The sequence below is a fragment of the Mytilus californianus genome, unplaced genomic scaffold (assembly GCF_021869535.1).
Source record: "Mytilus californianus isolate M0D057914Y unplaced genomic scaffold, xbMytCali1.0.p SCAF_2, whole genome shotgun sequence".
Taxonomy (NCBI): Eukaryota; Metazoa; Mollusca; class Bivalvia; order Mytilida; family Mytilidae; genus Mytilus; species Mytilus californianus.
The window spans coordinates 132996218-133118973 of NW_026262668.1; the positions used below are offsets into that span (position 1 = coordinate 132996218).

Here is a 122756-nt window from a genome sequence, read left to right on the forward strand (position 1 = left end):
TAATGTATGTAAGTTCTACTCTGTAAACTATTTTATACAAAATTATTGTTTAACTGTTCTATGCATTTTCAAAGCGTAGGATATTTCAAACATGTCAAATAAATACTTTAACAAACTATTGAACGTATCTGTGCAATAAAACTTCAGCTGTGGCCAAATGGACCTTCCTATGTCCAGGAAAGTTAATAAAACATCTTAAAAGTTCAGACAACGGTCAACTCACATCAGCAGCTTTATTGGTGTTAAGCTATAAAGCACACACTAGTTCCATAATTACTTTTGATTAAGATCCGGATTAATATTTATAATGTTATTTTATACTATGTTATATGGATTTACGTTGTAATTGTTTTATATTATAATTAGGGTAATGGTAATAAATATATTCGAAACATAAATTGGCAATTTTAGAATAAGAAATTGAAGAGATGAAAGAAAAACCAGTTTTATGTGACGTGTAATTTCGACCTAATCTTAGACCATAACTATATTTGACCATTCTAAATTGTATTGATAACTCATAAATCATCAATTCTTTTGTTTGTTATAGTCAGTTAAGGGTTACTAAAACATTCAAAACTTAGTATATAAACTGATCAAGCCGCTATACAATTAATAGCGAGTTTCTTGATATTTTAGGTGAGTCTCTTGGTTTTGAAAATAATTTAGATTTAAAATTATTTTTCTTTTAATTTAATTTTGAAAAATAAATAAAGTTTATAAGTAACTAATATTTTAATTCAGAGGTTTATTTTAACAGTAATTATCATTGTTATTATTTGGTATTTAACTTGAATTGTTTGTAGTATTTTTATCATTATTTTCAACTTATTGTGACTTCAAAATGTGTACTTTGAAATTATATTGTAATTATTTCAATGTTTTCTTTATTAAATTAATAGCGAGTTTCTTGATATTTTAGTTTGGTTTTCTTTCCCGTTGCTGTTTCCGGCCTCCTACCGTGAGCCTCCCCCTAGATTGTGCCACAGTGCTTTACAATCGTTGGGTTATAAAAACATCTAAAATACCATCACAATATAATGGTAGAGGACCATGTATCGCAACGAAAAGAAAACAGCTAAACCAGGAAAGACACCTGACAACTACAAGAAACAACTACACACCAAAATAGACTCTGCGTTTGAAGGTTTGGATATCTTTGCAGACCAACAGGAAGACGTCATCAGTTTCAAAAAGGGCTATCCAATTTCAAATCCAGTTGCCAATAGTGACAACGATACTACTATTCCTTACGGGGACGACCAGCCTTTTTCTCAGTCGTCGCCAATACAGCAACAATCCAATCCGTTCGTTTCATCGTGGACAGGGCAGCCAACTCTTCCATCGAGTATCACACCCATACGACCATCTATTATACACAGGCCACTGATTCCTTCCACTCTTTCAAAAATACCGGCATCTGTTCCAGGAAATTTGCGGTTGCAGACACCTCAGCATTTTGCTGCGTTGTATCCTAAGTTGCCAACAACTGCAACCGCCACAACATCTATCACCACTGCTGCAGCAAGTATCTCAACTGCAACAACTACATCAGTTACGACAACCGCAACGACAGGAGCAGGAACAACAACCACAACACTACCATCAACTACGACAAATTCTTCAGGTAGGACAGTGCAACCTTCTATGAACATTTTTAACATGTCTTCAATTTTGAAAATTGAAAAATTTAAAGGTGACAATACTCAAAATCCTGAAACTTGGTTAACTAATTTTAATCAATATTGTAGTTTTTATGATTTGTCCAAGAAAAAGAGTGCAGAGTCATTTCCCTTTCATTTGGAAGGTCATGCCAAAATTTGGTATGACACGGTGTCTGATGCAAAGAAACAGCATTTTGATTTTTTGATCGCTGCTTTCAAAGATCGTTTTAAAGATAAACAACATCTTTTGGACATTACAATCTTACAAACACACCAGGGAAGAAATGAGTCTGTACTTGATTTCTTATCTAGGTTATTAAAATTAGCTACTAACAGAAATATATCGGATGATATATTGCTAGCCGTAGCAATGAATGGTTTAAAGGCTGACTTGAAAACAATAGTCATGACAAAAGAACCTAAAAATATTGAAGAATTTAGGCATGCCGCAAATTTGGCAGAAAAAGCTATTGATTCTAACGTAAATTCTGTAAATTCTATGAATCAAACTGTTTTAGACGAAATTCATTCATTAAGGGAACATATTCAATCTATTAATGTGAATAGCACAATTCCAGTTACTACCCAAGATCAATCTTATCAACCTTCTGAACAACCTGTTTATGTACAACAGCCAGTTTATTATACTCCAAAAACACCAAATCATACTATGTATCCATCAAATAGGTACAGGGCACCACAAAATCAACCGCCACGTCAAAATTTTAAAAGGATGCCTCCTCGCCACCCGACCAATCAAAATTTTCGACAACCGATTCGATATCAAAATCAGTCGCAAATGTTATCTCGTAGATGTTTGTACTGCAATGGGTTTTCTCATGATAGGGCCCAATGCCCCGCCAGCGGTGTCATTTGCCATCTTTGTAACAAAATGGGACATTTTTCTAAAGCTTGTCTATCTACTAGAAGAATGCAAACACAATAGCAATCCATGCCTGTTCGAATTTCTACTTTGGACAGGCATACAAAGTTAAACAAGGTTAAAAACAATTGTTCAAATCGTGAAAATTCAAATCTGAAATCAAAACAATTTGTTACAGATATGCATCAATGTCTTTTCTCAGTAAATTTTGGCGGTATTAAAATTAAAGCTCTTCTGGACACTGGTTCAACAATATCTGCTATCAATGAAAAAACATTCTTGAAAACAAAATTTGCAAGCAATCGTTTATTACATTCAGACATTAAACAAATAGTTGGAGCAGGTGGAGCTACTTACCCAGTAAAAGGTCAAATTGAATTAAATTTTGAAATAAGTGGAGTAGTCCTTTCTCAAAATTTTTATATTATACCAGCTTTAAGACATTCTATGATATTAGGAACAGATTTTTGCAAAGAAAAAAGTGTATGTTTAAACTGGAACACTAATAAATTATCTTTAATTAAAGATTCAGTTACAATCAATGTAATAAGAGTAACACCAGGTTTTGCTAGGGTTTATAGGAAATCAACAATTCCTCCAAATACAATTATGAATGTTTGCGTTAGATTGTCTCAGGCTTTGCCGCATCACAATTACTTATTAGAACCACTCAAAAATTTAAAGTACAATTTTCTAACAGCTAGATGTCTAATCAAAAATCGGGACAACAAATGTTACCTACAAATTTTAAATCCCACAAATAATGTCATAACTTTAAAGTCCGGTTTGATTTTAGCTACTATTAATGATGTAGATACAGGTAATATATTTACTTTAGATGATGACAATTCTACAAAAAAATCAGTTAAATCTATGAATTATGTACAAACTAATTCAAATCAAACAGATATTCAATTTGATTTATCACAAGCTGATTTAACAGATCAACAAAAACAAAAATTGACTATATTTTTAAACCAAAATAGGAATGTCTTTGCAACAAATTTAAAAGAATTAGGGAAAACTGATGTCTATAAGCATAAAATTAACACCGGAAATGCCCCGCCCGTAAAATCTCGTCCTTATAGGACATCGCCAGCAGCTAAACAAGAAATTCAAAAACAAGTTGAGGAACTTCTTAAATATGATATAATAGAGCCATCAATTAGCGAATATAGTTCACCAATCGTGCTTGTTAAGAAAAAAGATAACACCTGGCGACTATGCATTGATTTTCGTTCACTTAACAAACAATCAATTCTTCAGCAACATCCGCTTCCTCGTTTGGATGATGTATTTGATGCTATAGGACAATCAAATGCCAAAATTTATTCACGACTTGATTTAACAACGGCTTATTATCAAATGCCAATGGACGAACACTCAAAGCATAAAACAGCCTTTATAACCCATGATAATTTATATCAATTTAAGAGAATGCCATATGGTTTGAACAATGCTTGTCAAAGTTTTCAGTCTTTAATGACACAAGTTTTGAGAGGTTTAACTTGGAAACATTGTTTAGTGTACGTTGACGATGTTATTATTTGGTCTAAAGATTTTGAATCGCATTTACAACATTTAGATTTGATTTTTCAAAGGTTAAAGCAGGCAAATTTAAAATTAAGACCTAACAAATGTGATTTTGCCAAATCAGAAATTCTTTATTTAGGACACATTATATCTAAAGAAGGTATCAAAGTTGACACCTCTAAAACAAAAGCTGTTGAAACTTTTCCTATTCCAAACAATCAACATGACGTTCGAAGTTTTCTAGGTTTATGCAATTATTACAGGAAACTTGTTAAGGGTTATGCCAAAATTGCATCACCTCTAAATAGACTTCTTACTAAAGATACTCCTTTTAAATGGACCGCAGATTGTCAAAATGCTTTTGAAACATTAAAAGAAGCATTAACATCAACTCCAGTTTTAAATTTTCCAAATTTCAATAAACCGTTTATTGTATCTTGTGACGCTTCTGGTTCCGCAATAGGTTATATTTTATCACAAATTGGAGATGATGCAAAAGAGCATGTAATCGGTTACGGTGGTAGAGCTTTAACGCCGGCTGAAAAAAATTACACGGTTACAGAACAAGAAATGTTAGCACTTGTCTCAGCGGTCGCGTATTTTCACGTGTATCTAGCTACAAACAAATTTACTATTTATACAGATCACAAAGCTCTAACATGGTTACAAACTATTAAACACACAAATTCAAGGTTAATAAGGTGGGCGTTAAAACTACAAGAATACAAATTTGACGTTATACATCGTTTGGGATCGCGAAATCAACACTGTGATGCGCTTTCCAGACGCAATTATGAAAAACAATCAGATCAAACCAATGTTTTAACCGAAGTTACTTTCATTTATCCAGGGGAAACTTTAGAACAAATTACCACTTCTGAAAAAGAAATTCCAATTTTTTCCTTAGAAGACATTTCGTCATTACAAAAACAATGCCCATATTTTGGACCAATAATCACCTTCTTGGAAAATGGTACTTTACCAGATGATAAGAAAAGAGCACAAGCTATACCGTATGAAACTAGTCAATATGAACTTCTAAATAATACTCTGTATCACTTCTTTCAACCGAGAACGAAAACTAGGACATCAAAAAATCAATTGATAAAACAAGTAGCAATTCCAGAACCATTGCGCAATGATATTTTATTATCATTCCATGATCAAAAAGCCGGTGGTTCACATTTGGGTGTTCAAAGAACTTATGAAGCTATTAAACAAAGATATTTTTGGCCAAAAATGTATCAAAATGTTTATGATTATGTCACTAGTTGTCAAATTTGTCAAACTGTGAAAAAAGACAGTACTGCTAAAAAAGCACCTTTAAAATCATTGCCAATCCAAGGACCTTTTGTCCGTCTTCACATGGATGTTTTAGGGGGATTACCAACTTCAAAAGAAAAATACAAATATATTTTGTTAGTAACAGATTCCTTCTCACACTGGTGTGAATGTTTTCCAATGAAAACTCAAGAAGCTGAAGAAATTGCAAACATTTTATATTCTGAAATTTTTACTAGATATGGAGCTTGTCGATATTTGGTATCTGACAGACATGCAAGTAATTTAAGCAAGCTTGTCAATCTTTTATGCAAAATGTTCAATGTTACACAACATTTCACCAGTTCATATCATCCGCAAAGTAATGTAGCCTGTGAAAGAACAAATTCTACTCTAGCTCAATCTTTAAGAGCGTATTGCTCTGAACAACAAACAAATTGGCCGCAAGTTTTACCGAGTATTATGATGGCATTTAGAATGAGTCCGTGTACGCAATCTACAGGTTTTTCACCTTATTATATGATATTTGGAAGAGAAATGCCTTTACCAATAGATACAGCCTTAATTCCTGAAGAATTAATTACTCAATCTCCAGAAAAATATATAGATCAATTAATAAATAGAGTTAAAATTATTCACGATCTTGCTAAAACAAATTTGGAAGATGCTCAACTTAAAAGCAAAACATATTATGATAAATCTACTAAAATACCAAATTTTAAGGTAGGTGATCATGTTTTACTTAAACAAGAAAAAGTACAAATAGGAAAGAAAAAGAAATTAGAACCTAAGTGGACTGGACCATTTTCTATACTTGAAAATCGACATGATTTAATTTATAAGCTTCTTAATTTAAAAACACTTAGGCCAGTAAAATCATTCATTCATGCAAACAGACTTAAAGCATTTAAAGATCCAAGTGATTTTAGACCTCCTCCGAATCTTTTAATAGATAATGAAACTTTAAATAACGAGCCTGGTAATATAAATCAACCAAATCCTGATAATTTAAATGAAGATTTAAATCAAGCAGAAAATCAAGAAGACAACTCTCAAAGTGATGTTGATGAATCAACATCAAATCAAGGTCAAAACAAAAATGACCAATGGTACGAGGCTATTAAATTATTAAAATTAAAATGGATATCCGGAAAGAAATATTATTTAGTTCAATGGAAAGATAATTCAAACCCAACATGGGAACCGCAAGAAAATGTTAGTCAAGCCTTAAAGATAGCATTTCATTCAGAAAAAGCGCACAAAAGATTAAAAAAAAGACGTTAATAAGTAGTTATCTATTTTACAAAAGTGGCAAGCAATTGACAATCACATTATTTCACTTGATTACCTATATCTAAATTGTCCCTTATTTCGACCACTGGAAAAATTTATCCCCAATCTTTTGACCACCAGAAATCAAATTAATTCTTTTTTTTATATTGTAGGCATGTCAAGATTTGGATTTGTGACTTTGCCAATTTTGCTTTTTGCCTTACTTTTGTCAACGTCAAAAGCAGATGAACAAAGAATAAATTATGGAGTTATATTCCAAAATCAGCCTAATATTGACTTCGCTACAGACTATTGGACACATATTTATGAAATCCCAATGTATTTAAACCTACAACATAAATTGGTCACTAAAAGTCCACAAGGAGCAGGTCGTCAATGTCAATCGTATGACAAAATTGTTGCACAAGTAAATTACATGAAAGAATATATGAATGCACAAATTCAAGACACAAAATCATTAATAGACAAATTGGTACCAAGACTAAATAGGACCTTAATTGGCAAATCTAAGAGAGCTCTAATTCCATTCGTAGGATCGATTGTAGGGGGGTTGTTTGGTCTTGTAACGGAAGATTCCATGAAAAAAATAGTAACCCATATTAATACCTTAACATCTGAAAACAATAAGATTTCAAATGCTTTAAAACAATATGGAGGTAGCTTAGCGTCTTTTGTTTCACAAACAGAGAAAAGACTTGATAATGCAATGCAAGGTATTGAACAAAATTATCAGGCTTTAACCTTTTTAAATACTCTTATTCAGAGAGATTATAAAAACCTTGAAGAACATTATACAGGATATTTTCAAATTCTAACAGATCAAAATCAAGATACTATTGCTCTTCAGAATTATATAATGGATTTGAAATCAGCTATAATACATTTGATAGAAGGAAAATTATCTCCTCTTCTTCTAAAACCGGATGTAATTAAACAAACTGTATCGGATATTCAAAACATTTTAAATGCTAACTAAACAGGATACAAAATTTTAACTTCGAACCCACATTATTATTATAATTATGCTCAATATGTTGTTCTACAAAACAATACAAAATTGTATTTAGCAGTTCAATTTCCTTTAACAACACATGGCAAACTATTTGAAGTATATAAACTAAAATCTTTTCCTGTAGCAGTTAATACTAATACTTCTCATACAACTCAACTTTTTGATTTACCAAAATATATGTTAATTACACATGATCGAAAATTTTTCACAACTCTTACCGTTGAACAAATGAATATGTGCCAAGGTATAACTCCAAAGCATTGTAATTTTAATCCTTTATTTGAATCTTCCAATACTACAGAATGTGCTTTTCATATTTTCAATAATGACAAACAGAAAATTAAAAACTTTTGCGATTTTAAATTTTTGCCTAATTCCATTTCACCACATATTGATCAAATATCAGAAGATTCAGTTCTGATTTATAAATATGATATTTTAAATCTAAGGTGTAATGACAAAAACATAACAGTATCAGGTTGTTCCTTTTGTATTTTTAAGATCCCTTGTCACTGTATTTTACTTTCTAAAATGTCACACTTTACAACGAAATTATCACTGTGTGTAAATGGAACAAATGATTTTACTAAACTCCATCCAGTCAATTTAGCAATTTTACAACACTTCTTTGATGATACAAAAATTGAAAACATCCTTGCTAGCACGACCTTCACTAATCCAGTTTCTATCTCTTTACCGAATTTCACGATATACAAAAATAAAATGGATCATATTTTTGCTAAAGATGAAAAGTATCACCTTAATTTAAAAAAATTGGTCATTAGAGTCAAGAAACAAAATACTATATATTCTACTTTAGCTGACTCTATGGTTGATGGACAAATTGATCTAAACTTCGAAAAATGGCCTACTACGAATGATATATTATCATTAATAGCAATTATTATTACTTCACTAAACACATTCGTTCTTATCTGGTTATTCTATAAATTCAAAGTCATCGCTGCCGCGATAGCTATATATCAACCTGTCCAAACGTCTGCTACTACGCTCCCAAATTTTAAATTTCAACCGGCAACAACTCAGGCACCTACTACTTGGATTAACGTATTGAATTCCAATATAACTTGGGATCATGCTGTTTTTACATTAGCTTTTATTTCCTTTTTAATGACGATTATTTTGGTAATTAAATCCTTCAAAAGAACAAATATGAATACTAAATTATGCTTAGAAATAACAACAGGTTTCGATTGTGTTTGCATTCCAATTCTTTCAATGCCTTTATGTCCAACATATTGGGATGTTCAATATCCAAACATTATTGACAATTTAACTGTTGTAAATTACATCAGGCCTAAATTACATATTTCGTATCCAAATTTTACTGTTCGAAATAAAAATACTTCCCAATTCATTTCTGTACCTGAAATTATCGATCTGAACATTTTTCAAGCATGCGCACTAAGGTCAATACTTAAACACCCATTCTCTGCTTATATTATATTACTTCATCATAATATTAAATGTCCAATTGACAATGTCAATATGCTAGCGACAAATATTGATACCCCAGGTCAAACAAACAACCGCAAAACTATTGTATACCCTTCTACCTTATACTAATATTTTCTTTTCTATTCCTCAGATTTACCAGAACTTATGGATATATTTACCCTTTCACCGTCTCAAGTCTGGAACAAATTAATAAACAATCATGATGACATAGATTATTTAGATGCAACTAATTATTTATTATCCTACGGGTTCGATCCATTTTCCTATTCAACTCTGCAATCATCCTGTCTAAATAATCTTGTTAAAAATCCAGAAATAGAAATTCCCCATAATGATTTACCCCCATTCATTAGTTTATATATCGATTATTTCGAAAAATTACAAAGATCCTATCAGAGACAAATTAAAAGCTACTTTCGTTAAATAGGGAAATTCTGCCAATTTATAAAGCTGATTTACATTTACCATTTATTTCTCGTTTATTAAAATTAATTTTCAAAATATTGCAAAAGATGACCCATTCAAGTTAGACTTCCCTCTTATATTATCAGATAATCCCCAAATCGCCTAACATAGATTCAAGTGCGCGTATAAACGCGAAAAACTTGTATAAGCTCACTCAGCATAAAGAAATTTAATGTGGAATGAACCACTACCCCCTTTCATTGAGGAAAATTATGTCCCTTGTTTCGTTATAAAAGGGAAAATCGTTAACGTAATAAGAGTTTACTGAATCTTAATTAATGACATTTACATTACGACGTGTATTGTTTCAAAATAGTCATTTAATTCAGTATCTGTATGTACATCTGTAAATATTTAAAGGCCTTTAGATCATAAAATATATATTATTCATTATTATTATATATATATATATATAGATGTTTATATTGTGCTATATATGTTTTTTTATTTTTCATTGTGTATTTCCTTGTATTATATATATGAAAAAAAAAAAAGAAAAAAAAAGATTAAACAAAGAAAAAAATATATATTGTTTTCTTATTGAGTGTTATTCTCTGTGTTCATATATTTAGATTGGTGGAACAATCTCTTTTTCAAAGGGAGAGCGATTATTGTAATAGAAAAATGCAGTTTATTTTATTTCGTATAGTTTATTAGTTAATGTATGTAAGTTCTACTCTGTAAACTATTTTATACAAAATTATTGTTTAACTGTTCTATACATTTTCAAAGCGTAGGATATTTCAAACATGTCAAATAAATACTTTAACAAACTATTGAACGTATCTGTGCAATAAAACTTCAGCTGTGGCCAAATGGACCTTCCTATGTCCAGGAAAGTTAATAAAACATCTTAAAAGTTCAGACAACGGTCAACTCACATCAGCAGCTTTATTGGTGTTAAGCTATAAAGCACACACTAGTTCCATAATTACTTTTGATTAAGATCCGGATTAATATTTATAATGTTATTTTATACTATGTTATATGGATTTACGTTGTAATTGTTTTATATTATAATTAGGGTAATGGTAATAAATATATTCGAAACATAAATTGGCAATTTTAGAATAAGAAATTGAAGAGATGAAAGAAAAACCAGTTTTATGTGACGTGTAATTTCGACCTAATCTTAGACCATAACTATATTTGACCATTCTAAATTGTATTGATAACTCATAAATCATCAATTCTTTTGTTTGTTATAGTCAGTTAAGGGTTACTAAAACATTCAAAACTTAGTATATAAACTGATCAAGCCGCTATACAATTAATAGCGAGTTTCTTGATATTTTAGGTGAGTCTCTTGGTTTTGAAAATAATTTAGATTTAAAATTATTTTTCTTTTAATTTAATTTTGAAAAATAAATAAAGTTTATAAGTAACTAATATTTTAATTCAGAGGTTTATTTTAACAGTAATTATCATTGTTATTATTTGGTATTTAACTTGAATTGTTTGTAGTATTTTTATCATTATTTTCAACTTATTGTGACTTCAAAATGTGTACTTTGAAATTATATTGTAATTATTTCAATGTTTTCTTTATTAAATTAATAGCGAGTTTCTTGATATTTTAGTTTGGTTTTCTTTCCCGTTGCTGTTTCCGGCCTCCTACCGTGAGCCTCCCCCTAGATTGTGCCACAGTGCTTTACAATCGTTGGGTTATAAAAACATCTAAAATACCATCACAATACATGTATAATGTCAAATCATAACAATACAAATAATGAAATTGTTTAGTCTCAAAGAAAACTTGTAAGATTTCCGCAGTTATTTTTGTTGAATAGGTGCAAATTGGGTACTCTGTGCAATTTGGGAACTGTGACGTTATAGCCATAAGTGTTTATTGCATTAATAGGTTGAAATGTGCATCTGATAAAAGTATTCAGTAGAGGGAAAATGTTTTGATCAGGTTTAAACTGACGCATAAAATATACAGCCGACTGCGGGAGGCAATTATTTATATTGCATCCAAATAATGTGTTGGCAGCTTGAATTTCAAAGGATGTAGCCCACATACTTCCCTATACCTATCAAAAGTCATGGTATTATCAAGATAATACCATGACTTTTGATAACTCCATCTTCCCATAAAATCCTATTTTGGACAGTATGGGTGCATACAATATATATAAATATGTACCTATAAATGTATCACTCAGACTCAAGTCTTCTTTTACAGCTGTTTTATGATTAAACTTAGAGAGTGAAAAAAAAACAGTCTCCATCTCCTGGGACTGTTTAAGGTAGATATGTGTCATAATTAATGACAAGATTTGTTGAGAGTTTTGTCAAAGGAAGTACAGGATATTTTTTTGTTGAAAACTTTTTTTAAGTTTTAAATTTCACCTGCATGTCTGTGAGCTACAGGAATAACTGTGATCACATTCAACAGTAACTGCATAACCAACTTCATTATCACTGTAACTTGATATGGAAATTCTGTAGCAGACGAATAATATAGTAGTGAGTCATGGTCAACCAGAGGCAGTGCCAGGGCACCGGATTTTACTACCTCCCGAAATTTATTGCTTGCAGAGGGTTTTTCTGTGTTCCCATGGCTGGACGGAACTTTTACACTACAAATGTTATCATAAATTATGATATTGTAACTTTTAAATGAAGTACCTGTGGTTATTTAGGAAATTTGTCACTGATAGTGGGAAGATGAAGCAGACGATGAAACATGCATGGCGTAAGATGTTGTTGTCCAAACTTCGGTTATTTCCGTGGTACAATAAAATTTAAATAAACTACACAAGTTACTAAAATTTCTAAATTCTTGTTTTTGTAAACAAATAAAAATTCATGTCGTATTTAATTTGAATTTATTCCGTTTTGTCCCGTTTTTTCAAGATTGCGATTAAACGAGAATCTGGCAGCCATTAAAAATATAAGGGTTAAACTAATGTCCTGACAATGTCCTGACGGATATTCCAATGCTAATTTCGTTTTCATTATTTGAAGAATTGACTTTGTACTTGGAGCCAAGCAAGAATACAATATTTATTTAATAAATATAAGGAAAAAAAAGAAAAAAAATATTTTTAAAAGTTAGATAACTTGACTTGATCAACTTCGAAATTTTTTTTTAAAAAATCGTACGAGATTTAACGAGAGTGACGAAACTTTTTAGATTGGTCATGTAGAGAGAGTTATCGTTCTTTATTCCAATTCGATGATTCTACCATAAGTGCCAGCTAAAGCTGGCATAATAATTCCTCGTAATAAATGAACGCATAACTGTAACTTAGATTGTACATTTTATAGGGATATGTGGACACAAAAAAAAAAGACAGTATTATAACTTGGTTTTCAGTAAAAAACAATTTTATATATGTACAAGTAATCATTTGCACACTGTACAATATAAATCACTTCTGTTATACACCATAAAACAAAATGTGCCTTTTGATGAACACATCAAAGACTTTTATTCGCATAGTATCGAAATGCAATAAGCATTTTAATAAAATAATGTTGTTGTTTTTAAATAAAACTAGCAATTAGTCTTTGAATTTAAAAAGAAATGAAGGAATTAACAACCTGTGACCAAGAGACTGTATTATTCATGTGAGTCCCAGATGCGACTAATTGTCATAAAATAAATAAACTGTAAACTTGATTTTTGACTATTAAATAAACTGTAAACTTGATTTTTGACTATTGAAAAGTATTATAGATTTGAAGAAAATGTTTGCGGAAATAGATCAGCCATATACGACCAACAAATATGTTAAGATAACTTAATTGGAAATCAACTCCTTAATATTAATTGTCCTTAAATATTGATTTTTCTCCCTTTCTGCGTTTTTCGTTTTATTTTAAAACTATAAAAGTGTGGACACAGATCTAATATTGACATATAATACTTCCATGGTTAAACTGTGTTGTACAGTGATAGCCAACCTGTACCAAACACTAAAAATTAGCAGTGTCGTTTATTTAATATTTAGTTTAAATGTTCAAGACTCATGGAGGAGACACAAATTGCATGGATTACCAACGATTCTAATAAAATATGTTCCACAACTTTGATTTTGGATATTGCAGCAAAACTCATAATTAGGAGAGGAACACATTAGGTCATTTCTGCATGATGTGATTTTAATATACGAGATGGTATCTGACAACCTACATGCATGTACTATGTGTATGGTTCTATTTATGTTCCTTTGTGGTGGTCATTTCTTACTTGGGTTTGACCACAAAAACTGTAAATTAGTTATGGATCTTCCCAGTATCTTTAGTAAAAGATTTCGTTTAAATGTCGAAATTGTTTCTTAGAAGACTTCTAATGGTTATTTGATATCCAATGGTTTTAAGTAATGACAATACTTGGCATGACGCTTAAAGCTAGATGAGCTAGAAAGTACACTTCTGTGTTATTTTAGTTCTTTCTTCGAAAATGTCTTCTCCAAGGCCTGGTCGAAGTTAAAAAATTAAAATTGGACCAGTATGATATATTATCATTTATATTTTTTGTCAAGGATTTTAATGTTATTATTAAAATATTTGTTCATATGCATATTATATTTTTTAAATACCAATAACTTGTGCATGGAGATTATTATCAAATAAAAAATCCTGTGCGCAATTTAATGTAATTATATGTATATATATGTAAATAGTTCGTCTATATATTTATAAGTTAAATGAGAAAGGGTGCCAGAGAGATAGTAAGACGCATGAAGTAGAAAGAGAAATTAAACAAGAGATCTAAGGAGAATGAAAAAAGTGAGGAAATGCACATGGAGATAGAAAATTGATTAAGTCTATACAGATTGGAGAGGCAACAAATCTACCAGATTGGGAAAGGGAAGAGAAAGCGGATGAAAGATGCAGTCGATATTGTTAAATACTGAAATAGATATAACATATAAATTAATGTATGAGCTTTTTCAAAACTCATTTGAATAGCCCCTATTTGTAATTTGTAGTATATAAGATAGGCATCCGACCCTACCTTTAATAATAAGAGGGTAATTTTTCAATTGTAAGTTAGTCCTGTCGCAATATAAGGTTTCAAAACCTAATAAGAAAGTTTTTTTGGAAACTATCTTTTCATTTATAGACTTTAATGATTTTGCAATTTGCTAGTCTCCTTCGATTGCAAAAAAAAAATAGATTTCCTTTTCGGTTCTTTTCTATTCTTTTTGGTCCTTTTCGGTCCTTTTCTGTTCTTTTCTGTAAATCGTCGCTCTTTTCTGTAAGTCGTCGGACCCGATCTACAACATTTTAAAAGTTGCAATTGGTGCTATGTAAATGTGACCTACAGTCACCTATCATTTTGTCTGCTACGACTGTAAATGGTATTTAAATATTTCCAATAAACAGTAATTTTCAACGTATTACAAAGAGGATAATAAAAAAAACATAGCACTTTTTTATTTTACCGCACATATATGCTCAAATAGTTTTCCTTTTAGATATTTAGATCTATCATTTTTGTTGGGACTACATTAACTTGCGTATACACTTTTCGTAGTGCAATGGTTTTGACGTTGGGTGACTGGCAGTAACCCTTCACATAAGCTTTTATCCTCGTGCGGACCATAGAGGGTGAATAAAATCCATAGGAGATTCGGCCTTCGGCCTCACCCCCTATGGATTTTACTAACCCTCTATGGATCCGTAGGGGGTCAGTAGCGAACCATATAACTTATATTGTACATAACAACCATACGTATTTGATATGGCACACAATTGATCAAAGGTCTGCATGAAGGGTAATAGAGTATTTGCCATGAGATAGAGTAAATTATCTCCCTCAAATTTACCAATAAAAATCTTGCATTTTGACATGAAGTATAACAAGCATTCTGTGAGTATTGCATGACAATGCATAGTCCCCTACCGGTTAAAAATTCATTGTAATGGAAGGAAATTATAACTTGATCTATAACTTGTCATGGTGTAAACTACATAAAATAAAAAACAAACCTACCACTAAATTCTATAAGCAATTTACTAAAGAAAAGGAAAACAAAATCCAAAATGTCATTTATCTTAATACAATGTCTTTAACAAGTCTTTTAAAAAATGAGTTATTTCCCTTTGAACAGAAATCTAGTAATAAATAAGTATTTCATGAAAAAATTTAATTCTTGGGAAAGTTAAATAAACTGCTTTGCTGAGCGCAGCTAGATACGCCCGCAGAGGTCCAACCCTGAACAGTTGGGGCAAAAATGGACACAATATTCAAGCTTGATTTAGGTCTGAATTTGGATTGTAATTAAATATTTGACATATTATAGGTTTCTGAATAAATGTATTCAAAGAACTTGAAATTGGTTACATAAATTGAATTTATGTTCAATTAAAGATTTCTTGCTGTTGTGCAATACTTAGTAAATCTGTTGTCAGACTATAAACAAATAAAGTTCAATTAATTCTCAATGTCATATTAGAAATTTATGAAAATAACAAGAATTCTGAGAGTATTGCATGGCAATACATAGTCCCCTACCAGGTAAAAATTCATTATACTGGAACAAAATGCTAACTTGTTCTATAACTTGTCATGGTGTAAACAAAAAGTAAATATCATGTCAATATCTTCAAGTATGACTAAAAACAGTGTGGAAAACTGATTATATGAGTGAATTTTTCAAGTCCAAGGACCATAACTCTGCACAATATTATTAGACAGAAACAAAAATTTGAACTTGATCTGCAACTTGTCATGATAAAACTATATACCAATTATCAATCAATATCTTATAAGCATGATGAAAGAAAACATTAGATATGATTAATAGTTCTCTAAAATTAGATATAATGTAATACAGTGTATATCTATTTTCAAATGATGATCAGATATAATTGATAGTTCCAAATATTTTTTTCTTTCATTTGTCACAAACTAATATAGATTTGTAACTTATCTATAAAATGTCAACAACTTTTATCTACACAATGTAATGTATTGAAATATATACATTAATAAAAATAGATTATTATCTAATTAAAGGATTTCTCTTCATAATTTTTTTTAAATATATATATAGCATTCAAAAAATTAGTTTATACTAAATAACAAACCCGTCAAAAAATTCTTCAAATAATTTAACACAGAATGTCTTTTAAAAAATGAGTTATCTCCCTTTGTACAGAAATATGGTTTAACATAGTACTCTAACATTAGATATGGTCCAGTTATTGTCCATTACTCTGGACTAAATCATCAGACCGGAACAAAATTCGAACTTGATCTATAACTTGTCATGATAAAACTATATACCAAATATCAAATCAATATCTTTAAGAAAGAAGAAAAAAAGTGTGGAAAGCTGATTTGCCGGACTGACGGACGGACAGACGGACGGACAGATGGACGGAGTGCAAACCTAAAGTCCCCTTCGACTTCGTCAGTAGGGGACTAAAAAGGGAGCTTACATCAATAGATATAAACAATTCACCAAAGTTTCATGAGAATTGGTGACAGCATTTTTGAGTTATTGTCCTAAAACTGGAAAATCACCCCTTTTTTTAATGAATAAAACCCCATAACTCAGAAATGTAAAATGTAAAATTTATAAAATTCTAAAGGGAGCTTACATCAATACATACAAACAATTCACCAAAGTTTCATAAGATTTGCTGACAGCATTTTTGAGTTTTTGTCCGAAAACTGGAAAATCCCCCCTTTTTTTATGAATAAAACCCTGTAACTCCGAAACATAAAATCTAAAATTTATAAAAATCAAAAGGGAGCTCATGTCAATAGATATAAACAATTCACCACAATTTCTTGCAAATTGGTGAAAGCATTCTTGACTTATTGTCTGAAAACTGGAAAATCCCCCTTTTTTTAATGAATAAACCCATAACTTGGAAACGTAAAATCTAAATTTTATAAAAAACGAAAGGGAGCTCACGTCAATAGATATAAACAATTCACCAAAGTTTTATGCAAATTGGTTAAAGCATTTTTGAGTTAATGTCCGACATGTTGACGACGGACAGACAGACAACGGTATACCATAATACGTCCCGTAAACGGGCGTATAAAAATGAGTTACTTCCCTTTGAATAGAAATCTAGTAATTAAGAAGTATTTCATCAAAAATTTATTTCTAGGGAAAGGCTTTAACTGAACAAGGAGAAAAGCTAAAATCGTGAAAATCGAACTTGACCTGTAACATGTCATGATAAAACAATACACCAAATATCAAATCAATATCTTCAAGCATGAAGAAAAAAAGTCTGGAAAACTGAATTGCCGGACTGACGGATGGACAGAGTGCAAACCTAAAGTCCCCCATTCGACCTCGTCGGTAGGGGACTAATAAATACATTTCCTTAAGGTGCATGTCACCCTGACCACTGATACTAGTATAATCTAATTGTTGATATAGTTGTTACCCTTCATCATTAAATCATATGGACCCTTCCTGTCGTATTGGTTTAAACAAATTCAGTGGTTATAAAACATTCATATTAGTTGGCCAATTATTACTAAAGTAACAACTTTTGTCAGTACCTCACTTCCATCACTTGGTTCTGTTGGTTCAATGATTCTCAAAAAGATTTCTACTGGTTGGACACAACCGAACTGACCCAATAGTTTCTGAGGAGGTGAGAACGCTAAGTTTGAAGACTAAAGAGGGGTATTGAGGGAAGGCACACACATGGCCTCGGGCATTTGTAAGGTAATAGAGGGACAGGTGCTTATTCAGTGACGACAACAGCTCACATGCCATGAAGGTTTAAAACAGATTAATTGATAGGGCTTGACATCCATCTGTAAGTATTTCCTGTATGTTCAGAACTTGAATTCCAGCTACAAGTATTTCCTGTAAATTCAGAAATTGAAATCCAGCTTCAAGTATTTCCTGTATATTCAAAACTTGAAATCCATAAGTAAAAAGAAAATAATGTTTACTTTGTATTTTTTATGTTTATTGTACAAATTAAGGCATGTTCTTATGACAGTACAATGTATGTTTTAAAAACATCATAAATCTTTGCCATGACAAATATACAAATAAATGTCGTACTAAAATGATGCGAGGAAAATGTATGGTATGATTTGACAAATTGCTATACTTTGTATCACAACATCTTCTGACAAACAGTGAATAAATAGACCTTCACTGTTTCTTATTATTTATTTTTAAACAGACTGACCATATATAATTACAGTCATAATTTATTTTTAAACAGACTGACCATATATAATTACAGTCATAATTTATATCTCTTAAATTCTCATCAAGTGCAAAAGAGAAAATTAATTTTAAAATAAATTCAATATCTAAATTTGACTAGAACTAATGGGTAGTTTAATTTTAAGTAAGCAGAGTTAGTAAAGTACAGGAGGCCAAAAATAAATCTACAAAAATAACCATAAACAAACATACTTCCATGGAAACACTAAAATAGATCTTATAAATACACAAGACTTGTCTTTGTAATATCTAATTCATATATTCTACATTCAATAAATAATATAAACACTGTAGGAGTAATTGGGGTTAAATAACTGCAGTTTTACTGCTCGAAGAATTATATTAAAATAATAAAGTCCCAATATTCATCCAGGCATTGCAAACTTTGGCACACAGTCACCTGCAGCATTCAAGCTAAATAAAAATTAAAATAAAACTTCACTTTGTTAGGAGGTATTGAGATATTTGTGTACTTCCGAAGGTAAACCATGAATAAAATGTTGTACTAAAATAAAAATTAATAATTGATATTTGTGACAGTTAGTTCTTAGATTTACCTTGAAAAAATTTAAATACAATTGTTGTCCTTATTCCAGAACATTGTATTTATTCTAATTTATATATTGCTGTAATTGTGTCTGTCTGACCTATATCACTTCTTGTAACACATGACAATATATTTGTTTGTCAGTTCAGAATAAAATAAAATGCTCAACTGGGCGCAGCTTGATACGACCGCAGAGGTCGAACCCTGAACAGTTGGGGCAATTATGGACACAACATTCAAGCTTGATACAGCTCTGAATTTGGATTGTGATTAAATATTTGACACAGCATAGGTTTCTGACACAGAATGAATGTGGTCTAAGAACTTAAAAATTTTTAACTTACCTATTATGGTCCAATATCCAAAATCTAAATACATACACGGTAAGATTTAGCATATCAAAGAACCCCAAGAATTCAATTTTTGTTAAAATCAAACTAAGTTTAATTTTGGACCCTTTGGACCTTAATGTAGACCAATTTGAAAATGGGACCAATTATTAAGAATCTAAATACACGGTTAGATTCAGCATATCAAAGAACCCCAATATTTCAATTTTTGATGAAATCAAACCATATCATTGTTATTTGCTTTTATATATAAATCAAAAATAAGCAAATTAAAATGGAAAATTTTAAAGAAAAAAAAAAGGAAAAAAAATTCCCCCCCCCAATTTTTTGAACCCCCTTATGATTCATCACCCCCAAACTCAATCCCAGCCTTCCCTTTGTGGTAGTGTACCTTGCAGTACAATTTCAGAGAGATCCATACACTTGAACACAAGTTATTGTCTGGAAACTGTAAAAAATGCTTGTTTTTTGGCCCCTTTTTGGCCCCAAATTCCTAAATGTTTAGGGCAATTACCCCCAAACTCAAACCCAGCTTTCCCTTTGTGATATGGAACCTTGTAGTACAAATTTATAAAGATCCATACACTTACACACAAGTTATTGCCCTGAAACTAGAGAAATGCTTGTTTTTTGCCCCTTTTTGGCCCCTAATTCCTAAAATTTTGAGGCAATTACCCCCAAACTCAATCCCAGCCTTCCCTTTGTGGTATGGTACCTTGCAGTACAATTTCAGAGAGATCCATACACTTGAACACAAGTTATTGTCTGGAAACTAGAAAAATGCTTGTTTTTGGCCCCTTATTCCTAAATGTTTTGGGCAATTACCCCCAAACTCAATTCCAGCTTTCCCTTTGTGATATGGAACCTTGTAGTACAATTTCAGAAAGATCCATACACTTATACAAAAGTTATTGCCATGAAACTAGAAAAATGCTTGTTTTTTGTCCCTTTTGAGGCAATTACCACCAAAAACAATCCCAGCATTCCCTTTGTGATATGGAACCTTGTGGTACAATGTCAAAGAGATCCATACACTAACACACAAGTTATTGTCTGGAAGTTACAAAAATGCTTATTTTTGGCCCCTAATTCCTTAACTGTTGGTGCCATAACCCCCAAAATCAATCCCAACCTTCCTTTTGTAGTATTGAACCTTATGGTAAAATTTCATAGAGATCCATTCACTTAAACTAAAGTTATTGTCCGGAAACTAAATGCGTCTTCGGACGACGCAGACGACGACATGATAGCATTATATGGCGCAAAAAAATATTTGCGGTCGTATAAAAATCCAACAACTACTATGAAAGGATTGAGTTTTTAACATATCCAAGTATCTTAAAATCAATGTAGAGACATACAATCACTTTATTGGCAGATCACTTCAGAATTCAGTTTTACAAATGACTATATGAAATTTCTGTATTCTTTCAAAATCTTTTCTAAAAAATGGTTTTTCGAAAGTAAATTGAAAATGAAAAAATTAAAATTTTTGATTTAGATCACATGAACATTTTCTTTCTTAGGATATTTCATTCATCTCTTGCAAAAGGCTTTAGCTTTTGAAGCAAATAAAACTGAAAAATAACTAGATATCTGTTGTGCTTTAGGACTTGGTACATACAGGCAATGCAAACCAGGAATGTTTAACAGAGTCTAAATAAATGATAGTAACAATGCTGGCAGTACAAAGAAATATACAAATGCATAGGAAAATAATTATTGCGTAGTTTAACAAATTTTACTGGACATCAAAGCACTATGTATTGCTCCTTAAAGCTCAGTAGTTAAAGGTTGGCCAGAGAACTGTCATATTTTATATATAAAACCCTGGAGTAGCCAATAATGATTTCAAAGCTCAAAAAGATCATTAGACCAAATTGTGTTTGCTTGTAATGAAAATCTGAGGTAATTTTTTCTGTGAAAATTTGAAGTATTTAGCTGAATCAATTTCTTACATTTATGGGATTCTCAGCACCACAGAACAATTTCTGGTATAAGTTTAAGATAAAAGAATGGTTTTAATATAATTATCTGAAGAGCACCAACTGGCATGTAATATTCATGTTTGATTTATTATCAAAATAAAAAGAACTCTAATTATTATCAAACACATTAACATAATACATTTATCATACATAAAAAAAGAGCAATTCAATTTGTGATGTTACCATTTAACAATGAAATTATTTCCCAGGTTTTAGCTCTCAACTACAAGTAAAATTCTAGTGATAATTACAAAGTTACAATACAGTGCAGCAAGTTATTATTTGAACTATTGCTATGAGCTTCAGGGAAGACTAAACTTGTGAAATCCTGTTGACCTCTTTTGGAGAGTCATCTCTAACTTTCCATTTTTAAATCTTTCCTATTTTCAAAACATACTCTGGCAGAAAGTCAATACTCCAACTTCCTAATACAATAATATCATTTTATTGAAATTATCATTGCCAAAAAAGTATAAGCCTATAATGATAATTATCTAAAGGAGTTTTTTTCCAGGTAATACTATCATGTTTTATATTTGTTCAGAGATATCAACAATTATTTCTGCCTTCTAAATGATTGAGGAGTAAAGTATTTAAAAAACAACTTTTCACAATCTCTGAGGATTTCTTTATTTATTTAGACTCATTAAAATTAGCTCTATGCCGTCCAACTTTTGAAGTTCTCAATATTAAAATAGATAACTATATATAAGGATCACCAACAGACCTCAACAGTAGGAAAAGCATACTTTAAAATAGATTATTGATGATGCTATCAATTTCCACATTTTTATACAGTATATTATCTATTTCTTATAGTATTGTACAATTCATCACAAATTATTTTCACAACAAGCAATCACTTAGCTACCCTATTAGGGAAATCAGTTGTAATTCATTTTCTTCTGTCTGATCGAAACACATAATAATTTACAAGATATCGAAACACAATATATGATTACTTTTTCCAACAAGAGACTTCAACCATGTTTCGCTACCTATGAAACTGAACTTGATAAAATGTTGACATTTTTCAACTGGCCTATAGTTTTCTGAAACAGTTATACCTTGATGACAATTTTTGAAATGATATATGTAAACAATTGCACCAATCATATATAAATGACAATGATTTATAACGAAGATGTGTAAAACATTAAAAACTTATAAAATTGCACAAGATGACTGTGAAATAAATATTTTTTTCATTCACGCCACATTCATTCATATCAATAGGTAAAACATTATTTACAAATATAGATCTATCATTGGAAACACAGGAACTTATCTGTAAAATAGTCTTTTTCTTTTAAATGTATAAACATGATTAGAGTTATTAAACTTAAAACACTGATGTTCTTTGTACAACTTATTTATATTAAGCAAATATAATGGAATATAAAAACTTTTACACCGTCTTGCTTAACAATCAAAAGCACCTCAATGTAATTAAAAAATCTGTATGGTTTATTTCAATTAAAATAAACTGTTTTTATTATACTTTAATTTGCTGTTTGAAAACCATAATCCTTCATTTTAAACTTGAACAAGAGAGCACCAACTTTGATAATTTGTGAACTTGAACAGAAGCATACTTTAAATAGCTATACAACAATCCAATAATCACATAGTATGGAATGGATTATTTCCCTTAAAACAGAGCAAACATGTATATAATCCAAGGGCATACCAAGAGAATGTTTTCATCTAGCAAATTTGGGTTTAAAAAATAACAGTATCAAAGAGTTTCTAAAGATTAAATATTAATGTTTAGAGATTACATTTTAATTAAATGCAATTTTGTTTGGCAAGTACCATCTGAGATTCTAGAACATCTTTATTATGACTTGAACAGAGATATAACTACATTGTACTGCTTTCCAATTTTTGACTACTAAAAAAGCGAAAAAAAAGGCAAAAATTGTTACAGTAATTGTTGTCATTCTAACATTTAAAAGTTTTCTTAAAGCTGAGAGATTCTTTAAAGAAAACTAACATTTTTCATGTTACCCTCTACCTCCTTTGTAGCTAGTTTAATACCACTTTGTACAGTCAAATTTTTCTCCATACCCTGTTTTGGAAAAAAGTTTTTATTTTCCAAATATAAAGTAGGTTTTGTGTATAGACCTAGAGAGAAATATGCTGGACATTATACTTAGACCTAGAGAGAAATATGCTGGACATTATACTCCATCTATTTGCCTTCTTACTGAAACAAAGAGAGCTATAAGAGCTATATCCAGTGCTATGTATGTATATACATATATCTATAATTTATCCCTAGCAAAGGGAGATAACTCTTCAGAAAATGTCATTTCCCATTGATGTTGTCATAAGTCCTTCATTTCTTCTCCTTTGACTTCGTCTTACTCCATCAGCTCTCCTATATGGTTCATTCTTCAAATCTAACAATTAGAAAATACAAATATAAACTATACATGCTTTACAACCCAAAGTCAAATATTAAAGATGTAAATATTATAAATATGCTCTAGAACTGAGTCATGCTTTGAGTACACAGAAATATCATTTAAACATTATACAGAAGTTTACATGGTTTATAATTTGGTTGGTTTTGGGATGTTCTTTTAAAACTTAGTAACATATGATAAATAAATGGAGAATGTGTCCCCATGGACACAGATGATGCCCCCGCTTGCATACAACATTATAAAGGGACATACCTCAAGAACGATAAAAGTGACGCTACCCAAATTTGTACTTAATCTGAGTTTTATGGTAATAAGTTTTGTGTATAGGTCTCATAATGTTTGGTTGGGAAAAACTTTTCGATTTTTAAAGGGGCATAACTCGATAATGATTAAAGTGACTCAACCGAAATTCAACTTGATCTGTATTTTGTGGTAAAAAGCATTGTGTATAAGTTTCATAACATTTGGTTGAGGTAACTTAAGTTAAAGAACGGAAACTAAAAAATTTTGCATTGTTTTCCATTTATAAAGGGGCATAACTTGTGAATGGTTAAAGTGACCCCACCAAAATTCAATCTTGATCTGTATTTTGTGGTAATAAGCATAGTGTATAAGTTTCATAACATTTGGTTGAGGCAAACTTAAGTTAGAGAACAGAAACTAAAAATTTTGCAATTTTTCCATTTAAAAAGGGGCATAACTCTAGAACGGTTAAAGTGACGCCACCAAAATTCAAACTTGATCTGTGTTTTGTGGTAATAAGTATTGTGTATAAGTTTCATAACATTTGGTTGAGGCAAACTCAAGTTCGAGAACAGAAACTAAAAAGTTTGCAATTTTTCCATTTATAAAGGGGCATAACTCTAAAACAGTTAAAGTGACACCACCAAAATTCAAACTTGATCTGTGTTTTGTGGTAATAATCATTCTGCATAAGTTTCATAACATTTGGTTCAGGCAAACTTAAGTTAGAGAACGGAAACTAAAAATTTCGTAATTTTTCCATTTATAAAGGGGCATAACTCTAGAACGGTTAGAGTGACGCTACCAAAATTCAATCTTGATCTGTATTTTGTGATAATAAGCATTGTGTATAAGCTTCATAACATTTGGTTTAGGCAAACTTAAGTTAGAGAACAGAAACTAAAAATTTTGCAATTTTTCCATTTATAAAGGGGCATAACACTAGAACGGTTAAAGTGACGCCACCAAAATTCAAACTTCATCTGTGTTTTGTGGTAATAAGCATTGTGTATAAGTTTCATAACATTTGGTTGAGGCAAACTTATGTTAGAGAACAGAAACTAAAAATTTTACAATTTTTCCATTTATAAAGGGGCATAACACTAGAACGGTTAAAGTGACGCCACCAAAATTCAAACTTGATCTGTGTTTTGTGGTAAAAAGCATTGTGTATAAGTTTCATAACATTTGGTTGAGGCAAACTCCAGTTAGAGAACGGAAACCAATTTTGGGATGTACGTACGTACAGACGGACAAGGGTAAAACTTAATGCCCCCTCCGCTACGGCGGTGGCATAAAAAAATATCAGTCAAACATTGCCTTTAACATAGCTATAAAATCCTTCTTATTGTTTTTATTTCTTTTTAGATATAACTTATATTAGAGAACAGGATAGCATGATTTCATAGCAGTATGTGAAGTACTATCAGTAACTATCAACAGTCTTTGATGTTTTAGACAGTTGTTTTGGTATGTACCATTTGTTGTTTGCCTGTGATTAATATATTTCATTGTTTTTGTCATTTAGGGGAATTTGGTATTGATACACAACTTTGAAATCCTTTGAGACAAGGACTAGAAATATTGTATTGGACTTAATATTGACTTTCAGGTGTATTTTGGTGTTGTGAGGTTACTGTCTCACTGATGTATAACCCACATCTCTTTTTTATTACATATATATTTCTATACTATTATCAAATATACATTTGACTTGTGAAACCTTACTTATATATTTGTTTTTTTTCTTTACTTTAAATGGGAAAAACAAACCTAGAAGTATATCTTCTAAAGCACCATGATACACTTCATCTTTATTTAATAATTTCTTTTCCTTGATGTGTTTAGTTCTGTTCTTTAATTCATTGACAACAGCATCCTAAACAGAAAATAATACCAACATATAAGTTATAGTTATGAAGACAGTTTATTACAAGATTATTATTATTTACATGTTCTGGTTATTGATATTCAACTCAAGGGAATTGGATGATTTCATAATTTAAGAAAAAGTAATTGTTAATGTACAGGTATTTTCCATACATTATTAAAAAAAAAAAGAAAATCTATTAGATTGTTTAAAAGCAATGTGAAAAACATTAAGCAGTTAAGAATATAATTTACCTCAAATAATAATAAAATTATTGAGGAAATTTTATAATAATTGGTTAAAAACACTAAAAGAATATAAATAAGTTGAAATAGAAAAATAAAGCGAAAAAAAAAGAAGGAAAAAAAGGTAAGCTCTGTCACATGAATGAGATGAACACCATAGCTAAATAAAAGTGATTTTTAGAACATTTAATATTTTTAGTCTTACAAATTCAAATATTCTTAATTAAATAAACATTTTTCATGAAATAAATCATCATTCCAGTTAAAGAGCATGTCTATCAATTCAAATGAAACTTGTAAACTTTAAAATGATAAAACATATGTACAACTGAAATAAAAATTAGAAAAGCACCAAACAACATCTGTACAACATGTGATCTATACCTTTACAGGTACAACTAGTATCCCATTCTCCTCTTCATGCTTAAAAAGGAGATCAAATATATTCATGTGACCTGATTACACAATAATATTCAATTTAACCTGGGAATTCTTACCATGATAGGGCTAATGCCACTATTTACCATGATAGGGCTAATGCCACTATTTACCATGATAGGGTCAATGCCACTATTTACCATGATAGGGTCAATGCCACTATTTACCATGATAGGGTAAATGCCACTATTTACCATGATAGGGTCAATGCCACTATTTACCATGATAGGGTCAATGCCACTATTTACTAGAAAATATTTCTAAAACATGTCCTGAATATGCATTTAACTTGCCATTAGACATTAATCAATCATCCATCAAACCAGAGGAGATAGCATTGTAATCACTATGTACATTTCTTTTATTCAAAACCACCTCTGTTGTCTCGTGGTAGTATTCTTGCCTTAAGTGCAGAAGGATTTTGGTTCGATCCCCAGCCAAGTCAAAATTAAATACTTGAAAATTGGTATTTCCTGCTTCTCTGCTAAGCATGCAGCATTTAGGAGTTAGAGCAAAAACTGGTCAGCCCAAGAGTCAGAATACTGTGTCTGGGTAGGGAGATGTGTATTCCTGTGGACTGTTGTCTTGTTAAGTAGCACGTTAAATTTTTGGCTTGTGGTGTTGATATATAGTTAACATGTTCTTGTCCTGAATATACATTTAACTAGCCACTGGATGTCTTACAGCTATCCATCATCATCATCATCTTCTTATTCAATACATGTTTAAAAAATCCAACATGTGCCACGCATAGCGACTGTTATATCAGTTTAAAGCAAGCATATAATTTCACATGGTGGGAAATCCTTATCCTTTTTTAATTATACACTAAAAACCATAGATAACAACCTAACTGGGAAATTTTAAAAGATTCTACTCTTTGAGGTTCTATTTCATGAATCCTGAGATATTTTGTTACTACACAGTTCATGCAGCTGATACAGTGTCAACATAACAAGGCTGCGTGACTACACATAAATCTGCATCTAATGTATGTTTTAATCAGTGCCAGTCACAGTTTATTTTCTCAATCCAAAAATTTTGTTTTCCATTTATATATGCAATGTTCCCAGATACTGTTTATAAACATTTGTATTTTAAATGTTTATTTGTTACAAAAAAGAACATTTATATACAGGAGTTACATTATTTAATCATACTATATGACATTCATTTTTCTTAAAACAAGGGAGGTAAGTCATAATTTATCATGATCACACAATGCTCTGGTTGTAACTGGAGAGTATTAGGAAACTATTCCAATTGCATGCATTCCAGTAGGGAGGGATGTTGTATGTTTAAGCATCCATTTTTTTATTATTGTAGAATAGTAAAATCCCAGTAAGCATTTCATGAAACTGAAGCAACCACAATATGAAAATAATTTTCTTGATGAATTCAGACTTACAGGTCGTTTTAAGAGCTGAAGCAAATTAATATGTATAAGCCAACAATATAAACAAAACATATTAAATATATGACACTGCAACTAGCTTATATATCTTACAGCTGTCACAACTGCCAAGTATATCAAATATCAGAAAATTTCATTCACTCTGTCTGCATCATCTTGTTTCTTTGTCATTTTCAAGAACAATTAATTTACTGTTGATTAGTTTTTGCATAAAAATATCCCAAAACAAACATTTTATCAGATAGATAATGCTCTTGAAAATGAAAAAAATATACAATAAGTCTCTAATTTTTATATAAATTCTGCAATGTAAAATGAGTTAGTAGACATAACAGTTAAGACCACTCTATAATCATATAATATACCGGTGGGTCCAAATGCTTGTAATTCTACAAAATAATACAATCTTTTTTTATAGATGGTAAATTTTTGTTTTGATTTGAAAAGATAAAATTAACTCCATGAAAGAAGTTCCACCTCTCTTTTCCAATAAGGATAATACACCTGTTAGTTTCAAGATGAAAGATCTTAAAAACTTAGGCAATACATAAAAATTACATTGTAAGTCTACTATCAGGTAAGGTCAAATCCTTTCATTTTTCTTGCCATTATTAATTGAAAAAAAAACTTGTGTTCTAAACATAAGATTGATACACTACTAATATGATATTCCATTTTGGCTATTATTTTGTAACTTTCTAATTTCTAGAATTTTCTGAAATAGGTTACATTTTTAAAAGGAGTAGGTCCAGTAAGACCCCTTTTTGGCCCCAAAATATAGCAGTTTTACAAAATTGTTAAAATGTAAACTTTTAGCTATTTTTTGGAAAGTAGATTACTTCTGCTACATAAATATGGGCAGTTTTTGACAATACAATGCATATATATCGGGTAGTAGCATCATTAATTCATGCTAAATCACTGAAATCTTCACAATTTTAGCATTTGAGTTAAATTTTAGACGGTTTCCGTCTTAAATGGATTTTGTGTTCATTCTTAATATTTAAATGCAAGTTGTATTTGATGATAATACATAACATATATAAAGGTTGAGAGTGAACACGGATGCGGCCACTTTCATTTTTGACAAAAACCATCTGAAAAGTGACATATTATGGCATATTTGATAGATTTTTCACATTTAAGCTTGAATCTGAGCGTCTTTGATGATAAAATCAGTTCAAATCTGTCCAATAAACTAATTGAATCGACTGAAGTAGACACTTAAGTGTTTAAAAAGTGACCAAAATCTTTCATCAGATGAAATTTGAGGCCAAAATCGTCCCTTACCGCACCTACTCCTTTCTCCAGTTTTGAACAATTTCCATAAAATAATAAAAAAAAAATATGAATATTCATATCTTTGTCCTTTGGTCTCATTGAGCAATCATACCACATCTCCTTATTCTTATATTCATATGTTACTGCTAAATTTGTATTAAAATGCCAGTAAAATGTTTTTGGGAAATAAATAAAATAGATCTAAATCATGTTACATAGAAAATAAATCACAGATATATATATATAATTAAGATCCATTTATTACATCAGTGATCCGTTTTTTTGGCAATCACCAATGGCAGTCAGCAGGGTTTAAGAACATTTGTTGTTCGACCTGTTAGTCAAATGTTCGACCTGTTAGTCAAATGCATTTTGTTAAAATATACTTTTTCACTTTTTTGGTCGTTTGGAAAATGTTGTTTGTGCTGTATTTAGACCCCTCTACCAAGAAATTTGTTTTGCATGCACACGTATAAAAATTGCGGTTTTTATCCAACGCAATCATAGGTTTGAACGTTGTTTTCAATTTAGACTTACTTGTATATATATATATATATATATATATAAAACATTTTGTCAACAGACCTCAAAATTAAATACTTCTGAAACAAAATACTATCATGACTAAATAACTGTAGGATTAAATTAGTTACCTGAACTTGTTTCTTGTCTTTACGTTTATCTTTATTTGGAACAGGAGGTTCCAGTGCTGCATGTTCCATTTTCCTTCTTTTATCCAACTCTACTAAAGCTGCCTGTTAATGGTAAATGGAATTATTAGTAACTTCAACATTGTTTTTTATCTTGCTAATATTTTCCATATCACCTTATTACCGTAATGTATAAGTGAAAAAAATTGATGCATTGGCAAAAGAAACCTGAAATTAGATGTGGTTACCAGTATAAAACAAAACAAGGATACTTTGAGGTTTTGACTGAAATCAACTCAATTATCTGATCAAGACTGAGCTGTGGTATTTGCTACAATGTCAGTCTCTAGCTTCAAAGCAGCAGTTATTTTATCTGTCTTACATATATTATGTTTACAATCAAGTTGTATAAAACCCATCTGTAATCAATATGTATTTGCATGAACAAAAAAAAATTAAAGCCAAGTAACTGTTACTCAGCTTTATCTCAATAGTTTAGAACATTATATTCTGATGCCACTGAATAATAAATGAAGGAAGCATAAATTACCTTAAACGAATTGACAAATCTGACAAACTGTGAGAAGAAAGTGTTTGGAGCGACGGTTCTAGGATTCTCACCGAAGTACTCTACAACCCGGTGATAGGCATCCTGTAAGTAATAAAATAATTAGTGTCAAATAAAACACAATATCCTGATCAAATCATCTCTGATCGTAAGTAACAAAATAATGTCAAATAAAACACAATATCCTGATGAAATCATCTCTGACCGTAAGTAACAAAATAATGTCAAATAAAACACAATATCCTGATCAAATCATCTCTGATCGTAAGTAACAAAATAATTAGTGTCAAATAAAACACAATATCCTGAGGAAATCATCTCTGATCGTAAGTAACAAAATAATTAGTGTCAAATAAAACACAATATCCTGATCAAATCATCTCTGATCGTAAGTAACAAAATAATTAGTGTCAAATAAAACACAATATCCTGATGAAATCATCTCTGATCGTAAGTAACAAAATAATGTCAAATAAAACACAATATCCTGAGGAAATCATCTCTGATCGTAAGTAACAAAATAATTAGTGTCAAATAAAACACAATATCCTGATGAAATCATCTCTGATCGTAAGTAACAAAATAATGTCAAATAAAACACAATATCCTGATGAAATCATCTCTGATCGTAAGTAACAAAATAATTAGTGTCAAATAAAACACAATATCCTGATCAAATCATCTCTGATCGTAAGTAACAAAATAATTAGTGTCAAATAAAACACAATATCCTGATCAAATCATCTCTGATCGTAAGTAACAAAATAATGTCAAATAAAACACAATATCCTGATGAAATCATCTCTGATCGTAAGTAACAAAATAATTAGTGTCAAATAAAACACAATATCCTGATGAAATCATCTCTGATCGTAAGTAACAAAATAATTAGTGTCAAATAAAACACAATATCCTGATGAAATCATCTCTGATCGTAAGTAACAAAATAATGTCAAATAAAACACAATATCCTGTGGAAATCATCTCTGATCGTAAGTAACAAAATAATTAGTGTCAAATAAAACACAATATCCTGATCAAATCATCTCTGATCGTAAGTAACAAAATAATGTCAAATAAAACACAATATCCTGAGGAAATCATCTCTGATCGTAAGTAACAAAATAATTAGTGTCAAATAAAACACAATATCCTGATCAAATCATCTCTGATCGTAAGTAACAAAATAATTAGTGTCAAATAAAACACAATATCCTGATCAAATCATCTCTGATCGTAAGTAACAAAATAATGTCAAATAAAACACAATATCCTGATGAAATCATCTCTGATCGTAAGTAACAAAATAATTAGTGTCAAATAAAACACAATATCCTGATGAAATCATCTCTGATCGTAAGTAACAAAATAATTAGTGTCAAATAAAACACAATATCCTGATGAAATCATCTCTGATCGTAAGTAACAAAATAATTAGTGTCAAATAAAACACAATATCCTGATGAAATCATCTCTGATCGTAAGTAACAAAATAATGTCAAATAAAACACAATATCCTGAGGAAATCATCTCTGATCGTAAGTAACAAAATAATTAGTGTCAAATAAAACACAATATCCTGATGAAATCATCTCTGATCGTAAGTAACAAAATAATGTCAAATAAAACACAATATCCTGAGGAAATCATCTCTGATCGTAAGTAACAAAATAATTAGTGTCAAATAAAACACAATATCCTGATGAAATCATCTCTGATCGTAAGTAACAAAATAATTAGTGTCAAATAAAACACAATATCCTGATCAAATCATCTCTGATCGTAAGTAACAAAATAATGTCAAATAAAACACAATATCCTGATGAAATCATCTCTGATCGTAAGTAACAAAATAATTAGTGTCAAATAAAACACAATATCCTGATGAAATCATCTCTGATCGTAAGTAACAAAATAATTAGTGTCAAATAAAACACAATATCCTGATCAAATCATCTCTGATCGTAAGTAACAAAATAATGTCAAATAAAACACAATATCCTGATGAAATCATCTCTGATCGTAAGTAACAAAATAATTAGTGTCAAATAAAACACAATATCCTGATGAAATCATCTCTGATCGTAAGTAACAAAATAATTAGTGTCAAATAAAACACAATATCCTGATCAAATCATCTCTGATCGTAAGTAACAAAATAATGTCAAATAAAACACAATATCCTGATGAAATCATCTCTGATCGTAAGTAACAAAATAATTAGTGTCAAATAAAACACAATATCCTGATGAAATCATCTCTGATCGTAAGTAACAAAATAATTAGTGTCAAATAAAACACAATATCCTGATCAAATCATCTCTGATCGTAAGTAACAAAATAATGTCAAATAAAACACAATATCCTGATGAAATCATCTCTGATCGTAAGTAACAAAATAATGTCAAATAAAACACAATATCCTGATCAAATCATCTCTGATCGTAAGTAACAAAATAATGTCAAATAAAACACAATATCCTGATGAAATCATCTCTGATCGTAAGTAACAAAATAATTAGTGTCAAATAAAACACAATATCCTGATCAAATCATCTCTGATCGTAAGTAACAAAATAATTAGTGTCAAATAAAACACAATATCCTGATGAAATCATCTCTGATCGTAAGTAACAAAATAATTAGTGTCAAATAAAACACAATATCCTGATCAAATCATCTCTGATCGTAAGTAACAAAATAATTAGTGTCAAATAAAACACAATATCCTGATGAAATCATCTCTGATCGTAAGTAACAAAATAATTAGTGTCAAATAAAACACAATATCCTGATGAAATCATCTCTGATCGTAAGTAACAAAATAATTAGTGTCAAATAAAACACAATATCCTGATCAAATCATCTCTGATCGTAAGTAATAAAATAATTAGTGTCAAATAAAACAGCAATATCCTGAGGAAATCATCTCTGATCGTAAGTAACAAAATAATGTCAAATAAAACACAATATCCTGATGAAATCATCTCTGATCGTAAGTAATAAAATAATGTCAAATAAAACACAATATCCTGATGAAATCATCTCTGATCGTAAGTAACAAAATAATTAGTGTCAAATAAAACACAATATCCTGATGAAATCATCTCTGATCCGTATAATTCAATATATTTAATTTCCTATTCTATTACTGTAAATTCAGAAATTATTGCGATGTTTTTATTATTGCGAAAAATGCGACAGGGTTATAATCGCAATAATTTAAACTCGCATTTTGAAATTTTTTATATGAATTAAACATGATTTTTCTCAATATCGCAAAAATTAAAATCGCATTTTTGTCTAAAATGACAAAATCGCAATAAAAAACGCACGCAATAGTTTCTGAATTTACAGTACTTGTAAATTTTTTTTGTTGAGTATGAACTGTTCAGGTTAAATTACAAGAGTCCTTGCTAGACAACTATATTTTTCATGTATTTGTTGTTGAACTTACCATATGGAATTAGTTAATTTGTATTAAAAACTGTAACATAATCAAATGTTAAATGAATATCTATCTAAGAAATCTGAAAATATATATCATGAAAATGTACCAAAAAGATGTCCAACTTTTTATATATAACATAGAAAATTAAAAAAAAAAAAGGATATTAATTATATCAGCAGCCAATTTATTGCGCCATAAATGAAGAAGAAATTATATTTAATGCATTTGGTCCATACTGAACAGTATTTCTAGAATAAAATCTTTCCTTTATTCAAAATTAACTATTTTTAGAAGGCATGCATGAAATCATCGGACATTTGAAGAGCTGTCAAAACAGTGCTTCCCTCAATTCAGAAACACAAAGTCTTAAGGGTGAAATCATACCTAAAAGATTTCATCAAATCAAAGTATATCATGAATTTACACGTTTACCAAAGTGTAGCCAAAAGTCTTATACACTGTAGGTGTGGGGATACAGTTTATATGCAATAGAGTTTTAATGGGAACTATATGCAATCTTTGCTGACATGTCTACTTTAACCTACCTGTGCTGTTTTCAAATCACTTTGTAATTTTTTAAGTTTTTCTTCAGAATTACTGAGGAAGTCTTTAAGAATGACAGGTAAATCTCGTGAATTTTTCCTGGCATCATATTCCTTCTTTGTCATTTCCATTCCTTTTTCTAATTCATGAATATCAACAATAATGTTCTCCATGGAAACTACAATGGAATAAATAAAAACAATTTATTGTTCACTGATCAATATGACTTTGTAAACAAGTGAACACATTGAATGATTTCGAGTGATTGACTTTTAACTCTTCAAATTGTAGCAGCTGTTTCAAGTCTTGAGTTAAATTTAACCTCTAAATATCTTTTTAATACCTTGCTACACTTCAATTTTACAGAACAGCAGCATGATATAAAATAAATCATCACTGACAATGTGATACATGTATGTTACAAGTAAAGGTCTCTCAGCAATATTGAAATTACCAGCACCTTTGTCTGTTAAAACTTTACTTTGACAAAATTATTCGAATGATCCAACTTCAGAGAAGTCTATATATATTTATAGCTAGTAGATAAACAATACTAACCAATGGCTGCTTTTTCTATGAACCTCAACTCTGACTCAAAGGTGAGCAAGTCTGGGAATCTTTCTTGCACTGTTTTTACTAAATAATGCATCAAAGACACATTTTTATCTTTTGATTTTGTGTCCATTAACTGAAAAGAAGAAGCATATTATAGGTAAAATTGTAAGCATTGGTAAAACATATTACAAAATTGTGACAAAAAATGATCAGTATTTAACAACATACTGTGTATTAATTATATAGAAGAATGGATGGTGTACAGTGTTATGCAATATGTATTTGTTACCTGCAATTTTTGCTAAATATTTCATGTAAACTATAATTTCTTTATTTGGTTATTAGGTCTTTCCACTTTTCTGTGGAAAGACCTATTGGTTTTCTTCTGATTATTATTATTATTATTTTTTTCTTCTTCCGCCACTTTTTTCTGACGGTGCTTTTTTGTTTCGCAAGATGTCGCTTAGATTTTTTGTGTATGATATTTTTGCGATTTTGAAACTGACCCTGTTTAGCCGAATACTTTTTATTGTAAGAGTTATCTCCCCAAACACTGTTTTTCTTGTGTACGCATCTCCTTCGCAACTGTAAAAGATTATGACAAATTTATGTCTCCAATTTGTTCTTTATATCCTCAGGATCTTAGGAATAATTTTGACCGAAGCGGTCCAGAAACTCCATATGAGAGTTATTTCCCTTTTGTATTTAAAATAAGTAAAATGTAATTGTAATTGGTAAACCATAAGTGATAGGGACCTAGGGTCTTTTGATTTGAGGTCCTTGGTCCAAAAAAAAGAAAATAGGGTCAAGGTCAAAGGTCATGGTCATTTTTAAATTTGGATTTTGGCTTATTTTCACCTCTTTTCAAACACGATTTAAGATATCAACAACATATTTTTACTTAATTGTTAGTTGCGACATGTCGTGACACATACATATCGGTTTAAAGGGTACGCTTACATCAAATTAGAGTTTTCTCCCCTCTTTTATTTAAAAGTATGCATATGGTGATATAACTCATGAACCAAATATAATTAAGTCCTAGAGTCTTTTGATTTTAGGTCCTTGGTTGATGACCTTGAAATTGAGCTCAAGGTCATAGGTTAAATTGACGTTCTAGATTTTGACCTTTGCTTTTACCTCATATGTATACATGATAAATCCATGGGACTTTTTGCATTAGGTTTCAAGCCATTTAACCTTAGAAAAGCCAACCGGAAGTGACCTTGTGTAAACAGGAAGTAGCTTTTTTTTGTACTTAATTAATGTAAAAGTTTATAGAACCAGATATTTTTGGTATCAGTGTCAATTAAACGTTTGAATAATACCGGAAGTAACATTTTTCAAACCGGAAGTAACAAATTATCTCCCTTATTTAAAAAATATTGTATAGAAACCATATATTTTTGGAATCAGCATACAATAAGCTATCATTTCAAGCTGGAAATGACATTTTAAAACGAATTTTACTATTTTCATATTAAAATACATGTTTTTTTGTGGAAAGACCTTCAATTGTTCTCTGAACAATTGGTTTTTAATTGTGAAGAGTTCTTCTTTTCTGATACTATCACAAGGATTATTTTTGTGCAGAAATTTGCTAAATATTTCAACCAAGGTAAATTGTAAAAAAGTATAATTCATGTTCCCATCAAGAGAAAATAAGAACAGAAGACAAAATAATGACAAAATAAACTGATTTACTTCATCTTAACGTATCAAAAATAGTTTTAATTACTACAATTAATTAACTTCAGCCAAAAATGCTTCTTGCCACAAATGGCTTTTTTAAAATCTAACCATAAATGCCCTCAAAATATTTTGTTTAAATGTGTTATTTTATGAAATAGGTGATGAATACTTACTGAATAACACTGTACATGTATTATCACTATTTTTATAAGAATATAACACTGTTTCAGTGAACATGCAGTATACATATTTAAATTCCAAAATATTCTTGATGTTTTTTTATTGCATAGAATGTGACTGAATTAGTATCCATTTCTTAATCTGACGGCAATTTTTTATATGCTGAATTATCTGAAATTACATTGGATAACTAAGACAATGTAGCATTAAAAATAAAACCTACCATGTCTAAACTCTGAAGTTTAAATCAGGATAACTCAGACAATGTAGCATTAAATATAAAACCTACCATGTCTAAACTCTGAAGTTTAAATCAGGATAACTCAGACAATGTAGCATTAAAAATAAAACCTTCCATGTCTAAACTCTGAAGTTTAAATCAGGATAACTCAGACAATGTAGCATTAAAAATAAAACCTACCATGTCTAAACTCTGAAGTTTAAATCAGGATAACTCAGACAATGTAGCATTAAAAATAAAACCTACCATGTCTAAACTCTGAAGTTTAAATCCATATACTGGACCTCTTTTAGCACTGTTCATATAATTTCCAAAGGCAAGAATTATCTACAACAAATAAACAATTACTGATATGGTAAATAGCTATTAAACAGAACAATTCTTAAACCCTAAATTTCTATATACAAAGTCAAGGATCTAGAATTTTTTTTAAACAATTTCGGTCATTTTGAGATAACTTAAAAGTTGGGCCCCTTTTTTCAAACTCGAAATTATTCACACTAGATTCATAGCATCAACTAACTTGTGTTGATTGTTTCATCGCATTTACTTCATGAATTTTCTTACCGTTTTTCTAAACGTTCAAGAACAGTTAATGGAATGCAACAGTTTAAAATTGAAATGAATTTAATGACTCAAAATGGTATATTTCTCAGACACCGCTAACGTTCCTTTCAATTTTGAAGACAAATTAAAACCTGAAGTTTCACGACAATACTAAAGTACAAGTAATTCCGAATACATTTCCGGGATTCATTCTGTTTATAAAATTGACAGGAAATCACAGGATTTAAAATTTTATTACCTTTAAATGTGTTTGAATAGAACAGATAATAGTTCCATTCGTTTAAATTTAGTATGAAATCATTTTGCATTATACGATTAAGTGTCTAAACTGATGAAGACAATTTCAAGCATGCGTATTACATAGTAAATAAAGCACATGTTTGACTCGTAAAAAATTACTTTATCTACGTAAATTAAATCAAGTTTTAATTTTAAATCAGAATTGTTGATTGTCTTTGATGAAAAGTAATTAAACAATGAAGAAAGTTATCATGAAATTTTAATTTCTTTATAATATTAGTTCTGAGCTTGTGATCACTGTCAGGTGTGAATTAAAAACACTGGTAAAAAGTGATTAGCAATCTTTAACCAATATTTCCCAGAGGCATTACTATGGTTATTAGGAGGGCCCTCAGGATTATCATACTATACTGGAGTGGCAGATATATTACAGGAAAGGGATTATAAAACAAAAACAAGTGAAAAATGGCGATAGCAAAACCCGATCTCAATGAAATGACCAAAATTATTTCTGTAAAAAAAATTAATTTGTCCTAAATCCCAATCTGCCATTTAGGACAAATATATTTCAGTTTAGGACATGACTGGCAAATATGACCGTTTCCGGACCCTTGTTCAAAGTATTCTTTGACTATTACACAGAAAACTGCTACTTTCAAACTCTAGTATTATACAAATCATAAACATTTATAAATATTGCATTACGTGCGTCCTTCACTATAAACCTTTTTTCTTACATATAAAAAACAATTAATAATTATTAAAGAAAGGTAATATACTGTTAGACAAACCAACAACAAACAAACAAGAAAAAACTGACCTCTAACATCTTCTTCACTTTCTGTGAACTTCTTATTGACATGGAGGCAGCTATAACGGCATTAACTTGCTGTAATTACAAAAAACACAAATCTTTGTACAAAGAGTTTTAAAACAAACAGGAGAAAAGATTAATCTTCCATTCAATGTTTGAAAACAACCAGGAGAAAAGATATATCTTCCATTCAATGTTTGAAAACAAACAAGACCATGGATACAATGAAAAATGTCTTTCTACATATAAGATATATAAAACATCAGGACAGATTTAAAACACTTCATTATACCTTCCTTTCAACTTGGAAAAAAAGCTGTTTGAAAGCGACAGGAAATTAAATCACTTCTTTGTACATGCAGCAAGATCTTGAGTTTATATCAAGTTATTTTTGTAGCTTATATGATGATGATGATCTTATTCAAAACTTGATCAATTTTTACACATATGGCATGTTTAAATGGGTAACAAACATATTAAGAAGGTAAATAAATGTTCTTTATTTTTTGTTAGGGTTTGATCAAACAATTTTGTTGTTAAATTGTTGTCCTTTTGATATTGTCATTTGTGTTGTAAGTTTTCAAGTCTTGATGTAATAAATAAAACACACATATCAATAAAACTTACTGGTTGTAGATTATGTATGGTATCATAAAAGTTTCCAATAAAACTCATGATGTGTAATTTGGGCGACAATCTCTCCACTTTACAAAGCTGTAATATATAGTAAAACAAAATATTTCTTTAATACAATTAACTGTTATCAATGTACATAGAAGCTGGTTTACGATTCTGAAAACTAAACTAAAAGAAAATATTATCCTACTTACATAATAAAACAAGTATTTCCAAATTTTGTTAAAAACTTCTACAGGAAATCAATACCTTCATAAATTACCTTGATATTTACTTTTACCCTTCATTGTCGCTACACATGTCCATTGTATTTGTTTCTTTATTCATAAAGCATTCATTTTCTTTTCAGGAATAAACCTGGTCCGACATATATATTTATAACATAACATTTTTATAACATAATATTTGCACTGTCATTTTATTTTTGAAGGCCTTCTTTACATCAATTTTGAATTTCAATAAAAATCAGAAAGGAGTAAGTTCGGTAATGGCCATATTTGGCCCCAATTGATAAGTCCATAATTTGAAGATAAAAAATGTTTTAAGTTGATGAAAAGACATGTCAGAAAGTGAAATAGAATTCTTTTTGTGCAGCTTTTCTTATAAAGCCTTAACATTTACAACCGTAATAGGCCAAAAGTAGAGATTTTGATGAAAGTTGACAAAATCATCTGGATTCCTACCAAATTTAGGCCTAGAAAACATAGACCGCAGGCTTCGACAAACTAATTATTCAAATCAGATATGTAAAATGTTATAACAAACATTAAGTCCAAAGATCTTTCTTATCAATGCCAATGCATATGGTCAATGTTTCCGGTCCAAAAAATCAATGGAAATTTACCTGTTTTCTTGAACTTTTGCGGAATATCAAAATGTGTGCTATTTATGATGTCATGAAAAGAACTCTTATACGTAAATTTTCAACAAAAAATATCCTACCTAGTCATTGTTTAAGGATTTCGCTACTCTGTTTCAAAATAATAAGCTTTTTGAAAGACTGTTATAAATTGATAGTATATAAATGAAGGAACTAAAAAAGCAGAAAAAAAATGAAGGGTCCGTGTGCTTGTTTTCAAGATATAAGCCATTGAAAATTTGGCAGGAAATGATTCTCTCTAGATTTTTCATACATTTAGCATTGGAACCTTTTTCCTTTCAAAAACTATGAAAAAATAAGGATTTTATAAGATTTTCAAATATGGCTTTTTAAACTAAATGTAATAACAAGGATTTTATAAGATTTTCAAATATGGCTTTTTAAACTATATGTAATAAAATTATGAAAAGAAAAGTAGGGGTTAGCGGGAAAATTTTTAATGACATTACATGCATAAAACCAGAGGATTCCGAATATCTGACAAAAAATCAAAAATAAGAGGAGCAAACATCCTTAAACTATGATTCATTGTATAATTGGTCAGAAAATCTTATCTGAAAATTTAGCAAGAAATAGGGCCGGGGTCTTATCGAACCTACTCCTTTAAATTAGAAAATATCATACCTGAAAGAGGAATCTGTCTTCATCTGTTAACATGTCCAGTGGTTTACGATCTTTCTCATACATTTTGAATGCTTTCACCTAAGGATAGTCATTATATAAGTTTAATGTAAGTTTATATCAGGTTAGGAAATATAAAATTTCCTTAACATTAATTGCAGCATAATATAACTGTTTACACAAAAATTTCTCATATATGTAGCAATATTAAATTCAGTAACTCAATGAACTTCAATACTATTCAATGTATAAGTAGTGGAAGGACTTCATTTATACTTCTTGAAATCATCTGAGTAGATAATGATGATGTATGGCTGCTTAACGTCCAGCGGCAAATATCTGAGTAGAAAACTTCATACTGAACAATTACTTTACTTCAGTGAAACAGGACTAAAGAATTAGGCCTCACAATCTTCTTAATAAGATGTTAAAATGCAGAAACAAAAGCAATCCAAATAGCATGTCTAATCGTAAAAATTCAAAACTAAATTAACTGAACAACATTTCGTCATCTAAATAAAATATATGACATTGATGTTAATGTTTTTTTGCCAAATTAGATGGCTTTATAACTTACACCCTAGCCACCACATAGAGAAAGGATATTATGTATGTAAGTATTTTTAAAGAAGATATAATATATATTCAAAATAAACATACCTCTTGGTCATTTGGCAAAATTGTTAAAAGAATTTCAACCATATCTAATGACAGGGTTTTCAAATCAATACTGAAAAATAGAATTTACTGTCGGATTAAAACATTGCAGTATAATGCATTAAGTTAAAAATAATAATAGAATTGAAAGATATGGATAGGGAATAGATGCCACACTTTCTATTCCTATAAACTTTTCACTTAAATAAGCATTCATCATTAACTTGTGTATCTATCCAGTGATTGGTAGTGTCTTCTCCACAATAATATTAAAGTTTTCTTTTACATTTTCCCCAGTAATATTTGGTCTAATGAGATCCCACATACAAGTCAAATTAACAGTAATTCATAAAAGAAATGCAGTTATTTGTTTTAACATTAATCTAACTTACTAATTAATAGCTCTTGTTATTTCCTCGTTGGTTAATTCTATCTTCCTTCTTGTTATTGCTAAAAATAGATGTTTAAAAGTCTTTAAATCAGCATTTATAACATTTTAACAATGTACAGCTACCATCATCTAAGCTTAAAAATTAGGCATAGAACATTTCAATGAAGCTTCAAAGAATACATTTTTTTTTTTTTTAATACCTAGCTTTTTGAGGGACTGTCTAAAACAATTTAGAATGGTTTAAATATTTACCACAATTTCGTAATCTATTAGCATCTATCAGGCTTATGCTTTCTGGTTTTCTGGATTTTTTCAACATTTTAGGGGTACCATCATCCACCAAACCTGGACCTCCACCCAGGCGGAAAATTTCTTCAAATTCATTGAAGTTTATCACCTAAAAAATACAATCATTAAATAGATAATATACCTGTAAACAGCTTGAATGAGATTATAATTTAAATTTGGTATCAAAGAGATATTCATAGCCATATAATTTTATTGACTTAATAATTTTCATTGGACTTTTTTGGCACAAATTACAGTTTAAAGTTCAAAGGTGGACTTTTTTTACTTACAGTATAAAGATTTTCAATGTACATTTTTTGTATGACTTACAGTACAATATGTTTAAAGTGTTTTTTAGCATGACAAACAGTTCTTTAAGTTTTTCATTGCACATTTTCCCTCATAGTATAGTTTTTATTTTATGACTATAATAATTTTCAGTATTTTTTCTGCTAAATTTACTGTCTAAAGTTTTAAAAGATTTGAAGTGGTTATTTTTGTTTGTATGACTTACAAATTTTCATTGAACTTTTTTTAATATGACTTTTTCATCGCAAACATTTTGTGTATGACTTACGGTTTGAAGATTTTTATTGTACATTTTTGTATATGACTTGTACAGAAGTTTTTTATTGTTAATTTCTTCAGTATGACTTATTATAAAAGTTTTTCATTGTACATTTTTAGGGAGTATGACTTACAGTATAAAGTTTCTCATCATCCAGATCTGAAAAGATGGTTCCTTTGACTTGTTGTGGTTTTAATGGAGTCCAGTTCAGTACAGGTAACCTGAACTTGGTCTGTACTTTCTTTTTTATGGTCATTGCTGTAAATCAAAAATAATTCCATTCATCAAATATTTTCCAATATTTAATCATATAAATAAATTCTACTACCATTTTTTAACTTTATAGTTTTTTTAAGAGTCCTTTCTACTTTCAACAGCTTTTAAAGAGACAAAATATTTCTTAAATTTTATTCATTCAGAGCATCAGCATTATGAAATTTGTGTAGTTTTGATAGTAATAAAACTGAGAATGGAAATGGGGAATATGTCAAAGAAACAACAGCCGAATGCCACCAATGGGTCTTCAATGCAGCGAGAAAATCCCGCACCCTGAGGTGGTCCTCAGCTGGCCCCTAATAATCTCTTTATACAGCTAACCTTTATATACTATTTCTTATGAATGTTTTATTTAAATGAACTATGATCTTTGTACTAGATCATAGTTTTCTTACACTATCAATGACATTACTCTATGATATCCAATAGAAGTACAGTGACTGATCTAGTTGTGTTAGAAGGCATGTCACTTTGTTTTTCTAGGTTTTCTGTATTATTGATATTACTCAATCTCTTTCTAGTGTGATTTTTTTTCTTTACTGTATCAATTGTTCTTTCACTACTTGAAATAACAAAGAGGATGGTTAAGTAAAAACAACTCTAGGTTTACACTATTATATTAAAGTACATGTACCATGTAAAGAATCCTCTCTGTGGTTGTAACTGTCTATATACATATTTTATACATTAAAGAATCTGGTTTTGATTTTGGATTTATTATTGTCGCTTTAATAATAAACCTTTTACAGCTAGTACTGAAACTTTACTAGGTTAATAAATGTACAAAATGAATAATCCTTTACAAAAACATATATAAAGATATCTCAGGATACTTACCACCCATATTTGGAACAGCACCTCCTGGTGGTGGTGGAGGAGGAGGTATTGCACCAGGAGCAGGAGGTGGTGGTGGTGGAGGGGGTGGGGGAGCTACTACAGGTGGTGGCGGGGGGCGGTAAATCTGGTACAATTCCTGTTGTAATTCCTCCAGCACTTCCTCCTACAACAAATAATAATAATTCATGCAAATAATTAATCATCACAAAAAGTTAATTATTTTTTAAACTAGTAAGTCTCTTCCCCAGGACAAAAATTTAGTTATGAATCTTCTATGTTTCAAATCAAGTTAAACAGAGATTTTCCTTTTTTCAAACTTGACTTTGTAAACTCCATCTAAAAACAAAGGCATGCTGTCAAAAAAAAGTTAAATACCCAAAAACTGAAATAAATATTGAAAAAAATATAATGTTATAGATATAAGTGAAATTATTGTAGTTGCCATATATGATGACAAGAACTGTACCTGTAGTAGCACTTAATTTAAGCTGTTCCATTTCTTTAAGTTTCTGTTCAAGCATACTCTGTCGTTTCTTAGATTCCTCGTCTTTCTCATTTACAATCTGTCTCAATTCATTGACTTCAGATTCATGCCGTGCTAACAGATCCTAAAGGCAGTGAAAGCATTATGATGTTAACTCAGCTACACAACAAACATTTGGGGGAAATTGTGAATTGATCAAAATATTTCATTAGAAAATAAAAATCATTTCATCAAATTGTGATTTTACTTGCATATTCTTTGTGTACAAAGTTTGTTCAAACATGTATTTTCCCAAAATTGAAAGAAGAGAGAGAAAAAGATATTTTTGTTCTTTTATCCAATATTTATAAAAGATGAAAATTTATTTCTGCTGTAAAATGAAAATTGGTAATTTTGCAATTAAATGAATTATTTATGCCAACAATCTCTTACCTTTAATTCTTCTATTTCATTTGTAGCTTCAGATAACTGCTTTTCCAGTTCAACTGTAATAAAATAGGTATCAATGAAACATATAGCATAGAAATCATTATCTTAGGTAACAGTATTACATAAATGGGACAAAGCAACTGTCTAAAATAACTCTATTTTCTAAAATTAAAAAGTTAGACTAGCAGCAAAAGGTTGTCTGCCTTCTTACATATATATTTAAACAGTTGACCACAGATTTATTCCATTTGTCTCAAGTCAAAATCCTGTCCCTTGTTTTCCACGACTATGACATCACAGAATGTGACCTATTACAAAATTTTCTTTGTGATGAACAACATGATCCGTGCCACTGGAGCAGGATCTGCTTACCTTCAGGAACACCTGAGATCTTCCCCAGTTTTTAGTTTCTATTTAGTCTGTTTTGTAGATTGTTTTCCTGTTCATTATTTATCTTTTTGGCCATAGTGTTGTCTGTTTTTCCTTGACATAAGAATTTTTATATCTTGGTATTTTCTTACTCTTTTCATTCAACATTTAATAGTATAGACCAATTTTCAATCTATTCTTTAATACAGAGAGGAGAATAAGTTACCAAAGTTACAGGTGAAGGAATGCACAGACAAGGTAATTGCCATATCTGAATATAACCAATAAATGGATCTTACATGACAGATGATACTAGTGAAGCAGGAACTATTTACCCGAGACAGAGCAATTATGTTCACTCTAGTTTTTAGTAGGAGGATTTAGTATTGCTCAATCTTTAGTTCTCCAGGTGGTGCTTTGTTGACCATTTTTTTTTGTTGGATTTTTCCTTTCTGCCACTGTATCAAGGGTCTTAGTACCTTTGTTTGTTATTCATCTCAGTACCTTTGTTTGTTATTCATCTCAGTACCTTTGTTTGTTATTCATCTCAGTACCTTTGTTTGTTATTCATCTCAGTACCTTTGTTTATCATTCCTGTTAGTACTCATGGTACTGTCTTATTTTCTACAATACAAACCTGTTTTTGCCATTGCTTCATCTTCTAGTTCCAGAAATTTTTCTCTTTCCTGAAAATTAAATATGTATGTTACTGTTGAAATGGTAAAAAATAAATAAAAGCATACAACTGTTTACTGTTGATAAATATTGTTGAAACCTTTTAACACTCAGGTTATGTTTTTTCTTCAATGTAAATTCAGGGATGATTCCACTATATTGTTTAGGCCCTAAAATCAGCCTGCAGCCCCAAATTTTTTTTTTATAAACAACGATTCAATTATGTCAACATGTAGTAGACTATTCTAAAGCATCGTAATCAGATTGGTAAGATAAGGTAAGTAATTTGTTATTATGTCTTCATTATCAGAGTAGTCATCATGTGTTATTTTTTCTCTCAATATCTTTGGTCTCTTAAAAGCAGACCTCTCAGATACAATTGACGAAAATGCTATGGTAGTATTTGATCTTGTACAAGCAGATCGCCTAGCAAGCAAATAAAAAAGATGTTTTTACAGGAAAATAATGTTATTTCGTCTAAGATTTTATGTATAAAAAAATTCCCAATTGGGATGAAAATTCGAATTTGAAGTCAAGGAACCCATTTGAAAACACCTGGAATCATCCCTGGTAAATAACTTCAACAATTCTCTGTTTTATTTATGCATCCATTAACTGAATTGCCATTTGTGAAGGTCATTTCTTTTCAAACAGTATCATTTGAAATTTTAACTGCAAGAGATTGTGATAACTGTTATTATAAGGCTTTATCTGGTCAAGTAGGACAATGAATACAAACCCTTGATAATTCATCCTCTAAATCTTCTGCCCTTTCCAAAGCTTCTGTTTTCATTTCTGAATCTTCTAACAACTGGGCAACATCTATTGTGTTATCTACGTAGGCATGAACCTGAACTGAAAGTCGATCACTTTCAGTGTGCCGTAATTTCTGTAAATATAATTATCATTTTCATCAAGAAATACATGTTGCTGTAAAAGTGATGATTGTTATTATACTTGTAACTCTTATATAAACTTTATCAATCTGTTATATGTAAGAGAACTTATCAAGATTCCAGGATTTTTTTTACTAAAATTCCATATTCTGTCAAAAACATTTTGCGATTGCATTTTTTCAATGTGTAATTTTTCTCCAATTTGGTATAAATTGTAATATATATATCTTGGTTTGATACAATTATTTATATGAATATCAAGCCATCAAAAGTGTGTCTACATGCAATATATAGGTCAGTTTTACTCTATCTTGAGTAGATAGTTTTTTATGTTTTTCTTTGCTGTATACAATCATATAAATAAAAATCTCTTTTTATGTTTTTTTACCATTTTTCACAATACCCAAACATTTTCTCATTTTTCCACTTATGTTTCTAAGATTAAATTCAAAACAACACTTACTTAGAAATTGTCAGTTAAGCAATATACTATTTGCAAAAGATTTTTTACTGTAATCTTATTGAGGTGACTGGTGAAGTTAAACTGCATACATACCCCTAAGTAGTCATCCAGACCAATTGTGGTGAACTCGTACTGTAAATGGACCCTGAAATTCATATTTTCTACAGAATGTACAACTATATTCACAAACTGCATACAGGCAACCTAAAAAAGAAAAATGTTTAAATCAAAAAAATTATATTTATAGTTTTTTTCAACATCTAAATGAAGCTATGACAATTCTAAAACATTCTACATCCATTCTTGTGTAATTGTTGATATCATAGTATGACATAACGTTTTGAAATTCTTTTCTGTACTTTACATTGAATGAAATATTGTCTGTTGTAAATCTATCCTTAGTCATGGTTCAATTTGTGTATCGCCAAGGTATAATGAGTCTGTTTCAATGTGGATTGGGCATGTATTTTGTTCCACCCCTGTTGGCATTTTCAAGGTAAAATGATTGTTTCAATGAGGATTGGGCAGGTATTTTTGTTGCACCCTGTCGGTATCCCAAGGTATAATAATTCTGTTTCAATGTGAGCAAGTATTTTGTTACACACATCAGTATTTCACAGGTATAATTTTTCTGTTTTAATGTGGATTGAGAGTATGTTGTTTCAACTTAAGAGTATACGCAACGCATAATAATTGTTTCAATGTCAATTGGGCAGGTATTTTGTTACACCTGTGATTATTTCAAAGATATATTGGATGAGCTAGTATTTTCTTACACTCCTTCCATGTAGATTGGGTAGGTATTTTGTTACCACCCTGACAGTCAACAAATCAAATAATGTTCTATAAAATAGATTTTTGTTTTTTGACAAAATGTCAGCATGCTGCTTATTTTACGTTTGAATGGTTTTACACTAGTAATTTTTGGGGCCCTTTATAGCTTACTGTTCGGTGTGAGCCAAGGCTCCGTGTTGAAAACCGTACTGTGACCTATAATGGTTTACTTTTATAAATTTTGACTTGGATGGAGTGTTGTCTCATTGGCACTCATACCACATCTTCTTATATCTATTATCCGTTTTTCACAATACTTACAGAAACTAAAAGATGACTTATTAGTATAAGATACAACAGCAGATTACAACTGATTGTCATGCTCTGATAATTTGCAGCCAAGGACTTTGCATATTAATTGGCATGTTAATTGATAATCAATGAATGTTTTAAAAAACAAAACACTTGTATGGAAAATCAAATCATATTAGGTACACCAATTGTTTTGATCCATAAACATGATAAGGTGAACTTGTACTGCTGTAATATTTAAAAAGGAAAAAACAAATGATAACACTTTAACTTACCATAAAATCTATGTGGAATTCATCATAATTTTTGAAATAATCCATGAGGGTTTCAAAACGATGTGCTTCTCCACACACCTGAAAAACATAAAAAGGTATTTACACTGATTCTATTTTATCAGTCAGTTCATGCATAAACCTGAATTTAAAAAATCCAACACAAGACTAACCACAAAATGAAGACTTTCAACATCAATCTAAATTTTACAATCAAATGCATCTTCTTCAGCTCCTGAGCAAAAGATGGTTCTAAATATCTGCCTTTGAAACAAATTGTTTTTTTATTTTTGAATTGTATCAGTCATGTGACATTAATCCTAGAATTAAATACTTTAATTACTCCTTTCCAAAATGAATATTACAAACCATATTATATGAATTTGATAATAATGTGCAATAAATATTCTATTATAATTAATTCTTCTTATTTAACTGTCTTATAAAAACACATTTTATGATGATTGCTAAAGGTAAAAATGACGCAACTTCATTTATTATGAACAATTCATTCATTTCTAGGATTGCTTCTTTCAAAACTCGGTCTTAAATGCGACATAATTAAATATTCAGGTATTGAACAATAAGAAAACAATTGTCTTGTTGTTCTGTATCTCACAGATTTTATTTCAAGTAACCCAGTTATTTCATTACTAGACCTTGCAGTATAATACTGTAAATAATTGTTTAAACAACTACAATTTTCAGAACTTTCGAGCTTTGGGGCCGATCTAGGCAAGTGCTTAAAACAAATTGTGACTTACCTGTTTAAAGTTATCAAACGCTGAGAGTATTATCTCATGTCCTCCACTGACTAGACAAACTGCTGCTAATAATTCTAACACTAATGCTTTTGTTCTGAAAAAACCCATACAGAATTCTCATACAAATGTGGAACTACAAGAATCAATTCTAATATTAGAAATGACTTTTGACAGAGATAGAATTAGTTTTGAGTAAAACAATGCAATGCTTAAAACTAAGGGCTGTTATGACTTTTGACAGAGATAGAATTAGTATTGAGTAACAAATGTAATGGTTAAAACTAAGGGCTGTTATGACTTTTGACAGAGATTGAATTAGTATTGAAAATGATCCCTACCAAGGCTAATGAAATTGAGTGGAGTTTCGACCCCCTCATGATTGCTTTCACATTATTTTAGAGTATTCATGATTGATTTTCACATAATCATAGAGTATTCATGATTGTTTTCACATTATTATAGAGTATTCATGATTTTTATCACATTATAATAGAGTATTCATGATTGATTTCACATTATTTTAGAGTATTCGTGATTGTTTTCACATAATTATAGAGTATTCATGATTATTTCACATAATCTTAGAGTATTCATGAAAACAATTTTAGAGTATTCATGATTGTTTTCACATAATTATAGAGTATTCATGATTGTTTTCACATATTAATAGAGTATTCATGATTGTTTTCACATTATTATAGAATATTCATGATTGTTTTCACATTATTATAGAGTATTCATGATTGTTTTCACATTATTATATATTATAGAGTATTCATGATTGTTTTCACATTATTATAGAGTATTCATGATTGTTTTCACATTATTATATATTATAGAGTATTCATGATTGTTTTCACATTATTATAGAGTATTCATGATTGTTTTCACATTATTATATATTATAGAGTATTCATGATTGTTTTCACATTATTATAGAGTATTCATGATTGTTTTCACATTATTATATATTATAGAGTATTCATGATTGTTTTCACATTATTATATAATATAGAGTATTCATGATTGTTTTCACATTATTATAGAGTATTCATGATTGTTTTCACATTATTATAGAGTATTCATGATTGTTTTCACTACATTCTATGTAAATTTTGTTGTTTCCGGGGCATAATACTTACCGTAAACTTTTATGATTTAGACTGAGGGCTATACAGTTAATGGCATGTTTATGAGCTATGACAAGGTTGAAACCATACTGAAAAAGAAAGTCTGAACTATTACGAGAGACACAAATGTTCATTCCTTTTTTCAACTGTAAGCAAAAGTTTGGAAATGTGTATTTTGAAACTTGAAAGATTATAACCTTAACATGCTAAAACTTCAACTTCCTTAATGGGTTTTTGCCATTTAATATTCCTTAATGTCTGAATAAACCAAACTTGATTGTAAGTTGTTACTCCAGAGTCTTCTAACAAGATACAAAAACTTTGCAATTCGTTCTTTATTTTACTTGAAAACTCTAAAATTTGTTTTAATTGGATGGGTTTGAGTCATTTGAATAGTGCAATCATTACATCAAATGAGATTGAAGACAAATATTTGAAGCAATATTTTTCCTAATTTTTTTTTCTTTTTCTACTGATGTTGGTCTCTGTCACCTCAGTACTTAGGTAATTTGTACAAAAGTCTTCATGTTTTTATGAAAAGAGTTTTATTTTGTAACAACTAGAGTCTTTGCCTTTATTACTACACTAGTAGTCTTGATGATGGCAGTCTTGTGTTACTGTTGAACCTGACTAGGCCAACAAATTTTAATGTTTTTCATGCCAAAAAAAGAGGATTCTTTTTCTGAATTTGGGGAGGGCATGCACTGAGAGCACCCCACCCTTCCTGACTGGTGTTATTGTGGTACTAGTATTTACCTGATGGCTCATTATGGCACGTAAACACATGATACAAACATGAACATCATCTCTGGCCTCCCCACTGACAGCACCCCACCCTCCCTGACTGGTATTATTGTGGTACTAGTATTTACCTGATGGTTCATTATGGCACGTAAACACATGATACAAACATGAACATCATCTCTGGCCTCCCCAAAATTTAATTTGGAATTTTTTATACTTCGGGGGGAACCTATTGTATTTGATCGCTTAAGTCTTCGTGTTGGACTCCGAGACAATCCATCTAGACTAGCACTCTTCTCTTTGTTAAGTAATTGCTCCCTTCTGCAATGATAACACATTTAATGAATCACAAATTCATACATACATCTACAAAAGTAAATTGTAGCAATGTTTTAAAAATTTATTCAACAAAAAATTCCACAAAAAATATCAAAACTAGATGTATAACTAAAATTTGTCATACAAAAGTAACAAAGGAGATTTCATAGGTTTGCAAATAAGATAACTATCCATAAAGACCTAAGAACCAGTTAAGGAGAATGTTTACCTCATGACAACCTGTGTAAATGATAAATAGTCCACTAAAACATCTAGTCCATGGTTTTCTTCACTCAAAAACTCTCGTACCCATCTGTAAAACAAAAATATACTTTAGTCATTAGTCATAGTTTTTATCAGTAGAATGACAGAGTTCAGTTGATCATTGACATTGTAATAGATTTTATCAGTAGGATGACAGAGGTCAGCTGATAATTGACATTGTAATAGGTTTTATCAGTTGGATGACAAGAGGTCAGCTGATAAATAATTGACATTGTAATAGGTTTTATTAGTTGGATGACAGAGGTCAGCTGCTCATTAAAATTGTAATAGGATTTATCAGTAGGATGACAGAGGTCAGCTGATAATTAACATTGTAATAGGTTTTATAAGTTGGATGTCAAGAGGTCAGCTGATAATTGACATTGTAATAGGTTTAATTAGTTGGATGACAGAGGTCAGCTGATCATTAAAATTGTAATAGGATTTATCAGTAGGATGACAGAGGTCAGTTGATAATTGACATTGTAATAGGTTTTATCCGTTGGATGACAGAGGTCAGCTGATCATTAACATTGTAATAGGTTTTATAAGTTGGATGACAAGAGGTCAGCTGATAATTGACATTGTAATAGGATTTATCAGTAGGATGACAGAGGTCAGTTGATCATTGACATTGTAATAGATTTTATCCGTTGGATGACAGAGGTCAGCTGATCATTAACATTGTCACAGGTTTTATCAGTAGGATGACAGAGGTCAGCTGATCATTAAAATTGTAATAGGATTTATCAGTAGGATGACAGAGGTCAGCTGATAATTGACATTGTAATAGATTTTATCAGTAGGGTGAGAGGTCAGTTGATCATCAACATTGGAATAGATTTTATCAGTAGGATGACAGAGGTCAGTTAATCATTAACATTGTAATAGATTTTATCAGTAGGGTGACAGAGGTCAGCTGATAATTGACATTGTAATAGGTTTTATCAGTAGGACGACAGAGGTCAGTTGATCATTGACATTGTAATAGGATTTATCAGTTTGATGACAGAGGTCAGCTGATAATTGACATTGTTATAGGTTTTATCAGTTGGATGACAGAGGTCAGCTGATCATTAAAATTGTTATAGGATTTATCAGTAGGATGGCAGAAGTCAGGTCTGCTTTGAATTGGAATACCGGTAGGTTTTATCAGTAGGATGGCAGAGTTCAGCTGATCATTAACATTGTAATAGGTTTTGTCAATAGGATGACAGAGGTCAGCCGATCATTAACATTGTAATAGGTTTTATCAGTACTATTGCAGAAGTCAGCAATGTTTTGGCATTGTAATAGGTTGTCAAATTAAGTTGAGTTTTTTTAACATGAATGGATATTAGCAGCAAGTTAAGGAATACCACCTTAATTTGTGTATTCCTGATGGATACAGACTAGTTGGATTTGGCATTATAAGTTTAAGCAGTACCTTGTGGGAAGTCTGAACTTTCAAAAGCAAAGTATGAAAAGAAAACCTTTAGACTATGTTACTATAGATATTAGCAATTATAAATTCTCTACACTTTCTGTAAATATGATGGGTAACATTTTTTTTTGCTGTCTTTTTCTTTAATACTATTCAGCAGATATATATTCCCTGTCTGATCCATTAGTTCTGGCATGTTAACACTTACTCTATATGATTGGTACGAAGTGAAATTTCCAAGTCCCGTAGTACCTGTGTGGATGATGAATCTGCCAACATTTTCCTTTTCTGAAAATATTAAATAATAGAACATTTGGATGACATCAAAAACAATTCCTCTTAGTATCTCATGCTGACTGACATATGTCATATAGTTTCATAAGACATCATTGCTTCTCTACATTTACAAAGGTTAATGGCAGAATTTATTTCAATGTTCCATTTTCTACCTTTAAACTTGAAAAAGAAATCTTTTATTATACAAATAATTCAAATTATCATTATTGAATGTTGACAAGTAACACATCTATGTGTTGTGGGTCTCTGCTTAATTAAATTATGTTTATACACATACATAAACACTGCGAAATATATACATTATAGAAGTAAACATATGACATGTATTTCCATGAAAATAGAAAGTTCTGATTGCTCTACTACATCAAATATTTGTTGGTAGATAAATAGTTTATTCTGGCACTTGTAAACAAGGCATGTCAGGGCTTTAATCACATGATTCCCAAATGAGTACAACTACTGTGAAACCCAAACTCATTGCAAACCAGAAGATAAAACAAGGTGTGTCCCATTAAACATAGATATGCACTGATTATGATTTCAGAGGAAAATTTAACATTTAAAGTATGCAATTTACCTTCCAAAAATAACATTTGAAACTTTAAATGATGACCCTTGATTTATCAAATATAACATATTCAAGAAAAGCCAAGTTTATGATGTCAAGCACCTGTAATTTATACTGAAGTAGCTACATTTAATTCTTCCAAAAACAACATTTTTACATGCTCTTAATGATAAATCAACAAATCAATGTTATAATGGTAACAGGGTTAAACTTTATTGTCAGAGGGACAGACAAAGAGAGACCATAAACTCATGATGCTCCCTGCTACTGCATTTGGGGCATTTAAAACATTATAATATAGTTATTTAACCACAATAAATGAACATTGAAGAAGGCCAAATAAAATTATCAAACTTGTTTGTTGCAAAAATGAAAATTTATAAAGCGACAAAATTGATTCACACTTCACTACTGGAATAATTTTTTGTTTCTATTTTTGGATTAATAACAATTAAATTGAATTCCTTTAGAGGCAAGAAAAGGTATACCAGACTGCCTTGACATTAAATTATTTAAATAATACACCTAATTCAAAATGTTATAGAAGACAGAGCAGAGAATTTTTAAAAATGCCAGAAGACAGAACAGGGAACTGCCAGAATAAACTATTACCAGTACAAGTCTTTGCTGCACAATAAACACTGCTTCACATGAAGTAAATTAACTAAAGATATGTCATTAATTTAATAAAGCTAAGCAGATACACACACATATGTTCTTATATAATAGAACATCATATTCACAAACTTTTTTAGAAGGCAAAAAACATTGCCTTTATACATGCATTTTACTGTAATAGTTTAAATGCAATACAAATCTGTATCTTTTAGGTTAAGTTAAAAAAAAATATTTTAGGTCTATAGAGACTGAAGAGATCAAGATTTCAAAATTCTAATGCCTGTCTCATTATGTTTTAGATACAAAATTGTTAAAACTTTATAAATTGAATATGTTTCCCTCTTCAATTACCTAATATGTTGAAATGGAAGAGACTAATTTTTCCAATTCATTGTTTGATGAAAATCACTAAGTGCAATTGTAAATTAGATAATGTGTTTAACAGACAATAGTAGAATAAGTTGGTAGACAAATGAAAGTGTGTCATGCGAAATATTATATTTATCCTGCTTTTGACATAAATCTCACAATTTTATTGGATGAAAGCAACAACATATCAGCCATATTATGTTGCCTACAATATCTTTCTAAAGAAAAAATGCTACATTTTGTCAAAATTACACATTTGTTTCAAATGTATATAAAAATAAGATTTGGTATGATTGCCAACCAGACAATTATCCACCAGAGACCAAATGATGTAGAAGTTAACAACTATAGGTCGCTCTGCAGACTTCAACAATGAGCAATATCAATCACTTCAGGAAGAGTTTACATGTTATTAAAATGTTTTCAAAAATATAAAAATTTGTGAGCTAATTATTCCATTACAAGAAAAGAAACTGTCCAAATATCATATTTCATTCTCAATAGCATATTACATGTAACTCAAAATTTACTGAAAATAAACTTCATAATTAGGTAGATTATCAGTTTATCTATTTCACCGACACCATTAATTAAACATCATTACTAGAATGAACTCAAACAATAAAATTCTCCATACATAATATTTGTTTTTTTTTAACTTCACATTTAAGACCACCTCAATGAATTTCTTCTTCATTTATCAAGACCTCATGCCATTTAAACCAATATCATAAAAAACTTACATTGCAAACTCTGCATATTCACCTTTGACTAACTTGTGTTTCTAGGTTGCTGCCTCCTTGGTGTTTACCCAATGTTTGTTTTGATTCACATATATTATGGAGGTTATTAGCTTATCATTCATAAAGATGATTATCTCTGTATAACCTAGTCATTGTTGTTGACCATTGGTAATTGAGTGTTGATGAAGTCATTGCAAACAGTTCAGGTTATATTTCAGAGACTTTTTCTGTTCTTTTTAAAAAAAATGTTATCAACCATAAACAAAGTTCCCTTACTTCTCTAAAATAAAAGCTGAATTATAAGCTGTTAATATCAAAATTACTTAAATCAGCTAACTCCATAATTCTATTACTGTGGATTAATTTATTTTTGGGGGTACCAATTTTCGTGGTCTGATAAAAATTAGCATTTTCGTGGATATTTGATTTTGTGGTTTTGCAGAAGTTTGAATACAAGCCTATAGAAAATTATACTTCTTTGAAGATTTAAATTGGTGGTTTCCCTATAGCCAAGAAATCAAGGAAAATTGGTATCCCATGTATAATAACGAATGATCAATCTACAGTATTTTCCCTTCTATCATCATGAGCATCATAACATGTTTCAATATATGTATACCTGTATAAAACTCTTGATAACACATCCACTGCATACAATTTGTAGATTTCAATTAATTATCAGTGGGGGTCATGCCTAATTCTATGTCTAACAATAAGTATTATGTTAGGGAAATTATACAAACAAATTAATTTCAATAATACTGATTTATTCAGTGGTGTTTAATTACACCTTGTAGGAAATTAAATTTCAAGACTGAATCCAACTTGTGTTCTTGTCATTATCATAATATAAGTAACATATAATGAAGTTAATCATATGATACATCAATTCTGATATCAGCAGAATTCAACTTTTCCACAGAGCCTTTAATTTGGGAATTAAGATTCCTATATTTTAGAGACAATATGATGAAGTTTAGAAGTCAACTTGTTAAGATATCCATTGATTCCATTAATATTGTTTCCTGTAACTTGTTAATTCTATGCAATCCAGATGATTTTATCTGTGGAAGATGATGAACACTGATTTTAACAATGTTCCTTTGATTATTTCCTTGAGATTCTGATACTCATCTCCCTTACTTTGTTTTTAACTGACAATTTACAAGTTACTACAACATTCCATTCTTGGTTATAAAGACATTCTTTTCGTCTGTGAGACATTAATTACTATTTACACTGATCATGCCAAAATCAGAAATAAAAATATCTGATACTGCAACTGAAGACACATAAAAGCTAAAAAATGAACGTACAATATCAATACCACACTGAAGGGGGAAGGCAACCATTCCCACGCAGGCTCCCTGTAACAAAACATATCATGATATTACTGTGACAGGGTTAGCTTAATCAAATCTTATTGGTTAATAAATATTCTAGGCTCTGTCTATAGAAGGATATTTTTTTCAGTGATTTAGGATTTGATATGAAATCTTTCTTCCTGGGAAAGAATTAAACTGCAAAGTACAACATGCACAATGCTGATTGTTTCTGTTAGCTCATTTACAGTCAAATAATCAACTCTTGACTTTTAAATCAACAAAAACACACAATATGAATCACTGAAAAATTACAGGAAGAGATCTGCTCTAAATATTTTTTGCAATTAATGATAAAATGTATGGTAATAGCAGTAATGGATAGCATACATTGAGGAAATGTAGATTTTATTACATAACAAATTAATATTGCATGAAATTCACGTTTCCATATTCTATTTTCATTATATTCATGCTACTGCATTCAAGACAAGTGCAATTCAATGTCTTGTATCAACATCCATCAAAGATAATAAAATGTAACGTAATTAACAACAGAAAATCTACCATCATAAAATTTTGGGATTACATTGAAACTGAATAGAAAAATATCAACCATTTCTCTTATCAATAAATCAATTTATTAACATATTTTTTGTCCATCTGTAAATTTTACTAAGTATTAGATACACCTTGACGGTGTTAGCCCAAATGGGTGTATCTAATTTACACCAAGATATTATTGTCAATGCAGAATGATAGTTTTCAATAATTTAGGAGGGGGGTCTTTCAGCTATTTGATCATATGTTATTGAAAAGCACGATAAATGCAGGGTATCCAATTTCATTTAAGGACATCTTGGTGGAAATATAAAAATAAGGAGATGTAGTATGAGCGCAAAAGAAACAACTATCCAACCTAGGATGACAGCAACTTCACGTCACCTTCAACAATGCACACAGCCCATACAATACAATGTACCCAAGACAAAATGTGAAACAATTGAAAATAGATAACCCAATGAAAACATTTAATCATTTTAGCCTGTCTTTTAGGTTGGGATTATAATAAATTACATTTTTCACTTTCAATGACATTCCCCAAAATCCTGTGTATCAATGACATTCCCTAAAATCCTGTGTATCAATGACATTCCCTAAAATCCTATGTATCAATGACATTCTCCAAAATCCTGTGTATCAATGACATTCCCCAAAATCCTGTGTATCAATGACATTCTCCAAAATCCTGTGTATCAATGACATTCCCTAAAATCCTGTGTATCAATGACATTCCCTAAAATCCTGTGTATCAATGACATTCTCCAAAATCCTGTGTATCAATGACATTCCCCAAAATCCTGTGTATCAATGACATTCCCCAAAATCCTGTGTATCAATGACATTCCCTAAAATCCTGTGTATCAATGACATTCCCTAAAATCCTATGTATCAATGACATTCCCCAAAATCCTATGTATCAATGACATTCTCCAAAATCCTGTGTATCAATGAAATTCCCAAAAATCCTGTGTATCAATGACATTCTCCAAAATCCTATGTATCAATGACATTCCCCAAAATCCTGTGTATCAATGACATTCCCAAAAATCCTGTGTATCAATGACATTCCCCAAAATCCTATGTATCAATGACATTCTCCAAAATCCTGTGTATCAATGACATTCTCAAAAATCCTATGTATCAATGACATTCCCCTAAATCCTGTGTATCAATGACATTCTCCAAAATCCTGTATATCAATGACATTCTCCAAAATCCTATGTATCAATGACATTCCCCAAAATCCTATGTATCAATGACATTTTCCAAAATCCTATGTATCAATGACATTCCCTAAAATCCTATGTATCAATGACATTTTCCAAAATCCTATGTATCAATGACATTCCCTAAAATCCTATGTATCAATGACATTCCCTAAAATCCTGTGTATCAATGACATTCCCAAAAATCCTGTGTATCAATGACATTCCCTAAAATCCTATGTATCAATGACATTCCCAAAAATCCTATGTATCAATGACATTCCCTAAAATCCTATGTATCAATGACATTCTCCAAAATCCTGTGTATCAATGACATTCTCCAAAATCAATGACATTCCCTAAAATCCTATGTATCAATGACATTCCCTAAAATCCTATGTATCAATGACATTCCCCAAAATCCTATGTATCAATGACATTCTCCAAAATCCTATGTATCAATGACATTCCCTAAAATCCTATGTATCAATGACATTTTCCAAAATCCTATGTATCAATGACATTCCCTAAAATCCTATGTATCAATGACATTCCCTAAAATCCTGTGTATCAATGACATTCCCTAAAATCCTATGTATCATAACATTCCCTAAAATCCTATGTATCAATGACATTCCCTAAAATCCTGTGTATCAATGACATTCCCAAAAATCCTGTGTATCAATGACATTCCCTAAAATCCTATGTATCAATGACATTCCCTAAAATCCTGTGTATCAATGACATTCCCCAAAATCATGTGTATCAATGACATTCCCCAAAATCCTGTGTATCAATGACATTCCCTAAAATCCTATGTATCAATGACATTCCCTAAAATCCTGTGTATATCTACTGTTGTATATCTACTGTTTTCAGACAATATGAAATCATACTGTTACAATTTAACAGGTCCACAGAGTAATCACAGAACAAGATTATTGTATTGATTATACACAAATTCTATATATTTTCTATTGTCCAAATACTATTAATGTGATCATTTTCAGGAAAAAGAATTGTCTATTTTCCCTGGTTGTTAAAATTCTGGTAATTCTGTCAGAATAAGGAATTGATACTATCATAAATATTCTTCATCTTTAATTCTTGTCAGTTCAATGAAACAAAAGCTACAAAGTTATCATTTTATTTTGAATTTATTTTCTAGAAAACAATCTAATTATATTTGTCTGTTTCATTGTATAGATCTTCCATTCTATTCAGAGGCCAAGACTTAAGTTTTTATCAAAATATTCTTTCCATGGAGTAAGCTTTGATATTTTTCCATTTTCTCACAGTTAAACAAATTTACTAATAATTACTAGTGTTCAATAAAAATTCATATACCAACAGGAACAAATTTTATTTCCTTCTTAGAAATTGGCTGACTCAATTTACAAGGAAAGTAAAATAAGAAAAAGTCCCTAAGAGACTGGACAATGATTTTTTTATTATTAAATGGGGCATTTATTTATCATATAAATTCATAAATCACCAACAAAAATTACCCAAACTAAAGATTCAAAATTTCTAAACATTATACCATTTACTGCAGAAATAGGAAGAAACAAAGGTGATTTGTAGATCTATTAACAATGTTAAAGGATGAGGTACTACAGACATACGTTATAGACAGGGAAAAGTCATGATGTAAAAACCAAATGTTTCCTATCTAAATCATGTACATGTCATTCTACCTAAATATACACTATAGAGAAGAAAACATTTTTATGTAGCATTTCTAACAGTTTGGCATTTTTATATCAAAACATTAAACTTGGAAAACTGCTATTTTTTTTTAAACTCATACATTGTATTTATAAAAATTGATCCAAATCTAAAATAATCTACTATTCTTTGTTTTCCATTGTACTTGTGTTGAAAAAAGATTCAGAAAAAAGATTTCTTATAAACAATATTTATTTGATCTATTTTTACAGTGAAAACTGATCTCATGTTAAAATAAACAAGCATTCTGTGAGTATTGCCTGGCAATACATAGTCCCCTACCGGTTAAAAATTCATTGTACTGGAACAAAATGCTAACTTGATCTATAACTTGTCATGGTGTAAACTATATAACAAATATCAAGTCAATATCTTCAAGCATGACGAAAAAAAAAATGTGGAAAATTGATTATTTCAGTGAATTTTCTAAGTCCAAGGACCATAACTCTGCACAAAATCATCAGACCAGAACAAAATTCGAACTTGATCTGTAACTTGTCATGATAAAACTGTATACCAATCATCAAATCAAAATCTTCCAACATGACAAAAATAAAATGCTCCGCTGGGGCGCAGCTTGATACGACCGCAGAGGTCGAACCCTGAACAGTTGGGGCAAGTATGGACACAACATTCAAGCTTGATACAGCACTGAATTTGGATTGTAATTAAATATTTGACACAGCATAGGGTTCTGACACAGAATGAAAGTGGTCTAAGAACTTAAAAATTTTTAATCTACCTATTCAAACCATATCATTATTATTTGCTTTTATATATAAATCAGAAATAACCAATTTAAAATGGAAAATTTTAAAGGAAAAAAAGGGGAAAAAAATCCCCCCCCAAATTTTTTGAACCCCCTTATGATTCATCACCCCCAAACTCAATCCCAGCCTTCCCTTTGTGGTATGGTACCTTGCAGTACAATTTCAGAGAGATCCATACACTTGAACACAAGTTATTGTCTGGAAACTAGAAAAATGCTTGTTTTTTGGCCCCTTTTTGGCCCCAAATTCCTAAACGTTTAGGGCAATTACCCCCAAACTCAAACCCAGCTTTCCCTTTGTGATATGGAACCTTGCAGTACAATTTCATAAAGATCCATAGACTTACACACAAGTTATTGTCCTGAAACTAGAAAAATGCTTGTTTTTTGCCCTTTTATGGCCCCTAATTACTAAAATTTTGAGGCAATTACCCCCAAAATCAACCCCAGCCTTCCCTTTGTGGTATGGTACCTTGCAGTACAATTTCAGAGAGATCCATACACCTGAACACAAGTTATTGTCTGGAAACTAGAAAAATAGATATTTTTGGCCCCTTTTTGGCCCCTTATTCCTAAAATTTTTTGGCAATTACCCCCCAACACAATTCCAGCTCCCTTTGTGATATGGAACCTTGTAGTACAATTTCATAAAGATCCATACACTTACACACAAGTTATTGTTATAAAACTAGAAAAATGCTTGTTTTTTGCCCCTTTTTGGCCCCTTATTCCTAAAATTTTTGGGCAATTACCCCCCAACTCAATTCCAGCTTTCCCTTTGTGATATGGAACCTTGTAGTACAATTTCATAAAGATCCATACACTTACACACAAGTTATTGTCATGAAACTAGAACAATGCTTGTTTTTTGCCCCTTTTTGGCCCCTTATTCCTAAAATTTGGAGGCACTTACCCCAAAAATCAATCCCAGCATTCCCTTTGTGATATGGAACCTTGTGATACAATGTCAGAGAGATCCATAGACTTACACACAAGTTACTGTCATAAAACTAGAAAAATGCTTGTTTTTGGCCCCCAATTCCTAAAATTTGGAGGCAATTACCCCCAAAATCAATCCCAGCATTCCCTTTGTGATATGGAACCTTATGGTACAATGTCAGAGAGATCCATATACTTACACACAAGTTATGTCTGGAAGTTACAAAAATGCTTATTTTTGGCCCCTAATTCCTTAACTGTTGGTACCATAACCCCCAAAATCAATCCCCACCTTCCTTTTGTGGTATTGAACCTTATGGTAAAATTTCATTGAGATCCATTAACTTAAACTAAAATTAGAGTGCGAAAACTAATGTGTCTTCGGACAACGACGACGACAACGACGTCATACCAATATACGACCACAAAATTTTTTTTGCGGTCGTATAAAAAGTGAGGAAAACTGATTATTTGAGTGATTTTTCTAAGTCCAAGGACCATAACTTTGCACAAAATTGTTAGACCGCACCAAAATTCGAACTTGATCTGTAACTTTTCATGATAAAACTGTATACCAATCATCAAATCAAAATCTTCCAACATGACAAAAAAAAGTGTGGAAAACTGATTACTTGAGTGAATTTTCTAAGTTCAAGGACCATAACTCTGCACAAAATTGTCAGACCGGAATAAAATTTGAACTTGATTTGTAACTTGTCATGATAAAACTGTATACCAATCATCAAATCAATATCTTCAAGCATGACAAAAAAAAAGGGGCGGAAAACTGATTTTTTTAGTGAATTTTCTAAGTTCAAGGACCATAACTCTGCACAAACGTTTCAGATCTGAACAAAATTTTAACTTGATCTGTAACTTGTCATGATAAAACAATAAACCAAATATCAAATCAATATCTTCAAGCGTGAGGAAAAAAAGTGTGGAAAACTGATTTGCCGGACTGACGGATGGATGGAGCGAAACCTAAAGTCCCCTTCGACTTTGTTGGTAGGGGACTAATAAAACAGAAGCTATGATTTCTTAACAGTAAGTTTATCTAAATGTCTTATATTATAAAGATATTGAAAGCATGAGCACAATTTGCATATATATATATATACATGTATATAGACTTGAAGGGGATGAAAAAAAGGTTACTTTTCACAATTAGAAAAAGACATTTGTGTATAGAAAAGTTAAATACTATATAGGATATGTCATAGGTACATTTTTAGGATACTTTCTTTTCCTTAAATCCATATCAGACAATCTAAATCATATTTGTGATAGACTCATTAAATAGAGTAAAAATTATGTAATTGAAAAAAGACTCATTATAGAGTAAAAATTATGTAATTGAAAAACAGACTCATTATACAGAGTAAAAATTATGTAATTGAAAAAAATCTTGATAAATTTAGAAATATGATGTGTAAAAACCTGTTGATGTTGCACTCTAGACAAATATCTGTACATGCAACTTCTATTATCTTAGTTCCCAAGAGAAATAAAAACATGTATGGCCTATCAATAATACTTTTCTTTGATATAAAATTCATTATGGCTGTGTGAGATAACACCTTCTATTTCATAGTTTGTTCAAGTTAAAAAGTGAGGAAACATAGTGATACCATAACGTCCTGAAGGAAGTGAGTAGTAAAGACATGCACTTTATTTCAGTATGTAGAATTGTACCTTGATGGACTGTGATTGCTGAAATATTCACAAAATCTTTATAAATTGTTAGATTGACAAAAAATTGTATACTGACCACATATCTATTTCATCAAGTGACAGGGAAAAAATCCTTTTTTAAAACTATATCCCAACATCCCTGATATCTTCATGAAGAAAAGGTAATACTTACATAACCAATTGTAAAACTGTTTTGTCACTCGTAGAGATTTTTGAAAACCCAAATTTTAAATAACATATTCAAACTTATTGAGAAGTTATAAATGCATAGATAGAGACTGCTACAGAAGGTTAAATCTGATCTGATACTGGACGTGCATTGGTGGAGACAGTGACTGTGGTTTGATAAAGAAAGGATGGGACCTTAACTCTTTCTCAAGTGTGTTTCCACTGAAGATTGCCCAAGAATCTTAATATTTTAGAGATTTCAGGGCTTGCTTGAGTCAAAACTTTCTACATTTTTGACCTTTGAGAAGTTGTCAGCGTGTACCTTTGTACAGTAAAATAGTAGTCCTCAGAGAGTGCCTCAAGGTGAGTGGCCAAAGTATTTTGATATTTAAGAAATTTTTACTATGTTCCTCTATGCAAAACAGCATTTTTTTAGAGGTGTTCTTTTAATCGGAGACAGAAAAATAAAATCTTCTAGAAGTTACAGGAGAATTTCTCTTGATGGCTTCAATTAGTTTGTATGTTTTGAGGGTGTGCCTCGGTGGAGAAGGCTATGTGGTAATGAGGATAAGGTGTTAGTTAAGCTAATCTATGATTGTTGTGTGAGTACTGACATGCTCTTGTCAACAACATAGTCTTACCCTGGTACTTCTGCTAGCCTTAGGATCCAAATATGTTTTGAGATGGTCCAGGTAAACATTGGGAGGGTCCTTTGCATGAACTCTTTCCTGAAAAAAACAAAAAGATGTACTTGATTTTAACATTTCACTAATAAATTATATATTATTGTTAAAACAAAAAACAAATAATACAAAATAAATGTAAAATAAGGTTTTACTGTACCAAGCGATGACCAATAACGGGAAAGAATTAGTCAAACAATGAAAACCACAAAGACATGAAAGTGTCCACAAAATGATCAATTAATAATTAGGGTGTATTATAAACAATACAATAACATATGTACTTGTATAATGTCAATAAGATGAGAGAGTCACTGGCCTATTGAAAACCAATATGAGCAAGCCTAAAAAGTTGAGAAAACTTGTAGATTATATAGTTTGTTTATGTAAATGTTATATCTCATTGTGTAGTTGGGTTGTTATATCATTAATTATCTTCGACATGTCTTTTTACATACAAGTGCAACCCAAAGATCCATACTTCAGACATAGATATCTTACTTAATATTAATTCAGTTTACACCATAATACTATAAAACAGAGGTCAATGTTATTCTATTACAACAAATTTAACATAAATTTTATGAAAATCGTTTATTTCTGTAAACTATTTACATTTCATTACTTTGATCAATTACTAGCTTAGGTTTAAAATAGCTTATTATTTTCAAGTAAGAAATGAAGTTGTTTATTAAGTTTATTTGTTCTCTCTTTACTCTGACAGAGGAAACATGATGGTGGAGTTGGTGGACATATATGAGACAAATTCTAATGAAATACCAGGAAATAATCAGTAAGGCTTTTATTGCTGATGCTCATCTGGACTGTTGTTAGAAGGTCTCCAAGGATGAATTAAATAGTTCCTCAAGGTCAAGGCTATTTTAAAATCATGAAGTAAATATCATATTTTACTGATGAGGTAACTGATAGGATGTTCATTCATAACAAGCCACAGATTTTATTGAAGGAATATTAAAATCACTTCAATATTAAATATTATGGTGAGCTTTGTTGCAATACTAAAAAGATTTCACAGGAACAGCATTCCATATTGTCATGAGGTCTGAATCATTGCATAAAGTGTGTAAAATGGTTATTTTTAAAAGTACATGAAAAGGGTAATAGGAATTACTACAAATATTTGACAGTACTTGTTAATTGAGTGGACAGTACATGTCCTTAACTGTACCCAGGTTTGATTGTGCCAAAAGTGACATTAAAAAATCCATCAATCTTTAACTGTAAAATGTCTTAATTTCAGAATTGTTGTCATTTGATGGTCTTAGCAATACATACTTTAAAGAACTTCCTCCATGTTGGATTACAGTTTTAGTATACACAGTGTTGGAGTACACAGTTTTGGTACACACAGTGTTGGATTAAACAGTTTGGTACACAGTGTTGGAGTACACAGTTTTGGTACACAGTGTTGGAGTACACAGTTTTGGTACACAGTGTTGGAGTACACAGTTTTGGTACACAGTGTTGGAGTACACAGTTTTGGTACACACAGTTTTGGATTACACAGTTTTGGTACACACAGTGTTGGAGTACACAGTTTTGGTATACACAGTGTTGGATTAAACAGTTTTGGTATACACAGTGTTGGAGTACACAGTTTGGTATACACAGTGTTGGAGTACACATTTTTGGTACACACAGTGTTGGAGTACACAGTTTTGGTACACACAGTGTTGCAGTACACAGTTTTGGTACACACAGTGTTTGATTAAACAGTTTTGGTATACACAGTGTTGGAGTACACAGTTTTGGTATACACAGTGTTGGATTAAACAGTTTTGGTATACACAGTGTTGGAGTACACAGTTTGGTATACACAGTGTTGGAGTACACATTTTTGGTACACACAGTGTTGGAGTACACAGTTTTGGTATACACAGTGTTGGAGTACACAGTTTTGGTACACACAGTGTTGGAGTACACAGTTTTGGTACATGCAGTGTTGGAGTACACAGTTTTGGTACACACACACAGTGTTGGAGTACACAGTTTTGGTATACACAGTGTTGGATTAAACAGTTTTGGTATACACAGTGTTGGAGTACACAGTTTTGGTATACACAGTGTTGGAGTACACAGTTTGGTATACACAGTGTTGGAGTACACATTTTTGGTACACACAGTGTTGGAGTACACAGTTTTGGTACACACAGTGTTGCAGTACACAGTTTTGGTACACACAGTGTTTGATTAAACAGTTTTGGTATACACAGTGTTGGAGTACACAGTTTTGGTATACACAGTGTTGGAGTACACAGTTTTGGTACACACAGTGTTGGAGTACACAGTTTTGGTACATGCAGTGTTGGAGTACACAGTTTTGGTACACACACACAGTGTTGGAGTACACAGTTTTGCATCCTTTCAATGTCATAATAAATATGCATTTATTGCAGAGAAATGATTAACTGTTATCTAAAAGACAAGCTGAGTGACAACTGCTTACACTAAGTTCACCTTAGATTACTGGTTCAATGCTACTGCCAAAATTTCACAGCCTTGAGAACAATTCTTATCACTTATAACAATTTAATGATGTTGAACAATGAACTTGTGTAATATTTTGATGTTAAGAAAACTTTATATCACTGTTCTAGCAGTACTTTATTGCTCTTTCTGACATTCAGTTTACAAAATGTTGGAAAGTTTCCTTGCTTCTCATGTAAACTACACCTTATTTCTAGTGCATAAGAACTATCAAATAACAAATCATATAGTTATATGTTGTATTCTGAGATTAAAGATCTATTGATCTTTCTTTTAAATAACATCATTAAAGTATCACATATTACATGTAAATGTCACAGTAACCTATTTTCACACAGTGGTATTTTAATGTGAAGTTAGTCAAAAATGTCAGAAAAGGCAAAAGCATTGTTAGTGTAAAATGTAGGTCATGGTCACTTTAAGGCAATAATAATTAAGGTCTTTCCCCTTATCATGCTTATTGTTTTTATAATATTTAGTTAAATAGTTTTTTCTTGGTTAGAATAATCATAATTTTGAAATTGTTTGAAACAACACTAGAAGTTACATGTGTTTTTTTCTGCATATAATGTACAAATCTACTCTAGGTACTGCAAACATTTTATGTATTTTAATCAATGTTTATTATGCAGTTGTTTGCAAACTAGTCTGAATTTCAGCCACCAATATTAGAGTGTGGAAACAAAACTTTAAATCATCAGGTTAAGTATATTCTACTGAATAAGTTTGGTGTTCATGGCAAATCTTTTGATCTGAGCTTTTGATAGACTGTTCATTTTTTTCACAATCATTGATGACTGGTTGCAATTTACAGCCAAATTTTATTATAGCCACTTGTCCATTGTTGAAGACTGTATGTTGACCTCCAGATATCTTCTGGTTTCATGTGTTCTTGGATTGCTGACAGAAACACCATGTCTCCTTTGACTCATAGTCAACCTTTATTTTGATATAATCCATTGCTTAGATTCAATAATACAAATCCCTACAGAACAATAAATCTTCCAACAGGTCCTTGTAAATGTTCACCATTTTCTCATGCTTTGTATTAATTCATTTTTGTTTTTTTATGTCCTAATTTCAGTATTTGGCCGTGTTTTCTGGTCAATTTTCAGAAATTACATCTGAACTTTATACTGTATATTTTCCATGCTTAACTGATCAGGGCAAATATGAAAATCAAAGAAATAGGCTGATAAATTTCAACTCTGAAGATTTAACTAAGAGAAAATTACATGTCTTTTATCAGAATCTCTTTCTATTTAGTGAGCATTGCAAAAAAGAAAATTGACATCATTCATTACCTTCCTCAGACAAATGCAATCTCATAAATAATGAAACCTCCTTCATCAGACTAATTCAATTACATCTATTTTTATTCAAATCATGTAAAAACATAAACTGCTGGTCATGATGAATTTCAAGGCATTATAATAAAAGTACAGATATTATCCAGTACTATTTTTATCTTTGGGTCATGGTCTACTAAATGTAGAATGCATAAATAAATATTTATCAATTTCTCAAATATCAATAAGCATATCTTCACATTTATTAAAGCATATCTTCAGAAAAAAAATTAACCTTCTACTTCAAGCATTTATTTTGATATATCAGTTTTTTCCTACACAGATATTTCTTTGTGTCTTACAAGTATTTTTAGCATTGCACATCTGAGGCTCTAGATGTTGAGCAACAGACTCAGAATCTCTTGACTACCATTACTAGTATTGGTGGATTGACGAAAGCATGTTTTGTATTGGATCAAAAGAAAATTGTAGATTGTGGAGCACTTAATTTGTGGTTCTTTGACAAATGCTTGATATATCCATGAAAATTAGAACCTGTTAAAATTTATAAAATAGATAGTATAAAGATGCTTTTAATAGTTTTGGAAACCATTGACATTTTTTTCATTGGTACAAAAACACCACATTTTTATAAATTTCTGTTATTCTTAGCCAATTCATACTTTCCCTGACTGGTGGATTATTTTAATATTATGGACATGTGGTTTGTTTGTTCTCAGGTCTTCATTGGTCAAATTATTTTTGCTTTCCTCTAAATCTGCTATTGTGACAACACAAACTAGAGGCTCTAAAGAGCCTGTGTTGCTCACCTGCATCTTCAACAATGGCTACTTTTTAAGTAAAAAAATCATCATTTAAGGGGAATAACTCTAATAAGAATTAACTGACATTTTCAGTCATGTTCAAATATTTGTAGATCTTATCCTGCTGATAATTTATTCTTTTTAATTTTTCTATTGATCTATAATAGTTTTCAAGATAATAGGCAAAAAATGATAAAAAATGTTAAAAATTATCATTATAGAGCAATAACTCGAATAATAAGTCGACTGAAGATTTCGGCCATTATGGCTTATTTGTAGATCTTGTCTTGCTGATCATTTATGCTATTAAAAGTTTCTATCCATCGATTACAGTTTTCAAGATAATAGGCAATGCAATAATGTGAAAAATAGTCATTTACGACGAGGTTTTTTCTAACAATCTTGACTACCCATGAGGGTCTTGCACGGTCAGTCGTCATTAAAAGGCAATTACTCTTGCATGGTCGGTCGTCATTAAAAGGCAATTACTTCAATAAGTAGTCACCTAAAGATTTCGATCACGTTGTCTTATTTGTAGATTTAGTCTTGCTGATCATTTTTACTTTTTAAAGTTTCTATCTATCTATTATAGTTTTTAAGATATAAAGCAATAACTAAAAAAAAAAATATGGTAAAATCCGTCATTAAAGGGCAATAACTCTAATAAGGAGTCCTCTGACAATTTTTGGTAATGATGACTTATTTGTTGATCTTGTCTTGCTGATCTTTTTTTGCTATTTAAGTTCCCGTCTATCTATTATAATTTCAAGATAAAAGGCAAAAAAAATTTAAAATGGTCAAATTTGTCAGTTAAAGGCAATAACTCCTATAAGTCGTCTAAAATTTTTGAATTAAATGGACAATATGTAGAGCTCAACATTCTGAACATGTTTGCCGTTGTCAGATTTTCTCCATTTATAGAGGTTTTCAAAATTATAGGAAAAACTAATAGTTTCTTGCATTTTACCCTTCTGTTCTATTTTTAGCCATGTCAGCCATCTTGATTGACAGGCCGGGTCATCTAACAAATTCTTTAAACTAGATACCCCAATGATGTTTGTGGTCAAGTTTGGTTAAATTTAGCCTAGTAGTTTCAGAGGAGAAGATTGTAAAATTTAACGGACGATGACGGACAACAGACGCCTAGTGATGAGAAAAGCTCACTTGGCCTTTTGGCCAGGTGAGCTAAAAAGGGGACCATGCCCGATGACATCTCATATAAAGAACACATATTTTTGCTGATCATTAGAAAAGAACGATAAAGTTTGTCTAAAAATCATAATGGAAACATATTTCACCATCGAATCTTGTGCAGTATATTTCTCTCCTCTAGGTAGTTACATTCTAAATTATTAGTGTTTCATAATCGATGCATAGCCATAGGAAGAATCTATAATTATTGAACTTGAATAAAACTGATATACAGAAAGCACTGATTCCAAACAACCACAGTGTCAAGACAGTAAACAGTAGGATATAGACTGACATATTGTAGTATACAAAATGGAAAAATCACATATATAAAAATATCATGGATGTTCTTGGAAGTATAACTTTCTCAGCAACAAAATTACCATGTCCAGTAAGGGATACTAAATTGGGTTGCATTTTGTTTTAAGTTTAAGGTCACAAACAGTCATTATTAAATTCTTGTCGATTCTCTGATTAGCAATGACATGTCAATGGATAATTTTAAGCAAAGAGATATTATTATTTTTCTTTTAAGATATTTAAAAACAGACAACAAATGGAAATTGATTTACACCAAGATGCCGTTAAATGAAATTGGATACCCTACATTTAACATGCTTTTCAATAACATATGGTCAAATTGCTGAAAGACCCCCCCCCCCCCCTTTCCTAAATTATTGAAAACTATCATTCTGCATTGACAATATTATCTTGGTGTAAATTAGATACATCCATTTGGGGCTAAAGCTCTCAAGTTGTATCTAATACTTATAGGTCATGACCTCTAATATACACTTTTGTATCTTCCTGAGAGTCCTGAACATTAGTCTAGAACCCCTCATATTTTTAATGATTGACAAATTTGCCTGGCATGCAAATTATTTCTCTTTGATCTGAATATGATGTTAAATACCTGTGATATTTATGTAACCTTCATAATATATATAACATGCATAAGTTAACAATAATTTTGATAAGGTCATAGATATAAGACTACTGTTGTGTTTAATTAGTATGATCTTTACATGGATGATCTTATCAGTATGACTAATATTACAATTTATACTGTCATATGCAGTCAGAAAAGTTCATCAGAAATAAGGAATTATCAGTATGACGTTAATATTATAATTTATACTGTCATATGCAGTCAGAAAAGTTCACCAGAAATAAGAAATTATCAGTATGACTAATATTACAATTTATACTGTCATATGCAGTCAGAAAAATTTATCAAAAATAAGAAATTATCAGTATGACTTTAATATTACTTTAATATCAATTTATACTGTCATATGCAGTCAGAAATGTCATATGCAGTCAGAAAAGTTCATCAGAAATAAGAAATTATCAATATGACTTTAATATTAAAATTTATACTGTCATATGAAGTCAGAAAAGTTTATTAAAAATAAGAGATGATCAGTATGACTTTAATATTAAAATTTATACTGTCATATGTAATCAGAAAAGTTCAGCATTTTAAAGTGTTGTGAAATGGTCACTGATTTATGGCCCTTATTTTATTTATTATCCCTTTGCATTTAGGCACACTTCTGTAACTAAATATATTCTTATATAACTAAAATAAATCGACAAAGTAAAAATTTATTGTAATTTCTTACGAAAGAAATCATTTTAATGACATATCATCAATAACAATTGATATAGTAATTTACACCAAGAAGTTATTAAATGAAATTAGATACCCTGCATTTATCATGCTTTTCAATAACATATGATCAAAATGCTGAAAGACCCCCCTCCTAAATTATTGAAAACTATCATTCTGCATTGACAATAATATCTTGGTGAAAATTAGATGCACCCATTCAGGCTAATGCCCTCAAGGTGCATCTAATACATACAGTCAAAAAACTTCAGCAAGGAAGTATGATGCTACAATCAGTCCATTGAATTATTATCAGTCTAACATTCTATACATGTATGTGCCTGTCCCAAGTCAAGAGCCTGTGATTGAGTGGCTGTGGTTTTTTTTTTTACGTTTCATTTTAGTTTTTCGTTTATTGTTTTGCATAGTTTGATCTTGTGTTGTGACGTTACACCGCTGTCTCAGGTTAGGGGAGGGTTGGCGCCTTCAAACATGTTAAACCCCGCCACATTCTGTATGTGCCTGTCCCAAGCCAGGAGCCTGTAATTCAGTGATTGCCAATCAAACCAAATATTCTTATTTTATATTGTAACATTAATTTTGATTGGATAATGAAATGAATTTCAGAGCAGCAACTACAAGATTAATATTCTGAAATTGTGCTTGCAAATGCTGACGTCATGTGACTGATTTGAAGATGTATGATTTAGTGGTGTTTTTTTTCTAAGTTGCAATAGCATGAATGGAGTTGTATTAAAAGATTTGGGGGCATCATTTTTTAAGGTAGCAAACTTTCGTTTACTGGATCTGTTAACACTCGCCAGTAAACTAAATTTGCTACTTTCATATTCCAAATTGATGCCTGGAAATCTTTCAAATGAAATATTTTATTTTCTAAAATATATATACTATTTTGATGACCACTTAGTATATTACACAAAACCTGTTCTATAATGTATATCATGTAGAACAGTAAAGGAGTTTTTTTTAATACATGTAGTATATTTTAGTTCAGAGGTAATGTTTAGCAGCTTTATAATATAGCATTTTACAGCTATAACAGTCCTATAATTTTTCAGAAGCTTAATCAATTTTTTACTTTTGACTACACCAAATGAAAATGGTAACAAAAATATGCCCAGACTATGCACTTAATTCATCATACAAGGTTATTTGGTCCTCTACAAAGATTTAATAGGTCAATGTGACATTTGTACAACCTAACCCTGAGGATGGAACAAGAACCTCATTTTCAGATATCATCCATTTAAGTTTTTACACACTTTAAGGGTATTCACTTTATTTAAACAAGATTTTATCACTTGTGTTAAGTATGAAAACTACTTTATCATACTATTTACAACTCCAATGTAAACAAGAAAGTAATTTTAATATATTAAACCTAACCTATACATTAAGTTTCTTCTTCAATTTCTTTTTCAAGATAAAGAAAAGCTTCCTTGTAAAGAAGTAGTCTGAAAACATGTTTCATCACAGACATTATAATTAATATCATTCATACCACAATCAATTTTACAACAATTAACATGAATTCTGGGACATTACATATGTACTTTTGTACATATGTATGTACTTTTGTACATATGAATGTAATAGTCAATTTGTCAAGTGATTGGAAATTTTTTGTCCTCATTCATGTAACTAATTTCCTTCCCAAGTGGTCTTTTCCTATCAGCACTTAATCACAGGCAATATATCAAATAAAGTTGAAACCAAGAATTTTTCTTCGTATACTTGTGTACATGTATTTACTTCATTTTATAAACATTTGATAATTATAAAGTGTTTGAAATATTGAACTTAGTTTAAAGGATTTAGACCTATATTTTGCCTACAATTCTAGACATTTATGAAGTTCAGGTAGTTACAAAAAAATGTATTCAAAATCAATTAATTTACCAAAAAATTACCAAATCACTTAATAATAGGTAAAAGTTGGATCTCTTAATGAAAAATATGCCCTTATTCTTTTTTAGTAAATTCAAAGATGCTGTGTTTGTAAAGCCTGGTATTCACTATCAAAGTTTTCCTTGACCAGGTAAATTTGGTCCAAGTCATCTGTTGTCACTATCAAAGTTTTTCATAAAAAACTTGGTCACAGAAAACTTTGACTAGGTAAACTTGGTCCAAGTCAGCGGTTGTCACGATCAAAGTTTTTTATCAAAAACTTGGTGACAGAGAAGACAGCACTGTGATTGGATAATTCCCGCCCAAGTCCATCCAAGTTTAAAGAAAAACAGGATGAGATTCTTTTCCATCCAAGTCCGTCAAACTTTGACTGTTGTCACTATAAAAAAATCCATCAAAAACTTTAACAAAGAAAACTTGTACAAGAAATCTGTGATAGTGACAACGGACCTTTAGTACTGCTTTTCACAATGAATGTATCAATAGATAACACACAACATACTGTGGAAGAAAAATCTGATATTGACAAACTGTCCAAGGATAAATGGGCTATCAAACCACCAGCTGTGGTTCTCACTTAATAATACTCAAATTAATCTTCATTTTATAATCATAAATGGTAATTTGCATATAATTAATAAGGTTTAAGCAATATAGAACTTGGAAAATGAGTCCAGGTGTTGTCCATTTTATTACCCTGATTAGAACTTTATTATGGATAATGTTTTCAGTAACTGTCTGTCAAATGTCAGAAAATGAGAGAATGAGTAAGAAGTCTGGTGATGGTTGATTGGTTGAGAGAAAAATAGGTAATAAAACTGACTTTCAGTAATTTCAGTTTTTCTCAAGCTATCACTTGAAATGATGTCATGAATATAATGCTTAACGGACTGAAAATTCTTTAAAAAACTGATTCCCCTGTACAATATAAAACAACTGCAAAGTCTGTAATTTGCTTAGAAAAACCAGACAAACAAACAAAAACAAATAGGAGAACTATGGTATAATGTGGTTAAGATTCTGAGAAAGATTAAATTAATTCTAATAGGGGGTTTAGGAGAAGTTGTGGATACACAAATTGCAATAGGTACATCCTAGATTAAGCAATATCAAAGACCATAATTTTGATAAAGGAAGCCCCAAAAATAACTCAGTCGAAGAAATAAAATTCAGGTGCAATACATGTAGTAACATTTTGTGAATAAAATTCTGAGTAAAAGACTTTTTAAAGTTACACATAATTCTGTCATCCGTTTCAGGAGCAGTTACAGATCTTTACAAAAGACAGAAAGACGAACAACAGATGAGCCCTAACCTAAATATCTATCGCTTTGAAAACATTATTTATTAATTGCTGTTTGCTTAATTTCAAGAGAAAAAAAAACAGGAAAAGACAACAAAAACTACTGATGGAATTCCTTCGGACCATGGAAGTAATATTTAAAAGGAATAACAACGTCGTCACTTCAAAGGTTTCATCTGCGTTACCGCCCATCTTTCGATAACTCGTTAATTGGTTTAATATCTGGCATGGAAGTTGATTCTCCGCATGTGATTGATCAAATCACGGACACTTTTCGGTCATTTTCGTGTTCACGGAAAACTACGAACAGACAAGTTTTTGTTGTATATACGTGCGAAGTAACCCGAATAGTCCATTCGTTACATTCCGTTGATGTACGCGTGACTGATAAGAAATCCAGATGCCATTTTACAACCGCGGTATCACAGATAGTAACCAAAGGGTTCTTGACGCTGAGACTATAATTGGATAAAATCATATGACTTTAGTACAAAGCTCTGCAGGCTGTTAATACATGCTTATTAGTCGTTGTTATTCCTTTTAAATATTACTTCCATGTTCAGACAGACACTCAAATACATGGCAGGGTTAGAATAGTTAAATGAGTATTCAATGCTCACTTTTTTAAGGATGTTACCACAAAACAATACTAACCTGATCACAAATTAGGTCCCATTTTTTATCATCATCATATCCCTTGAGTAGTTTGGCTTTGTCTGGTGGCAAGTCCATAGAGGCCTAAAATATAAAATGGTATATATCTATAGGAAATATTTCATATAAATTACCGCTATAGCCAAAGTATATGTACAATCCAATTTAAAGCAAGAACTAATCATGTAGAACTGTACCCACACTGCCACAGTCATCAAATGCCTTTTAAGCAGTGAAGTTGACTATTAGAAAGTAAACAAGAGGCTCCAAATAGCCTGAATCTCTCACCTGTCAAAAGTATATTTTGTACTGCTGATCATTTTTGTGTTCTACAGTTACTACCTACATGTATCTATCAAAGTTTTTGAAAAAATCTGTTATGCTGCTACACCAGGTTATGGAAGGGTTGGTAGCTTCCAAGCATTCTTAACCCTACCACATTCTGTTCATAAATCAGGCCAGTAGTTTCTCATTTGAATTGTTTTAATTGCATGTTTCTTTTGTCAAATCGTGGGAAGTATAATGTAGGTAGATCTTGACATTTTGAGCATTATTATTCTTGTCAGATTTTTTTTAATCTATTATGGTTTTCAAGATATTAGACAACAAATGTATTTTACCCCTATGTTAAATTTTCAGCCATGGTGGCCATGCTAGTTGATTGGAAGGAACAAAAACACAAATTTATAGTATATAACCTGATATAGTCTAAGGATCAATTGGTTCAAGTTTGGTTGAAATTTGTCAAATGGTTTCAAAAGATAATAACAAATTTAAAGATGACAGAGGATATCAAAGACATGAAAGACAGATGTCAAGTGATGGCAATGCTATTGGACATATGAGCTAAAAATAATTACAACATGTAATGTAGTACTGTACAAAACAAGAATACATGCATATGTGCATGTAGTTTATTCAAATTTTTTTTCATATACATAATAATATTTTAAAGAGTTGTTTTAACTTTATGTATGGGAAATAGGAAATAAAACATTCTCTCAATATGAGTGTGAATACTTATGACTGGATTTCCTCAATATGAGTGTGAATACTTATGACTAGGGAATGACCTTATAATAAGCAGCTATAGGACTGTTTTATTACATATAAAAGGAAACAGTTTGTTTATACATAAAAGCTTCCTTTTGTACTAAGAATCAATGAAACAGACAGTACAGAATACTTAATTCATTTTCCATTCCATATATCATAACATTCTATGCGTCACAAAAACTTTAAAATAAATTAGAATGACAAAAAATATGTATCACACTAAATGTTAGGACATTTCCACAGGTAAATCAACATCTGTTCAGGTAATTCCAAACTTACTCATATATCATGATGAAATTGTAAAGTTTGTCATACAAATGATTATCTATTTAAAGCAATTACTGATGCTGAGGTGCCTTTTATTAATTGAACTGTAGGCGGAACCATTGATTTCATATACCATATGAAATGTTAACATATTGTTGGACAACTATTTTGATCAAACTTCAAATGTACACATATTTCTACAACTGCATTGTTTTTACATGTTGGAACTTATTAAAGTAAGACACTTTGGAATGTAAGTTCAAAGTGAATACAGTCACATAACAATGTGTTTAAACATAGAAATTGACACTTGAGAGGGCATATTTACATTATCCAGGGAAGACATATGTTTTGTATAGTTTATCTGAAGCCAGCTGGTCAAATCCTCACACTTCTCATGTCTATAATTAGTTCATATCATTACACATCAATCAGAACCCATCAGTGAGTAAACCATGCTAATTACAAGATAGTTATAATAACCATGGGTGACTCACACTGACTTTTTTTATTAATGGATAGTATGTACTTGTAATTAGGTCAGTGATACATTATAGTACTATTGTGATCTATATAGCTTATTACTGACACCCCAAGAGCAATGCAAAACAAAGTTATGTAACAGTCATCTCAGCTTCCTTCCTTTTTTAATATATATATATATGTGTACATTTTTATGATATTAATGACAACTTCAAATAATAGTTCATGGATACATCTGTTCTCATTTACAAGTCTTTTAGATGCAAATTTTGACTTGTATGTCTAAAATAAACTTAAAAGAATTGCCACAACAACTTTATAACCAATCTGATACCAGTTGAGACCTCACAGCTTTATAACCAATCTGATACCAGTTGAGACCTCACAGCTTTATAACCAATCTGATACCAATTGAGACCTCACAGCTTTATAACCAATCTGATACCAGTTGAGACCTCACAGCTTTATAAACAATCTGATACCAGTTGAGACCTCACAGCTTTATAACCAATCCAAAATAAGTTGAGACCTCACAGCTTTATAACCAATCTGATACCAGTTGAGACCTCACAGCTTTATAACCAATCTGAAACCAGTTGAGACCTCACAGTATTATAACCAATCCAATATCAGTTGAGACCTCACATCTTTATAACCAATTTGATACCAGAAGGGGCCTCACAGTATTATAACCAATCCAATATCAGTTGAGACCTCACAGCTTTATAACCAGTCTGATACCAGTTGAGACCTCACACCTTTTAACCAATCTGATACCAGTTGAGACCTCACAGCTTTATAACCAATCTGAAACCAGTTGAGACCTCACAGCTTTATAACCAATCTGAAACCAGTTGAGACCTCACAGTATTATAACCAATCCAATATTAGCTGAGACCTCACAGCTTTATAACCAGTCTGATACCAGTTGAGACCGCACACCTATATAACCAATCTGATACCAGTTGAGACCTCACAGCTTTATAACCAATCTGAAACCAGTTGAGACCTCACAGCTTTTTAACCAATCTGAAACCAGTTGAGACCTCACAGTATTATAACCAATCCAATATATGTTGAGACCTCACAGCTATATAACCGTTCTGATACCAGTTGAGACCTCACAGCTTTATAACCAATCTGATACCAGTTGAGACCTCACAGTATTGTAACCAATCCAACATTAGTTTGGACCTCACAACTTTATAAAAACATTAAATTGTGACAAATCAAGTAGAATCATTTATACAATTATTTAGAGAGAATAAAACAAAGACAAAAAGATTACCTTAGAACTGGAAATATATTTCAGCCATATTGGGTGTCAATTAGAGACTTCGAATGGACTTTGTATGAGATGGAACATTTTGTTTTTACCTTTAGTTAAATGTAGTTTTACTCCAAAATCAATGAGCACTTCAAACTTAATATATCACTGTATTTTCATGAACTTACAATGTAATATTTTGATCTTAGAAAAAAAGGATGAAAATGTCGCATGACCTTCAACTTTATCAATCACGAGAAGTGTACACTGCATCATGCTGCTAAGATTGTCAAACTTGATTCTAGAAAGGAATGAGGGCACACAGGTCAGTGTGACACTGATTTTTTGGGCTAAAACAAGGGTAGGGTTTGAAATAACTAAAAAAAAGTCATATTGTTATTACAAAAACTACTGTACATGTACATTAATGATCATTAAAACCAAAAATCATTATAATATTTTTGTCTATAGACAACTGAACCAGTTAATTTGTGATTGTCAAATCTGTTTCCCCTGGGTATGAATGACGAAGCAATAATAAATTCATTTACTAACAGAATCAATTTAGACTGAAATAGTTCATGGAACAGCCTGTCTAGGAAAATAAGAACATTCAATGGTGTCGTGATACAGTTCTGATTGATGTATATGTGTAATAATAAAATGCTCCACTGGGCGCAGCTTGATACGACCGCAGAGGTCGAACCCTGAACAGTTGGGGCACGTATGGACACAACATTCAAGCTTGGATTGTGATTAAATATTTGACACAGCATAGGTTTCTGATACAGAATGAATGTGGTCTAAAAACTTCAAAAATTTTAATTTACCTATTCAAACCATATCATTATTATTTGCTTTTATATATAAATAAGAAATAACCAATTTAAAATGGAAATATTAAAGAAAAAAAAAGAAAAAAAAAATCCCCCCTCAAAGTTTTTGAACCCCCTTATGATTCATCACCCCCAAACTCAATCCCAGCCTTCCCTTTGTGGTATGGTACCTTGCAGTACAATTTCAGAGAGATCTGTACACTTGAACACATGTTATTGTCTGGAAACTAGAAAAATGCTTGTTTTTTGGCCCCAAATTCCTAAAAGTTTAAGGCAATTACCCCCAAACTCAAACCCAGCTTTCTCTTTGTGATATGGAACCTTGTAGTACAATTTCATAAAGATCCATACACTTACACACAAGTAATTGTCCTGAAACTAAAAAAATGCTTGTTTTTTTGCCCCTTTTGGCCCCTAATTCCTAAAATTTTGAGGCAATTACCCCCAAAATCAATCCCAGCCTTCCCTTTGTGGTATGGTACCTTGCAGTACAATTTCAGAGAGATCCGTACACTTGAACACAAGTTATTGTCTGGAAACTAGAAAAATGCTGGTTTTTTGGCCCCTTTTGGCCCCAAATTCCTAAACGTTTAGGGAAATTACCCCCAAACTCAAACCCAGCTTTTCCTTTGTGATATGGAACCTTGTAGTACAATTTCATAAAGATCCATACACTTACACACAAGTTATTGTCCTGAAACTAAAAAATGCTTGGTTTTTTGCCCCTTTTTGGCCCCTTATTCCTAAAATTTTGAGGCAATTACACCCAAACTCAATCCCAGCCTTCCCTATGTGGTATGGTACCTTGCAGTACAATTTCAGAGAGATTCGTACACTTGAACACAAGTTATTGTCTGGAAACTAGAAAAATGCTTATTTTTGGCCCCTTATTCCTAAACGTTTTGGGCAATTACCCCCAAACTCAATTCCAGCTTTCCCTTTGTGATATGGAACCTTGTAGTACAATTTCCGAAAGATCCATACACTTACACACAAGTTATTTTCATGAAACTAGGAAAATGCTTGTTTTTTGCCCCTTTTTTGGCCCTTAAATCCTAAAATTTGGAGGCAATTACCCCCATAATCAATCCCAGCATTCCCTTTCTGATATGGAACCTTGTTGTACAATGTCAGAGCGATCCATACACTAACACACAAGTTATGTCTGGAAGTTACAAAAATGCTTATTTTTGGCCCCTTTTTGGCCCCTAATTCCTTAACTGTTGGTACCATAACCCCCAAAATCAATCCCAACCTTCCTTTTGTGGTATTGAACCTTATGGTAAAATTTCATAGAGATCCATTCACTTAAACTAAAGTTAGAGTGTGAAAACCAATGTGTCTTCGGACGACGACGACAATGTCATACCAATATACGACCGCAAAATTTTTTTGCGGTCGTATAAAAATTGGATGATGTAAAGACAACATCATGGCTTTAAACAATAATCCATGGCCACAGAACTTACATATAGCCTTACATCAAATGGTTCATTACATTTCTTGTTGATTTGATGACAGGGTCTTTGAACCTTACTTATCATACATGTACATGTAGTATGGAGATATGACAAAGTCAATCTCATGCCAAAGTAAACCAAGATTATCATCTGGATGAAGAAATGAAATGGGAGGTGAAATGTTTATTATGTATTTAAGATTCTGTGAAAGTTTCATAAAATTCTATTCTTAGGGGTTAAAGTTGCAGATATAAAGGAGGGATGAAAGAGAAAACAGACAAACTCCCTCATCTCTACAAATTTGTACATACATTTAGTACATCAACCCCCTGCTTCAGATAAAGCAAGGGGTATAATAATAATAAAAGCCCACTGATATATGTAAAGACACTGTGATAAGCATATATAATTTTCTTTCAATATGGACAAATTTTCACTAAGACCAACAAAAAATATATGGTTGTTTCCTGCCTCCCGACCTTACCTGTCTCATACCCTCTGACCCTAATTTTTAGTCATTTTTTTTTCATTCTGTTTATAGCTATATAAAAAACATTATCAAAAGCAAAAATAAATATAATAATTATTCAACCTAAACAGACATTTGTAGGTGTCTTTGCAATATCAAAACACATTTGGAGATGTCGGGATAAATGTCAATCACGTGCACTGACTCAGGCAATTATCAAATCAAAATAGTGTATCTACACATGTAGCATTATTCTCTCCTAAAATGCTCAGAAATACTTGTTTTTATCATCTTGGAAGCAGGAAACAAACAATTTTTATTTGTTTGGCCTTAAATATTGGTAGTTTGTAGATATATTGTATGTTAAATAACAATCCCTTTTTGGATATCAGTTGAGGCACTTTCCTGATTTGGCTGCCCACAGATTCCTTAATTATGACGACAAAAAAGTCTGGAAAATTTTAATAAAACAATGCATTAAACACAGACAGCAGCATTCTGTACACTGCCTGAAGCAGGTAAGACCTGAAAGTAAACATATTTTCCTTTCGGCTTAGTTAATTATTTTTTAAACCTTAAATAGTCATAGATTCACTATGAAAAATCATTCTTCTTGAGACCCATCATACTGTTATTATTTTAAGTTTTTGTCACATGATTGATATTATATAAAGAACAGAATTTTCTGACGCCTTTGACACTATCCTTACATACATGTACACAAAATATAAAAACATTTAGGATTTTTCCTTTACAATTTTTTCATATATGCAAATTACAAAAACATCATCACTTAGGCGAGAAAATATAATGACAGGTCTCAAAGCAACAGTATTTCCTTCATTTACAAAAAGAATCTATAACTACTCTTAAAAGGTTTTCTAAAAATTTAACAGTACATGTACATACTTACTTTCAGTGTAACCTGCTTGAAGTGTATCAGAGTTGGCAAAACTTCATTTTTATCTGTCAGACCAAGGACTGACAGAAAGCAAACTTTTGCTGGTCCTTCCAAAAATTTGATGGTCCTTCATTTTTTGGGGAAATTATAACCTAATTTTCCTTATGGTGGAAAACATCAGAAAATGAAATTAAGATACAAAAAGAACCATTTTAGAGACATACAAATATGTATGTTAAGAGTTAAAGGGTATCCTTTTCAAAAATCTTCAGGGCTCACCCGGCTGTACATGTACATTGTAGATCAGAATTTTAATATACTTTTTGAAAAATATTGTTTCAATACAGAAAAATCGTGTATTCACCGAGTCCAGTTCCACTATTTATATAATATTTGTCATTTGCAATTTGCAATTTGTCAATGAATAAAATGAACATGGTTTTGGCCAAACAGTCATTCACGAATTTCTAGTAAATAAGTAGCAATTACAAAATGTACAACAAATAATTTGTTGCCAAAAGGTTTATAAAGAAATCCTCACAAAAAACTATATGGTTCAATTCTGAAATCATGTACACAGTTGTTCATGACTTTATCAATGTTAAAGTCCTTCAATGTATTGCTGCCGTTAGCATTTTCATATGCCTATGACGAAGGTAACCCGCCACGCTGCCGTTGAAAATACTTCAACTGGTTCTATGGTTATGATTTCTGACCACAATACATGTAACTAAAATGATTTGACAAACTACCAACGTTGATGGAACAAACCAAAATGACTCTTTTTATCTGTACAAAACAATCGGACAACAAACCTTCTCAGACATGAAAAAGGCCGACCTGGTGAAATTTGGCAGTCAGGACTGACAATTTTCATGAAGTCTAGTATACGGAATGATGCTGTCTGTTTGAAATGTACTGGTACAATGTTTGATAGCTCTTGTGACAAAGCTCTAAACTCAGAATCCCAAAAGAAATTAAATCTTAATATGATCCATGCAACAAATGAACAAAAGAGCTATTAAACATTATCAATACTGTGAGATTGGGGGTGTTGTATAATGTATTTAGAATGTAGTTACATGTAGGTTGAAGGTTAGTCCAAATAATTATGACTTCTTTTAAAGCTATTTTAATTTTTTGCTGTGACGCCTCATAGAACGGTCGTAAGAAGGAGTCACAGACTAAAATTAAAATAGCCTTTCAAGACATCATAATTATTTGGACTAGTTTTAGGTGTGCTCTTCATAACAAATCTTGTGTCATATTATTCTGGACTAATTGTGTTCTATGTCCCATGTAATAAAGCCCTAGAGATTTCACAAGGTACCCACATAGACAGAGATTGTGTATAATATAAACTGTGACTTAATAATTCATGAATCCTTACCAAGACTTTAGTGAACCTTCGCTCCAACTCCATTGAGTCAGGCATGGGTAGACGAATAGGCATGGCTGTATTCCTGAGATCGTGGTGTCCTTTGTATTCATGGGTACTTTCTGAATTTCCCATAGTTTGTAAACTAGCTTCTACACAAACCCGTCCGGAATCCGGAGGGTCATCTTTGCCTTGTTGACAGAGTTCTGCTTGAACAAAAATGGCTCAAAATCATGAGTAACATAAATAACGATAAGTAAGCACAGGTTACATGTAAGTGTGTTTTAATTTCCTATGATGCCATTAATGTATTGCTTTGTCATAATCTTTTTATATTGTCATAAAGTTCTAAACAATCAACTTCATTCTTTGACAGGAAGGGAGCAGCATTATTAGATCATCGTGATATCTCGCGAGAATTTTCATCTGTATCAAAAGTCTGCGTCATCCAGATGTTTCTCGGGACTATCTCAAAGTAATTCAATAACTAAAAGCTTCTGCAATGCGTGTAGCTAGACTTTTTAGATTTTAGTATGATTAACTTTTACTATACAACAATAACATGATTTTTTATATGAAATGATAAAATTCTCGGAGATCCTAAAGAGGTATCAGAAATGTTCAACATTTTTCATAAATGGAGCTAAAGATTTAGGAGACAAAAACATTAAAATAAACAGAAATCATTCAAGTATTATAAAAATCGAAGAAAAGAAAAACTGTTTAAAATGAACTGATTTTCAAACCTGTAACAGTAGAGTTTGTGAGTAGACAAATAAATTAGATTAAACATAAGAAAAGAATATTGATATGTCACTATTTCACCAAAAATTTACGATTTACGTTTACTAAAATATGGTCTGTCAAAAAAATCTCAAAAATTATGACAAAGTTATTTGAAAAACAGACAAAACAACGTATTAAAATTGAAAGTTCGTACAGTGAATGGCAGAAGAGAATGGGATCAGATATTTAAAGGTGTACCACAAGACTTAATGTCAATTCTTGGTCCAGTTCTTTTCATTGTTTTCAAAAATGACAAATTTCTTTTTGAACAAATATGCATATAGTGATTATGATATAGACGAGGTTATTGATATTTTAAAAACTGATAGTTTTTCGATGAATTTAATGAAGGCTAATCAGTCATATATCTGAAATATGTTAAAACGCATCAAGACAATTAAATATTCTAAAACGATTAGGCAATTATTTAAAGAGGCTATTCCTAACTATCCTACTGCCTGTCGTTACTTTTATTTTGGCATTGCAAACGTCATGTCTTCTTTGACTGTCCATGGCGTTAAAACACTAAATCCCTGCCTGGGATGTGTTTTAATTGATTTTAGTCTCTGATTCATGATTTCTTATTATTAATTGTTTTTGGCTTTTAATTAGTTTTAGTAACTGCGAGTACTCTCAAATCGTACTTTCGTGTTAATTTGACCTGTTGACACAATTTGTAATGCATTTTTTTATTCAATGTTTACTTATTTGTGTTATATCTCGTCTTACTATTTTTAATATGTACCACCTTTGATAAGTATTTAGTGTGACGAAAAAAAAAATTTAACTTCTGTACTCATACCATGAATAACTAATTTATTTTGTAAAAATGTTTCTGTACTCCTAACAACAAAATTATTATATTTATTTTTAACTGTGTACGTTACTTTATTTAACGCCATTTTGTCCTAGGTTAAAGTTGTCTTTTTGACATTGACACATCTTTTTTATTTATATTGTGTCATAGATCAAACTTATTCGTTCAGTGCATATTTACTTGTTTTTGTGTATTGTCTTTTTGATCATATTAAGCCATTTCAAATGATATTTTATTGCGTGTTGTTTTATGTTGTAATGTTATACCACTGTTTCATGTTAGGGTGAAGGTTGGCGCCTGTTAAAACTTTTAAACCCGCTGCATTTTTATGCACCTGTCCTAAGTCAGGAGCCTTTTGTTCAGTGGTTGTCGTTTGTTGGTGTGGTTCATAAGTGTTTCAAACTCGTTTCTCGTTTTTTTATATAGATTAGACCGTTGGTTTTCCTGTTTGAATTGTTTTACACTGGTCTTTTTTGGGACCCTTTATAGCTTGCTGTTCGATGTGAGCCAAGGCTCCGTGTTGAAGGCCGTACTTTGACCTATAATTTTTTACTTTTTACACATTGTGACTTGGATGGATAGTTGTCTCATTGGCACTCATACCACATCTTCATATTTATTGGCAGGATAACAGCATACTATTCATTCATACTCTCAAATTTTAACTATAATAACTGGCCAGTAATTTAGCACTACTGTAACGAAAAAAATCTTTTTTAATGGAAAAAAATCAAGAAAGAGCTCTTAGATTCATCTCTGAAGATATATATGGTAGTTCATACGAAAAACTGCTAGAATAATAAAGATTGCCTTCTTTAAAAATAAGGAGAATATAAACTATTGCAACAAAAACAATTTAATTAATTCATAAAAAAGTCCAAGTTATCTTCATGATTTGAATAATATTAAAATTCAGAACTATAATTTTAAATCACAGGAAACAGCAGTATACTCCCGAGAGTCAGAACTACCAGGTATGTTCTAAAATCGTTTCGATATTACCATTGTCGCGTAGAAACATAAGGCTTTTAAATTGTGAAAAAAACCTTTTCAGTCCTGAATTGGGCCGGAAGACTGTTTAACAAAGTAGCAGATGCAAATCAGTGAAGTTTTTCTACCAACCTGTTGATTTTACATGGGTAGTATCCAGAATATTATATACCTAAGTTACATGTTCATGTTACAGACACCTGTTAAATTAATTTTAGAATAGTATTAAAAGTTTCAATTGCCATTGTTTTCGATATCGTGTCAGAAAACATGCTAGAATGTGATAGAAAGTAATATGTCAAGTTGGATGAGAGAAATGTAAAAAATAGAAGTATGAAATTTTTAGAACAGAAAATCAAAACTTATATTTCGTGTTCCAATATCTAAAAAAAGTAAACAGTACCCAGATAAACAGTACCCAACAATCAATTCAAATTATTTATTATTTTTGCTCAGACGTCTTCTTCCTGCACAAAATATGGTTTATAGAACAATATCCTCAATAGTCCATACGGATCAATTTAAAATTAACATATTCACATTAAAATTGTTCAAAAATTAAAATTTGGATAAATCCTACACCGGAAAACGTTGCACATGCACAAACACTATTAACCAGAATGTAACGTCACAGTACCCAAGTTACTGGTTTTCGTAGAGACTCAAATAATTGTATTTTTATGATTTGGCACTATGCACGTCTTTCAACATATGGATAAATATTATAAGCTACACAGTGCGCTAGTGACCTAATACGATAAAGAAATAACAGTGGCGGATCCAGAACTTTTTATAACGGGGGTCCACTAACTGCCATAAGAGGGGGCCACTACAATCATGCTTCACCCCCCCCCCCCCCCCCCCCCCCCCCCCCAATTGGATCAGCCTATGAATATGGGGTCAGTAAATTCCATATGGGGTGAGAGCGAATTAACACGGTATCCACGCGGTCGCTTATAATATTTCTAGAAATGTATAGGAGGTAAGATAAATTGTAATATACACAGAACCGTCACATTGTATATCAACAGATATTATATCCAGTGAAAATAGTAAAATCTACAGAAACGTCGCATGCAATATGTTACATATTATATACACGTAGCACTCATACGTTCGCCGAAATGTATATTGGATATTATCAGCAATGTCTAGCTTAATAAATATAGGAACGGTCGGCACTAATATAACTGTTGAGGATACTGGATAGTGGTTAGGTGTTAAAAGTCATCATTCACATATAAAAGCCATGGAATATATGTCTAAAAAAAATTGCATTACGCACATGTTATCAGTAGCTGATTATTAGCTATTTTGACGTCTCTGTTTTAAAAGCAATGATCTATATTTGCAATTCAATTCAATTCAAACTTTGAAAGTTTTATTTAAAGTAAATAATTACCATACAATTTGTTGACTTAAAACAACACGATGCAACGTGTTAAGCTGAGATGCTCACTTGAAACTACAGGACGTACAGTTGAAATTTTGTAATGTTAAGCTACGATAGCACGATGTTATATCATTATAATGTCACAATAGGCTTATTATACAATTTGCTCATTTAAAACTACACAACGTACAGTTGAAAGTACGTGATGTTAAGCTAAGATAGCACGTTGTTATATCATTAGAATGCCACGATAGGCTTACCACACGATATGCTCGTTTAAAACTACATGACTTTCAGTTGAAACTAGGTGATGTTAAACTAATATAGCATGTTGTTATATCATTTGAATGTCACGATAGGCTTACCATACAATATGTTAATTTAAAACTACACGACGTACAGTTGAAAGTATGTGATGTTGAGCTATGATAGCACGATGTTATATCATAATAATATCACGATAGGCTTGCCATACAATATGCTTATTCAAAACTAACGATGTACAGTTGAAAGTACGTGTTGTTGACCTAAGATAGCACGATGTTATATCATTATGACGTCACGAGAGGCTTATCATACAATGTGTTGACTTCGAACTACACGATGTAAATTTGAAGTAGTTTGGTCTTGACTTGAAACAGTAAAATGTTAAGTTATAAAAACAGAACGTAAAGTCAAAATAAAACAATGACAGGATGACATATGCTTGTGCAGAATTAAAGATTTTTGGTGTTGACTTCGAATATAGTACAAATATTAGCTCGTTTTATGTTAAATTGAAAGACACAATAATGATGCGTAAAACATTACAGAATTATGTGAATTAAAACTGCAATTCTATGGAAAAGAATGAGGGACAAATCCCCAGGATTTTTTCTTCTTCATTTGCAAGTTCGGAGGCAAAATGATATACAAAGAAAGTTTTCCATAAAAATTAATTCATAAAGAATTACCCATCGCTATATATTACACTTGAATACAGTTTTGCCGTATATTTTACATGTTTTGTTTGGATTTTTTTTTATGATTAAAAACCAGACTTTTTTTATGAACAATATTTAAGAAAATATTTATCTATGTTGTGTGTTAATATATACAACATAATATTGTGCTTATAAGACTTATGACTGTGAGGGTCAAATTTTACTCATATAAAATCACATCTATGTAAGAGTTATCGGAGAATTTGTATCTACTACTCCCGTTTTCCCCGAAATAAAACATAAGAATCTGGAGTCTTAATCTTAAAATACAAAGATCAACTGATATGACAAATAATACGCTAAAGCGTAGGACTGAGAGGATCAGAGCTATATCAAAATGTGACCCCCCCTTTCCGGCCTTGTTAGAGGTATCTGAAAATTTGAATTTTCTTTTCCACGAAATCAAACAAAAATAATTGACAGGTGGAAGAATCCTACTGCATGGGGACAACCCAAACATAAAGTATGGTAGATTCTGTTGTATACTTTTCGCTCATACATGAAGTCTATATGAAACCTAATGAAATCTGACCTAGAGACTCCAGTCTAAATCGTCAACTTTTAAAAAAAAAATCATCATTTACAGCAGTGTCAACCATTTTTCCAGCACCAAGTAAGATAGTGCCCAGGTTTATGTATATATCCACTCGGAGAATATTTCATTTTTTTAAATTGGTAAAGTCATTAATGGACAATGACCCCTATAACTTATAATAAGAAGCCAATTAATGATTTCCGTCACTTATTTTCTTGTCCATAGTGATTTTCTTGGTTCTTTGCAGCTTCTCTCTATCTATATGTGTTTTCAGAGAAAAAGAAAAAAATCAAAAATCTGTAAAAATTGTTAAAGTCCATGAATTATTTTGGATGAAAACTTTTGTCCTGCCTTTTTTTAGTTGTAATCTCTGTCACGCCTTTTTATTTTTCACTCTATTCGGTCCTGCATTTTTTTTTTTAGTTTATTCTGACTTTTTTTTTACATAAATTGTCATCCTGCCTTTTTTTTTGCCAAGTTGCTCATCCTGCCTTTTTTACTCAAAACTCCTGTCCTGCCTTTTTTTCAAATTTCATCCTAGCCCCCCCAAAAAAAATCAAATGGTAGCTCCCTAAGATGGCGGGACACCCGACCTACCCTAAGGGCAATATATCTAATGAGGAAGAAATTTACAATTTCGGTCACATCGAGTTACTTGTAGATCTAGCTCCTTTTGTTGAAAAGTGTTTCTGTTTTCATTTATCTATCTATTATACTGTTCAGGGGGAGGGGAGAATCGAAAAAAAAAAATACACAAAAATGGATAAAAGAAGGCGAAAGATACAAAAGGGATAGTAAAACTCTTAACCGAACTGACAATGTCATGACAAAAACTCATTAGCCGAAATAAACTAGAGAAAAAAGATCAAAAGCCAAACAACAGTATATTAAGCGCAACATATAGAAAACCAAAAACTGAGCAACACGAAACCCTCAAAAAAGGGGTGATCTCAGGTGCTCCAGAAGGGTAAGCAGATCCTGTTTCATATGTGGCACCCATCACTTGGCGATTTTGCAAATAAAGAAGGAATGTGTTATAATTTTCGAGGAGCTCCCAAAAAACATGAATTACAGGGTGTCAAATCGATGAACGTGCTAAAATAGGCTCCTTTTCATAAAAAAGAATTGATGAAAATGTATTTGTATTTAATGTACAGTGGCAAATATTACATGCATATAAGGACGAGAATATGTAAGTGTGATATGAATAGGAATAAATCTTGGCTCTGTACAAGACATATTTTGCTTGCTTAGCCGATTTTTAACAAACTAGTTGATAAACCATCTCTGACAATCTATGGAAATCCAAATAGCATCGGGTTTGATTAAGTCCAGATTTTTTGGTTTTATTTCGGGGAAAAGGGGTACGTTTTACGTACAGTGGCAAATATATCATGTATATCAGGACGAGAACATGTAAGTGTGATATGAATATGAATAAACCCTGCTTTGTTACAAGACATACTTTACTTGCCTAGCCGAATTTTCAACGAACTAGTCGAAAAACCGTCTCTGACATTCTATGGAAATCGTAATCGCATCGCTTTTGATTAAGTCCAGATTCTTTTGTTTTATTTCGTGAAAAAGAAAATTCAAATTTTTAGATACCTCTAACAAGACCGGGGGTCACATTCTTATATAGCTCCGACCCTCTCAGTCCTACGCTAAGCGTATTATTTGTCATATCAGTTGATCTTTGTTTTTTAAGATTAAGACTCCAGATTCTTATGTTTTATTTCGGGGGAAACGGGAGTAGTAGATACAAATTCTCCGATAACTCTTACATAGATGTGATTTTATATGAGTAAAATTTGACCCTCACAGCCATAAGTCTTATAAGCACAATATTATGTTGTATATATTAACACACAACATAGATAAATATTTTCTTAAATATTGTTCATAAAAAAAGTCTGGTTTTTAATCATAAAAAAATATCCAAACAAAACATGTAAAATATACGGCAAAACTGTATTCAAGTGTAATATATAGCGATGGGTAATTCTTTATGAATTAATGGAAAACTTTCTTTGTATATCATTTTGCCTCCGAACTTGCAAATGAAGAAGAAAAAATCCTGGGGATTTGTCCCTCATTCTTTTCCATAGAATTGCAGTTTCAATTCACATAATTCTGTAATGTTTTAAGCATCATTATTGTGTCTTTCAATTTAACATAAAACGATCTAATATTTGTACTATATTCGAAGTCAACACCAAAATTCTTCAATTCTGCACAAGTATATGTCATCCTATCATTGTTTTATTTTGACTTTACGTTCTGTTTTTATAACTTAACATTTTACTGTTTCAAGTCAAGACCAAACTACTTCAAATTTACATCGTGTAGTTCGAAGTCAACACATTGTATGATAAGCCTCTCGTGACGTCATAATGATATAACATCGTGCTATCTTAGCTCAACAACACGTACTTTCAACTGTACGTCGTGTAGTTTTGAATGAGCATATTGTATGGCAAGCCTATCGTGATATTATTATGGTATAACATCGTGCTATCATAGCTCAACATCACATACTTTCAACTGTACGTCGTGTAGTTTTAAATGAGCATATTGTATGGTAAACCTATCGTGACATTCAAATGATATAACAACATGCTATCTTAGCTTAACATCACCTAGTTTCAACTGAAAGTCATGTAGTTTTAAACGAGCATATCGTGTGGTAAGCCTATCGTGGCATTCTAATGATATAACAACGTGCTATCTTAGCTTAACATCACGTACTTTCAACTGTACGTTGTGTAGTTTTAAATGAGCAAATTGTATAATAAGCCTATTGTGACATTATAATGATATAACATCGTGCTATCGTAGCTTAACATTACAAAATTTCAACTGTACGTCCTGTAGTTTCAAGTGAGCATCTCAGCTTAACACGTTGCATCGTGTTGTTTTAAGTCAACAAATTGTATGGTAAGCCTTTCGTTTCAATATAGTGGTGTAGCATCGTGTTATCTTAACTTAACATCATGTACTTTCAACTGTACATCATGGTGTTTTAAATCAACAGATTGCATGATAGACCTATCGTAATATCACAATGATATAACATCGTACTATCTCAGCTCAACATTTATTAATAACAAGTCAGCACCATACATTTTAGCTATTCACTTTATTTTTTATCATAGCTGTCGATGTGGATGACTGCGCAGTATCCATCTGCAAGCTAACATCATGCAACGTCAACTTCACATCATGTACTTTAAACCCAACGTTACGTGTGTTTGGCATATCATCACAACATCGTGACTTATCATTATACTATCACGACTAAAGCACTTGTCATTGCAAGTCAACATTGCACAAATTCAACTTAGCATATTGTAATTTAGAGTTAGCATTTTGATGACTCAATTCAACATCACGCTGTCTTAACTTTACATTTTAAGCTTCAGCATAACCTTTTGCAAATCTCTAATATATAACAGCTGAGGCTTTCCATACAAAATAGATACACACATACATGAGCCATGAAAACAACACAATTTTAAAGATACAGTGCATGGTAAGATAACATAGACGACACATAAAGATCATAAAAGTTAAAAGTGTAATTTCAGTCATATTTGAGAAATATGCATGTAAAATAATGTATATCTTAAAACATAGCATAAGTTAGAATATCAAGCACAGCAAAAAAACAAAAAAAAACCCCCAAAACCCCAAAAACATACAAATCAAGCAGTCAAACAAAATAAAAAAGTATTTGTTGTAGTTTTTATTTTTATACCAAGAGAAGTTATTATACATAAAGTATGATAAAAATAAATAAACCGTAAATGTAATGGCTGTCCATTTGAACATTTTAATCTTTACTATATGTTTTATTGGAGTGAAATATCCCGTTGCCTATCAAGTCAGGCAACAATTCGACTTGTTACTTCCGCTGTGTCTTAGGGTGTTAATAAATAAATAAATATCGAAAACAAAAACAAATTTTATAGTCTGCATGTGATCCGATAGCTAGCAAATTTCATTCATTTCGTTCCATCTGAATGAAGTCGTTTCCTGAAAATCGGAAAGCAATCGTTTCCCAGAATGACGCTGAAGGTAAACAATCTGAAAGACAGCGTTTCCTAAGATTTTTTTCAACGGTCATTAGGGGAAAGAAACACTAAGTAGTTAATACAATTCAATATTACCTCAACAGGAAGTTTTACAAAAAATCAGTATATCAATCATATTTCATGTCAACACAAGAGCATTTACTATATGGCTGTTGAAACCCTAAAGGACGAAACTTCAACCTTCAGTGGCATCGACCCTATGGTTGTAAAAACCAATAAAAGATACCAGGATTATAATTTGTTACTACATAAGCGCTTTTCGTCTACATCAGACTGATCAGTGGCACACAAATGAAACCAGTTGAAATGTCAAATCAAATACGAATTTGAAGAGCATTGAAAACCTTAAATTCTAAAAAGTGGTGCCAAATATGACTAAGGCCATTTATTCCTTGAAATAGAAAAATTTTAGTGTTTCGAATAGTTCAACATTACATAAACAGGAAATTAACACCAAAAAATGACCATACCAATGACATTCCAAGTAAACACAAAAGTGCTGACTACTGGTTAGGGTATACCCTCTGAACTGACCTGTCAGGACTGTGACAGTCTATATCACCAACTGTCCCCAAGAAGGTCATTAAAAGATTTATAGAAGGAGATTTTCTAGGATAAATCTTGAAATCACCACATTTGTCCTTCCCTACTCTACGCAGTGGGACTCGTCAAAGATTCCAGACTTATAATTTGATTTGTCAAACGCGCGTGACTTGTATAATAGTAAATAACTCATCACTGGCGCTCGTATCAAATCAGTTCTTGGGTTTAATCAAATATGAAGTTGAAGAGATTTGAAAACTTAACTTTCCAAAAACTTTATGCCAAATACGGCTAATCCATAGATAGAAATAGAAAAATTAAGTATTTCATATAATTCACATTACCGCAACAGGAAATTTACAGAAATTACCATATCAATGATATGTCATGTCAACACAGGAGTACTTACTACATGGTTGGTGAAACCATCGGGAGACCAACGTCCAACCAGCAGTGGCATCGATCAAGTGTTTGTATAAACTCGTCAAAGATACCAGGCTTATAGTTTGGTACTTCAGACGCGCTTTTTGTCTACACAAAACTCACCAGTAACGCGCAATTCAAAGCAGTTGGAATTTGAAGAATCTTGAAAACCTTTAATTCCAAAAAGGGGTGCCAAATATGACTGAAGCATTTATTCCCGGTAGTAGAAAAAGTTTAGTGTTTCGAATAGTTCAACGTTACATAAACAGGAATTTAACAAAAAAAAAACGACAATATCAATGATATTCCGTGCCAACACAATAATGCTGACTACTGGGGTGATTTTACCCTCGGAACTGAGGTAAAAGTGGCACTGTTGGCACGGCATTAAAACCTGTTTCATCCCACTACTTTCTGTTGAAACATTAAAAGTATCTGACTATGTCAGTTTATATCACCAACTTTTTGATACCTACTCTTGGTAGGACTCACCAAATATTCAAGGCTTTTAATTTGGTACGCCAGACGCCAGACGCACGTGAATTTTATTTAAACAATCAGTGGATCTCGAATCAGATCAAAATAAATATGAAGTCGAAGAAAACCAAAATGATATTTCCTGTCAACACAGGAGGACTTACTACATAACTGGAGAAACCCTCGGAATGAACGTGCAGTGGCATTGAGCCAGTGGTTGTGAAAAGCAAATAATGATACAAGGTTATAATTCGGTACGTCAGACACGCTTTCTGTCTACATAAGACTGATCAGTGGCACTCAAATCAAAGTATTTGGAAGGTCAAATCAAATCAAATACGAAGTTGAAGAGCATTCAAAACCTAAATTTCAAAATTGATGTGCCAAATCATAACTAAAACCGTATATGCTCGGGAGTAGAATATATAGATAAACAGACAAGTCTTAATTTTAGGACCCCTATGACGTTTAAATATTAACCATCCTTCGTTTGGGCTAGCGAGTTACCCATTTTAACATATATCAGAAATGTATCGGAAGAAATTTAAACATTTTTTCAACATCTGTTTAGCTAGATGAGTCCGGCATTTTTAAGACACTTATGGGAAACATCTCGACCGTCAGAAAAAATCCAACGTAGATATTGCGATATTTCATTGTCAGTTTCTCCTAAATTTCTACTTATTCAGTAAAGAAAGGTTGTCCTGGAAACTTTGTTTTAAATTTCGCAATCGGATATTAGGTATACCGGTTAGACGATTTACACTAACCTATATTAATGTATAAATTTGTGTATGTCTTAGGGTAAGATAAAAGACATAAACCAATTCGATACTTTATTAAACATAATCACAGGGAAAGACACGTCAACGAATTGTAAACAAGTATAATACACACCAGGAACTTTAACCCTTCCGGTTTACAAAGTTCACTCCAAGTCCGGGGTTTATGTTGCTTACATTTAGGTATCTGTGTAGTTTGTGTGGACTGCTGTTTGTAAGTAAGTCTTTTGTCTTATGGATATAATGTTGTCTTTCTTTTTCGACTAATGGTTTCGATTGCCCAAAACTTTTAACGTTGATTTGACGTAATATCACAAACCATATTTTTTAACCATAAAAATTTTTGTATAAAGAAACACGTTCATCGCTATAAAATCTTATGCCTTATATATGACTAAAAAAAGTTGACGATTGAATACCCCAAAAACTAGTAAAGCCATACCCGTATTAATGTGGGTGACCAAGTATAGGCATCATCGGTGATTGTCGTTATATCTTAGTGTTTTTATCGATGTAGATAGAAGCCACTTGCAGACTGTGTCATTCACAGTTTGCCTTTATTCGTAAGATTTTAGAGATTAACATATGGAAGACACTTTTTTGATTTAGAAATACCATACCAGTTATGTGTAATTTGTAATTTGTCACCTGATTCTTGTTTTGATTGATTATATTTTTCGTCGTCTTCGCTTTTCTGAGGAGATAGGATTTCGTCTTCACTACTCGCTAATGGTGACAGAGACTCGTCTGTTGTTCCGGGAAGTAATAATTCATCTTCAGAACTTGCCGGAATGGGAAAGTTGGTTGATAGTTTCTCATCTAAATAAAGTAACAAAAAAGCTTTGTATGAGTGCGGTCAAAATGTGTTATGCGCATGTATATTATCTAAAATATCTAGATATGCAGACATCGCAACAAATGTGCTTGTTGACGCTGGTTTAAAATGTCTCTGTATATCAAAACTGCATATATATATATATATATATATTATATGAAAAAAAAGGCTGAAAATGCGCTAAATATTTATATTCAATATGAATATTCACATTTTGTCTATTAAGACATCAAATTGTTTAAAAATGTTCTCCATAGTTTCCTACCGGTTTCACTGTTTCACAGATATTCATGGATATGGTTGCTAGCGACGTCGTCAGGGGCGATGTTATTAGCGATAACATTATTTAATCCTGAACGTCATAATATAGTACAACGTAGGTACTTAAAACGAAAGTTTAAGTATGTATCTTAATGCATTTAATCTTGTATCCCTTAATTCTGGATTTGAAATGATAGTACATATGCGTTTAGCTAGCTTATATGGTATATTTACTCTCGTATGTTTTGGATGACAGGATGTAAAAAGTAGATATTGTTTGGAATCAGTCGGTTTATAGAAAATGTCTGTTTCTATGTTTGTTCCGTTTTTTTATGATAAGAATGTCTAAAAATGGTAATTGGTTACTATTGTATTCCATAGTAAATTGAATGTTCTCGTTTATTTCATTGAGCAAATCTTTGAATTCCATTAACATATCTAAGCTGATATTCCATAAAATAAAACAGTCATCTAAGTATCTTTTACAATTTTCCATAAAAAACTTATAAAACAAATGTCCGAATTTTCGTTGTGATCTCCAATACATCTGGATCTCGAGGTATCCCATCTCTAGATTGGCATATGTAGGTGCAACTTTTGTACCCATTGCAGTGCCTGATTTTTGGCGATACATTTTGGTGTCAAACATGAAAGAATAAACCGAAGTCCTTCAATTATAATTTCCTTTTCTATTCGGTTAGGTAGTTCGGTTTTGTATTTTTCTATCCAATAATTAATTGCTTCTATTCCGTATTTATATGGAATATTCGTGTAGAGACTGACTACATCAAATGAAACTATTATAGTGTTACATTTCTACATTTTTCGGAAGATAGTTCAACACATCTAAGTCGTCTCTTATAAAACTTGGAACGTGTTTCAATAAAGGTTTGAGAAGAATATCTAAAAAGTTACTCAGTCTGTGCGTTTCACATGCAGGACCAGCAACTATCGGTCGCATTTTAAGATCGTTGAGTGCACATATATTTACACAAGAACTTTTGGTATGATTGCATGCTTCTTTAATCCTCAGACTTTTGTGAATTTTGGGTAGTCCATAGATCTGACTGGTTTTACATTTGAAATTTGTGATGTAATCGCATTCTTTCTTGGTTAACCCTTTACGATACAAATTTACTAATACAATTAATTTTGCAATGATCTTCTGTTGTTTATAATTGTTAACATTCTCATAATATGTATAATCTTGAAGCATATTAAGAATTATATTTTTATAGTTATCAGTGTCCATTATGACAACAGCGCTACCTTTATCGGCTTCTTTTATCACAATGTTTTTATTGTTTTGAAGATCGCTAATAATGTTCCAGTCTGTTTTCTTTAGGTTCGATTTAATTCGTGGAAGCTGAATATTTTCGTAAGGAAAATCTGTAATATATTCACAATATTTATCAAGGGTAAGGTTTACACCTTTAGAAGGTGTATAGTCGCTTTTGTTTCTAACTAAAGATTCATCTTCATTGTCTTGGTAAAAAAATTCTTCAGTTAAGCGTAGTTTTCAGCAAAAATTAGAGATATCATCTTGTATTTCTGTATAGTTAGATTTTTGTGGTGTGGGAGTAAATTTCAATCCACTTGATAATATGTAAAATTTATCTGGAGAAAGTTTTTTCGTGGTTAAGGTTAAGTTTATTAATTTTGGTATTGGTTGGTCTGGGGGTTCCATCTCGTGTCTTGATATCGTTGGCCCAGATCTAAATAAACTGCTTCGCTGAGCGCAGCTGGGTACGCCCGCAGAGGTTCAACCCTGAACAGTTGGGGCAAAAATGAACACAATATTCAAGCTTGATACAGGTCTGAATTTGGATTGTAATTAAATACTTGACATATTAAAGGTTTCTGAATAAATGTAGTCAAAGAACTAGAAATTGGTTATATGAATTGAATTTATATTCAATTAAAGATTTCTTCTTGTTGTGCAATACACTGTGCTGTTGCTCAATACTTAGTAAATCTGTTGTCAGACTATAAACAAATAAAGTTCAATAACTTCTCAATGTTATATCAGAAATTTATAAAAAACTAAAGGGAGGTCATCTTCATAGATATAAATCAGTCATCAAAGTTTAATGAAAACTGCTCTAAGCACTTTAAGGATATTATCCAAAAAACTTGAAAATCACCCCTTTTTTATGAATAAAATCTTATAACTCGGAAACTTATAATCTAAAATTTATAAAAATCAAAAGGGAGCTTACAACAATATATATAAACAATTTACCAAAATTTCATTAAAAATGCTGAAAGCATTTTTGAGTTCTTGTCCGAAAACTGGAAAATCCCCTTTTTGTAATGAATAAAACCCCATAAATGGTAAACTTATAGTCTAAAATTTATAAAAATCAAAAGGGAGCTCATGTTGATAGAAATAAACAATTCACCAAAGTTTCTTGCAAATTGGTGAAATTGTTTTTGAGTTATTGTCCGAAAACTGGAAAATCCCCCCTTTTTTAATGAATAAAACCCCAAAACTCGGAAACGGTAAATTCGAAATTTATAAAAAACGAAAGGGGGCTCACGTCAATAGATATAAACAATTCACCAAAGTTTCATGCATATTGGTTAAAGTGTTTTTGACTTAATGTCCGAAAACTGGAAAATCCAATCCCCCTTTTTTAATTGAAAAAAAACCCAATACTAGGAAACTGAAAATCTAAAATTTATAAAAAATGAAAGGGAGCTCAGGTCAATAGATATAAACATTTCATTAAAGTTTCATGCGAATTGTTTAAAGCGTTTTTGAGTTATTATCCGACATGTTGAAGACGGACGGACGGACAGACGGACGGACGGACGGACAGACGGACGGACAGACGGACAACGGTATACCATAATACGTCCCGTAAACGGGCGTATAAAAACGCGTTCTTTTTCTCCTGATCATAAGGTTGATAATTATTATTGTTAAATCTGTTGTTTCGATCGTTTGTTCTATATTCTGGTTCTTTTTTTCTGTTTTGAGTTTGTCCAAAATAGTTATTCTTGGAGTTATTATTTCTCCTTGGTTCAAAGTTATATCTTTGTAGTCGGTAATCATTTTTCGCACCTCTGTTTCTATTCCTTTCTCGTGATTGAGAATTATTTCTTCTATATGCATTAGTGTTGGTTCCTCGATTAGGTCTTGGTGTGGATTGACCTTGATCTCTAGTATTTTTAGATTCTGGTAGGTCTTGTCCAACGACTTGGGCATATGGTTTTGGATACCGTGTTTTCTTTAGAAACGGATTTTCTGAAGAGTATTCCTTGAGAAATTGGATTTCATTTATTAAACCAAACATTACTCTTTTCCCATCGTTGCAGGGAGTTTAATTTTTCTGTCTGACATTCATCTTTCCACAATTTACAGATTTGTTCTAGAAGATTTCCGTCTGCTTTTTTGGCAAATTCTTCAAACATTAAGTCATCAATGTCTTGATAACATTTTTCATTTGACCCGGCTCGAAATTGTAAAAGTTCCAAATATATACAAGTCTAAATTGAAAACAACGTTCAAACCTATGATTGTGTTGGATAAAAACCGCAATTTTTTACGTGTGCATGCAAAGAAATTTCTTGGTAGAGGGGTCTAAATACAGCACAAACAACATTTTCCAAAAGACCAAAAACGTGAAAAAGTATATTTTGCCAAAACGCATTTGACTAGCAGGCCGAACAACGGATGTTCTTAAACACTGATGACTGCCATGGCGATTGCCAAATAAACGGATCACCAGATGTAACAAAATGGATCTTAAATATTAATTTAATACCAAACAGAAAACAATAAACTTGCGGAAAAGATGGTTTACCGCAAACATGAGGTGCAAAAATTGGTACACCATATCCGGATTTCGACAATTAATGTCTCTTCAGTGATGTTAGGAATCGAAACGGTATTTGGAAGGCCATATAATTTACCTCAATTTAGGATAGACTCTTGAATTTTGATATTAATTTAATACCAAACAGAAAACAATAAATATATATATATATATATATATATATATAAGTCTAGAGATTTGCACAACGATACTAATATAGGATGGTATTATACGAAGATGTTGTTAATAAATCGTGTTGACAAATATTTCGGCTTAACAAATAGCCTTCTTCGGTGTCAATTATTTTAACAAGTATCAACACGATTTATTAACAACATCTTCGTATAATACCATCTTATATTAGTATCGTTGTGCAAATCTCTAGACTTATATAATTTTTTTCCTTATCTGCACAGTATCGTCTATTCTAGACGATCCGGTACATAGTAAATTTGCTGGTTGGTCCTTTTTATAGACTTCTATATATATATATATATTACTCTTTAATATCAGCCCATTGCAATATATAACATACATTTTAAGTAAAACTTTTACTTTCCAATGTTGTCTAACATATTTTGACATTCTACCTTTTGGTCATGGAGTTGTTTGCCCTTTTTCGTTTTTGAAGTTAATCGACTATAAGTATGAACTTTAGAGTAGATTTTATGCAGTGACGTCATAAACAGTACTAAAAAAAGTGCTAAAAAAAGTGATTTTGTGCATTGTCTAAAGGAAAGTATAAAATTTCAATACAAAAAATTAATAATAACGATGCGAACTTATATTAATTACACCAAACGACAAGACGCAACAACAGTTACCCTAATTTCTTCGACTTAAAGCACACTGTACTATATTTGGATACATTTGGTGCATTACCGAAATCTTAACGCTTTGGTTTTGGTTTTATTTTCATATTTTCCCCCCTCGATTTCGAAAAAAAGAATCGCATATCGATTTATAAAGCAAGGTATGGTAATATCTCTGTAACATGATATCCTCCCAAATATGCATGTACTATCTGCTGCTGGACGATAGAAGCATTCAATCAATCAATCAATCGACCTGAACTGTCATAACGACGCTGTATTCGTTGTGATTTTGATCTTCACTTAGTCGAGTCAGGTCAATATAGCGCAAAGTTTTCGCCCCCCCCCCCCCTTTTGCCTCATTTCCTTTAAGAGTGCGCTACGGCCGCGCGAGTGGCGTATCCATCTCTGTGTTCGGATTAACTTTAACTCCGACACGAGGGTCCACATAAAAGAAAACAAATTCTAGGATTACAAGGTCGAGGTTTTATATTATTTTCATGACCCCTGTTTAGATACTTATGACATAACATAGTAACCCTCTCCAGGGAAAATATACATGATTTAAAGAAGAAAAAAGGTCCTAATAGAGCTTGGACAAAATTTAATCTAAACTAATATTGCCATTCTAGTGTCTAAAAACTATGCTCTTTAATAATCGCATAATCTTAAGATAAATGAATGTGACGGAGACTCCAAATAATCTACCATAATCGCCGAATACAATACAGTTTTATATGTAATTCAGTTTTGATTGGATATCACATCTGCCGTCAATTACAAGGTTGACCGTCGGATACAATGACAACAACCATTTCGCAATCACAGTCTTCCGTTCTGGGACATTTGAAATGTTTTATTTTGTACAGTTTACGAGTATTGCATTAGAAAATGAATACCAATGCTGTATTTGAAGAGTTGAGGCGTTAATTGTCGAAATCCGCGTTTGGTTCAGTAAAATTGATACCGTTAATGTTATTGACACCGTCAAATCTCTATCTCTATTTGACGGTCATAAATATACGCTTCGCATCGCCAGTAAAACTTCATTTTCGACCGTCTCAAATCTTCGGTCATAGTTCCGATGTCAACATTTTAAATGCAGTTCTAAACTGTAACACCTTATTGTCAATTAATTTTCATTCTATCACGAAGTATGTCACTATCTATAAGTAGAATCATATCATCTATTTATATTTATATCATAATTATATGCAAGAATTACCAGCAAAGGAAATAGAAAACAATTACATGTACCTGTACCCTCATCTTCGTCGGTACCAGAGGGCGTCGACTGTTCCTGAATAAGATCCATTCTATTTTACAGGTTAAAACAGCTCGTATAAACACTGTTATTGTTGTAAAGTATTCAGGAAGGAAGTACAACGTACAAGTCTTTTCACTTTATTAAACTAAGTTATTTACAACATACCTACTGAGGGATAAAGTCAAGACAAATAGTTATTGGTTAAATATCGAGTTAAAATGCATTCACCCAAGGTATCAAGGATGCAAAGGTAGATACTATCTTGCTTTCAGTAAAAGTATGTTCTTTTTCCAGCAACAAAATTACAGTTGGGTCTTTTTCACAACATATCTTTCAATACACACTACAAATTACATTAACAAAGGAAAAGGATGAAATACATCCCTTGACGGGGATGACACGCTATTGGGATGTGGGATAAAGGGGGTCAAATAAAATGGGGATATGGGATAGAAGGGGTAAAAAAAGTGTGATTTAGGTGAAAGAATTTCTGAACATTAATTATTAAAATAGCGGGATTTGGCAAATAAACACCCCGTGTCACCCCTCTGCATTGAACAATGAGTGTGTGTGTGTGTGTGTGTGTGTGTTTCTGTTTGTGAGCGTGTTTATACGAAGGTGCTAGGTTATTTACAAATCGTAATGCCAGAAAAATACGACCAATGTATGAGAATGAAAAGGAAGATATATAACTGTATTTCAAATAGTTTTTAACTAAACTAGGGTGGCAGATCATTATAAATAGTCTGTCAAATGGATTTGAAAATTATCATTCCATTCATATCAGATGAGAAGAAAAAAGGGCACAATTGCTTGAAATGGAAAGGCATCGCTGCTCTTTCAAATTGCCGTTCGGAATTTTATTGTAAGAATGTTTTTAGGTATTCAGTTTGGATTTAAGTACGTAAAATATATTTATGAAAAGTAATTTATATATATGTGGCTTTCCTACTCATGGCTATCTCTCGAAGGTCAATCTCGAAAAACAACACTATTATGTTTCTTTAATTTTTCTACATAAATATATTTGGGTATTGCCCAAATTCGTGTAATTGTGCACTAGTTATGATGTTGTTATGTGAAATTTGCTATACAGTGCAGCTGCCGATGGAGTAAAGAAAGGCATGATTTCATATCAGCAGATAGTACTTTGAGTTTGATGTCAGTAACTGTTAGCATTCTTTGAATTGGTATTGTTTGTAATAGATTTGTGTGTATGTTTTTTCTATTTTTATTTTACCGTTATTTAGAAAATTATGCGCTTTCTCCTAACCAAATTTTATTGTGCGTCTTTTTATCTACAAATTCACTTTTGTTATTTCGAGATTGAAAGAGACCGGGTTGCGATCTCAACCATTTGTTATTCCCGTCACGTATTCATGTGCACAAATATGTGTATTCAATTCCTGGAACCTCTGCAGTTTTTTTTTGTGGTACCTTCTTTTTGGTATTTTGGGAAGTTGGTGTTGATTGCATTTCTTAGATAGTCTCTCTTATTTTTGGTATTTTGGAAAGTTGGTGTTGATTGAAGATCTTGGATAGTCTCTCTTATTTCTGGTATTTTGGAAAGTTGGTCTTGATTGTAGATCTTGGATAGTCTCTCTTATTTTTGGTATTTTGGAAAGTTGGTGTTGATTGTAGATCGTGGATAGTCTCTCTTCTTTTGGGTATTTTGGAAAGTTGGTGTTGATTGTAGATCTTGGATAGTCTCTCTTATTTTTGGTATTTTGGAAAGTTGGTGTTGATTGTAGATCGTGGATAGTCTCTCTTCTTTTTGGTATTTTGGAAAGTTGGTGTTGATTGTAGATCGTGGATAGTCTCTCTTCTTTTTGGTATTTTGGAAAGTTGGTGTTGATTGTAGATCTTGGATAGTCTCTCTTATTTTTGGTATTTTGGAAAGTTGGTGTTGATTGTAGATCGTGGATAGTCTCTCTTCTTTTTGGTATTTTGGAAAGTTGGTGTTGATTGTAGATCTTTGATAGTCTCTGTTTAATTTATCATCAACATTCATAACATGACTTACTGTATTATGTCTAAATTCTAATGTTAAACCACTAGATATTTCGTCGTTGGAGTTCTGTCTCACTAACGCATAACACAAATCTCGTTTGTGCTATAAAAAAGAATAGCAAAAATACCGACCTTCAAGGTATTTCAATAAGGGGAAGTCCCTAAAGACTGAAAAATCAAACATTATCAACCACATAAAGAGTGAAAAACAACTGTTATATTCCTGACTAGGTTCAGTAATTTCCCGAAGAAAATGGTGGGTTCAACCTGGATTTATAATTAGCTTAACCTCCCAGTTATATGCCAGTTGTTTATAGTTCTGTTATATTGGTAAAGTTGGGTGAGCAACCCAAACAGACATAATAGGTTATTGTGACAATAACTGGGACCAAGCAGTCAAAGTTGTGTAAACCGACATACAACACAACAGACTAAAAGCATAAATCTTTATAAACTGGATTCTGAATCTATAACCATATAACTCGGTTACAACAATCTGTATTATATTGATACCAGTGTCTATCCACATCAGCTGATACGAACTTTTGAAATTTTCAATCACGGACCGGATGTTACAATAATTAAACAGTTATATCTTAAGCATACGGAAGTGGAGAGTTTCTATCGCATTCTTTCGATTCGAAGAGTTGTCCTGGTTCATTAGGATCCAGTTCTGTGTTGGACTTCAAATCTTTAAACATGTCTATGTAGCCATCGAAACTTCCCAGTTTGCCCTGTTTATCCTACAATTAAAACAAAATTTATTCGATGGAAAGCTGCATGGTTATCAATAAGGAAACACAACAGGATGAGGATTCAAGCTATCGTACTTTAAACTTTAACTTATGGTTGTCAATGTTATTATAAAGAAAAATAATATCACCCATGAAATATTGTTCGTTGAACAAAATTTTATATAAAATAGTGTCCTTGTCCATGAAATTTTGTCACCTCCTTCGGGACAATATTTCACAATGAAGTACTGACAATGACAATATTTCACTATTAAATTCTGTCCATGACAATTTTTCACTATGAAATACTGTCCATGAAAATATTTCTTAATCCAAGTATGTTTTACCCGAGGAATCCTTTTCATGAAAAGTATGTGTATATAACCATAAATCGCTGCATACATTAAGTATGCTGATTCGTTTGTAATGAACTAATTATCAATAAAATAAAACGCTTTAATGATATCCAAAATAGTCAATTTTTATAACATCTTTTTCATGAGACAAAATTTCATGACCATCCATCTATGAAATATTGTCTCAATATACACAATATATAACCTTGGATAACCTCCCTTTAACAAGACAAAATTTCATACTATTCATCTGTGAAATATTGTCTGTAAATGGACAACATTTACATGGAAATTTGTCCTCTGGACATTATTTCATAGATAGCGACAAAATTTCATGATACTCATGACACTATTTCATAGAACATTTTGCTTTACAAATACCTTTAATATAAAATGTAAACGTTATATATTCATTAAGCAAATATAAAGAAATCGTGATTGAAGATAACGGACATTTTCACCATCTTCTCTTTACTTACAAACTTATTTATTTAATTCTGACTGTCTATCATGTCTATGTGATCACTAATATACAACCGTTTGTCAACTTACAATTCTGAAAGCATTCTCTACGTGCTTACTAATATACAGCCGTTTGTCAACTTACAATTCTGAAAGCATTCTCTACGTGCTTACTAATATACAGCCGTTTGTCAACTTACAATTCAGAAAGCATTCTCTACGTGCTTACTTATATATCAAAACTCCTCAAAGATACAAGCTTTATAATTTGGTACGCCGGACGCGCGTTTAGTATACATTAAACGAATCAGTGGCTTTCGAATACAAACAGTTATAGATGAAATCATTAACGAAGATACAGAGAATTGTCGCATATATGTAGTCTCTTAAACTATTTACTATTATGACAACCACTTTCATTGTGAGTACCAAGTGCACAATGTACAACATCTGAACATATTTAACATTCTGATAGTCACGTGTATAATATATAGTTTCTTAAACATATTTACCATTCTGACAACCAAGTGCACAATATATAGTATCTGAACAGTTACAACTCTTTACCGTCAAGTCCAAATAATACGTTTTGTGAACATTTTCACATTCAGACAGCCAATAGATATAAGAAGATGTGGTATGAGTGCCAATGAGACAACTCTCCATCCAAGTCAAAATTTATAAAAGTAAACCATTATAGGTCACAGTACGGTCTTCAACACGGAGCCTTGGCTCACACCGAACAGTAAGCTATAAAGGGCCCCAAAAAATTACTAGTGTAAAACCATTCAAACGGGAAAACCAACGGTCTAATCTATATAAAAAACGAGCGTCCACAATATCCAAATTCTGAACATATTTACCATTCTAACAAACAAGTGCACAATATATAGTATCTGACCAGTTACAACTCTTTACCGTCAAGTCCAAAGTATACATTATTTGAAAATTTTCACACTCAGACAGCCATGTCCACAATATCCAAATTCTGAACATATTTACCATTCTGACAACTAAGTGCACATTATATAGTCTCTGAACAGTTACAACTCTTTACCGTCAAGTCTAAAGTATACATTATGTGAACATTTTCACATTCAGACAGCAATGTCCACTATATCCAAATCCTGAACATAATTACCATTCTGACAACCAAGTGCACAATATATAGTCTCTAAACAGTACAACTCTTGACCGTCAAGTCTAAAGTATACATTTTGTGAACATTTTCACATTCAGACAGCCAAGTCCACAATATTCAAATTCTGAACATATTTACCATTCTGACAACCAAGTGCGCAATATATAGTCTCTGAACAGTTAAAACTCCTGACCGTCAAGTCTAAGGTATACATTATGTGAACATTTTCACATTCAGACAGCCAAGTCCACAATATCCAAATTCTGAAGATATTTACCATTCTGACAGCCTAGTACACAATATCCAGATTATGAACGTAATAACCATACTGACAGCTAAACTACAATTTACAAACTCTGCCATAATAACCATTCTGACAGTCAAAACCACAATTTACAAACTCTGCCATAATAACCATTCTGACAGCCAAATCCACAATTTACAAACTCTGCCATAATAACCATTCTGACAGCCAAATCCACAATTTACAAACTCTGTCATTATTACCATTTTACAGCCAAGTGCACAGTATATAGTCTCTGAACAGTAACAAGTCTTGACCGTGAAGTCTAAAAGAATACTTTATGTGAACATTTTCACATTCACAATGTCCAGATTAGGAACGTAATAACCATACTGACAGCTAAAACCACAATTAGCAAACTCTGCCATTATAACCATTCTGACAGCCAAATCCACAGTTTACAAACTCTGTCATAACTACCATCCTAACAGCCAAATCCCCAAGTTACAAACTCTGTTATTATTACCATTCTGATAGTCATGTCTACAGTTTACAGTCTCTGAACATTTTACTATTCAGACAGGCAATCCCACAATATCGGAATTCTAAAAATAATTTCAATTCTGAAAACCAAATCCACAATTGGAATAGGATTCCAGTCCACTACCCACGAATGAAGTCCCTTTACAAATCTACCATATTTTGAATGGGATATTATACCGAGATGAAAATTATGTAAAGATGCTTAAATTTGTAGTATATTCAAAGGTATTCATTAAACTTTTAACTTCTGTTAAGTTTTAAGAGATTCTGAAATGTATTGGGTGGGTATAATTGTCTGGAGTAAATAAACAAAATTTTATTTGAACCAGGAAGTGAATAAAATGACCCTATTAATACTCAAAACAGAATTGCTTTCCTAATACACCTTATCGTTATTTAATCCAATCCGGGAAAAACAGTTATTTAGACAACCTCCTGTACAGGTCAAGTAGAGCAAAACAAAGACCATCAGCAATGAGCTGAGGGAGGAAGAAGTCTGGAAAGTGGACATTTTAAAATTTTGATAGCTTACGAAGCAATTTTTAAAAGACAAATTAAAGTCATTGAAAATGCTTTGTTTGATGTGTTTACGATGATTTAAACACGTCTCTATGAAAAGTTTTATGCACAATATATCGTTTGAACCAGGGCCTCAGGTTTGAAAAGGTGTGTAATTTTAGAACTTATCCGGATAGCAATTAATAGCGATAAGGTGTGTTGCCGGTCATGACCCACCAAGAATTCTCCATGAAACCATGAAGTATAAGAAAGTAATTGAAATTTGGCTGTCAAATATAAGGAATAAAATTTGCCATTCAATTATGATAAAATTGCATTGACGTAATGGGGGAAGTAATTCAGTCCGCGTTCCAATTTACAAACTCTGACATGGCGAATTGACCTTGACCCCCACCTTGGTCATAATACTGATCATTCTGACAGCCTCGTCTTCATAACCATAAAAACACAGTATCAGATTATACTTACAATCCGGACAGCCAAGTCTACATGACCACCAATATATAATTTCTGATCAGTTACATCCATTTTGTCAATGGTACCATCAAATACAAACTTGTCGCCATTAACAATGATACCAGTTTGCTCGACCGTAACGGGGTTACTATCAGAGAAAGCGCCTGGCATTTGTCCTTCTTTATTTCTAAAGAATTCAACCTTAAACATCACAAAAAATACTTTAAAAATTTTACAATGCCAAGTTCGATGATTCTGAATGAAAGTGCGTTAAGTACAAAAACGATAACCAGAATTCGAATTCGGTTATTATTTTACCAAAAAATTAGAGATGATTCACTCTCGTTACTGTTCATATAAAAAACGAGACTGCCGTCATCCCATTGTTGACTTCCCGTATTTATAAACAACCTACCAGCGGGCCATGCACATAAGGTGATTGTGTAGAGTTCATACGATATCCCAAGCTTGTGTTTCTATTCTGTATTTTTGTTTGATAGATGCTTACAAAGAGGCTATACAACCAAGTGGTTCTTTTTTGTAAAATTGAAGTTATTTTTCGAAAGTCACAACATCATGTTTCATAAAGTCTGTGTTACATATGTCAGAGGATGCGTTTCATTTATTACACTATCTCGCCACTTTTTTCCCCTCGTTTATAACTTGTCAAAGAATATGCCGTGTTTTCGGATATTTACTGTTCATGAGGAACACGACAAGCTCCATTAGTGGTGCAGAAAAAACCTACCATTACGAGTTTACCCTAGATTTTGTGGTGGGGTTGATGTTGATTCGTGTCGCTCAATCTTTCATTGTGGTTTTATGGTTTATAATTGTTAGCCGTTTCGTTTTTGTTTCTATTAGCCAATCTGTTGTCTGTCCCTTTCCACTGATGATTTTTTACACCGCCTTGTTATCTTCTTATTTTTCACTCTTGTATACCAGTCATATCATGAATAATAATAAATAATATATGTAAATTGTATGATTGAACACTAAACAGTTACGAGTGTCACATGTATTTTTTTTCATGTCAGTGGTATTGGTCTATCTGTACTATATACTAGTATGTGATCTTGTACACATGTAGTGTAATAGCATTTTGTTTTGTTTATCTTTGTGTATGTATAAATATATCATGTAGATATAGAAGGCCATGGGATGGATTAACTGTTTTGTTATCTGTGTTACCTTCTGAAAATAAAGAATTTATTATTATTATTATTATGTTAAGCAGGATATGCTTACCCTTCCGGAGCACCTGAAATCATCCCCGGTTTTTCATGGGGTTCGTGTTGCTCAGTCTTTAGTTTTCTATGTTGTGTTTTGTGTACTGTTGTTTGTCTTTTGGTCTTTTTGTCTTTCTGTCATGGGGTTGTCAGTTTATTTTTGATGTATGAGTTTGAATGTCCCTTCGGTATATTTCGCCTTTCATTTACGGTTAAAGTAGATCTAGCTACTTATTAATTCAATAACTGCCATTTCGATGAACAATGCGTACTTCATTACGGAAGGGGAGTTTCTAGTACACCTCTCACATTTAAAGATGTAAGAGGAACAAAGCGTTAATTAATGCACATGGAACACATATTTTCAGTAAATCTAACTTCTTCGTATGAAAAACTTTATGACTAATACAGTCTGACCCTTATGCTGCAGAGGTAGGACAATATATAGGAGGTGCTAGTAGTTAACTTTATGACTAATACAGTGTGACCCGTATGCTGCTGAGGACATAAGAGGTGGTAGTAGTTAACTTTATGACTAAAACAGTGTGACCCGTATGCTGCAGAGGTAGAACAATATATAGGAGGTGGTAGTAGTTAACTTATTGTAGGACAATATATAAGAGGTGGTAGTAGTTAACTTTATGACTACTACAGTGTGACCCTTATACTGCAGAGGTAGGACAATATATAACAGGTGGGAGTAGTTAACTTTATGACTACTACAGTGTGACCCTTATGCTGCAGAGGTAGGACAATATATAAGAGGTGGTGGTGGTTAACTTTATGACTACTACAGTGTGACCCTTATGCTGCAGAGGTAGGACAATATATAAGAGGTGGTGGTGGTTAACCGATGTTCAGAAATTCTTTTGGAATAAAAAAACAATAAAGAATCACAAACGAGACTGGATGCGTCGATATGGTGAGTGTCTCCTGCTATGCATGTATGGACCGCCATGGGAATCCAGATTAAGTACGAAGGGACACAATCGGTTAATTTTCAGAACAGACAAAATAAGACTGCGAAAACATATCTTTCGTAATTTGAGACACAGACACGTATCGTTCAATGAATTTGTAAATGTGACCGTGAAACTTGTGTAGTGTCGATTTTAGACGTTCATCATCACCTGCTGGAGGAATTTTTGCGTATGGCGTACAATCTTGTTCTAAAGTCCGCATAATGTGAACATTCGAGCGCGAAACGAAAAAATGTTACATGTTACATAAATTTGTAACAAAGACAATGTTATTCTTCCGACATATATAACAACATGGCTCTCATTCGACAAAAATGATCGTGAAAGAATAAGTAACGGTGTTCAAGTATTGCTATTGGATCGCGAAAGATCTGGTATAGGGTCGTGAAGGAAATCTTATTGACAAGACACATGCAACGTCAGTTAATAATCAAATTTAATGAATGATAATGATAAATATTAGAAAAATCAAACTGTGTGTCAGAATTAAAACTGTGTGTCAAAATGGTTGAACATTTTGATCAGTATCCGAGAAAAATCAAGGTTTAAAAGTACAACATGTTTACAAAACTACAAAAGGCAGATTGATCATCAAAATTTCAAAGAAATAAAAATGTAAACAAATTTGATTTTTTTTTCATATTTTGAATGCACAAATTACTTTTCTCTTAAACATGTTGTTCCATATTACTGTTTAGAATGGTTAGAATGTTGGAATGAGCGAATAAGGCTTTTTGATGATCGTGAAAAGGGTCGTGAAAGATCTGTTGCCGCTTATTCGTTATTGCAAAAATCCACGAAAACGGTCAAATCATTTTTTTAAACACATGATAATAAATATTTGTAATCGTTATAGAAAAAGATTGGATTTGCATGACTCATTCCGATTCACTTTTGTTTGCGGAAATGACTATGATAGATTAATGCCATTGGATCTGATTATTATTATCACATCGAGTAGTTGCCTTATTACAATATAAGTACGCCTGTCCATCCTGCATAAGTTTTATGTCGTATGAAAAGTTAAGATTGTTTAATCTGATTTCTATTAATTTTCATGCACAGTCATATCTATAAAACGAAGATCCTTGATGATTTTTGTAAAAATCGGAAAAAAAACATTGTTTAAAAAAACACACAGGAAAACAACTGTCATATTCCTGACTTAGCACAGGTATTTTCCTATGAAAATGGTTGGTTAAACCTGGTTTTCTAGCTAGCTTAACGCCCTCATGTATAACACTTGTTTAATGTTCCGTAATATTGCCAAATTGGGTGAGCAACCAAAACAGACAAGTTAACGTGGCAATAACTGGGATCCAGAAGTCGGTTTCACAATAGTACTTACGACTAAGATTGATCGTAAGTCATGAACAATTCAGTATACTTAGAATCAATCTTTATAGTCGTAAGTTTTTTTGTGAAAGCGACTCCAGCAGCCAAAACTGTGTAAACATACATAGCAGACATACAGCACAACTGAATTAAACATTCGTACATACTTACAATTAAATCAAGCAGAGATTTTTTTTGTAGTTGATAATACAGTCAGTATATATAGTAAAGCATAGTGAAATATACACTTTCCCGATAAAATACAAAATAAGTAAAATATAAATACAAGGGTATACAAAATGTTCCCATCTGCATTAGGAACGCCAAAAGCCAAAAACCTGAAAGCTGGATGCAAATATACCAAACCACGTCAAAAATCATACGACCAAATGGAACATAATAGTTCAAAGACAAATAAAGGTAAAAAAAAGTAGATAAAATTATACATAGAGCCAGCAAGTAGAATCTTTAACTCAAGACCATCCTGTATTATTTGTATCAAGTAGACCCTGAATATTTATTTATTAGGTCTTGGTTCTTTGCAATGAACTTTTTGAGAAAAAGGATAAACACGTTCTTTCACAAACCCTGGCTCATTATTTGTTTGCTCAGGCGCTGATGACGTTTTACTAATTCTGAATAGCAGCTGCAAGCACCTGAATATCGTATGAGTTGAGAAATGTATACTCCATACGCGGATGAAGTTGATAAATTGCTCCTTAGGTGAGGAAAATTTATAATTTCAAAATTGAAATCATCTCGTTTGTCATACACTCTGGTATTGAGATGACCACTGTAGTCAAATTTGGGGTATACATGTGTAGGACTCTGAACCGCGATGGTCACGCTGATGTGCGATGGTTTAACGATGAAGTGCGTTTTTGATCACGCTGAAGTACGATTGTGGCATTATGACGCTATTTTGTCGCCGAAGTGCGATGGACTACACGAACTATATTTTCAATGCTGTTCATGTCAATGAAGAAATCAATTTGTTTGTTAGAAGAAGTTTTTCGGGATTTTTAAGTTAATTAGTGGTTTCTACCCTTTAATACTATAGGAAACGGGGAGTGATTGGTGAAGATGGAAAAGTTAACCTTCTGTAGCAGATTTTTTCGAAATCTATAAAAGGTTCTTTTTTACGTACGATGGAGCGTGTCATTCTCTCAATACACACGTGTCCGCAGACGGACTCTTCGTGTTATGATATTACGGTAAACGAGGAACTCATGAGAGGAATCAAGTCAAGATAAAATGTTAACGCAGAATTATGTTCACATGCGGAAAATCAAAGAGGATGATCTCACATTTAGTTTGCAACTGTAACTAAGGACATACATATACAATAACAAATGCAAATATATCTACTAACTATTAAAAACATCTACTTCTCATAGGCCTAATACAGGTAATTGATCATCTGTAGATTTTAAACTAGCCATCATGCGTAATATAGACCATCGCACATCAGCGAACGGACCATCGCACTTCAGCGTCCCCATCGCATCTCCGAGTCATACATATGTATGTCTAACAAGAGGCTGTCAGAGAGACAGCAAACCGGATTTTCCTGCAGAGGTCGAACCCTGAACAGTTGAGCAAGTATGGACACAACATTTAAACTTAAAACAGCTCTGAATTTGGATTGTGATTGAATATTTGATACAGCATAGGTTTGTGACACAAAATAAATGTGGTCAAAGAACTGAAAAATTTGAAATTGGACATTTACCTATTATGGTCCAATATCCAAAATATATGTACATTGCTAGAATTAGCATATCAAGGAACCCCAAGAATTCAATTTTTGATGAAATACTTCTTAGTTAAACAATTTTTGTTCAAAGGGAAATAACTTTATTTCCATGAACCAATAATGTATATCTAAAATTAGATATGATTTAACTATAGTTCTCTAAAATAAGATATGATGTAATTAGATATAATGTTATATTTATTTTCAAATTATAATCTAATATAATTAATAGTTTGCAAATAAATCTGTTACTACAATTATAATTGGGTGATTGACAATTACCACATGGTGTGTTATCTTGATAAAAGGTGACAATCATTTAAAAACACTTAGTGTAATCAAACTTTATATATATAATTGATAGTTCTTAATAATTTTTCTTTCGTTTGTAACAAACTAATAAAGATCTGCAACTCATCTATGAAATTCTACAACTTTATCTACACATTGTTATGTAATGAAATATATCCTTTAATACAAATAGATTATTATCTAATGAATTTGCAAATCTGGAACAGGATCAAGTAAAAATTAAAATAAACACACACTCAGACAATTAGTTTATACAGAATATAAAAAACAAATCTACAAAATTGTTCAAACAATTCACCAAAGAAAAGAAAAAAAAATCCAAAATGTCATTTATCATTAATACAATGTCTTTTAAAAATCTTTTTAAAAACGAGTTATTTCCCTTCGTACAGAAATGGATTAATTCATCAAAAATTGAATTCTTGGGAAAGGGCTATAACTGATTAACGAGAAAAGCTAAAATCGTGAAAATTGAACTTGACCTTCATTTAGTCACATGAAACAACATATCTAAATTTGAAAAAATGTCTTCAAAGCGTTTTCATGTAAATGAACGGACACTGTTTGGCAGCCGCCCGCCCGACCGCCCGCCCGCCGTACATCACCAAATCAATAACCGATTTTTACTTCGAAAATCCGGTTAAAAATGAGGATGAGGAAGCTGTATAAGTGGTGTCTATAATCATTAGTTCAAGACTATTAATGGGACCCAATCAGAAACGTTTGTATTGTTAATGGATAGAAAATCTTCAATATACCTTTATGTGAAGTTATATGATATAGCTTCTTTGATATAAGTTAAACACTTACGAAAACAAAAACGTACACATTAAGATATTTCAAGGGGAAAACCACCAGACCCCCCCCCCCCCCCCTGCTTCACTCATTCTTGGATGCATTTAGCAATGTAAATACAAAAATATTTACTTTTCGACAATTTACGCTCCTGGAGGTCTTATTATATCCTGGATGGCTATTTATCATTTCCTCTTAAATGAAAACATGTCTAAATATGGGTCTGTATGTATTATGTGTATATATCACCAATAAAATGAAAGCATTCATTTACGTTCTTAGTAAGTAATTACACGCTTCAACCAATTACAGGTATATCAATTGGTAATAGAAATGTTGTTTTCTGATCATTCAGTCTGGTCACGCCTTGACTTTCACGATCAAAATAATGCGTTGCCTGATCTTTCACGATCAATTTTGATGATGCTGATGATGATGGATGGCTGCTTAACGTCCAGCGGCAAATTAATATGCATATTCAGGACGAGAACATGTTAATGTAATATGAATATTAACCCTGTTTTGTACTAGACCGACACGCTGAGCCGGATTTTTAACGTGCTAGTTCACAAGATGAAAGTCCGCAGGAAGACATGTCATCTTACCCGGAATCATTATTCTGACTCCGAGCCGACCAGTCTTTGCTCTTACTCCTTAATGCCGCGTGCTTAGCGGAGAAGCAGCAAATACCAATTTAAAGTCTTTGGTTTGACCCGACCGGGTTCGAACCCACGACCTCCCGCACTCGAGGCGAATACGCTACCACGAGACCACCGAGGCGATTCGATCCATTTGATTAAAAATCAACAAAAATATACTTTTCAAAAAAATATTATTTCAAGTAAAAAACCATCTGACACACTAAAGATTAAGTTTCAAGTATATCATGATATATTGGAATGTGACCATTATAGATACAGAACGGGATTTTTTTCTTAATGATTCTCATAGGATTGTGTGTCGCCTTTTGTGTTTTCTTAAACAGTACTGATTTTTTCTTTAATACTATTAAGGAAGTTGAATCATTTTGACAGACATAATACTTTCTTCTAATTTGTTTCACCTTTTGAAAATACAGCAGATTTTTCACAAATTTTGAAGTAGAATTAAACTTAATTGCATTCACGATCCGATACCAGATCTTTCACGATTCTAACACAATGATTGACCACCGTTAGTTATTCTTTCACGATAATTTTTCTCGATATACTGAATGACACCCGTGTTAACTCAAGTATACGCTAGTCATACCACCTTTTTCGGTCAGTGCTTTAATAAGGACTGTATTTTGTATGAACTTTATTATTGTTTGTACAAGATATGAACAGACAATCGTTGAATATAAAGAATTTCAATGTATTTTTGTTTAATATGAATAAAACCTATATGCGTTTTATTCTATGAATTGTTTTGCTTCAATTATTATGAAGCTTTTTGTTAAATTATGTAAAAGTATGGTTAGACAGAATCTTACTGTAATCCATGTTCCGTTATTAACTTCATAATCAGTTTTGACATGAGCTCCTCTTGAAAATCCACCACCATATATAGTTGGATTGAATATAAAGTAATGTAGGATCCCTTCATATAGGTACAACCCTTCATAATCTAAAGGTGCGTCATCGTCTCGATATTCGCTTTCAGAGTAGTACAACAAGCCATTTTCTTTAGTTGTTTTGAAAGATAACTGAAAGTTAGAACTGAAAACAGAAAAAAAAAATATCTATATATTATAGATATTTTATCGGATTTGCGTCTTTGTTAGAAAGGTTTTCGGAGGTTGCTAATTTATTTTTTTTCGTGGACGGCTAATGCAACTGAAAGAAAAGATGTCTAATCTCTCAGAAGTTTGAAAGTCGTTATTGCTGAAAGAGGATGAACACTAAATTTATCTTTGATGAGTAAATGAGTGTTCCCTGTAGATTTCTGTACATATTTTGTTATTGCTATTAACTGTTCCTCCTTTTTATTTACGGCTTTCGATTACGCATTTTATATCTTTCATTTTTGTTTTGCTTAGTGTGTGAATATGTTGCAATCACGTTGGGACAAATAGGTTTAAATCTTTCTAAAATGTCAGAGAAAGTATTACACAATTAAAGAATTTAAATGGTGTTTGAATTTATGTGTATCTTGATATTTCATTCTTTTCAAAACATAATTTTGATGTGTCTTTTGAATAATTAACGGGAAGCATTAACTGTTTAACCACGAATTCACTTATTACTGACACATCTCTTTGACTAGTCACAACACATCTGTATTATCTCTTGGACTAGTCCCAGTACATCTGTATTATCTCTTGGACTAGTTCCAGCACATCTGTATTAAAAATATCTTCCGTGCAGTGATGAAACATCTAAAGTATTCGGCAGAATATGAATAAGAGGAGATTTGTGTGACAAACATCTTTTAGACATCAATCCGAGAGTACATATCATTTATTTTGTAAAAAAAATTTCCGTACTCCAAACAACAAAATTATTATATTTAAATTTAACTGTGTACGTTACTTTATCTAACGCCATTTTGTCCCAGGTTAAAGTTATTTTTTTACATTGTTCTACATATTTTTTTTTTATTAATATTGTATTTATATTGTGTCATAGATCAAACTTATGCGTTCAGTGTATGTTTACTTGTTTTTGTTTATAGTCTTTTTGATCGAGTTAAGCCATTTCAATTGATATTTTATAGTGTGTCTTTTTATGTTGTAATGTTACACTACTTTTTCAGGTTAGGGTGAAGGTTGCCGCCTGTTAAAACGTTTATACCCGCTGCATTTGTATGCACCTGTCCTAACTCAGGAGCCTGTTGTTCAGTGGTTGTCGTGTGTTGGTGAGGTTCATAAATGTTTCTCGTTTTTTATATAGATTAGACCGTTGGTTTTCCTGTTTGAAATGTTTTACACTTGTCATTTGGGACCCTTTATAGCTTGCTGTTCGGTGTCAGCCTGGCTCCGTGTTGAAGGCCGTACTTTGACCTATAATTGTTTACTTTTTACACATTGTGACTTGGATGTAGAGTTGTCTCATTGGCACTCATACCACATCTTCTTATTTATATTTATAGTATGTGATCACAAACATTTCCTGACAGCCCCGAAAACTACCTGTTTTTCTTTTTCGTTTTTTGTACAAGATCATGTCTCCCTATACTGTATTGAAAATGATGTATGTAATTCCCTATTCAGTAACTGATATTCAGTGGGAGATGATTACTTATTAGCAGGTTAAGTACTTTGAGCTAGCTTGTAATCTATTTTGTGTTTTTGTTTTGTATTATATCATTTAAGTGCTACTTTTTGTACTGGTTTTTATTGTGTGTTGTATGTCCGTCAGTACATATCTAAATGTTTTTTTGTATTTAAAGAATTTGGTTTAAAGGGAATTTCTTAGATATTTTTTGATAATTTTTTCAAAACTTTTATAGACTCGGGACGATTTAGAAATTGAAACATTGTAAATACACCAGTCTATTGTCAAACATTGTAAATACACCTGTCTATTGTCAAACATTGTAAATACACCTGTCTATTGTCAAAGACTGTATTTTGTCCTCTAGATGTCTTTGTGATTTTTGTCGTTGGATTGCTGTTTCATTGAGTGATACCCAACATGTTCTTGTATACAATGATTATTATATTACCTTTCAGTAAAATCGATGCCGGTACTTTCATAAGCCAGATACTGATTTTGAGACTCTTCTAATTTGTAACATCTACAGTTTACTTTTACTACCAATAAACACTGAAAACATTATACAAACATTTTTAAGGAAGACTAATTACTTTATTATACATATTTACGATGGCCGAAGTAAGCCGACAAAAATACTATTTAAAACTTATAAAGTGCTCTGTACAGAAAGTTTGTACATAGTACTACAAGCTATTTTACTTCCGGGTAAAAAGAAAGCACTCTGTACAGAAAGTTTGTACATAGTACTACAAGATATTTTAATTTTATCCCACACCAGGTTCTATTCATATCTAAAACTAAAATTGACCAAAAAGATAAATCTTTAATGTGCATTTTGTGTATGAGCTAAAATTCAAGTTAAATATTTCACGTAAATGACATTTCATTAGAATTCAAATAATGCCAAAAAGGGCTGTTCGTGTTGTGTCCAGTCATATTCTAATGAAGGTAATTTCTGTGGTTTCATTCTAGGTTTGGTGACCACCGAAATAAACGACAGGTGCATAATGCGGAGCATGACCCATAGTTCATTATTGGTTTTACGCTTTGGCAGGATCTACTGTAGTAAGTAAGACATATATCACGATAAACAATACAAACGACGTGCATGTGGTTTTTTTTCTTCAAAAGTCTATGTATCATGATTTCATGTACGATGTCACTTAAGTGACTGAGCAATAATCAGAAACCAAATGTAATAAACCAATCATTTGATTGCTTTTCCCAGGCTTTTAATGTTTCAGAGAGAATCTCAATGTTGTAATACTGAGCAAAGACATCTAAATCTCTAATTTTCATTGTCTTCACAACTAATTTATCTCAGTCGATTGTACAGAAAAATCAACTTACTTGTCTTCAAATTCCGATGAAAAATGATATAATTTTTCTGTTATAAACATAATATAAAATACGAATTCTAGTGCGTAAAAGGGTAACAAGTTGATATTAAAAACGTGTTATATTTTTTTTTTGTATCTCCTGGCAATTGTAGACATGCAGCAAAATCCATTATATTATGAAGTTCCCAGGAAACATAATGTCCCGTGAGGACGGGCGTCATGCAATGCTTATAACATAATTTATGGAAAAAGGGCATATATGGGAAAGACCTACTTTGGACAGAAAATAATAGGTATACTTTACAATAATTATATATTCAAGGACTAATGGTTTGCGTTTGACTAAAGAAGTGCATTAATTCCAGAAGACATTTCATATTTTTTTATTTTAATTTCCAATGAATATTTTACGGGTAATATGTCAAAAATAAAATGTTCATATTTTTTTAATGTGTAACAATAGTGTAAACTAACTTCTTAGACTTACCAGAGCCGAAACAAGAAATATGTAAGAAAATGTGTAACAATAGTGTAAACTAACTTCTTAGACTTACCAGAACAGAAACAAGAAATATGTAAGACTCCATTTTGACGATGAAAACAGGTTGTTTACCTATATATTTAGGAATCTGCGATACATCAGTCAGTGATGATAAAGTAATTGTTTCAGCTGTTAAATCTAAAGATAAATCGGCTGTACACAAATTACGTAGTTCAATGGTATATAACTGAATAAACTTTCATCAAGGGTGTGTGGGAAGATAAGAGTGTTTTTTTCTTCAAAATTCGTTCCTAACATCACCCCGAGTTCAACCCCAGTTTTGGTTGGGGATAGTACTTCTTTTGTTTTAGTTTCCTTGTAGTGTTCTGCGATATTCTAGTTATACCCCACGCAACGAGTTGCGGAGGGTATAATGTTTTTGACCCGTCCGTCCGTCTGTCCCTCCGTCAGCCCGTCAGTCCGTCAGTCCTGTTTCTTGTCATCGCAACTCCTCTCAAACCACACAACAGAATTTCACGAAACCTTTTTAGATAATAAGGACATACTATGTTGTTGTGCATATCGACAGGAAATTACGATTCAATTCTTTTTCTAGGAGTTACGCCCCTTTGAACTTATTTACTTTAATGTACTACTGCAACAGTTTGTCATCGCAACTCCTCTCAAACCACACAACAGAATTTCATGAAACCTTTTCAGATAATAAGGACATACTACGTAGATGTACATATCGACAGGAAATTACGATTCAATTTTTTTTCAGGAGTTACGCCCCTTTGAACTTATTTTCCCAATATACTACTGCAACCTTTTGTCATCGCAACTTCTCTCAAACCACACAACAAAATTTCATGAAACCTTTTCAGATAATAAGGACATACTACGTAGATGTGCATATCGACAGGAAATTACGATTCAATTTTTTTTCCAGGAGTTACGCCCCTTTGAACTTATTTGCCCAATATACTACTGCAACCTTTTGTCATCGCAACTCCTCTCAAACCACACACCAGAATTTCATGAAACCTTTTCAGATAATAAGGACATACTATGTAGATGTGCATATTGACAGGAAATTATGATTCAATTTTTTTTTCTGATACAATTTTTTTTTCTTACACTTATTTTATTTCTCCAATGACAATGTGGGGACGTGGGGTATGTGAGCGCGCTCACTAAGGTTCTTTCATTCAAAATGTTCGTGTCCGATATGGTCTTGTCTATTCTTTGTGCTATTACATCACTGTCCCAGACTCGCTCGCAAACATGTTTAACCCCGCCACATTCTTTATGTGCTTATCGTTTGTTGCTGTATATCATTTTTGTTTGTTTATTGTTTTGTATATAAATCAGACCGTCAGT

The 122756-nt window shown here is 31.6% G+C and overlaps 2 protein-coding genes and 2 long non-coding RNA genes across 4 annotated transcripts in view; 1 reads left to right on the plus strand and 3 right to left on the minus strand.

The window, feature by feature from the left end:
* LOC127731079 (uncharacterized) overlaps positions 1-11182 on the plus strand; it is an 11228-nt gene extending 46 nt beyond the window's left edge. The window contains exons 1-2 of the long non-coding RNA XR_007995487.1: positions 1-443; positions 10713-11182. The exon at positions 1-443 is cut by the window's left edge and continues 46 nt beyond it. This is a non-coding gene — a long non-coding RNA (uncharacterized LOC127731079). The remainder of the gene's footprint in view (positions 444-10712) is intronic.
* A 7313-nt stretch (positions 11183-18495) lies between these two features.
* LOC127731080 (formin-like protein 3) lies at positions 18496-103604 on the minus strand. The gene is made up of 33 exons (XM_052239941.1): positions 103471-103604; positions 97133-97303; positions 84674-84867; positions 76545-76628; positions 65193-65279; positions 57478-57528; positions 53775-53854; positions 52109-52192; positions 51690-51882; positions 50830-50906; positions 49688-49781; positions 48927-49004; positions 47659-47769; positions 46946-47095; positions 46169-46217; positions 45166-45218; positions 44705-44857; positions 44250-44397; positions 43270-43394; positions 42533-42677; positions 42282-42339; positions 41893-41962; positions 41236-41313; positions 39723-39809; positions 39102-39170; positions 37721-37801; positions 35365-35494; positions 34809-34984; positions 30795-30896; positions 30248-30349; positions 26846-26884; positions 26120-26225; positions 18496-24076 (listed from the first exon to the last, which is right to left on the minus strand). Exons 1-33 carry the CDS (start codon positions 103526-103528, stop codon positions 23973-23975), a joined length of 3387 nt encoding a protein of 1128 aa, XP_052095901.1. The 5' UTR covers positions 103529-103604; the 3' UTR covers positions 18496-23972.
* Positions 61980-63193, minus strand: LOC127731081 (uncharacterized). The gene is made up of 2 exons (XR_007995488.1): positions 62381-63193; positions 61980-62060 (listed from the first exon to the last, which is right to left on the minus strand). It is a non-coding gene; the product is annotated as an uncharacterized LOC127731081 (long non-coding RNA).
* A 2318-nt stretch (positions 103605-105922) lies between the features above and the next one.
* On the minus strand, positions 105923-121595 carry LOC127731082 (uncharacterized). Its single transcript, XM_052239942.1, has 5 exons — positions 121447-121595; positions 120001-120101; positions 117827-118052; positions 109958-110146; positions 105923-106233 (listed from the first exon to the last, which is right to left on the minus strand). The coding sequence occupies exons 1-5, from the start codon at positions 121477-121479 to the stop codon at positions 106087-106089; spliced, it is 696 nt and encodes a 231-aa protein (XP_052095902.1). The 5' UTR covers positions 121480-121595; the 3' UTR covers positions 105923-106086.
* Between the last annotated feature and the right edge of the window lie 1161 nt (positions 121596-122756).

Coding starts and splice junctions, on each gene's coding strand:
- LOC127731080 (XM_052239941.1), bottom strand. CDS start 103,528: ATGGATCTTATTCAGGAACAGTCGACGCCCTCTGGTACCGACGAAGAT. Junction 57,529..65,192: donor AGGCTAGCAGAAGTACCAGG/GTAAGACTATGT, acceptor GTTTTGTTACAG/GGAGCCTGCGTGGGAATGGT. Junction 42,678..43,269: donor ATGATGAGAAACTTTATACT/GTAAGTCATACT, acceptor TGTATTTTTTAG/GTGATAAACTTCAATGAATT.
- LOC127731082 (XM_052239942.1), bottom strand. CDS start 121,479: ATGGAGTCTTACATATTTCTTGTTTCTGTTCTG. Junction 118,053..120,000: donor GGCATCGATTTTACTGAAAG/GTAATATAATAA, acceptor TTCTGTTTTCAG/TTCTAACTTTCAGTTATCTT. Junction 110,147..117,826: donor ATAACGGAACATGGATTACA/GTAAGATTCTGT, acceptor GTGATGTTTAAG/GTTGAATTCTTTAGAAATAA.